The 142,800-nt window shown below is 45.7% G+C and overlaps 3 protein-coding genes across 5 annotated transcripts; 2 read left to right on the top strand and 1 right to left on the bottom strand.

Annotated features, from left to right (window-relative positions):
- Nucleotides 1-6,727: 6,727 nt before the first annotated feature.
- CRTAP (cartilage associated protein) lies at nt 6,728-39,333 on the bottom strand. Its single transcript, XM_079935335.1, has 7 exons — nt 38,732-39,333; nt 33,325-33,474; nt 26,191-26,362; nt 21,092-21,220; nt 14,942-15,087; nt 13,677-13,760; nt 6,728-7,234 (listed from the first exon to the last, which is right to left on the bottom strand). Exons 1-7 carry the CDS (start codon nt 39,200-39,202, stop codon nt 7,181-7,183), a joined length of 1,206 nt encoding a protein of 401 aa, XP_079791461.1. The 5' UTR covers nt 39,203-39,333; the 3' UTR covers nt 6,728-7,180.
- A 10,924-nt stretch (nt 39,334-50,257) lies between these two features.
- On the top strand, nt 50,258-140,869 carry GLB1 (galactosidase beta 1). 3 transcript variants are annotated; one of them, XM_079932962.1, is made up of 17 exons: nt 50,258-50,976; nt 73,303-73,472; nt 75,708-75,858; nt 76,401-76,461; nt 76,751-76,795; nt 77,956-78,050; nt 82,888-83,068; nt 85,452-85,510; nt 86,934-87,055; nt 87,142-87,182; nt 92,567-92,679; nt 108,484-108,558; nt 111,284-111,373; nt 114,668-114,781; nt 116,410-116,541; nt 118,467-118,706; nt 140,216-140,869. In XM_079932962.1, the coding sequence occupies exons 1-17, from the start codon at nt 50,905-50,907 to the stop codon at nt 140,456-140,458; spliced, it is 2,004 nt and encodes a 667-aa protein (XP_079789088.1). In that variant the 5' UTR covers nt 50,258-50,904; the 3' UTR covers nt 140,459-140,869. The 3 variants fall into 3 exon arrangements, with proteins under 3 accessions (XP_079789088.1, XP_079789089.1, XP_079789090.1); XM_079932963.1 differs by lacking the exon at nt 76,751-76,795; XM_079932964.1 differs by lacking the exons at nt 75,708-75,858; nt 76,401-76,461; nt 76,751-76,795; nt 82,888-83,068.
- TMPPE (transmembrane protein with metallophosphoesterase domain) lies at nt 53,096-54,818 on the top strand (the record flags this gene model as incomplete). The annotated part of the gene is made up of 1 exon (XM_079932965.1): nt 53,096-54,818. The coding sequence occupies exon 1, from the start codon at nt 53,475-53,477 to the stop codon at nt 54,816-54,818; it is 1,344 nt and encodes a 447-aa protein (XP_079789091.1). The 5' UTR covers nt 53,096-53,474.
- Nucleotides 140,870-142,800: the final 1,931 nt, after the last annotated feature.

Here is a 142,800-nt window from a genome sequence, read left to right as displayed (position 1 = left end):
GCACGTAGAAACGGAATGCTTAAAAACACTGTAAACCGGGCTTCCCTGGTGGTGCAGTGGTTGAGAGTCCGCCTGCCGATGCAGGGGACACGGGTTCGTGCCCGGGTCCGGGAAGATCCCACATGCTGCAGAGCGGCTGGGCCCGTGAGCCATGGCCGCTGAGCCTGCGCGTCCGGAGCCTGTGCTCCGCAACGGGAGAGGCCACAACAGTGAGAGGCCCGTGTACCGCAAAAAACACACACACAAAAAAACAAAAATAAAAAACACTGTAAACCTAAATTGTATGTCATCATGTGTGTTTTGAGACTGGTAAATGTTTACTGCTCACAAAAATTTGGGGGTGGGGATCCATTAACACAAAGCTTCTGACATTTTTTAAATAAATAATTATTTCCCGAAACAGTTACTTAGTGTATTTTATATCTGCGTTACATCACAGTGGTTTTTTTAAAAAGGATTCTCTAGTAGTCTTGAAAGTAATGTCTTAATACTTGTTGGATCTAAGATCACCCTTTCTAAGCCTAACTCTCAGCCATGTGACCTCCCACAGCAGGATTCTGGGGAGTCTGCAGAGCTCCTGCCCCCTCCCTCCTCCTTCCATCTTCCTCATCCCAACCAGAGACCATGCCTCTCACTACAACAAAAAGCCCAGGGCCTTGCTACTCAAAGTGTGGTTCCCAGGCCAGCAGCACAGACACCACTTAGGAGCTTGTTAGAAATGCAGCATCTCAAGCCCCTCCCCAGACCTGCTGACTCAGACTCTGTGTTTAACAAGATGCTCAGGTGATGGGTGTGCGCGGTCAAGTTTGAGAAGCACTGGCCTAAGAGACCAGAACCAATGGCCTCCCTTCTCCTAACTGATGGGACAGTCAAAGGAATCAATAGAGTTAGGGGTAGGTGGTCAGGAAAGCCTGGGGAGGGTTAAGAGAACCATCAAGGTGTGGTGGAGGGCTGTTAGAGGCCCAGATGAGAGCTTCAGCAACAGAAAAGCCCCCGAGGGACAAGGGCTCTGGCCTCAAGAAGAATACAGCCCCTGTCCAGCCGTGGCCCGGAGAGGCAGGCTTTTTAAAGACCTGGACCTCTTCTCTCAGCCTGCAGTCCCTTGCCAAGTCCCAGCTGCGGTCAGCGGCAGTCGAGGGTGAGGGAGCCCAGGCAATATCTACCCAGGGGCACAGGGCAAGGTGGGCAACAGATCTGGAGGTGTGAGTGGAGTAACCCAGCTCAGAGACCATCAGCACCACTCCCATCTGCCTCACGTCCCTCTTCACCTCTGCGAACACCGGGTATGACCCCTCCCAAGCCACCCAACGTTGTGGACACTGTTGGTGCCCACCCAGATCCCCTTCACTGGGCAGGTGAACCCTCCTCCTCCTGCCCTGTTGGCTGCTAAAATGCTCATAAATGCATACGCGTACCCTTCTCACCCAGAGAACTGTCCTCAGCCTAATGGGAGTTCCCTCACCCAGGAATTAGCCCCTCACACCCCTCCACCCATGCGGCAGCCTGCACACAGCCAGTGAGTTATGGACACAAGCACACAGAAGCACACCTCCTCGCCTCAAGGTGGGAGAGCTCCCATGGGATCATGCTGAGGCTGGTCTCCGAGACCACACCCTTTCCAGCTCCTTCCTGCTTCCCTTCTCCTGAGAGCACCCCATCACTCGCACAAGGCTTTACTTCAAGGGATCAGGACTTAAGACGTCCATTGATGGGTAAACTCTTACTGCCTACACCGCCACTCCTGCTCCGTCCAAACTTTTCCACTGTATCCTCCAGAATTCCCGGGCTGACATCAACAGAATCCGTGTCCTCCACCATCTCTTCCAATAGCCGATGTGTGTGAACTCTCTGGCCCATAGGTCTAGTTTTGCCCTGGCTGGTTCCTCACTCTTTCCACCTGCCTCCTTCTACACTTTTCTTTCTCCTTCCTGGTCCTTGGGTGATAGGCCTGGAGCACAGTAGCTATTGGCTGTCATGCCTGGAGGCTTTTGGTCCTCATTAAACAGTAAATACTTTATCACTTCTCAGACCTTGGCAGCCAGGGACCAGCTCATCAGATCCAAAGCAAGCCCTGGATTCCCAGTGTTTTCCTAGTGAGATCCCAGTTCTCTGAAAGAGAGTCTTCCTGGGGAGAGGAATGAGCCTGCATCTCCTGAAGGCTCTGGGCCCACCCATGGCTGGCAAGGACTCCCCCTCTGCGTGACAGCCAACAGTCCTTGGGGTGAGGGCTCTGCTTCACTAGATGCGCATCAGAAACCTCACAGACCTGAGAAAACAGCTCATTACAACACGCGTCCTAGAATGTCTGGGTCCGGTTAAGACAGCCCCACCACCAGACTGAGAAAGAAAGCAGTAAAGAACAAGCAAAGGGGCTTCCCTGGTGGCGCAGTTGTTGAGAGTCCGCCTGCCGATGCAGGGGACACGGGTTCATGCCCCGATCCGGGAAGTCCCACATGCCGCGGAGCGGCTGGGCCCGTGAGCCATGGCTGCTAAGCCTGTGAGTCCGGAGCACGGGAGAGGCCACAACAGTGAGAAGCCCACGTACCGCAAAAAAAAAAGAACAAGCAAAGTAAGGGACTTCCCTGCTGGTCCAGTGGTTAAGACCCCACGCTTCCACTGCAGGGGGCACGGGTTGGATCCCTGGTCAGGGAACTAAGATCCCGCATGCTGTGCGGTCAAAAAAAAAAAAAGCAGCAGCAAAGTAAAACATTTAATGTGATTCTAATTTCCCACAGAGTGAAATTGTACCCACTGCCCTGACCCAAGGAGAGGAGGTGGAAAAGATATCGGCAACAACCTTTGTAGTGTGGCCTGCTGACCACGACCCTAAAGTGGGCCCATCTTGTTTCTGTGGGTACAGTTAAGAAATTGCTTCATTTCTTCCCACTCTTTTTCTTGTAAAAGGAGGCACCATTAATCTTACGCTATCAGCTCCAAGAGGATGGCCAGTCGACTCACTCATTCAACAAGCCACCAAGGCCAGATTTGAGGTGGGGCGCAGTTTAGGCCTAGGGTATGCTCACTGTGCCCACCTCCGAGAGAGAACATTCTGCTACGGCACATTCCACGGCTGCTCCTGACTTGTTTCTGGGGTAGGAGTGGGTCAGTGAAGGCGAGGCTGGGCCATCCCGGTGAATTCCCTCTCAGGGAGATGCCCCGGGGACGGGCTGCAGGCACAGGAAGTCCTATGCACAAAACCTTTGGTTGAGGCTGACTTAAGGTCCCTTCCCTTCCCACCCCGCTCCTTGTATATAGTTTAAACTCTCCACACTAGGTCATTCAAGCCTGGAGTCACCAGAAAAAAGAAGTCGCTGTTTGGGAGATGGCAGATGGTCAAGAGTTCGGACAGCTGCGATGAAGGATTAGTTGTGGGTTTTTCTCAGAGCCTCGCTACAAACTGTGCTGCCGTTCCATGTGCAAACACTATTAAATGAGAATGTTTTCTCTGGCTCCGATCCACCTTCTCCCCACAGTTTAAGTATTGAATTTTTTTAAAAAAAACTGAAGTAGTTTAGGTTTACATCTCACATTTAAAACTTAAAAACGTTATTTCCATCAATGTTGGCAGAAACGGGCCACTGTTGATTCCACCAGCAGTCATAATAAACTCTTGCCCACTGACAATCTAACAAATCATTTTCTGTTTGCCACTGAGTTTGGTTCAATAAAATTTTTGTGCTCTTAACATTCCCTTAGTAAGAACTCCTAAAAGCAACGTTTCCGAAGGCGGCATTTGTGGGCAACGGACACGGTGGTTCTGGATCCCAGAGGTGAGTACAACAGGTTAGTGGCAGTAATTAGAAAGCCTCAAACTCAGAAAAATATTAGTACATTGAATAGCGTGGTATGTGCAACATTTCGGTCCATTAGTGGCTTTTAATCCTTTAAGTACACACAAACCTGCCCCCAGCCCTTCCCTGTTGAGGTAAAGTGTGAACATTAACAGAGGCGCAGGGGGTGCCTTTAGACCCTCCCCAGTGTAGGCCCCTGCCTGGGCTGCCCGAGAGGCACTGGGGCTGGAGAGAACCCCCTGCCCCATGGTGGGCAGCCTCCCTGGGTGGAAACCTAACAGTACCCGTGGGGCTGCGTGCAGGTGGGTCAGAGGACAAGCAAGGCATCCTAGTCTCGGTCTGGAAGCTCCCACAAAGCTTACAAATGTGTTTTGTTTTGTTTTTCAAAAGACCCACGACGTCTCAATCCAGGATTCTTCTAGGTTCTTCCAAGAAAACCCGCTCAGGGAGGTACTGGGCTGAGGTTGCTGAATGCAGCCTGCGAGCTGGGGATTTTTCATGGTGGGTTTGGAAGAATCGCCCCACTTTTTTTTTTTTTCATTTAATTGGTTTGGCTTCTTTCGAAGTAAAAACTTAGTAATTTGGTTCCACAGCCTTCAAGCAAAGCAAAGTGCTGACAGTGTTGATCCTACTGTCCCCAGGGTTTATTTCCCAGGGGACACTGCTAGGATGGGGGTGGAGGCGCTCTCAGTCCCCAGTGAAAAGAGGCCAACCTCAGGCAGTGAAGGAGAACCTCTGCCCACCACCAGGCAACCCCGTGGGGAACATCCTCACCCACAGAAAGCTCTCCTGGGCTCCAAGGAGGAGGACCAGAGGGAAGCTCTGTGGGCACAGAGAGGTGGACAGGGTCAGGCCTCCTTGCATGTCCTCGTACAGCCGGGAAGAGCCGCAGCCTGGAGCTTCAAGGAGTCTCAGGTGTGTGCGGGTCCAGAGCCTCCACTGATGGGGTCCTGGGGCAGGGCACCCACGCACGGGCCCCGCCTGCCTTGCAGTCCCGCCCTGGGACCCACTCCCCACTGGATCCCTGACTTAGGCTCTGCTAATGACCTCACCTGAGAAAACGCTCCAATTCTATTTGCAGCCTGAACCTGGCATCCCAGCCTCAGACAGCTGCTTGGCACCGAATGCCTTACTTACCCACCCAGCCATCTTCCCCATCTCAGGAAATGGCAACTCCATCCTTTCCGTGCTTCCGGCCCAAAACCTCGAGGTCACCTCGAGCCTCTCTCTTACGCTCTACGGCCAATCTGTTAGCAAATCCTATTGGCCCCACTTTCAAAAAAATCCACAATCTGACCACTCCTCACCATGTCTCTCCTGCTACCGCCCGGGGACAAGCCCGCATCCCCCTTGCCTGGATTTTTGCAGCCATCCCCTAATTGGTATTCCTGCTTCTACCCTTGCTCGCTTCCAGGTTTCTCACAGGATGGCAGCTGGCGTGCTCCCTGTAAAACGCAAGTCAGCCCAGGCTCCGCTCTGCTCCACAGCTCCCACCCCACTCAGGACAGAAGCCAGTGGCCTTACACTGGCCGGCAAGGCTGAGCCATCCATCCTCCCACCCACACACTTATCCTCACCTCCTTCCATTCTGCCCCTGGCCCACGCCTCCCCTGGGCCTCCTTACTGTCCCCGGACCACACAAGCGCATCCCCACTGTCGGGCACTGCACACGCTGCCCCCTCTGGCCTGGAATGCTCTGCCCTGAGACCCACTTCCCTAGGTCTCTGCTCTGCTGTCACCTTGCTGAGGCTTTCCCTGACCACACTATTTAAAACTGCAGCCTTGGAACTTCCCTGGTGGTCCAGTGGTTAAGACTCCATGCTTCCACTGCAGGGGGCCCGGGTTTGATCCCTGGTCTGGGAACTATGATCCCACATGTGCCAAAAAATTCAAAAAACAAAACAAAAACTGAAGCATCTCCAGGCCTCCTTACCGCCTTCCCTGCTTAATTTTTCTCCATAGCAATGATCACCCTCTGATGCCTTGTACATATTTATTTTTGTTTATCTGTTGTCTGTCTTTCCCTGAGGAATGTAGGCTCCATGAGGGCAGGGACTTTTTTTTTTTTCTGTTTTTCTGTGCAGTATCTCCAGTGCCCAGGTCAAAGCCTAGCACGTAGTAGGTGCTCAGTAAATATTTGTTGAAACAGTGAATGAAACTAGCTTCCCTCTGCTTCCTTCCATTCCCAACTCTGAGACTAATGGCTGAGCACTGTCCTCAGATGGGATCTACCAACCACTGTAAGACTTTGGACATGTGAAAGTGTTGGGCAAAAGCCACATTTCTGTACTCGACCCTGTCCACCCAACTTCTTTTTCAATGGGCGCCAGAAAAAATGCTGGTCAGACCGTGTACAGACCATCATGAGAAGTTTAGCCTTTGTCCTCACCATCTTTGCTGGATCAGGGGATGGGGAGAAACAAAACCAAAATGTGGAAAAGCAGAAAGGCTAGAGTAGGTTTTTATAATTACCACCTTTTAGGAGTATTTTTCTTATTTAAAAAATAATACTGATTTTCTGGGAAAAGAAAAAAACTATCCATGGAAAAGTGTCCTTCTAACCAAAATGGTGAGAAGGCAGGTATAAAAATGGAGAAGGCAGGTGTGAGGATGGGGGGCAGGTGTGAAGATGGGGAGACAGGTGTGAAGAGGGGGAGACAGGTGTGAAGGGGGCAGGTGTGAAGATGGGAAGCAGGTGTGAAGAGGGGGGGCAGGTGTGAAGATGGGGAGACAGGTGTGAAGAGGGGGAGACAGATGTGAAGAGGGGGAGACAGGTGTGAAGGGGGGCAGGTGTGAAGATGGGAAGCAGGTGTGAAGGGGGGCAGGTGTGAAGATGGGAAGCAGGTGTGAAGGGGGCAGGTGTGAAGATGGGGGGCAAGTGTGGGGGGGTAGGTGTGAAGCTGGGGAGGCAGGTGTGAAGGGGAGGCAGGTGTGAAGATGGGGGGCAAGTGGGGGGGGCAGGTGTGAAGCTGGGGAGGCAGGTGTGAAGGGGGCAGGTGTGAAGATGGGGGCAGCTGTGAAGATGTGGAGGCAGGTGTGAAGGGGGGCAGGTGTGAAGATGGGGGCAAGTGTGGGGGGGCAGGTGTGAAGCTGGGGAGGCAGGTGTGAAGGGGCAGATGTGAAGATGGGGAGGCAGGTGTGAAGGGGGCAGGTGTGAAGATGGGGGGCAGGTGTGAAGAGCAGGGGCAGGTGTGAAGGGGGGGCAGGTGTGGACACGTGGAAACCAGGCTCAGCCCTGGTTAGCTGTAGTGAGAGATGGGGGCTTCCCTTTCACTTCACAGAGTAAAGAGAAGGCTCTGAGGTATCAACAACTTGTACTATTGGGAAAAGGAAGACAAAGAATCTGTGTTTCCTGAACATCGAGAGGAGGTCTCTCTGGCTGCTGGGGGCTATCTGGTCTCCTCCAGCTCCAAGAGGTCATCCACGTACTCCACAACCTCTCCCTGTAAGAGACAATAAGACACCCTGTTAAGCAGGTACCTGACCTTCAAAGTGCTGGTGAGCAGAGACTGTTTCCAAGAGGCAATTGCCAGCCACCCCTAGGCTGGAGCAGCCTTTCTTCCCTCGAGCCCAAAGGATCTGACTTCTCCCTGGGAGGGACCTGGCTTCCACACCATGTGAACTTGGAGTCAAGTGCTCCAAGACCCCCAGATAGCCTGTGTGAACTGAGCAGTCCAGCCCCTTCTGAAAGACCCTGTTTAGTGCCCTTCTTCTGTGCATCCCTCCCCCAGCCCTACTCTCCTCCCATTAGCAGTTACCCCACAGGAAGACTTTCTGTCTGTTCCCTTTCTGCCTTGATACCAGACCATGAGCTTTTCAAGGACCAGGACCTTCTTCTGCAGAAACTGGCACACACAGGTCTCAGTAAACCTGCTAGGGGATGGCTGACTGCGTGTAGGCGTGTTACTGCTGGTGCAACTGAAGCAATCAGGCCACTCAAACAAGAGATGCTTGGGTAGTACAGGAGCCCACCTGCTCCCTCCTTTTGCAATGAGCCTTAAGCCTCTACCTGAAACAGCCCAGCATACTTTCTGATTTCCTTCTCTGCGTTGATTCCACTCCCATGACACACCTGACCCACCAGCTGATGACACCCATTCCCTTTACTGCAGAGAATGAGTGAATCACCAAGAAGGCCAAGCCCCTTCCCCTGAGGTCAGTACAGGCAGCCCCACCGATGGTGACCACCCCCTGCTAAAGCCTGGCCCCCCTCACGGAGGCCTCCCTCCCAGGCCAAGAGCCAATTCGCTCCTTTTGATATTTTAACACAGACAGAGTCATAAGATCTCTCAGCATTTGAGAATAGTTAGAAAATCTATCAAGTACATGAGACACAAAAGGGATCTTATTATTTTTAACAAATGCTTCTACACATCATGCCTGCAATTAGGAACTCAAGTGATGGGAGTGGAAGACCGCTGCTTGAATAAACAACATTCTTCAGTTGCTTTCTGGACCCCGAAAGGAAAACAGGGTATTGCAGAGGATTATATATATGTGGCCATGACATCTGTTCCCAGGGTTACTGTTTCCTGCTGTGGGGCTACTGTGAGGTGGGGATGATAGTATTGTTTGCTTTTAGCTCACTACTAAGTGACCCCGGCAATAGAGATGAAAGAAACACATCCTCCTATAAGGTCACTGGTGTCGCGCTCAGATCTATCGATATTTTCCAGGCACCCATCCACCAGCTGCTGGGAGTGTCGTTGCTAATGGCTTATACCTATCCCTTCTCTGCATGACTGATCTTGGCCAAAATGAGCAGCCCTGCCAGGGAGCTTATACACCACCCCCTCCAGGCTGCCAACAACTAGTGAGGGACTGAGAAAGGGGATGACAAAAGGCAGAAGGAGCTCTGTGATACAATGCATGCCCTGGAGCTCCCCGCAGGATCAGGATAACCTGACTGCAGGTGAGACCACATGCGTGCGTAGCTCCTTCCCCTGCCCCTCACCTCCTTTCCTACCCAAGAGTATCTATTTCAGCTTGCTTTATAAACGTTCTGAAACTGTAACAGGGCCTCTGCAAAATTTTTAACCAGTGTGCAAACTCTCAGGAGTTCTTACACATATTTCAAGCCCAGAAAGATATAAAGAAGAATACCACAAATATCAGGAGACTATATTGACACTTTGTTTCGAAGTAGCATTTTGTCCTTTGGAAATTTTTAAGGATTAACTAAGAACTTTATTGTGTTGGTTACAGTTTATTTCAAATTATTACTTGCCATAATTTGATATATAATTTTAAAAATAGCTCATTCTTTAGAAATTCTTTTATAATTCTAAAGCTTTGATTAATAACCTGACTACTCTGGGAACTTCAATGGAGTCCTGTTATCTTGACAGGTCCAAGTCTAAGAATCCTAGGAATTTTAAAGCCTGGAATAAGCCTGGTCTATTCACTAGATGATTACTAAGCAGCTGTGTGACTTTGGGTAAGTCACTCTACCTTTCTTGAGTTTGTTTCCTCATCTGTGACATGAGACAGCTTTACTGAATCTCATAAAGGGTCTCTTCTTGTTCTAATATTTATGATTTTTTTTTCTAAATGCATTGTTCTTGTATGTTAAAAGTCTTCAAAGGGTTCATAGCCAGGAATTCCACCTCTGGGAATTTATCCTAAGGAAATGATCAGAGAAGAGGTAAAAGATTTAGTAACTGCTGTGTTATTGATAAAAGCAAAAAGTGGGAAGCAACCGAAACGCGTATAAAAAGCGCTTTACTTAAAAAATCCACACCATGGAATATTAGTCATTAAAAAATTGTCTTTAGGGCTTCCCTGGTGGCACAGTGGTTGAGAGTCTGCCTGCCGATGCAGGGGACACGGGTTCGTGCCTCGGTCCGGGAAGATCCCACATGCCGCGGAGCGGCTGGGCCCGTGAGCCATGGCCACTGAGCCTACGTGTCCGGAGCCTGTGCTCCGCAACGGGAGAGGCCACGGCAGTGAGAGGCCCGTGTACCGCCAAAAAAAAAAATTGTCTTTATAATGAACATTAACTAACAAGATTAATAAAAACCACAAAATCATCTCAACAGGTTCAGAAAAAACATTTGGCAAAATTCAACACCAAAACATTTGAAAACATTCCTCGTTTGTCAAACGATAAAAAACATTCAACTAACTAGGAATAGAAGAGGAACTTCCTCAACCTGATAAGGGGCCCTACCACAGCTAAGAATGTACTTAATGCTGAAACAGAAGGCTTTCCTTCTAAGATTAGGAACAAGACAAGGATTTCCACTCTCTCCATTTCTATTCAACATTGTACTAGAGGTTTTAGCCAGAAAAATAAACAAAAGACATCCAGACTGGAAAAGAAAGAAAACCATGTCTATTCACAGATAACATGATCTTGTATACAGAGACTCCTTAGGAATCCATACACATCAAAAAAAAGTTTAGAACTGATAAACAAGTTCAATAAGTTTGCGAGATTACAGTATCAACATACAAAAATCAGCTGTATTTCTACACACCAGCAACGCACAACTAGAAAATCAAAATAAGAAAAACAATTCCATTTCCAATAGCACCAAGAATAACAAAACTTGGGAAAATATTATTGAAGGAAATTAAAGAAGACCTAAATAAGTAGAAAGGTATCCCATATTCATGGATTGGAATATTTAATATTGTTGAGATGTCAGTCAATCTTCAGATTCAGCACAATTCCTATAAAAATCCCAGCTGCCTTTTGCAGAATTTGGCAAGTTGATCCCATATTTCATATGGAAAGGCAAGGGGCCCAGAATAGCCAAAACAATCTAGAAGAAGAAGAAAGAAGTTGGAAGACTCACACTTCCCAATCTCAAAATGTAGTACAAAGCTACAGTATTCAAGACAATGCAGTACTGGCATAAGGATAGAAATCTAGATCAATGGAATAGAATTGAGAGTCCAGAGATAAACCTTCACATTTAAGGTCAATTGATTTCTTATAAGGGTACCCAGTCAACTGAATAGGGAAAGAAAGTCTTTTCAACGAATGATGCTGGACAACAGTATTTCCACACACAAAAGAATGAAATTGGACCACTACCTTACATCATATGTTAAATTAACAAAAAAAAAGATTGCAGACCTAAATGTAAGTGTATAACACTATAAAAACCTTAGAAAAAACAGTAAATTTTAGTGATCTTGGATTAGACAATATTTTCTTTGATATGACAGCAAAAACACAAGCGACAAAAGAAAAAATAGATAAGTTGGATTTCATCAAATTTTAAAAGTTTTGAGCTTCAAGACACCGTTAACAAAGTGAAAAGATAATGCACAGATTGGGGGAAAAATTTTTAGAATTCATATATCTGACAGGGGACTTATAACCATAATATATAAAGAACTCTTACAACTCAACAATGAAAAGACAAGCAACCCAATTTAAAAATGGGCAAAGGACTTGAATAGAATCAACATTTCTCCAAAGAAGATATACAAATGGCTAATAGCCATGTGAAAAGATGCTCAACACCATTAGTCAATAGGGAAATGCAAGTCAAAACCATAATTAGGTACCACTTCACACCCACTAGGATGGCTATAATAAAAAAGACAGACACACACACACACCCAAAGAAAGATAGACACTATAAGTGTTGAGGAAGATGTAACAGATTAGAACTCTCATACATTGCTGGTGGGACTGTAAAATGATTCAGCCAGTTTGGAAAACAGTCTGGCAGCTCTTTAACAAGTTAAATATAGAGTAATAGGACCCAGAAATTCTACTCCTAAATATATACTCCTAGGTATAAGAGAATTGAAAATTTTTGCCCAAACAAAAATTTGTACCCAAACGTCCATAGTATCATTATTCAAAGTAGCCAAAAAGTGGAAACAACCCAAATGTCCATCAACCAAAGAATAAACAACAGGTGGTATATCCATACAGTAGAATATTATTCAGCAATGAGAAGGACTTTTTACATGTAACGTGATGCACGTTACAACATGGCTAAACCTGGAAAACATTACGCTCAGTGAAAGAAACTAGTCACAAAGACCAAAAACCATGATTCCTTTCACATGAAATATCCAGAACAGGTAAGTCCAGAGACAGAAAGTAGGTCAGTGGTTGCCAGGGGCTGGGGGAAAGGGTCGGGGTGGGCAGAGGGGAAGGAATGGAAAGTGACTACTAATAGGTTTGGGCTTTCGTTTGGTTTTGTTTTTTTTTTTTTGGCTGCACTGTGCAGCTCGCGGGATCTTAGTTCCCCGACCAGGGACGGAACCCCGGCCCTCGGCAGTGAGAGCGCGGAGTTCTAACCACCAGACTGCCGGGGAAGTCCCTGGGCTTTCATTTGGGTGATGAAAATGTTCTCAAATTTGAATGCATAACTTTATGAATATACTAAAAAACCCCACTGAATTGTATACTTTAGAAAGGAGAATTGTACAATATGTGAATAATATCTCAATCAAACTGTTCTAGAAAAACATAACCAGGGAAATTGCTCAAACTACAGTGTTACAATGGAAAAGCCATGATATATAATTACAGTCAAGTTTATAGTGAATATATATTGGAAATATATAGAAAAAACTGGAGACATAAATACCAAAATATCAATAGTAGCTTGCCTCTAGATAATCAGGAACTCTACTGTCCCATTTTTCCTAAATACTTTTTTCTCAGGAATTCCCTGGCGGTCCAGTGGTTAAGACTCCATGCTTCCACTGCCTGGGACGTGGGTTCGATCCCTGGTCAGGGAACTAAGATCCCGCATGCCGTGCTGTGCAGCCAATAAATAAGTAAATAAATATATTTTTCTCCACTTTACAAACCATAGCGGTCAACCTTGTTTGTGTCTGGTCAGCATTCCTTCCTGGTCAGCATTCTTGTAGTCATATCACAGGCTCTGCTTCAAGAGAACCCAAGCCAAGACATATGGCACATGGGTCACTTCCTAGTCTGTAAAGCACTTCGATGTGCAAAGTGGTATTTCATTCTTCCAACCCTGTGAGGTCAATGTTATTAGCTCCATTTTACAGACGAAGTACTGAGGCTCAGGGGAGCTAAATGCATGCTAGTGGTCGATCCATCTCATGCAAATTCATGCACAGAAAACAGATTCCACAATGATGTCTTATTTACAGGTGCTTCACTGAAAACTGGGGCAGTGGAAAGAGCAGACATGGAGGCTCAGGGCTCCCGGGTCTGGCCTAGCAGCTCCCGGAACCTTCCTGTCCAAGCTCCTCAGCTGTAAAGTGAGGGGTCAGACGAGAACAAACCCGCAGCTCTCTCCCAGCTCCGATGGCTGGCAAGTCCACAGCTGTCTTAGAAAGAGTTTGGTGGTTTGTTCCAAACGCACCTCTCTAAACGCTACCCCTAATGATGGCTTTTCTGTGACTAGGCTGCCCCACCACAGAATGACGGCTCCATAACCGGCAGTCTCCGCCGTCAATAAAGAAGTCAGCTAAGTAAGACTTAATCAGGAATTTCAAGCAACCCCAGAGAAGGGTAAAATGCCTAATTTACAGAAAACAAAACAAACAAACGGACAGAAAAATTGGGATGTGGGCTTCCCAGTGTTTTCAGAGTGCTAAAATTCAGTGTGTTTTTATAATGTTAAAAAATGATGCTTGATGCCACACGGTGCAGGAAAAGAGAAAAAAAAAAGACGCTCGGACGGCTCCTGTGATGGGTTCCTGGAGGATGGCTCTGTACTCTGTCAGGAAACGTGGTGCTTCAGCCTGGGTTTCCTAGAAAACCCTTCTTGCCCAGGCCAGTGCTCTGACACATAAAAACGCCCACAGAAACTCTGTTTCCCAAGGCCCCTTCTGTTTCTCATTTCGGGGGTGACTCGGCCTTCCAATGATTTTTAACAAAGCTGTGAGTAATATTTTCTCTTAGCCAGACGTGTGCTAAACAGGAAAACTTACCTCATCATCATCCATTATGTTTTCCTTAGCAAAGTCATGCAGCTCTTTCTGGAGTGTCGTCACGTTGAAGAACTGAACGGCTTCCTGTTCAGACACAAACAGAGAACAGTTTATATGACCAACCTTTTAAGGGGAGAACTGGGCTGGTGGCAGGCGGGGGAAGGGTATGAGCTTTCTTTGGGGGGTGATGAAAATGTTTAAAATTAAATAGTGGTAACGGTCGCACAGCTCTGTGACCAAAATAAGACCACTGAATTGTGCACTTGCAAAGCATGAATTTGACAGTATATGAATTATATCTCAATTTGAAAAAAAGAGTGGCCAATCCTGAGTGAATGAAAGAGAAAGTGTGTGTGTGTGTGTGTGTGTGTGTGTGTGTGTGTGTGTATGTGTGGTGTGTGTGTGTTGGCTGGACAGTGAAGTTGAAGGAAGATGTATGTATGGCAAACCAGGATAGCATGCACAAACCTCAATGAAAATACAAGTTAAGGGCAAATTAGAAAAGATCTTCTGAAAGTGACATATAATCCATAGGTTTCCCTGAACACATGCAAAGCTGAGCGCACCCATCAAGGGAATTAAATGATGATTCATCCATAAACAAGCCTGCCACGGAGCTGTTAAAAAAAAAAAAAAAGTAGGTGGTATGGGTGCGACATGGGAAGTGTTCATGATGAAATTGTTAGAAAGACAAAGCAAGTTGCAAAACAGTAGGTAAGATCCCATTTTTGTAAAACTTAATAGTTACATGCTGCGTATACAGTAAATGCATAGCTATAGGGCAGGATGAGAAAGAGAAAATATGGGATTAAGAAGCAGTCTCGGGCTTCCCTGGTGGCGCAGTGGTTGAGAGTCCGCCTGCCGATGCAGGGGACATGGGTTCGTGCCCCGGTCCAGGAAGATCCCACATGCCGCGGAGCGGCTGGGCCCGTGAGCCGTGGCCGCTGAGCCTGCGCGTCCGGAGCCTGTGCTCCGCAGCGGAGAGGGCACAGCAGAAAGAGGCACGCGTACCGCAAAAAAAAAAAAAAAAAGAAGCAGTCTCAATTCCTAAGTGAATCATTTCTGTAATGTTTAAAATTTGTAGAGTGCTTACTGATTTAGAAATGAGAACAAAGATGTAAAATGTTAAAAGATAAAAAAGCTACAAAAAAACTGAGTTTCCCTTCATTTCTGAAATAACCCGTCTCTTAAGATGCAAAGCTGCTTCCTGAAAGTGGGATAAAGAAGAGAACAGGAAACGTGATGCCTGGTGCACTGGCACGTACTGGTCTGGGCTGGAAATGCTCCTCCAAGAGCCCCCACTTGTCCCTGTGGTACTGATAATACACCAGGTTCTGCTGCATGACCTTATCGTCCTGGTCAAAGAGCAGGTAGCTGACTGCACAGGGGGCTGCGTTCTTCAAGTCGTTCACTGAAGGCAAAGGAAACAAAAACAGGAAATCAGCCAACCTCTCCCGACCCACCCTCCATTGAATAACACCTTCAAAAAGAGAAAGATCACCAACAAGCCCCTTCTCCACAGACCCTCCTTCGGAATACCTGCAAAGACAAAAGAAATCTTCCCCGGGTGAAAAGGTCACAGATAGGGTATCCATGGGAACGTGGAGGCCAGTTTGGAAAACAGAAGAAGTTCCTCTTTAGGCAGAGACCTATGCAGAAATGCCTACTATATTCCCCTCAGGCCTTGGAGGCCTGGGCTGGTGTCACAGCCCTGGAACCTAAGCAGGCTTGGGTCCCAAGGCTGGACTGTCCTGAAGCTGAGGGAGCTGGGGAGAATATACCAGCAAGTGAGCCCTCCTTGGACCTGCAGTGCCTGGTCCCCTCTGGATGGGACCCATAATCTCCAGATCCAGGCAGGCCCTTCAAATGCTAAACCAAGCCTAGTTCACCCAAAAAAGGGTCCACCCTCTGGGCTGGAAGAGTTTTGAAAAGTCACCTGGTCTCCACGTCTCCTGGTGGGGAGGTTCCCACCTCCATCCTCCTTCCTTAGAATCGCCCCACCCAGGGATGACAGCGCCCTCAGTGCAGCGGTTTTGCTGGGGCTACGATTCCTCCGTGGGGTGAAGGGTAAGGGGGAAGAAGGAACGAGACACAAGCTCTTGGGCCTTTCTTCCGGCACACTCCACTCTCCTTGACAACCCAGGAACACGACTTTCCTAAGGCTCTGACTGCCCGAGTATCCAAGTTGGGCATGAAGAAATGCTGCCGCCTTGTGGCAGTTTCCCATAACAACAACTTTAAAACCGCTGTGTATGGGCACTTCCGAGTCACAAGGCCTGTGGGGTTGGAAATGACACCCGTCCTCAAGAAATGTCCTGGGGTGATTGAAAAAGATTTCAAAACAAGGCCGACTTTCAAGAAACCAATGTCAAGAGATAAATTTCACTCACACTGTTTTTAAAAATAAAAAAGAAGCACTGGAAAAGATGCTCCACATCGCAGGGACTTCCCTGTTGGTCCAGTGGTTAAGAATCCACCTTCCAGGACTTCCCTGGCCAATGCAGGGGACACGGGTTCGAGCCCTGGTCTGGGAAGATCTCACATGCTGCAGAGCAACTAAGCCCATGTGCCACAACTACCGAGCCTGCACTCTACAGCCCCCGAGCCACAACTGCTGAAGCCCGCGTGCCTGGAGCCCGTGCTCTGCAACAAGAGAAGCCACTGCAATGAGAAGCCCGCACACCACAACGAAGAGTAGCCCCCGCTCGCCACAAGTAGAGAAAGCCCATGCGCAGCAACGAAGACCCAACGCAGACAAAAATTTAAAATAAATAAATAAATTTATTTTTAAAAAAAGAATCTGCCTTCCAATTAAGGGGACGCAGGTTCAATCCCCGGTCGGAGAACTAAGATCCCACATGCCGCGGGGCAACTAAGCCCCTGAGCCACAACTACAGAGCCCACACACTCTGGAGCCCACACTGCCACAACTAGGGAGAAGCCCACACACCGCAACAAAGAGCCTGCATGCTGCAACTAAGATCCAACACAGCCAAAAATAAAATAAATATTTTTTAAAAAGATGCTCCACATCATTATTATTAGAGAAATGCAAATCAGAACTACAACGAGGTATCACCTCGCACCATTCAGAATGGCTATCATCGAAACATCTACAAACAATAAATGTGGAGACGGCGTGGAGAAAAGGGAACCCTCCTATGCTGTTGGTGGGATTATAAATTGGGAACAGCCACTACAGTGAACGGTGTGGAGGTTCCTTAAAAAACTAAAAACAGAGCTAGCATATGATCCGGCCATCCCACTCCTGGGTGTATATCTGGAGAAAACCAGAATTCGAAAAGACCCAGGAACCCCAACGTTCACTGCACCACTATTTACAACAGCCAAGACATGGAAGCCACCACAATGTCCATCAACAGACAAACGGAAAAGGAAGATGTGGTGCGTTTATACAATGGAATATTACTCAGCCATAAAAAAGAATGAAATGATGCCATTGGCAGCAACATGGATGGACCTAGAGATGATCATACCAAGTGAAGTGAGTCAGACTGAAAAAGACAAATATCATATGATATCACTTACAGTTGGAATCTAAAAATTGATACAAATGAACTAATTTATAAAACAGAAAGACACTCACAGACTTAGAAAACAAACTTATGATTCCCAAAGGGGAAATTAGGGGGGGTAGAGATGAATTAGAAAGTTGTGATGAACAGATACACCCTCATATATATAAAATAGATAATCAAGAAGGACCTACTGTGTAGCACGGGGAACTCTACTTAACACTCTGTAATAACCTATATGGGAAAAAGATCCAAAAAAGAACAGCTCTATATGTTTGTATAACTGAATCAAGCTGCTGTACACCTAAAACAAACACAACATTGTAAATCAACTATAGTCCATATAAAAGAAAAATTCAATTAAAAAAAAGTAGTACCTGCCGTATTTCCCTCAGGGCTTGGTAACTGGGGCTGGGGTCACATCCCTGAAGCCTAAGGAGGCTTGGGTCCCAAGGCTGCACTCTCGTGGGGCTGAGGGAGCTGGGGAGGATATGCCATCAAACGAGCCCCCCTTGGACCTGTAGTGCCGGGTCCCCTCTGGATGAGACTGCCATCTCCAGATCCAGGTGAGCCCTTCCAAAGCTAAGCCAAGCCTAGTGCACCCAAGAAAGGGTGGACCTCTGGTCTGGAGAAGCTCTGAAAAGTCACCTGGTCTCCACGTCTCCTGGTGGTGGGGTTCCCACCTCCATCCTCCTTCCTTAGAATCGCCCCACCCAGGGACGACAGCGCCCTCAGTGCAGCGGTGTTGCTGGGGCTGCGATTTCTCTGTGGGGTGAAGGGTAAGGGGGAAGAAGGAATGAGACACAAGCCCTTGGGCCTTTCTTCTGGCACATTACATCCTCCTTGACAACCCAGGAACATGATTTTCCTAAGGTTCCGGTTACCCAAGTATCCAAGTTAGGCATGAAGAAATGCTGCCGCCTTGTGGCCGTTTCCCATAACAACAACTTTAAAACCACTGCTGATGGGCACTTCCTAGTCACAAGGCCTGTGGGGTTGGAAATGACACCTGTCCTCAAGAAACGTCCTGGGGTAGGTGATTGAAAAAGAATTCAAAACAGGGCCAAGAGGATTCAAGAGGCCAATTTCAAGATGTAAATTTTACTCACACTATTTACCTGTAATCCAGAAAGCAAAGATTTCTTAGGGAGCAGCAAGAAAAGCTGAAAATTTTGGTGTTTTATCCATTATGTCTTTGCCACATTTTCTGATATTCTGGTTGGTTTTTAGAGTTAGTCAGGATTTCAGAGGATTGACCAGTGAGCTTCCAGGGCCTGGAAGTGTCCGGAACACCTCTAAACTCCAGTGTCCTCGCGTGTTCCCACTGAACCAAGCCTACTTAGTGGCTGGAAGATCCATGTTTCAATGTCCATTCACGGGGTAGTTTAGTGAAGTGTCAGCACAGCTTCTCATGAAAATGAAAGAAAAACACGGGCTATATTTTCTTCCAACAGAACATCTGTAAACTGAATCCAAGATCAGCAATGTGTTGATAAAAGTTGAAACTGGGTGATGGGCACCCTAGAGATCATTATACCAACCTCTCCAACATATGTTGTTGTTTTTATTAATTACCTTGGTTTTTCTTTTTTCTTTTTTTTTTTTTTTTGGCTGTGTTGGATCTTCGCTGCTGCACACACGCTTTTTTCTACTTGTGGTCAACCGGGGGCTACTTTTCGTTGAGGTGCGCAGGCTCATCATTGCAGTGGCTTCTCTTGTTGCAGAGCACGGGCTCTAGGCACGTGGGCTTCAGTAGTTGTGGCACGCGGGTTCTGTAGTCGTGGCTCGTGGGCTCTAGAGCGCAGGCTCAGTAGTTGTGGTGCCCAGGCTTAGCTGCTCCAGGGATCTTCCCAGACCAGGGCTTGAACCCATGTCCCCTGCATTGGCAGGCAGATTCTTAACCACGACGCCACCAGGGAAGCCCCCAATATATGTTTTGAAATTTCCAGAAGTTAAATAAAACATGTACATAATTTTTTCATAATTCTCATTAAAAAAGGGTCCTTCCAAGTGTGGCTGAATATAAGCCAACAGTTAACACTGGGGTTGGGGGAGAGCAGGGAGGGGGATGGAGATGGGCTGTTGGCTTTTTTTTTGCGGTACGCGGGCCTCTCACCGCAGCGGCCTCTCCCGCTGCGGAGCACAGGCTCCGGACGCGCAGGCCCAGCGGCCACGGCCCACGGGCCCAGCCACTCCGCGGCACGAGGGATCCTCCCGGACCGGGGCACGCACCCGCGTCCCCTGCATCAGCAGGCGGACTCCCAACCACTGCGCCACCAGGGAAGCCCGGGTTGTTTGCTTTTGATGTTTCTCTGTACATCTCTGCGATGTTTGGTTCACTGCAATAAGCTTCTCTTATAAGCCTTTTTGAAAAAAAGCACTTACATTAAATCAGCTATTTATATTAGAAAAGAGGGCTCTTCATAAGCAAAGACACTGCCTAGTGGAAAACTGTCCCCTCCACACCAGAATGTGGTCCATAAATATTTGCTGGCATCATGCTGTGAGCTCAGTGCTGCCTCATAGGAAAGCAAGTTCACACATTATATAAAACTAGACTCTTGTCCTCTATGCTAAATAATCCTTTACCAGACAGCTCACGCTGGGGTGACAGTAGCAAATAAAATCTCATCCTTCCCTCCATGAAAGGGGACTTCTGGGAAGGACACCTGTTAAAAACACACCTCAACCTCCTCTGGATCTCAGAAATGTCCCAACCAAGGGACATTTCAGTACATTTCATTGCATCCTTAGATGAGGTTCAGGCCGCTCTAAGATCAGGTTCACTGCTGAGAGAGGCCAGTCACCTTCCTCAGAAAAACATGGTATAAATGTCAGTATCCGAGACTTTCCAGGAACAAAGAAGCCATCTTGATTAACGGCAAAAGTTTAAATATTTTTAATTTAAAAACTAAAAAGAGAGAGAGAGGGAGAGAAGGAAAATATTTTTCTTTTCTTTTTTTCCCTTTTTTAACCTTCAGCAGGCAAGGCTTTCAGTGTGTCCTGGAGAAGAGATGAGATGGGATTAAAAGGTAGGCAGGTTAGGTGGCTGCTGAGGCAGAGGGAACCCAACGAAGAACAGGATGGACACAGCGGGGAAGGGGGGCTGTGGAAGACAAGGTCACCTGGCACTCCTCCAGGACATCCCTGAGTCCCCAAGACCAGCCGCCCCTGAGTTTGAAGGGCAGCCTTGGGGAAGCTAGCCAGACACCTGCCAGCAGACCCAGACATTTCATCAGGAGGGTAGAGTTGTCGCTGCTGCAAATGACCCTAGTGACTTCCCGTGCTTGTCACCGAACTGCCAAGGTACACGCTGCTCACGCGAGTGGCACCCAGCAATCTTGGCTACAGAGAGAGGGGGGAAAGCCAGGAAATTCAGGCTCTGAAGTCTGAACTCCAAGTTCCTTTCTTTCTCCCATGTGTCCCCTTTGTCCACTTGGAAGGTTCTGATTGATAAGCTCCAATTTCAGGCCAAGGCAGGACCAACTGCAATGACCTTCTAAGAGTCTGAAAAGTAAAGCCAATGATGTGGAAGAAGGGAAATAATGATATTTTTTAAAAAAAGAAAAGAAAAAAGGGACTTGCCTGGCGGTCCATTGGTTAGTACTCTGCGCCTCCACTGCAAGGGGGCATGGGTTTGATCCCTGGTCGGGGAACTAAGATCACGCATGCCACGCAGAGCGGCCAAAACAACAACAACAACCACCAAAAAAACGGTTATATAGAGTTTGCCATGTGCCAGTGCGTGAATTTCCTAAGCATTCCACGTCTATCAACTCATTTAATCCTCACAACGATCTTAGGAGGTTAGTACTCTCTGCAGATGTGGAAGCTAAGTCTTCGTACCTTGCTCAGATCTCCTAGAAGATGATTACTTACATTTATAATAAGCAAACTGCAAATAATGATACATGGTAGCCACAAATTTCTCGACTGGATATCCTCCTATGACTGGGGTGAGGTTCTCTTCACACTGTATTTTGCATTCCAGAACTTCCACATAATGATCTGAAAGAACACACAAATTTTCAGGCAGTGTATCCATTATCTTCTTTTTTTTTTTTTAACATCTTTATTGGGGTATAATTGCTTTACAATGGTGTGTTAGTTTCTGCTTTATAACAAAGTGAATCAGTCATACATAAACATATGTTCCCATATGTCTTCCCTCTTGCATCTCCCTCCCTCCCACCCTCCCTATCCCACCCCTCCAGGCTGTCACAAAGCACCGAGCCAATATCCCTGTGCCATGCGGCTGCTTCCCACTAGCTATCTACCTTACTACGTTTGTTAGTGTGTATATGTCCATGACTCTCTCTCGCCCTGTCACAGCTCACCCTTCCCCCTCCCCATAACCTCAAGTCCGTTCTCTAGGAGGTCTGTGTTGTATCCATTATTTTCTTAATGCCGCTTCTGCCCCACTGCCCCAAAAGATCAAGGTAAAAATGATAAATGATAAAATGATAAAAGTAAAATATTCACAACACTTATGATAAAGGGCTAAAATCTTTCACGCACAAAGTTTCCTAAATCAATAAGAAAAAGACGAATGTCCACTATAAAAATAGCCAAAAGGATGTTAATAGAAATTATAAAAAGGGCTAATAAACACTGTGAAAAGATCTAAACCACATTTGAAATTAAGAAATACAATTCTACCTAAAATAATGTAAGCTATTACATTGGCAAAATGTTTAAAATTTGATGATGTCCAGTGATAGGAAGAGAATAGTGAGACTCATGCTCTCATGTTCTGTTGGTAGGAGCAAAATAGGAACAAATGTTTTGGAGTACAATTTGGTAAAATTTATCAAAGGTTAAAATACACATATTCTCGGTGATTCCCTGGCAGTCCAGTGGTTAGGACTCTGCACTTCCACTGCAGGGGACACAGGTTCGATCCCTTGTCAGGGAACTAGATCCCATATGCATGCCGCAACTAAGAGTTCTCATGCCACAACTAAAGATCCCAAGTGCCGCAACTAAGACCTGGTGCAGCCAAATAAATAAATAAAATAAAATAAAATTTTAAAAATACCTAAATATAGTCACATAGAAAGATGTCAAAGACTACATTTCCCAGCCTCCTTTGCAGTTAGGTTGGGGCCATGTGACTAAGTGAGCCATGAAATGTGGACAGTAACAACTGATGAATACTACTTCTGGGGCTGGTCCCTAACAACCTTCCAGGTGCCCCTTGGCCCCTCCCTTTTCTCCTTTCATTCAGCCAGAAGCGAAAGACTCCAGCATGATGATACACATTTTGCCAGCAAGACTGTAGGAACAGGCACTCTCCTACGTTACTGGTAGGAATGCAAAATGGTACCTTAAAATACCAAATAATTTATGTAAACCTTTACTCTGAACTATCAATCCCACTGATGTTGACTTTGCAAACACACTTCCATACTTAGCAAACAACAACAGCCCACTAAAATTCCCCACTGCAGTATTAGATGTAATAGCAAAAGATTGGAACAGCCCAAATATCTATCAGATAGTTGAATAAACTGGGGTACATCACTCCCCCAACCCTCAGTGGAGCACTTGGCAGTAATAAAAAGAATGACACAATCTCTACACACTAGTTAGGATATATTGTTAAGTGGAAAAAGCATAACATAGAATAGTGTTTAACGTATGGTACCTATTCTGTATGAAAGAAGCAGACACAAAAATAAAGGGAAAGTTGGGCTTCCCTGGTGGCGCAGTGGTTAAGAGTCCGCCTGTCGATACAGGGGACACGGTCCTGGTCCGGGAAGATCCCACATGCCGCGGAGCGGCTGGGCCCGTAAGCCATGGCCGCTGAGCCTGCGCGTCCGGAGCCTATGCTCCGCAACGGGAGAGGCCCCAACAGTGAGAGGCCCGTGTACCGCAAAATAAATAAATAAATAAAGGGAAAGTAGTTTTTTTTTCTTTTCTTTTTTTTTTGCCTGCATTGCACAGCATGTGGGATCTTAGTTCCCCAATGAGGGATCAAACCCCTGCCCAGTGCAGTGGAAGTGCGAAGTCTTAACCACTGGACCACCAGGGAAATCCCTAGGGAAAGTAGTTTTATATTCACACAACCTTTATAGAAAAAGATGCTTCAGGCAAGAATTCTCAACAGTGTGCCAAATCAGTGGGGGTAGGGTGGGGAGGGTTTGATGGACAGCAAGTTGTCCTAGTCTCGAAGCACCTATCCACAAATTATTAATTTAAAAAGGAAAAACAGTAATTATATTGTGGAGAAACTGGAAAGCACCTCAACCAAATGTTTAAAACTTAGTGTCACCACTTCCCTGGTGGTCCAATGGTAAAAAATCCGCCTTCCAATGCAGGGGACGTGGGTTTGATCCCTGGTCGGGGAAGTAAGATCCCGCGTGCCGCGGGGCAACTAAGCCCGTGAGCCACAGCTACTGAGCTCGTGCACCTCAACAAGAGAGCCCGTGTGCTGCAACTAGGTGCTCTAGAGCCCGGGTGCCACAACTAGCGAGGGAAAACCCTCACGCCACAACTAGAGAGAAGCCCGCGTGCCACAACGAAGAGTAGCCCCTACTCGCTGCAACTAGAGAAAGCCCACACGAAGCAACGAAGACCCAACACAGCCAAAAATAAATAAATAGATAATTTTTTAAAAATTAAAAAAATAAAAGATAACCAATTTGCTAGAATATGGATGAACCTTGAGGACATTACGCTAAGTGAAATAGGCCAGTCATAAGAGGACTAATACTGTATGATTCTGCTTATATGAGGTACCCAGAGTAATCAAATTCATAGACACAGAAGAAGAATGGTGGTTGCTAGGGACTGGGAAGGAGGAAGATGGAGAGTTAGTGTTTAATGGGTACAGAGTTTCAGTTTGGGAAGATGAAAAAGTTCTGGAGATGGATGGTGGTGAGGGCTGCACAACAATGTGAATGTACTTACTGCCAATGAACTGTACACTTACACACGGTTAAAATAGTAAAGTTTTGTTCAAAATAAAAATTTAAGAAGATAACCAAATGCAATGTGTGGAACTTATTTTGAACATGATTCAAACCAATAAATTGGGAATTCCCTGGCAGTGGTTAGGACTCCATACTTTCACTGCTGGGGACCCGGGTTCAATCCCTGGTCGGGTAACTAAGATCCCACAAGTCGCACAGTGGGGCCAAGAAGAAGGAAAAAAAAAAGAAAACACACAAAACCCCAACAAATTGTAAATTTAAGGAACACACATGTATGACATTTCTGAGATGACTGGGACACTGGATATTTGATGATGAGATCAAGGAACTGTTGTTAAAATTCTTTTAGGTGTGATGGTTCAGTGGTTGAAAAAAACGAGTTCTTATCTTTTAGAGGTACCTACTGAAACATTACAAATGAAGTGATAACAACATCTGGGATTTGCTTCAAAATAACATGAGGGATTTCCCTGGTGGTCCAGTGCTTAAGACTCCGAGCTCCTGATGCAGATGCCCCGGATTCAATCCCTGGTCAGGGAACTAAATCCCGCATGCTGCAGCGAAGATCCCACCTGCCACAACTAAGACCTGGCACAGCCAAATAAATAAATAAATATATTTTTAAAATAATAGTAATAATATAAGAGGTAAGTGGGTGGGAATTAGATGACACCCAGGTGACCCTGAGTTGACCATAGTGAAGCTGCATCATGGTGACATGGGGTTTCTTTACACTCTTCTATTCTTCGTATATGTTTGAAATTTTCCACAATAAAAAGGTTTTGTTAAGAAAAATAAAGGTACTCTGTGGAAAAAGAGATCCATGAGCAAAACAGTGATTCGAAAACAAAAACAGGGCTTCCCTGGTGGTGCAGTGGTTGAGAATCTGCCTGCCAATGCAGGGGACACGGGTTGGAGCACTGGTCTGGGAAGATCCCACATGCTGCGGAGCAACTAGGCCCGTGAGCCACAACTACTGAGCCTGCACGTCTGGAGCCTGTGCTCCACAACAAGAGAGGCCGCAATAGTGAGAGGCCCGCACACCACGATGAAGAGCGGCCCCCGCTCGCCGCAACTGGAGAAAGCCCTCGCACAGAAACGAAGACCCAACACAGCCAAAAATAAATTAATAAGTAAAAAACAAAAACAAAAACCATCCTGGATTCAATAACTGTAAAAGAGCTGCCTACCCCAGGGTTTCTGAGAGCCATTAACCATCACAGGGCACAGAGACTCCAACAGGCAGACGGTGCTCAGGCCAATCTCAGACCTATCTGACCGGGGTCCCCTTCCTGCAAGGTGCAGTTTGAGCATCCGTGTTCCCAAACCACTTAGGGACATCTCTTGGCCATTTCCCATTCTCTGGAGCATTGCTGCCCACTACTGGTTAAGGAGAAACCCTAGGGCTATTTATGTGTTTTCAATTGTTTTTCTTTCTTTCTTTTTTTTTGGCTGCACCGTGAAGCATGTGGGAATCTTAGTTCCCCGACCAGGGATCGAACCCACGACCCCTGCAGTGGAAGCACAGAGTCTTAACCACTGGACTGCCAGGGAAGTCCTCAATTTTCTTCATTCTTTCCTGTGTTTTCTAGACTTCCTATAATAAGCATGAATTATTTTATAGTCAGAAAATTTTTTTCCCAAAAGTTATCTTAGTGATGACTCATTAGAGGTTCATTATACTCTTCATTTTACCTTGATGTGTGCTGAAAAATTGCCATAATCAAAGTTATCTCCCTAAGGTGGGGCATGAGTTGCTTTGGGGCCCAGTTTTATTTTTCCAAAAGCCTGTGGGAATCTGTAATCAAGTAGGGCTGATTAGGCAGACCTTCTCTGCTGGCCTGTATCTAGACACCATACTCACTGTTTCTCCAGAAGCTCCCGCCAAATCAGAGGCTGATCCGTACATGTGTCAGCCACCCCGGTTACCCTTTCTTATGTAAGCTCAAAAGTTCCTCAGAGGCCACTCAAGTACCCAGAAGGCATGTAGAACCCACAGGGGCAGCTATGCCATTTATGCCGAGGACACAACCCACCACTAACCTGCTATGGAAAGATAGAAATCCTTGAAGTCCTTGATCTCCCGGGAGCCCTCGCAGGCAGCAAGACACTCATAAAAGGCCTTGAAGAAGTCAGGAAGGGCCAGCTCCATGTCCGTGATGCACGTTCTCCAGTTCTCACCGTTGTACCCCCGCACGGCTCGGATGAACAGGCTCTGGAATCATCAGAAAGTCTACAAATAATAAATGATGGAGAGGATGTGGAGAAAAGGGAATCCTCCTACACTGTCGGTGGGAATGTAAATTTGTACAGCCACTATGGAGAACCGTAATGACGTTCCTCAAAAAACTACAACTAGAGCTACCATATGACCCAGCAACTCCACTCCTGGGCATATATCCAGAGAAAACTCTAAATTCAAAAAGATACATGCATCCCTATGTTCATAGCAGCACTATTTATAATAGCCAAGACATGGAAGCAACCTAAGTGTCCATCAACAGGTTGCATGGATAAAGAAGATGGAATATTACTCAGCCATAAAAAGAGTGAAATAATGCCATTTGGAGCAACATAGATGGACCTAGAGATTATCATACTAAGTGAAGTAAGCCAGACAGAGAAAGACAAATACCATATGATATCACTTATATGTGGAATCTAAAAAATGATGCAAATGAACTTGTATACAAAACAGAAATAGGCTCACAAAGTAGGAAAACAAACTTATGGTTATCAAAGGGGAAAGGGGTAGGGGAGGGATAAATTGGGAATTTGGGATTAACAGATACACACTACTATATATAAAATAGGTAAACAACAAGGACCTACTGCATAGCACAGGGAACTATATTCAATAGCTTGTAATAACTATAATAGAAAAGAATCTGAAAAATAATACATATATATATATATTCTATGCGTAACTGAATCACTCTGCTATACACCTGAAACACTGTAAATCCACTATACTTCAATTAAAAAAAAACAAAAACAAACAAACAAACCAAAAGCAGGCTCTGGAAAGCAGAGAGAAGCCAAGGAAGGTCCAGACGTGAAGGGAGAGAGATCTGTCCTCCTGAAAGGAATCAGACCATCATCAAGCTCTACTCTCATTAGCTCTGGAGAAACCATGCTCACTCTTAATTATAAATAGGAAACCAATCAGTAACTTACCTATATCTAGACTTTTCTACCCTGTTCACAGTGGTACACTTATTTTATTTAATTCAAAAACTAGCAGGTGCAATCCACCAGAGGGCAGACAGCAGAAGCAAGAACTACAATCCTGCAACCTGCAGAGCGAAAACCACATTCACAGAAAGATAGACAAAATGAAAAGGCAGAGGGCTATGTACCAGATGAAGGAACAAGATAAAACCTCAGAAAAACAATTAAATGAAGTGGAGATAGGCAACATCCCAGAAAAAGAATTCAGAATAATAATAGTGAAGATGACCCAGGACCTCAGAAAAAAGAATGGAGACAAAGATCAAGATGTCATAAATGTTTAACAAAAACCTAGAAGAATTAAAGAACAAACAAACAGAGATGAACAATACAATAACTGAAATGAAAAATACACCAGAAGGAATCAATAGCAGAATAACTGAGGCAGAACGGATAAGTGACCTGGAAGACAGAATGGTGGAATTCACTGCTGCGGAACAGAATAAAGAAAAAAGAATGAAAAAAAATGAAGACAGCCTAAGAGACCTCTGGGACAACATTAAACGCACCAACATTCACGTTATAGGGATCCCAGAAGGAGAAGAGAGAGAGAAAGGACCTGAGAAAATGTTTGAAGAGATTATAGTCGAAAACTTCCCTAACATGGGAAAGGAAATAGCCACCCAAGTCCAGGAAGCGCAGAGAGTCCCAGGCAGGATAAACCCAGGGAGAAACACACCAAGACACATAGCAACAAAACTGACAAAGAAAAATTATTAAAGGTAGCAAGTGAAAATGACAAATAACATTCAAGGAAACTCCCATAAGGTTAACAGCTGATTTCTCAGCAGAAACTCTACAAGCCAGAAGGGAGTGACATGATATATTTAAAGTGATGAAAGGGAAGAACCTACAACCAAGATTACTCTACCTAGCAAGGATCTCATTCAGATTCGATGGAGAAATCAGAAGTTTTACAGACAAGCGAAAGCTAAGAGAATTCAGCACCACCAAACCAGCTCTACAACAAATGCTAAAGGAACTTCTCTAAGTGGGAAACACAAGAGAAGAAAAGGCCCTATGAAAACAAACCCAAAACAATTAAGAAAATGGTAATAGGAACATACATATTGATAATTACCTTAAATGTGACTGGATTAAATGCTCCAACCAAAAGACACAGGCTCGCTGAATGGATACAAAAACAAGACCCATATATATGCTGTCTATAAGAGACCCACTTCAGACCTAAGGACACATACAGACTGAAAGTGAGGGGATGGAAAAAGATATTCCATGCAACTGGAAGTCAAAAGAAAGCTGGAGTAGTAATACTCATATCAGATAAAATAGACTTTAAAATAAAGAATGTTACAAGAGACAAGGAAGAACACTACATAATGATCAAGGGATCAATCCAAGAAGAAGATATAACAATTATAAATATATATGCACCCAACATAGGAGCACCTCAATACATAAGGCAAATGTTAACAGCTATAAAAGAGGAAATCAACAGTAACACAATAATTGTTGGGGACTTTAACACCTCACTTACACCAGTGGACAGATCATCCAGAGAGAAAATTAATAAGGAAACACAAGCTTTAAATGACACAATAGACTAGATAGATTTAATTGATACTTATAGGACATTCCATCCAAAAACAGCAGATTACACTTTCTTCTCAAGTGCACATGGGACATTCTCCAGGATAGATCACATCTTGGGTCACACATCAAGCCTCAGTAAATTTAAGAAAATTGAAATCATATCAAGGATCTTTTCCAACCACAATGCTATGAGATTAGAAAAATTTACAGGGGAAAAAATGTAAAAACCACAAACACATGGAGGCTAAACAGTATGTTACTAAATAACCAAGAGATCACTGAAGAAATCAAAGAGGAAATCAAAAAATACCTAGAGACAAATGACAACGAAAACACGATCTAAAACCTATGGAATGTTTCTAGCAATACAATCCTACCTTAAGAAACATGAAAAATCTCAAATAAACAATCTAACCTTATACCTAAAGGAACTAGAGAAAGAAGAACAAACAAAACGCAAAGTTAGCTGAAGGAAGGAAATCATAAAGATCAGAGCAGAAATAAATGAAATAGAAACAAAGAAAACAATAGCAAAGATCAATAAAACTAAAAGGTGATTCTTTGAGATGATAAGTGAGATTGATAAACCTTTAGCCAGACTCATCAAGAAAAAGAGGGAGAGGACTCAAATCAATAAAATTAGAAATGAAACAGGAGAAGTTACAATGGACACCGCAGAAATACAAAGCATCATAAGAGACTACTACAAGCAACTATATGCCAATAAAATAGACAAGCTGGAAGAAATGGACAAATTCTTAAAAAGATATAACCTTCCAAGACTGAACCAGGAAGAAATAGAAAATATGAACAGACCAATCAAAAGGAATGAAATTGAAATTGTGATTAAAACTCTTGAAACAAACAAAAGTCCAGGACCAGGTGGCTTCACAGGTGAATTCTATCAAACATTTAGAGAAGAGCTAATATCCCATCCTTCTCAAACTCTTCCAAAATATTGCAGAGGAAGGAACACTCCCAAACTCATTCCACGAGGCCACCATCACCCTGATACGAAAACCAGACAAAGATACTACAAAAAAAGAAAATTACAGACCAATATCACTGATGAATACAGATGCAAAAATCCCCAACAAAACACTAGCAGACAGAATCCAACAACACATTAAAAGGATCATACCAGGCTTCCCTGGTGGTGCAGTGGTTGAGAGTCCGCCTGCCAATGCAGGGGACACGGGTTCGTGCCTCGGTCCGGGAAGATCCCACATGCCGCGGAGCGGCTGGGCTCGTGAGCCATGGCCACTGAGCCTGCGTGTCCGGAGCCTGTGCTCCGCAACGGGAGAGGCCACAACTGTGAGAGGCCCGCGTACCACAACAAAAAAAAAAAAAAAAAAAAGGATTTACCATGATCAAGTGGGATTTATCCCAGGGATGCAAGGATTCTTCAATATACGGAAATCAATCAATGTGATACACCATATTAACAAACTGAAGAATAAAAACCATATGATCATCTCAATAGATGCAGAAAAAGCTTTTGACAAAATTCAACACCAATTTATGATAAAAACTCTCCAGAAAGTAGGCATAGAGGGAACCTACCTCAACATAATAAAGGCCATATACAACAAACCCACAGCGAACATTTTCAATGGTGAAAAACTGAAAGCATTTCCTCTAAGATTAGGAACAAGACAAGATGTCCACTCTCGCCACTATTATTCAACATAGTTTTGGAAGTCCTAGCCATGGCAATCAGAGAAGAAAAAGAAATAAAAGGAATACAAAGTGGAAAAGAAGAAGTAAAACTGTCACTCTTTGCAGATGACGTGATACTATACATAGAGAATCCTAAAGATGCCACCAGAAAACTACTAGAGCTAATCAATGAATCTGGTAAAGTTGCAGGATACAAAATTAATGCACAGAAATCTCTTGCATACCTATACACGAATGATGAAAAATCAGAAAGAGAAACTAAGGAAACAATCCCATTCACCACTGCAACAAAAAGAATAAAATACCTAGGAATAAACCTACCTAAAGAGGTAAAACACCTGTACTCAGAAAACTATAAGACACTGATGAAAGAAAGCAAAGATGACACAAACTGATGGAGAGATATACCATGTTCTCTCTTTCGTTCAGATTATCTTCAAATCACTGTTGAGTATTGTGTGTCTTATCTTAATTTAAAAAAAAAGTAACAGGCACTTGATAATAAAATCAAGTTTGAATAAAGGAAAAAAAGAAAACTCTAGTGACAGAAACCAGAGCAGTGGCTGCCAGGAGTCAGGGGGTAGGGCAAAGCCTGGACTGCACAGGGGTATGAGGGAACTTTTTAGGGGAGAAGAAAATATTCTACATCATGATTGTGGTGGTACCTTTGATAAAACTCATCGAATTACACACTTAAAATTAGTAAATAAGTTTTAAATCGATTCAAGGAAAAGATAAAGCTTAAGCAAGTGTCAGATACCCCTCCCCCTAACAGTGAAGTATGAACTAGGAGTGCCACACATCAGTACAAGTTCCTGGGGAGGGCAGCCGCGTGCCAGATAGTGGAAACGTCAAGGAATTTCTGCTAACTGTTGCCTGGAGCAGGTAAAAGAAATAATTAGGGCTGAGGAAGCAGCCTGGTTTCACAAGAAATAAGTGGAGATCTTGGATGCATGCGGAAACCTGACAAATTGGAGGGGCCAAGACAGGCCTTGAAATATGCATGGGGCTCTCCATTTGTAGTTTTGTTTTCAGTTGCTCTGGAATGGGGTATTTGAGGGTCACCCCTGGGACCTGAAATTTTCACCCAACTAAAGGCCTCAGGTTAAGAAGGTGGGTCTCCTTATACCTCCTGGGCAGGCAGCATTTCCTGGAAACAAGACAGGCAGAGAGCTGAAGGGGCTTTGTCTGGAGATTGGGTACGAGAGCAGCAACACCAGGCCGCTGGCTCTGCAGAAATGGCAGCGTGGCAGCAGCAGGAAAGCCCTGCAGAGAGAGGAAGCCCCTGGGCACGGTGGAGATGGTGGGGAGGGGGCAGCCCGCCACACCCAGCAGGACTCCAAAGAGGGCAAGAAGGGTGCAGCTGCTTGCAGTGAAGCACAGTGCATTCTGCTCCCCAAACCCTACCCCAAAAATGACAGGGAAGAAAGTAAAAAGACTTCAGTCCTTTCATGGGAGAACTGGAAAGGAGCAAGCAGCAGACAAGAGATTTCAACAACTTTTGGAAAGACAAAAAAAACAAATTATCAGAGAGGAGGGACCTCAGAGCAGGCGAGCTACACACTCGTAGGCACCTGCAGGCACCAGGGACCACAGAGGCTGGCACAAGGCATGGGAAAGAAAGCAGGGCTGAAAGTCTGAACAGAGCTGTTGGAACCCTGGGTTCCCCCACCAGCGCCCACCTGCTCACCTAAGGGACCACACCTCCCAAAGCCGCTCCTTGCCAGAGACTGGTGGTCTCTTCTAGAGACTCTACCCATAAAGGCTGAGGGGCCAGGGAGCAGGCATAGCAGAGCCTGCTATCAGTCCAGGCATGGGCTGAAAAACCAGGAATCAGGTAAGGTCTCAGACTCAGCTGTGAGACCCCCATCCCTCTCCCGAGACTGGCTCTCAGACACCAGTAGAGAAGCACGGACACCCCACCAGCCCTGCAGGAGGCTGGAGAATCCTTCCCTGGAAAACTGAAGGGCTCCAGGAAAGAGACTTCGCCCACTATGTTTGAGGGTCACCACCAGTGAAAAAGTGAGCTTGAGATCTGGTCCCACGATAGGAAACCCTGGAGTCAGACCTTAGGATCTAACGGCTCCCATGGGTACTTTCAACACATCCCTCTGTTTTCAACCCTCCACTGGTACCCACACCCCCAGAGCCCGAGCTCGACAGGGCCGGACAACAGTAAGTGCTCAAAGGGCTCAGATTCTTCCTCTTCTTATTATCCTCATTCATTCTCATCAGAATTCCGCGCTGCAGATGCAGAGACTTAAGTAGCCTCCAATCTGTCAAGTCAGTCCTCCTAGCGCCTCTATTTCCTTTCCAACTTAAGATATAAAGTTGTGTGTGTGTATTAATATATATGTTTCCTAGCTTCATCAGAAATGGAGAATTATATTTCTGTTTCTCCTATTCTTGGTCATTTTCAGATGATTTCCAAGACACGTCTTTATTCTACCATCTTATTCTACCATCACATGACCATATTTCTAAAATGTAGCATTTAGAAAAAAGTGGCTTTAAAATCATCATGGAAAGTAAAATTGCATTCTTAAATGGATCAGCTAGGTGTTAAAAAGGCAATCATTTCTATTGTCATAATATTCACTAAATGTCATCAAAAATCACTAGCAGTCCTTTGATGTCAATAGATGTTCACTGAGATACGCTTCTTTGACAGCTCGCATTGCAAATAACCACTGTGTAAAAATGCAAATATACCTCATACAACTTGGTTTCCAAGTCTTTAATGTAGTCCTCGGCATCGGGCAGGCTCTTATAATAAGCCATGTTTCTCTTCATCATTTCATCATCAGGATGCTTCAGTAGATAGGTGTGAGCAGCTGCAATGGCTTTTGGAAGATTATTTGCCTAAAATACAAAGAAGAAAGAGAAAAGCTACTCAATGGGTGATGAGCGTGAACGTCTGTTCAGTCCTTCGGCAACTTTGTGTTTCTACACAATGTTGGAAGCGAAGGGTTCAGTGATTTCCAAGACCCAGCAAGACCTGGTCCAGCCACTCTGGAAGAGTGTTCATTCGCTGCAGGTGAGTAGATGGCCTTTGTGTGCCTGTCCCGATCTACGCCCTGCAGTCTCCACCCTACCCTGCCCTGCCCAGGAGGCTGGTGTACAGGCTGTCACAGCGGACTCCTTTGTCCCCATAGCTTCCAGTGGGTTCATCAATGAGGAGCTCCAACAGGGACCCAACAGGAGACTGAAGGAAGGGAAGAGAATAAGGCTGGGCTGTTAGTGTCCTGGCTCCCTCCCTGCAAGGTCGCTCCCTTGACTGAAGGTCACAGCCCCTCTCAAAGGGGGCCTCTCCTTCTGGTATCTCTCCTTCTGGCTTCCAGCAATTCGTCTCTCCCTTGCCCCTTCTGGCCTGGGTGGGGGAGTGTCACACCTCACTATCACTAGCCCTTGTAAATACCTGCTTTATTAAAAGTTCCTCCAACTACCCAGTATGACTATATCACATCTTTTCTGCCAGAACCTTGACAGATGTATCAATACTTTCCAGAGTCTCTCACAGAATCTCCACTTCACTGTTCTCAGTGATTCCCACCACCTCCTCACTTACTCATCCATTCACTCAGCAAATATTTGTTTCAAGCTTCCTACATGCCAGGCACTGTTCTAGGAAATGGGTTTGTAACAATGAGCAAAACAGGGAAAGAATCCCTGCCTTTACGTACTGGACATGCAGGTGAGCCCTCCCTATTCCCGTAACCTTGATCAAGAGTCTTTTTTTTTTGGTGGGGGACATGCCTCCTTATGACCTGTTTATTTCAAGTAACTGACCCAACCTGTACCAAATGGATTCATTTCCTCTCTCTCTCCTCTATCTATATATATAGATACACACACACACACACACACACACACACATCATATACATGGGTCTACAGGTGAATACTTGCAGATAGACATGTTGACATGTAACTTTACTATTTCATGGATATATGTGTACTAATATATTTTATACGCTATATAATGTAATATATGTAATACATTATAATTAAAATGTATATAATTATTTTTGTAAATAAGTTCATTTGTATCTTTTTTCTTAGATTCTGCATATAAGTGATATCATATGATATTTCTCTGTCTGACTTACTTCACTCAGTATGACAGTCTCTAGCAACTCCATGTTGCTGCAAATGGCATTATTTCATTCTTTTTTATGGCTGAGTAATATTCCATTGTATATACGTTCCACATCTTCTTTATCCATTCATCTGTCGATGGACATTTAGGTTGCTTCCATGTCACAGCTATTGTAAACAATGCTGCAATGAACACTGAGGTGCATGCATCCTTTCAGACCGTGTTTTTCTCCAGATATATGCCCAGGAGTGGGTTTGTTGGGTCATATGGTAGCTCTATTTTTGTTTTTTTAAGGAACCTCCATACTGTTCTCCACAGTGGCTATACCAATTTACACTCCCACTAACAGTATAGGAGGGCTCCCTTCTCTCCACACCCTCTCCAGCATTTATTGTTTGTGAATTTTTTGATGGTAGCATCTTTTGTGTCATCCTGTGTTCTGTCTCCCTGCTTTTCACACCTCTTTGTGGTCTCAGCTAATGTGTCTGTCTCCCCCTCCAGCCTCTGAGCCTTGAAGGACCCAGCAGTGTCATTCATGTCTGCACTCCTGGTACCTGGCACAGTTCCTGCAACAAAGCAGGACTTGGTAAGTACCAGTGATTTGGATGTAACATCACCACTGCATAATATTTTCATGAAATTAATTCATGTTTCCCTCTATTTCCCCCTCTCTCTCTTCTCCTCATTAGGTGGTGGTCAGCTGATTCTGAGTTTCACTGCCTCATGGGAGGTAGCTGTCTGGTCAGGACACAGAAACATGACAAAAGCCCCTGTACTCTTGAGAGAACTTGGCAAGTATGGGAAGAGGAGGAAATCGGGAGAGGGAGCTGCAGGAAGAAGCTGACTGGCCTGGAAGAAGAAGAGGGAGGAAGGGGAACCCTCTAGGCCAGAAGAAAGTCCCCCTTGGGGTCTGCAGGGGCAGCAAGGTCTGTGGCCCTTGACCTTCAGGTTTGGCACCTGCAGGCGGAGCCCAGGAGAGCAGAAGTCCTTAGAGAGGAATGGGATGCTCTGGGGGCGGGAGGCTCAAGAGGTGGGCAGCCGAGGATAGGGACACCTCCCTGTGTGGACACGCAAGCAGCAAACAGAGGATCCCCTGCGATGCCCTGGCTCCTCGGTGCCCTGGAATCACAGCACAACCTGGTGGGGGGAGGGGAGGCCCCCGGATCTCGTGCACAGAGACTCCTTCAGCCAATCCAGAGGGACACTCGGGGGCAAGAATTAGGGAATTCAGTTTGGAGAGAGAAAAATAAAGGGATACTTGGCACACTCTGGATTTCCGAGAATCAAAGGATAGCACATACCTGTGCAAAATTGCCCCAGCATGGGAGCCCAGTCATTTGGAGACAATGGCAGTGGCTGCCCTGGAGGAGTGATGGGTGGTGATAACGACAGACTCCCAGAAGCCAGTGCTGATATTTGGAGAATGCCAGCTAGTGACCTGGAGTGCGACTGCCTTTTTTTTTTTTTGGCTCTGCTGCCGGCTGCTTGTGGGATCTTAGCTCATGGACCACGGATGGAACTCTGGGCTGGGGTGGGGGGGGGGCGGAAGGGGGATGGGGAAGCACAGAGTCCTAACCACTGGACCACCAGGGAATTCCCAGAACTGCCTTTGAAAGAGGTCTACAGACAGCTTTATACTCCTGGCTGGAAAAAGGCCAGTCTGGCAGCGAGAAGGAAGGGAAGAGTATGAATGCAGCCCTTTTTAAAGCATGTGCCAATGAAATTAGATTCTCTGATTCTCAGAAGAGCACTTAGAAAGAGTGGCACAGGGTGGGATTTTTAAGGCCTCTCACTCAGGACCTGAGTTTTACAAAATGGAATCCCTTCCTGAAGGATGATTTTATTCACTTTTAACTCCAGCTCTGTCAGCTGGAGCATGGAGCCACACCTTGACAGCTAAACCTCTGACAGCCCCCAGGCAGGTTTTAGAGAAGGAGGGGGTGGGGGAACCTACCCTGCCATGGGTTCCTGAGAGACAGCCACCTGCATGAGAGGCTCCCAGTCACCTGCCAAACCAGCCACCCCTCAACCAGGGGAGGACAGAGTCCAGGTCTAGGCAAAGAGGGGGTAAGCATGCCTGTGAGGCAGCCAGCTCTGTCAGCTCAGAGTTCAACAGTCACCAAGGATTTGATAAAGCGCTGGGGCCCACCTGTTCCTCGGCCTGTGGGGAAGATGAGCATTTCATGGAGATGGCGGCCACAGAGAGAACCCACAGCTCATGACATGAACCTAAGTCAGGCTGGGGGCATGAAACCTACCGTGGTTTCAGATCCTGCTAGGGCAGGAAGCACCATCCATCTCCAGTACCTGTCGCCAGCCGAATGAATGTGCCTGTCACCAATTATTTCCTCTCTACCCAGAAACATAGTTTGAAAATACAAACTCCATTAAGGAAAAAAAAAAATCAGCCACACAATATCATCACCCCAAATCACTTTTTCAGTGATTTTCAGTTGAAGCAATTAAGTGAAGGTTCTGGTTTATTTATAAAATTCTAAACTTCTCCCTGCCCTGTAAGTGATCTCAAAATACTAAGACAGATGGTATTATACTGACTTTTGTTTTTTGGCTGCACCCCACAGCTTGCAGGATCCTAGTTCCCTGACCTGGGATCGAACCCATGCCCCCTGCCATGGAAGTGCGGAGCCTTAACCACTGGACCGCCAGGGAATTCCCTATACTGACTTATAAGTAAGTGATTGTTACAAGACCTACAAAGGGTTTTGAGAGAAGCTATGAACTTCCTAACCTTTGAGGATGTCAGGATGGAGGAAACCCCTGCCTTCCGGTCATATTGTAGCACTGCAGTCCCCTCCTCCCTGCAGCACTTGTTTCAAAGTCATCTGTATATTAGAGAAATCAGAGCTTCCACTATTCTCCAGGTTTAAAAATAAAACGTTTTCCCCTCGATTATGTGACTCAAATTTGGCTCAGACTGTATTTGCCAAAAGTTCTACAAAAAAGAGAGAGGATTAAAACGAGTCCTTTTTAGCGTAAAAAACACTGCTTGTATGAGTCAGCCATTATTTCTGCATTTCATACATTCTGGAAATGTATTAATCTTATCCCCGTTCTATTTTAAAATTGTCTTTTTATTGCCAGGACAAACATTCACAAATCTGATACTTATATAAAACTGTAATTAGGCATAAAAATAACCCAGCTTTTCTCCTATTTAGGGTTTGTGCTGTTTTATGGTTCATATGAATGCAACAGACACGCAGCTCCGTTTCAGGGAAATATGAAAAACAGATCTTGCAGCCCAAAGACTGAAAGCAAAGTTTAAAAACTCGTTTTCGGTTAGAGAAAATAGAAACTGGACTTTGAGAGGGCTCTATTGGCAACACCCGGTGAAGACCCACCAAGCTAAAACCTGTTTATCCAGTAACAGGGAATTCGGCCCCTCTTAAAACTTGTGGGTCCCCAGAGTAAGGACTTAAAGGACAGAGACTGCAATTTGTGGCTCTTTTTAGCCAGCAATCACAGGCAGAATGTAAGCAGCCACAAAAAGGAGGAAGACAACTGTGTTACATTCTAGATGAAAGACAGCCAGCCCAGAGCGCCAGCCCTGATGAATCACAGCGCTCAGCTGCTTCTCCTCCAGGCAGGGAAGTGTCCTTCCAAGGAGCCCTGCCCTTTCCTGGCCTTAATTTCCTCTTTAAAAGGGACCGGCCGGCTCCGCAGGTCCTCTTCCGCCCTATTACTGAAAGGCACCACTCACTTGAGAAATGGGATTTTAATCGTATATACCAAAAAAGGAGTCTGTCTTCAAATAACACTGTGCTAGGCGTTCTATGTATGTTCTCCGCCTCAGAACAACCCTTCAAGAAAAGTATTTTCATCTCTATTGAAGATGAAGAATAGGGGGAACAGGATTTGAAGGCGTCCTTCCGCAGCGCGGGGTGGGAAAGAACTAAGTCAAGAAAGAGCGTTGGGACGCGGCCCAGGACCGAGGGACAGAGCCTAGGCCTAAGGGGCGGGGCCTAGGCTTGGGGGGCGGGGCGAGGCGAGGCGGACTTGCCTTGAAGTAGGCGAACTGCAGGAACTTGTAGGGCTCTCGGCGCTGGAAGTCGGCCAGCACTTCGCGGCTGGGCTGCGACTGGCGGAAGGCCGGCAGGCCCTGCTTGCAGCGCTTGAGGCAGTGCGCGCGGCGCAGCAGGCCCCCGAAGAGGCGCAGCTCTGGGTGACGCGCGAGGCCGGCGGCGGGCTCGGGCTGCGGCGTCGCGCTGCAGTTGCGGTGGCAGAAGGCCTCGCTGTCGCGTAGCAGGCGGTGCAGCCGCAGGCTGATCTCCAGATAAACCACGCTCTCCGCCCAGTGCTCGCCGCTGTATTGGTCCAGCGCGTGCCGGTAGGCCGACTCGAGCGGCATCAGCTCGTCCCGAGGGAAGCTGCGGAAGCTGTAGCGCTCGTACTGGGCGCGCCCGGAGCGCAGCGCGCAGCCAGCGCACAGCAGCGCCAGCAGCGCCGCAGCCGCCCGGCGCCCCGGCTCCATCGCTCCCGACGGAAGGAAGGAAGGAAGGAAGGAAGGAGGGGTGCGAGAAGGAAAGGAAGCGGGAGGACTGAGCGACGCGGCGAGCCGAATGCTGGGGAGGCGGGGACGCCAGCCTCCGGCCCGCCCCGTCCGGCTGCCCCTCCCCACCCAATCCGGGGGTCCGGGCGAAGCTGCCCGCGCGGAGTGGGTGTCCTGGGGAGGGGCGCTGCCCTCTAGTTCCTGCACGATCTAACCCGTGATCCTGGGCTCCACGGTTAGCTCCTTTATAAAGAGGGCGGTCTGCAAGCCAGGCGCGGCCCTAATGGATCATAGATCAGCGCTGCTTACACTTTAGAATCTCTTAGAGGACTTGTGAAAACGCAGATTCCTGGACCGTGACCCCAGAGTTTCTCATTCAGCAAGTCTGGTTGGGATGGGGGTCTGAGGATCTGCGATTCTAACCAGCACCCTGATGAGACTGATCCTGCGGGTCCACGGCCTACACTTTGATGGCACTGCGACGACCTCATTTCAATGAGAAAGACAATGCATAAACAAAATTAATAAGGATGTCAGTGGCGCTTTGTAAACTGTTAAGCTAATCAAGTTGAAGATGCACACACCTTATGACTGCCATTCCACTCCTCAGAATACGCTGGAGAGGGAATTCCATGGCGGTCCGGTGGTTAGGACTCGGCGCTTTCACTACTGAGGGCGTGGGTTCAATCCCTGGTGGGGGAACTAAGATCCCGGGAGCAGTGCGGTGCGGCCAAAATTTTTTTTAAATAAATAAAAGAATACGCTCGAGAAACTTATATGTGTGCATCAGAAGATGCGGAAAGGGCTTCCCTGGTGGCGCGGTGGTTGAGAGTCCGCCTGCCGATGCAGGGGACACAGGTTCGTGCCCCGGTCCGGGAAGATCCCACGTGCCGCGGAGCGGGTAGGCCCATGAGCCATGGCCGCTGAGCCTGCGCGTCCAGAGCCTGTGCTCCGCCACGGGAGAGGCCACAGCAGTGAGAGGCCCGCGTACCGCAAAAAAAAAAAAGATGCGGATAGAGGGGCCTCCCTGGTGGTCCAGTGGCTAAGACTCCGTGCGCCCAATGCAGGGAGCCTGGGTTCCATCCCTGGTCAAGGAGCTAGATCCCATATGCTGCGACTGAGAGTTCGCATGCTGCAACTTAAGATCCTGCATGCTGCAACGAAGATCCTGTGGGCCGCAACTAAGACCCGGTGCAGCCAAATAAATAAATTAATATTTTTAAAACAAATAAATAATTTACAGAAAAATTAAAAGGATAGTAGAAACAATTCCTATATAGCCCTCATCCACATTCACAAATTGCTAAGTTATGCCACATTTACTTTCTCTATATTTATCTCTATGCTTTTTTCTGAATCATTTGAGAGTACATTGCATACATGAGGTCACTTCCCCCTTAATCTTTTAGTATTGATATGTATGTCCTAAGAACTAAACTACAGACAATGATCAAATTCAGGAAACTTAGCATTGATGGAGGACTAATCTATATTCCCTATTCCTGTTTTGTCAACTGTCCTAATAATGTCTTTTTTTTTTTTTTTTTTTTTTGCGGTACGCGGGCTTCTCACTGGTGTGGCCTCTCCTGTTGCGGAGCACAGGCTCCGGACGCGCAGGCTCAGTGGCCATGGCTCACGGACCTAGCCACTCCACGGCATTTGGGATCTTCCCGGACCGGGGCACGAACCCGTGTCCCCTGCATCGGCAGGCGGACTCTCAACCACTGCGCCACCAGGGAAGCCCCATAATAATGTCTTTTACAGCACTTTATTCCCCTGGGCAGGATGCGATCCAATATCCTGTGTTGAATCTAGCTGTCTCTTCTACTTAGTGTTCTGGAATCTGAACCTTCAGCTTTTCTTGTCATACTATTGACACTGTATAAGAATACAGGCCAAAACAACAATGAGATCCACTACACACCTATTAGAATGGCCAAAATTCAAAATACTGACAACACCAGATGCTGACAAGGATGTAGAACAACAGGAACTCTTCATTCGTTGCTGGTGGGAATACAAAATGGTGCAGCCACTTTGGAAGACAGTGTGGCAGTTTCTTACCAAACTAAGCACACTCTGCCATACCATCCAGCAGTTACATTCATTGATATTTACTGAAATAAATTGAAAACTTATGTCCACACAGAAACCTGCACACAAATATTGATAGCAGCTTTTTACATAATTGCCAAAACTTGGAAGGAAACAAGATGTCCTTCAATAGGCGAATGAATAAATAAACGGTGGTACATCCAGACAATGGAATATTACTCAGCACTAAAAATAAATGAGCTATCAAGCCGCAAAAAAGACATAGAGGAAACAAACGCATTTTACTAACTAAAAGAAGCCAATATAAAAAGGCTACTGTATGATTCCAACTATATGGCATTCTGGAAAAGGCAAAATTTTGAAGACAGTAAAAGGATCAGTGGCTGCCAGGTGTTGGGGGGAGAGAGGAATAAACAGGCACAGCACAGAGGATTTTTAGGGCAGTGAGACTATTCCGTGTGATACTATAATGGTGGATAGATGTCATTATACATTTGTCAAAACCCACAGAATGTGAAATGCCAAGAGTGAACCCTAATGTAAGCCATGGATTTTGGGTGATTATGATGTGTCAAAGTAGCCTCATTTGTTGTACTCAATATACCACTCTGGTATGGGATTCTGATAGCGGGGAGGCTGTGTGTATGTAGTGATGGGAGATATGTGGAAAATCTCTGTACCTTTCACTCAGTCTTGCTGCAAACCTAAAACTGCTTTAAAAATTAAAGTCTATTTTAAAAAATAACACAGTCCAGTTATTTTATAAAAAGCCCTTCACTTGGGCTTCTCTGATGTTTCCTCATGATTAGATTCAGATTAAGCTCTTTGGACTAGAATACCATCCTTCTCGGCTGTCACAGGAGGAACACACTGTCTTACCTTATCACCTTATCAGTGACATTAATTTTGTTTACCTTGTTAAGGTCGTATCCATTTTCTCCACTTCATTTTTTTTCTTTCGTAATTAATAAGTGTTTTGGCTATGACACAGCAGCACAGTTCCTAATAGCAGAAAGCAGAAATAACCTGTCTAAAAACAGAAGAGTGGATTTTTTTGTTTTAGAGAGAGAGGATGTGTGCAGAGGAAAATATTTTACAGCAGAGGATAATGAAAGAATTACAGCTACACATAACAACACAGTTCAACCTTAAAAAGAAAAAAAGAATGATTCCACTTGTCTAAAAGTTTAAAAATATGCTAAAGTACACAAAATATTATTTAGGAATGCAAGTAATACAGTCTTATTTCATACAAACACGCAGGGTAAAACTGTAATGAAAAACGAGCCATAAACAAAATCTTTGGAGAGTGGTTTCCTGTAAGGCGGAAAGAAGGACATGGAATTGGAAGAGGGTCGCAGGAGGGAGAGGGGATGCAAGTGAATATGGGAACATTCACTGCATCATTTTTTTTATGCCATACATATATTTTAAAGATATTATTTTAGGGCTTCCCTGGTGGCGCAGTGGTTGAGAGTCCGCCTGCCGATGCAGGGGACACGGGTTCATGGTCCGGGAAGATCCCACATGCCTCAGAGCGGCTGGGCCCATGAGCCATGGCCGCTGAGCCTGCGCGTCTGGAGCCTGTGTTCGCAACGGGAGAGGCCACAACAGTGAGAGGCCCGCGTACCAAAAAAAAAAAAAAAGAATTGGGGAGAGAGTGTGGGGCAGCAAAGGTTAACTGGAATTGCCTTTGAGGAGACGGTCGTGGGTGGGCAGGTGGAGGTGGAGGGAACAGTTGCTTCCCGTGATAATTCAACACAATTTATAAATGGAAGTGAAACCAGACAATGTCTACGGTGGCTGACCCTTGCTGCGGGGGTCTGTTCTGCTTCACTAGAGCTGTGTCCAAGAGTGTCTCCTCCCTAAAGGAGCCAGCGTCCCCCAGGTGACTTTAATGACAAATTCTCTTTCATGAATTTATTCATTCTTTCAATACACTGTTCAGCATCTACCTTATACCAGGTCCTGCCCGTGGCACTGGAATGCAAACATGAATCAGACATATATCCTCGACTGAAAGGAACTTCCAGTCAAGTAGAGATAAGACATCTGTAGTTTTTTCATTTGTTCCATTAACCTATAGTGAACCTATAGGCACTGTTTTAAATAAATATCACCTCTTTCCTAAGGGAACTCAAAGTCTGGAGAAGACATAAGTAAACTTTCAATAACCCACCACCAGAGCTGGAAAGAGTGCTGTGTGGGCCCCAAAGAGAGCTGGGTAACTGTCTTAGTTGGTTCAGGCTGCTATAACAAAATTACCATAGACTGGATAACTTATAAACAGAAATTTATCTGTCACAGTTCTGGAGGCTGAGAAGCCCCAGATCAAGGTGCTGGCAGATTTGTGTCTGGTGAGAACCTGCTCTCTGGTTCATGGATGGCCGTCTTCTCACTGGGTCCTCACAGGATAGAAGGGGCAAGGAAGTTTTCTGGAGTCTCTCTCTTCCTTTTTTCTTTGGCTGGGTAGCTTGCGAGATCTTAGTTTCCTGACCAGGGATTGAACCCAGGCCACGGCAGTGAAAAACACCAAGTCCTAACCACTGGACCACCAGGGAATTCCCTGAAGTCTTTTTTTGGCCACGCATCATGAGGGATCTTAGTTCCCCAACCAGGAATCATACCTGGGCCCCTGCAGTTGTAGAGCAGAGTCCTAACCACTGGACCGCCAGGGAAGTCCCAGGGGTCTCTTTTTTAAAGGCACTAATCCCATTCATGAAGGCCCCGTCCTAATGAACTAATCACCCCAAAGACCTCAAAGACCTCACCTCCAAACACCATCACTTTGGGGATTAAGTTTCAACATATGAATTTGGTGGGGGCTGGGGGTGGGACATAAGCATTCAGTCTATAGCACTAATCTAGTCTGAGTCTGGGAAAGTTTCTTGCAAGAGGCCACTCTTTTTTTCTTTTTTTTAAATTTATTAAATTTATTTATTTTTGGCTGTGTTGGGTCTTCACTGCTGCGCGCAGGCTTTCTCTAGTTGAGGAGAGCAGGGGCTACTCTTCCTTGCGGTGGCTTCTCTTGTTGTGGAGCAGGGGCTCTAGGCACACAGGCTTCAGTAGTTGCAGCACACAGACTCAATAGTTGTGGCTCGCAGGCTCTACAGCACAGGCTCAGTAGTTGTAGTGCACGGGCTTATTTGCTCTGCGGCATGTGGGATCTTCCCGGACCAGGGCTCGAACCCGTGTCCCCTGCATTGACGGGTGGATTCTCAACCACTGCGCCACCACGGAAGCCCCAAGAGGCCATTGTTGAACTCCTTTAAAGGGCCTGAAAAAATGGAATAGAAGTTTGCTGGGGGCAAAAATGAACAAAGGAAGAAGATTCTGGGCGAAGAAAACACTACAAAGGAGAAGACAAGTGATGGGACTGGAGGCCAAATAACAGCATAGGAGACCCCTCAGTGTGATCTCCACAAGAACAATGAGAGCCTGGGAATTCCCTGGCGGTCCAGTGGTTATGACTCCATGCTGCCACTGCTGGGGGCCTGGGTTCAATCCCTGGTCAGGGAACTAAGATCCCACAAGCTGTATGGCATGCCCCCTACAAAAAAATAAAATTAATTAATTAATTAAATAAAATAAAGAAATATGAGGGCCTGAGTTAAGGCACAGACCATAAAGGGTCATAACACAGAGAAAGATAAATGTCATAAGTTAGATGTAGGTAGAGCGGTGTGGAAACTGTTAGAAGGAAAAAACTCCTTCAGCTAGTGCAAGCACTGATTACTTCATTACAAAAGAGGTATTAAACCTGGGACTTGAATTGGGAATGAGTTGTGACCTATGGTCCTAAAAGCAAAATCTAAGAGGACCTCCCCAAAACCCACGGTTAGAGAAAGTTCAAGAAATACGTACAGGCAACGGTAGGCTGCAGAGTAATTTCTTCATGTTCAACAAATAATTATCTTATCCTGGGCTAGAAAATAGAGGCTGAGGCAAGGACTAAGTGCTCATTCTTTATTTGGGAGGTAAACCCATGACAGTGGGAGAGACAGGAGAGGCAAAGAGGGAAAGGAAGGATGAGATGCAACACAAAGTAATGTGTTACCACACTGGCTACGGCTTCAGAGCCGCCTTGGCAGGTGGACCCGCTAGACTACGTGGAATGTCTCTGAACAGGCTATATACAGAGAAACCACTCCTTGAAATAGTTGATCCAAGGGAAGAAGGAGAGGCCATTTATTCACTGGCTCTTTTCCTCCTCTGATCTCTGTTGCACTATGGTTCTCTACGGGGGAGTGAACTTTCCTGCCCCTCTGGGTTGCACCACCCAGCCTCTGGCAGCCACGTAGGAAGCATGGTGCTTTGTTCCAGTGAGTGCAGAGGCGTGTAGAGGAGCCAGAAACTCCAGATAGTTGGTTTTGGGCAGCAGATGTGCTGCCAGGGCAGCTGGGTGAAACAGGAAGACTAGAGCTCTGGAGACAGGTGACTAGGGAATCTGAGGCATCACACAAATAATGTTTGATAGAGCAGTCAGAGAGGTTGTGATCAAATTACCACAGAAACTCTCTGACCCAGAAGCTGCAAACTTAAATCTCTCATGGGGCCTGCAGGCCATGTCAAAAGAGCAGTGGACCAGATGGAGATTGTTGCCAACTGGAAGAACCTACCTGCCTAAAGAATGTCCCAGTGCATATCTCTGATCTACTGTTACCCTGGTATGGCCAGACCTTCTGATCTTTGAAGAGAAACTGGAAATCCAGATTATGTAAATTCCCCTGATTAAATATTGACAATTCCATTGATTATATAAAATTTAAGACACCAATGGGCCAACATGGTAACTGTCAAAACAAATAGCCCTTTGGCCATATCTAGTTGTAACCTTCGATTGAGCCAGAAAACTACTGTGATCGTTCAGAGACATGAACCACGGCTGCAGATGTGGATATAAAGACAGAGAGGGCTAAATCCGGGGGCCCAGACAAAGAAGAAACAACAGGCCTAGATCAAACACGAAGGGGAAAAAAACAACACTGCAAAGAAGCAGCTGGGAGACCCTAGGGAAGCAGATGCTTTTGCCAGATAGTGAAGGCAAAAGAAGATAGGAGAGAGAGTGTTTAAAACAAAGTCATTTTTCCCCCCCACTAAGGCCGGCCTCACTTGGGGCATTTGTTTTTAGATCTCAGACTCCTGAAAGGGAGTTCGAGGACATGGTGACAAGGGCATCCTAGTGCTCATGATTATCAAGAGCGATGGGCCAGTCCTGGGACACAGCTGCTAACTTTTATTGGGATTGTGGGGAAACTGTTGCCAATGATTTCACAATTTTATATTTTTATTGTTTCATAACCATATCCATCAGTTGGTTGCACAATTTAACCCCAGGATACAGGTCTTGGGACTTATTGTAACAGAAAACTCAAAGACTCGTGAGAAGCATGAGGAATTGCTGCACATCAGAATTGTCCACATCTGTTGGCAGTAGGCTTTATTATTTATTTTTAAATAACTTTTTATTTTCATATAAGAATTGCTATATGTCCTTTACCTAATTCATCAATTGTTAACATTTTGCCTTATTTGCCCTTATTTGCTCCATAATCACGTACATGTAATAATATGTATATTATGTATAATGTATAATTATATATATAAACATATACATATGATCATTGGGGAGGAAGTTGCAGACATTATACCCCTTTACCCCTAAATGTTTCAGAGTGTATTACCTTTTTGTGTGTGTGTGATTTTTTTTAACAATTTTATTTATTTATTTATTTATATTTTTGGCTGTGTTGGGTCTTAGTTGCTGCACGTGGTCTTTCTCTAGTTGCAGTGAGCAGGGGCTACTCTTCGTTGTGGTGCACAGGCTTCTCATTGCAGTGGCTTCTCTTGTTGCGGAGCACAGGTTCTAGGCACGCAGGCTTCAGTAGTTGTGGTGCACGGGCTTAGTTGCTCCGCGACATGTGGGATCTTCCTGGACCAGGGATCGAACTCGTGTCCCCTGCATTGGCAGGCAGATTCTTAACCATTGCACCACCAGGGAAGTCCCAGAGTGTATTTCCTAAGAACATAACCACTGTATTGTTATCAAAATTAGAAAATTTAATCTTGATACAATATTATTTTCTAATCCATAGTCTATATTCAACTTTTGTTAATTGTCCCAATAATGTCTCTTGTAGCAACTTTTTTTCCTGGTTCACGATCCAATCTGGGATCATGCACTGCATTTACTTGTCATTTCTTTTTAGTGGAGGCCTTGTTTTTTCCTTGCTTTTAACATCTATCATTTAGTATTCCTAAAACCTATTGCAAATTACAATCATTTTAATAGAACTTTAAAAATATTAGAAATGTAAAGTTAGCTAAATTTTTACACTGAAATACAGATCATAACTGACACTGGGGGACTTACCTGGCGGTCCAGTGGTTAAGACTCTGAGCTTCCAGGGCAGAAGGCTCAGGTTCGTTCCGTGGTCAGGGAACTAAGATCCCACATGCCAAGCGGTGCAGGCCAGAAAAATAAAAAAAAGAAAGAAAAGAAAAGAACTGACACTGGAACCTGAGGAAAGCTCTGTAGGACCACAATGGAAAACAGGTCATTCAAAGGGAGATTGATTCTTGTTCTAAAACTTTATTTATTTATTTTTAATTTTTGTTCGAGTATAGTTGATGTACAATGTTCTGTTAGTTTCTGCTGTACAGCAAAGTGAATCAGTTATACATACACATATATCCACTCTTTTTTTAGATTCTATCCCCATATAGGTAATAACAGTATTGAGTAGAGCTCCCTGTGCTATACAGTAGGTCCTTATTAGTTATCTATTTTATATATAGTAGTGTGCATATGTCAATCCCAATCTCCCAATTTATCCTAACTTGTGCAAAGCCCTGTTAGGATAGAAAAACAAAGTTTTTACCTGTTATTGGGTCGCATATGTCTCTTCCCTTCATTGTTCTTAGGCTACTGATGAGGCCTCTGTGCTTCTCAAGCTACCTTTGGTGAAGGATCACTTTTGCTTCTGTGATTATCAGTGCTCTTTCCCATCCTTCAAGGACTGATCTGGTTGTACAAATCTATAACAATAAATTACTAGAAAAAAGAAATAAAAATAGACATAAAATTCACATCTAATTTTTTTATTATTAGATGCAACAGACAAGCTTTCTCAAATTGCTGTAAGTTTCCAAATACCTACTCTGAATTTCTGTACTTACCTTATGTCACTGGTCCTCGGACCACACTTAGAGTAGCACTGGTCTATATCAGAGCATGCCCCATATATAGTTGTGTATGTGGACATCTTTCTACTGAAAATGATTCCCTATGGGGTGATAGCCTTCTCAAGATCACTTCATATTCCCCACAACCTGGAGCAGGAGGTTTACACACCAGCACACACTCTATATGCACACTTGGACAGGAACTATAAGTAAAGTAGGCACAGAAGCATGGCCTTGCAAAAGTAACTCAGGCTCTAATAAACTATAGTGGAAAAGAGTATGAAAAAGAATATATTTTGCTGTACACCGGAAACTAACACAACATTATAAATCAACTATAGTTCAATTAAAAATAAAAATAAAAAATAATTCGGGCTCTAAAGTCAGGCAATGAGGGACTTCCCTGGCTGTCCAGTGGTTAAGACTCCGTGCTACCAGTGCAGGGGCCTCCGGTTTGATCCCTGGTCGGGGAACTAAGATCCCGCAGGCTGCACGGCAAGGCCAAAAAAAAACCCAGAAAGCAACACAAAACAAAAAAAGGACTAAATGGCGAATACCCTTGTAACCACCCTCTAGTTCAAGAAACAAAACTTTGTTGCCCTTCCATGGGGCCCCTCCCAATCTCAAGCCCTCACCCCCACAAGTAACCACTATTCTTGACTTTTATAATCATCGCTCACAGTGTTAAAAACCAGACTAAGTTTTAAAAAGATGCACAAGTTGTAAAAAATAGTGTTAAAGAAAAGAATTATTCTGACACTTGATAAAATGGTAAGGAAGATTTCCTTCAAGACTTTTTTGTAATAAGGGTCAACTCTACTGCCATAGGTGGGGAGGGATGGGTCTCAATTCTAAGTACAGCAAAGATAGCTGGGGATTTACAGCCAGCAGAGAGAAGGGCTTGTTGGTGAAAAATTGTAAGAGGAGATCTCAAGGGATTCTTGCTAAGGGGAGGTCAAGGACTTAGATGTCAAAGGGAGGTGGGGTGGGGATGAGGACCTTGATCAGATAACAAGAATTGGGGGATTGTTCCTAAACTGACTTAGCAGGATTCTTTGCTAAGACTGCACAATGCAGGGCAGGCAAGGACAGGACAGGCACAGAAGGCCGAGGTCCAGGTCTAGAAGAGCTTAAAAGAGTCTCTAGTCAGAGGAGCCTAATTAAAGTTTAGTCTAGGAGTCTGTCAATAGACCGCATAATTTAACCGTAATTTGTTTTTTTGTTTTGTTTTTGGCTGCGCCCTGAGACTTGTGGGACCTTAGTTCCCCCACCAGGGATCAAACCCAGGCCACCGCAGTGAAAGCGCCGAGTCCTAACCACTGGACCACCAGGGAACCCCCTAACCCTACATTTTTATTTTTCAAAACTAAGTTAACAATATAAAAGTCAAAAATATTTAAAATGAGTGAATTTTGTGGAATGTTAATTATAACTCAATAAAGCTGGAAAAATACATATATTTGAAATCGATTTCCCTAAAGGCTCCTTCCTCTGAGAAAGGGGGGATTTTCAGAGAGTTCGGGGAACTAGGTAGGAAAGACAACTTCAGACTCATATCTAGTGGTTAACCAGCGGTCCTGGACACGTTAACTCAAACAGTAGAGACTTCGTTTTCACGAGTGGAAAACTTGGATAAAACTTGTATTTTATGCCCAGTTGATAGATCTGCGGTATCGCAGGGATGTTGAGGGGCTCAAGGGCAAAACTGAAAGATGGGAGGTGTTGCTACTCTTGTCTCTCAAAACCCAACGATGAAATAAAAATTCCGCAGCCCCTGGTGCTTTGAGGGATGGCATTCGGAAAGATTTCGCCACAGTTGAAACACACTTCTAAATGTATCAATAACCTGGAACAGTGGTTCTCAAACTTTAGCGTGCATCGGAACTACCTGGAGGGTTTGTAAAAATACAGGTTTCTGGATCCCACCCCTAGAATTTCTTGGGCCAGGACCTGCTATTTCCATTTCTAACACGTACCAGATACAGGATTGGTCTAGGGAACCACACTTTGCAGGCCCCTGGTTTAGTCTTCCGGACAGCCCCGTGGGCAGGGCTGAGAGTCCATCTAGTCCACTTAGGTTTATCTGGCCTCAACTTCCCTCTTCTGTCCTGTCAAGGGAGCCAGGGAGCAAGGAGACCCCTGTTAAAGTCCAACCCCGAGGCGCGTTATCAAGCTGTTGACAGCCAGGCCTCCTGAGGGCCTTTGCAAAAGGCCCCTCCCTCCGGCGGAGCCCTGCCAGTCAGTGCCAAATAACACCATCCTGCTGTCACGCGGCAGCGCTTGGCCCCAGGCTCCCGCCTCCCTGGGTTCCTGGCTCGGCGGCCGCTGGGCGGGGCGCGGGGCGGAGCCGGCGCGGGGCGGTGCCAGGCCGCGGGTCCTCAGTCAAGTGACACCCGGCGGCTGCCCGGGCGCTGACAGTGGAGCCAGGAGGCCGGAGGGTGGATATGCCGGGGGTCGTTCGCATCCTCTCCCTGCTGCTGGTGCCGCTGCTGCTGGGCTCTGCGCGTGGCTTGCACGTAAGTTCACAGGACCCCCGCGCAGGAATGATGGATAGGGGACAGGCTGGCGGGGGACCGGGCTGGTGCTGCGGCCACCTGGGGTCCCAAAGGACGGAGGTCCTGGGACCCCAAGGCGCGCCCGGGCCCGCAAGGCAACGGGGGGAGCTCAGGCAGTGGGCTGAGCCGGCAGAGGGCCGGCCGGGCGGGGCGAGCTTCCTTACCGGTAGCTCTGTCGCTCGTGTGTTCCGCCCCTGCCGCCTCTTTTCGCTGGGACCTACTTCCTTATTGGTGCAATGAGGGGCTGAGATGAGGTGCTTTCCAGCTTTGCGGGTTTCCGGCAGGGGGATTCCAAGTAGCGCGCGTTCTTGGAGGGCGCCTTGGGCTCTGTTTGCTTGGCGCGCCCTTCCTTGCCAGCGCTCTGCGGAGCGCTCCGGAAGGAGAAAAATGGGGTCAAGAGAGGCCCCCGCAATGGGAACATTGGATTAATTACCTTCGAGGTGGTCTCTTTTCGGACATCTCGTGCCCGTCTCGGCCCTTCCCGCCGCCTACTTTTTAAGGCTTGGATTTTCCAAACCTTTAGGGTTTGGCGGTGGGCAAGAGGCAGGCTGCAGGTAGCCACCAGCGTTGCTGGAGGGAGGTCTGGCGGGACGAGGTGCTGGGCGGTGCGGGGCGTGCACGATTGCGGGAGAACTACAGCCTCAGTCCACCCGGCAGAGCTAAGGCAGGGGCCGAGGGAACTCCGAATCGCTCCTGGGAAGGTCAGCATCACGGCCTTGGAAAGGTGGGGTGGATCTGAGGGGAGAGGGACCGGGGGATTTAAACGGGCGCCTGTCTCTCTGCACGTTCAGGGAACCAACTTTGGTTTCTCCAGAGTTCGGGTGGGCTGAGTCTGGGACTTGTTTTATAAGTGGAAAATGGTGAACTTTGACTTGCAAATTACACCTTTGATAAAAGGCTTTCAGTAAAGTACGTAGGGCAGGGGAAAAAAATATATATATATATTTTTTTTAATTTTAATTTATCTATCTTAAACCGAGGTTGAGAATCTTATTTGGAAAACAACTGCTGAAAATATTTTCATTTTGGATTCTTCTTGGGAAAAGGTCACCTCAAATGACTATTTGCTAACCTTTGTCTACCTGGGTCTGTGCTTCCCCTGCCCCAGTTTTTTGTCTGGGAGCCCTGGAGTGGGAACTAGCCAGCCATGAGAGCCACAAGAGAACAGTTCAAGGATTCAGTGGCAGAGAAAGATGGGGAGATGGCAGATCTTAACCGATGTCTAGGAGGGTTGTGAGATGGGAGGGATAAGGATTTATGGAGGAGGAGCTGGGGGACAGGGCAGCCTGCCATGTCGTGGTCGCTCATTATCGTTGTGCAGCATCATTCACAGGGGCTGCCCTGTGACTGCCAGGAGGCCGTCTTCACCCCAGGAATCCTTATGTTAGGTGTCTAGGTGTCCCTCCTGGGCCTAGAGCTGGAAAAGATACCAGCCAACTAGCTTTCCATGATTTCCTTCTTACATTTATTTACAACAGCGGTTCTCAAACATTAACTGTCCTAGAAGTTAAAACCGAACATTTAAAAGTATTTATTAACTTACTTAAGAAATCGTAAAATCGTTATATGTTAATAAACTTTATATATTTCTTGAAAAATAATAATTTCTTCCCAAATTGTAGGGCGAAGAGTGACATTGTACATTTTTGCAAATCTCTTTCATGTCTGTCTTAATAGATGATAGTTGGATTCTCATAGCTACTTCTGCATTCATTCTCGCTATATCACATGTCATGTAGCCTCTGGAAAACTTCACTGTACACTCATGAGAGAATGGTTATGGCTTAGTCCTGTTTTGTTTTGGGTTTTTTTGCGGTACCCGGGCCTCTCACTGCCGTGGCCTCTCCCGCTGCGGAGCACAGGCTCCGGACGCTCAGGCTCAGCGGCCATGGCTCACGGGCCCAGCCGCTCCGCGGCATGTGGGATCCTCCCAGACCGGGGCTCGAACCCGCGTCCCCTGCATCGGCGGGCAGACTCCCAACCACTGCGCCACCAGGGCAGCCCCTTAGTACTGTTTTTGAAAATAGTTTTGACTTAATGGACCCCCCGAAAGGGTCTCCCTGGACCACACTTTGAGAACCGCTGGTTTAGAATAATGTTTTTGTTATTATAAAAGTTCATACGCATTATGGAAATACGTGAAACATACAGAAAACGGTAAGAAAATGAAACTGCCCATCCTGTTATAATCCAGCGTGTTTGTATTTCAATAATAAAATGTAGCAACTGACTGGTATTTGAGTGGCTTGGATTCAGGATGGGTTGGGCAGGTGTAAGTGGCCTTCAGGTTTTGACTGGGGACAAGGAAGCTCTCATATCCCACAAAGCTGACGCCGGTTCCTGGTTGCAGGCGGAGCTGACCTGGAAACCTGTCCTTGGCCACTGTCCTATCTAAGGAGCTCACCTTCCAGAGCCCGCCTGCACAGAACTGGCAGGGGACCCTCTTAGGAGCAGAGGTGATGGCGATCTTCAGGCAGCTGTCCCTGGGCGCAAAGGCCGCCCTGGCAGCCGGCACTGTCTTCGTGTCCATGGTCATCTCCCGCTCCTACCTGGCGGAGAGCCTCGAGCTCAGGGCCTGGCGGTGGCTGTTCCGCCTGCAGCTCGCCCTGTTTGCCAACTCGCTCATGCTCCTCGGTTCCCTCTACATCTGGCGAAGCACCGTCAGCAACCTCAGCCACTCCCCTGCTGCAGAGTCGGCCTGTTTCCAGCTTTGGAAGTTGGCCGTTGTGGCCTTCCTGGCCCTGGCCCATTCCAGTTTCTTCACCATGATCTTTCTAGTGGCCGAGGAGCCCTATCTCTTTTCCCTGACGGCCTACTCCTGCCTTGGGGCATACATCATCATGGTCTGCTTCCTCTGTACCCTCAGTGGCATGGAGCAGGCCTACCAGCTCCTGGCCTTGCGTGCCGGCAGGGTGGTGGGCAGCCTTGACAAGACAAGGAAGCTGGCACTCAGGCCAGCGCTGGCGGTGCTGGTGTCCGCCGTGCTCAGTGTGGTAGGGCTGCTGAACGCTGCTCAGCCCCCGGCTGTGAAAACTGTGGAGGTGCCCATCCATTGGCTGCCCGCCTCCATGGACAACCTCAAGATCGCGCTGCTCTCCGACATCCACTTGGGCCCCACGGTGGGCAGGACCAAGATGGAGATGTTCGTGAAGATGGTGAACACGCTGGAACCGGATGTCACAGTGATTGTGGGTGACCTGTGTGATGCCGAAGCCTCTGTCCTCCGGACAGCCGTCGCTCCTCTGGGCCAGCTTCGCTCACGCCTCGGCACCTACTTCGTCACGGGGAATCACGAGTACTACACATCAGATGTCAGCAACTGGTTTGCGCTGCTGGAATCCCTGAACGTCACGCCCCTTCACAATCAGAACGTGAAGATTTCTGCCACCCGGGCCCAGCCTGGCGGGGGTGAGGATGATGACTGGATCTGCTTGGCCGGGGTGGACGACATCGAAGCAGACATCCTGCACTACTCTGGCCACGGCATGGATCTCAAGAAGGCTCTGGGGGGCTGCAGCCCGGACCACACCACCATCTTGCTAGCTCATCAGCCCCTGGCTGCCAAGAGAGCTCTCCAGGCTCGGCCAGATATCAACTTGATCCTTTCTGGGCACACTCACGCTGGGCAGATCTTTCCCTTGAATGTGGCAGCCTATCTCCTGAACCCCTTCTTTGCTGGTCTGTACCAAGTGGCCCAGACTACATTTGTTTATGTGAGCCCAGGCACGGCCTACTATGGGATACCCATGCGACTGGGCAGCAGGGCGGAGATTACAGAGCTCGTCCTGCAGCGGGTTCCCTGAACCCACCCCTGCCCCGTGCGCCTCCTCATTGCCCTTGCCCTCCATCCCCGATCCTCTGCAGACCAGGCTGCCTGCTTTATCCCCTCCAGTCTCTCCTGCCAGCACACGCTTGTCACAAGACCGGCTTGCACCGTGATCAGTGGTGGGGCTGCCTGTTAACTCTGTAGGTGGCCATCTGCTTCTTTCTGTGCATTTGTGAGGCCACTAAAGTCACATGTGTAGGAACAGGCATCTATTTTCCAGATGATGTGGAGTAAGCCCTCCTCCTCTGCAGAACTCATGGGGATGAACTGAACCAGGGGGTTGCTTGAAGGGGATGCCTGTGGAAAGTGGAGTAGGGAGGGGGCTCTTGGTATTTTAAAAGCCTGTTTAGGACTTAAGCAGTTTTCAAAATCATTGATCCAGAGCTTTCTGGGGAAGGGGCAGTGTGGCTAGGTAATCTGGGAGAACTGGCGAGATGGAGGCCCCTCTGGCTGCTGGAGAAGAAGCTTTTCTTTTCCCCCTTGGTTCTATCAGAGTCCCCTTTACTGAGAGCATCAGCCAAGTCGGCTGGAATATAGGCTCATCCTGTTCCGGGCCTTGAGTGATGCTGTCTAATTGGCTGTGCTCCTGGGCCTTTGGGGTTGGGGGTGGGGCAGAAGGATGGGAACACTGGTCCGTGAATGAAGGTCAGAGTGCCGCTGCCTAGGAATTCAGAGGGTGTTTGCCAAACTTGGCTCCTTTTATACAACACCTGGATGAGGTGATTAGGGACAGGCGACTTTCCCCAACTGAGAGATGAGGGAACCGAGGCAAAGGGAGGTAGAGCACTGGCGGCAGCACAAGGGTTATGGGAGATTCTGGCTGGAAGCCAGGTTTTCTGCCTCCCAAGACCAGTGTTCTTCCCACTGCCTGATGGTAAGTAGCTGTACCCTTACAGGTGAGGATAGGGTTCAAACACAAGTAACATTGTAACGAGAACAAGCAAGGGCCTATAACCTGATGCCCTTTCGAAGTGGTCTGCTTGAGGCCGATTTCAGTTCCTGGTAACTACGTGAGCAGGACCCGGAAGGGGGTCGGCCAGTTTCAGTGTAGGGTGGCTGTTACACTGGAGGGACAGTCAGGAAACTGGAGTGCACACCCCCCACCCCAGGTTTGGGTCAGAAACGGAGGTTCGCTCTCTACCGGTAGGGAGGTTGAGGCTTGCATGGGGAGTGGCAGGGCACTGAGCTCCTGCGGGCCCCAAGGCCTTCCCTTCGTGGGACCCCTGGCTCTGGGATGCTGGGCTGTCCTTCCTGCTGGTGGCTCACTGCCCCCTTCCCCCCCACCAGCCTGACCCCATCAGCGCTGTCCTAGCGCTCTGGCCACAGAACCAGACGGCCATCCCTAAGCTGGACCCTCAGAAAAAGAGGCAGGGGTTACCGTGTCTGGAGCAGCCCCAGCCTCGCTGGCCGGCCTCTGTGCCAGAGGTAGGATACCCTTTGACCCTGGGGTAGCAATAAGGCCTGATAGACAAGGCCTCACTGAGAATCTTTCTGCGACAGGGAACTCTGACTGGAGGGGCTCACCCTCCTGCTTTCTTGTCAGGCAGCATCGGGCAAATGACCTCACTGAGCCTCGGTTTCCCTCACCCTGAAATGGGGATAATTATCGTATCTACCTCAAGATTGTTTTGCAGGGAGGGTATTAAGACATGGCGCAGAAGTTGCTTGTAGCTCAGTCACAAGGAAGCAGTTGATGTTGCTAATTTTTAAACATCCCATGGGGCCTGCAAAGGGGCTGTGTTGGTCACAGGTGCACGGAGAATTTATGGAGCAGCCAGTCCTGGGAAACAGGAGTGGGTCCCATGCCGCCTGCCGCTGGGGCCCAGTGATTTGTCACAGCAGCAACTGCTGGGGTTGCTTTCCTCTGTCTCTTGCCTGTGTTATTGTCTCCCTGTGCGCACTCAGCCTGGCCAGGGCAAGTCTCTCCATTTTCCCCCTTGTCCTCTTGGTTAGCGGAACCCTGGGGGCTCCTGGAGACCACCTTTCTTGTTTCCAGGCAACCAAAGTATTGACAGCGGGTCTTCCAGTCGAGTTTAAAATGTATCTTTGAGTTGAGATTTCAGTGGTTTCCTTATTATTTACCCCCTCGTGTTTAATCATCCTTACAGCCAGGAATAAGTTTGGAGAAAAACTTATCCAGAACCAAGGAAAGGACCCTGGAGAGGCTTTCTTTTAACACATTTTGCGGGTGCTGGGGTTATAGGAGGGGGAAGTGCTTTGCCAAGGGCAGCGCCCAGCTCAGCTCAAGTTTCCTGACTGCATTCTTGGTGGCATCACTCAACCTTGCCACCTCAGGAAGGTCACTCTTCCAGACCCTCTCACATTCTCGTGCCCTGACCCCGGTTGGGATCACCCCCAGTCTACACTAGTTCTGCCATTTGTCTTCCACCTTGTGTGTCTCCTGCTCTACCAAGTATTATTTCACTGGTTTCTTGATTTGGGATCTTTCTCATCAGTGCCCTGAGCTGGATGGAATTCACTTCCATCAGTCCTGCTTTTCATCTTGCACCTTCTTGTCTCTTCTCTTTCCCCGAGCATTTTTCAGTCTTTCAGCATTTTTCAGTCTTGAGCACCTGTCTGTCATCCCTGCTCTGAAGTCCTTGCTTGACTGATTCCTCTCTTAACAGAAACAAGACAGGTCCATCTTCTGTGCCCAAGGAATAGTCAGCAGCACCTTCTCACACTTGGTTTGTGTCCCATGACGTGGTGGAAGTTTTCCCAGCACAAATTTCTCCAATTGTGTCCAGATATGGTCCTGGTGGGCTGCTCTCCACAGCCCCCTTGGTACCTCTGTTCCCTGTTCTTCACTCATTTACCTTCTTTGATTTGTTTATTTATTGCTGGGGGAGGTGGTGAGAAACATTTACTTGAAGCTTGAAAATGCTTTCAATTTCATTCTAGTTTCTTTTTAAAAATCTGTTAAATGCAAGTTAAAATGAAACATAAAGCTTTCTAAAAATTAACTATAGGGCTTCCCTGGTGGCGCAGTGGTTGAGAGTCCGCCTGCCGATGTGGGGGACACGGGTTCGTGCCCCGGTTCAGGAAGATCCCACATGCCGCGGAGCGGCTGGGGCCGTGAGCCACGGCCGCTGAGCCTGCGCGTCTGGAGCCTGTGCTCCGCAATGGGAGAGGCCACAACAGTGAGAGGCCCGCGTAGCACAAAAAAAAAAAAAAAAAAATTAACTATAGCCTGTGTACTGGGATACTATATATACATTTTTTTTTTAATTTTTATATATTTATTTTGGCTGTGTTGGGTCTTCGTTTCTGTGTGAGGGCTTTCTCTAGCTGCGGCAAGCGGGGGCCACTCTTCATCGCGGTGCACAGGCCTCTCACTATCACGGCCTCTCTTGTTGCGGAGCGCAGGCTCAGTAGTTGTGGCTCACGGGCCTAGTTGCTCCGCGGCATGTGGGATCTTCCCAGACCAGGGCTCAAACCCGTGTCCCCTGCATTGGCAGGCAGATTCTCAACCACTGCACCACCAGGGAAGCCCTGGGATACTATTGTTGTAAAACCTCAATACATTAATCCTACTGCCATTCATTCCAAACATCCATCCATCCGACCATCCTTTTTTCCCCTTGTTTGTTCTTTTTAAAAGCTTTTTATTGTGAAAACTTGGAAGTATTCACAAACTAGGGAGAGCAGCAACAGAATCCCCATCACCCAGCTTCAACATTTGTGACTATTCTACTGTTCCTTCTCATCTACCCCAGCCCTTCACTCTTTCTTTTTTGTCAGGAGTATATTAAGGCAAATCTTAGAAAATATAATTTCACCCCCAAATGCTTCAGTATGAATCCTTTTTTAAAAAGCATATCCATAATGCTGTTATAGCTGATGAAATTCACAGTAATTCTTTAATATCATCTTATACCTAGTTAGGAGACTTGGGGCTAGAAGTTAGGTTTTCTACCTCTTAATAAAAGTATTTTTTCCACTGTCTGAGGATTAGGTGGCTGTATCTATTACAAGTAACTTTAGGATTCAAATGCAGTTAACTGTGTAAAGAGTTAGTTTTCAGTTTTTCCGATTATCTCAATTGTCTTGTGTGTGTGTGATAGAAAAACACATAGTGTGGAATTTATCATCTTAGTGATTTTTAAGTGTACAGTTCAATGGCGTTAAGTGTATTCACATTGATGTACAACAGATCTCCAGAGCTTTTTCATCTTGCAAATGTAAAACTCTATACCCATTAAACAACAACTCCCCTACCCACCCCCAGCCTCTGGTAACCACTACTTTACATTCTGTTTCTATGAATCTGACTACTCTGGGTACTTCATATAAGTGGAATTATATATTATTTGTCTCTTGTGGCTGGATTATTTCACTTAGCATAATGTCCTCAGTGTTCATCCCCACTGTAGCATGTGACAAGACTTCCTTTTTAAGGATGAACGATATTCCATTGCATGTATATACCACAGTTTGTTCATTCATCAGTGGACATTTGGGTTGCTTTCACCTCTTGCCTGTTGTGAATAGTGCTGCTGTGAACATGGGTGTGCAAATATCTCTTTGAGACCCTGCTTTCTATTCTTTTGGATATATACCCAGAAGTGGGATTGCTGGATCATATAGTAGTTCTATTTTTCATTTTTTGAGGAAACTCTATACTGTTTTCCATAGCAGTTGGACCACTTTATAATCCCATCAGCAGTACACAAGTGTTCCAGTTTCTCTATATCCTCACCAAATCTTATCTTCCATTTTTTTGTTTGTTTTAATAAATTTATTTATTTATTTATTTATTTATTTATTTATGGCTACACTGGGTCGCTGCTCTGCGTGGGCTTTCTCTTGTTGTGGCGAGCGGTGGCTACTCTTCGTTGCGGTACACGGGCTTCTCATTGCAGTGGCTTCTCTTGTTGCGAGCATGGGCTCTAGGCACGCAGCTCAGTAGTTGTGGCTCGCGGGCTGTAGAGCACAGGCTCAGTAGTTCTGGTGCACAGGCTTAGTTGCTCCGTGGCATGTGGGATCTTCCTGGACTGGGGATCAAACCCGTGTCCCCTGTATTGACAGGCAGATTCTTTTTCTTTTTTTTAAATTTATTTTTGGCTGCATTGGGTCTTTGTTGCTGTGCACGGGCTTTCTCTAGTTGCGGCGAGTGGGGCTTCTCTTGTTGCGGAGCATGGGCTCTAGGCGCTCAGGCTTCAGTAGTTGTGGCACGCGGGCTCAGTAGTTGTGGTTCCCAGGCTCTATAGCACAGGCTCAGTAGTTGTGGCACATGGGCTTAGTTGCTCCGCGGCATGTGGGATCTTCCCAGACTGGGGCTTGAACCCATGTCCCCTGCGTTGGCAGGCAGATTCTTAACCACTGCGCCACCAGGGAAGTCCCTGTTTGTTTGTTTTTGATAGTGGTGTGAGATGATAACTTATTGTGGTGTTGATTTGCATTTCTCTGATGATTGGTAATGTTGAGCATCTTTTCATAGGCTTGTTGGCTATTTGTATACCATCTTTGGAAGAATGTCTATTCAGGTCTTTTGCCCATTTTAAAATCATATTTGATTTTTTTGTTGTTGAGTTGTAGGTCTTTATTATTCTGGATATTAACCGCTTATCAGATATATGATTTGCAATTATTATCTCCCATTCCATAGATTGACTTTTCACTGTATTGATTGTATCCCTTGATGCGAAAAAGTTAAGTTTGATGTTCCATTTGTCTATTTTTGCTTTTGTTGCCAGTGCTTTTGGTGTCATAACCAAGCAGTCACTGCCAACCAAGCCCAATATCATAAAGCTTTCCCCCTATGTTTTCTTCGAGGAGTTTTAAATTTGGGGTTTTATGTTTCGGTCTTTGATCCATTTTGAGTTATTTTTGTATATGGTGTAAATTAAGGATCCAACTTCATTCTTCTGCATGTGGATATCCAGTTTTCCCAACACTTTTTGTTTAAGAGACTGTCCTTTCCCCATTGAGTGGTCTTGGCACCCTCACTGATGACCATGTGAACATTTGTGTGACAGTTTATTTTCAGGCCCCTCTATTCTATTCTATTGGTGTATTTGTCTGTCTTTATATCAGGAACTCATTGTTTTTTATTACAGTAGTTTTGAAATCAGGAAGTGTGAGTCTCCCAACTTTGTTCTTCTTTTCCAAAATTGTTTTAGCTATTGGGGGTTCCTTGAAATTCTGTATGAATTTTAGGATGAATTTTTCTATTTCTGCAAAGAATGCTGTTGGGTTTCTGATAGAGATTACATTGACTCTATAGATCACATTGGGTAATATGGACATCTTAACAATACTAAGTATTTCGATCCATTAACATGGGATGTCTTTCCATTTATCTGTGTCTTTTAAAATCTCAGCAGTGTTTTGTAGTTTTCAGTGTATGAGTGTTTCACCTCCTCGGTTAGGTTTATTCCCAAGTATTTTATTCTCTTTGATGCTATTATAATTGGAATTGCTTAATTCCCTTTTTGGATTGTTCATTGTCAGTGTATAGAAATGCAACTGATTTTTGTATGTTGATTTTGTATCCTGCAACTTTGTTGAATTCATTTATTAGTTCTAACAATTTTGCGTGTGTGTGTATGTGTGAAATCTTTAGGGTGTTCTACATATAAGATCATGTCTGTGAATAGAGGTAATTTTACTTCTTCCTTTCAAATTGAATGTCTTTTGTTTCTTTTTCTTGCTTGTTGCTCTGGCTAGGACTCCCAACAGTATGTTGAATAGAAGTGGTGAGAGCGAGCATCCATGCCTTGTTCCAGATCATGGAAGAAAAGCTTGCAATCTTTCACATCGAGTATGATGTTAACTATTGGTTTTCGTATACGGCCTTCATTGTGTTGAGGTAATTTTCTTCAATTCATAGTTTGTTAAGTGTTTTATCGTAAAAAGTTGTGGAATCTTACCAAATAAATTTCTGCCTCAATTGAAATGATCATGGTTTTGTCCTTCATTCTGTTAATGTGCGTTCCATTGATTGATTTTCATATGTTGAATCATTCTTGCATTCTGAATCTCACTTGGTCATGATGTATAATCCTCTTAAAGAGCTCTTGAGGGAATTCCCTGGTGCTCTAGTGGTTAGGACTCGGTGCTTTTACTGCCAAGGGCGCGGGTTCCATCCCTTGTCAGGGAACTAAGATCCCACAAGCCATGTAGCGTGGCCAAAAAAAAAAAAAAAAAAGTTGTTGAATTTAGTTTGCTGATATTTGTTGAGGATTTCTGCATCAATATTAATCAGGAATATTGATATTGGCTTGCAGTTTTCTTTTTTTGTTATGTCCTGTCTAGTGTTGGTGTTAGGGTTATGTTGTTCTCATAGGATGAGCTTACAAGTGTTCCCTCCTTTTTAATTTTTTGGAAGAGTTTCAGGAGGATTGGTGTTAATTCTTCTTTAAATGTTTGGTAGAATTCTCTAGCTGAAGCCATCTGATCCTTTGTTTTTCTTTGAGATTTTCAATGACTGATTCTATCTTACTAGTTATTGGTTTGTGCAATTTTCTATTTTTTCATGATTCGGTCTTGGTAGGTTGTATGTTTCTAGACATTTATCTTTCTTTAGGTTTCGCAATTTATAGGTATACAATTGTTCATAGTAGTCTCATAATCCTTTTTGTGTGTGTGTGTGCCATCAGTTGTAGTATCTTCTCTTTCATTTATGATTTTGAGGCTTCTTTCTTTTTTTCTTAGTTAATCTAGCTAAAGACTTATCAGTTTTGTTGATCTTTTCAAAAAATGAACTCTTGGGATTCCATGGTGGCGCAGTGGTTGAGAGTCCGCCTGCCGATGCAGGGGACACGGGTTCATGCCCCGGTCCAGGAAGATCCCACATGCCGCGGAGCGGCTGGGCCCGTGAGCCATGACCGCTGAGCCTGCGCGTCCGGAGCCTGTGCTCCGTCCGCAAAGGGAGAGGCCACAACAGTGAGAGGCCCGCATTACCGCAAAAAAAAAAAAAAAAAAAAAAGAACTCCTACTTTCATTGATTTTTTTTTTCTATTCTCTATTTCACTTAATCCCTGCTCTAATTTTCATTATTTCCTCCCTTCTGCTAGCTTTAGTTTTTTTCTTTGATTTCTTGAGGAATTGTGTCACTTTACAGTTCTTTTGTTTGAATCAGGATCTAAAAACAAGGTCCATATATTGTATGTGATATATTTCTTAAGTCTCTCTAAGTCTATAAGATACCCTCTCTTCTTATTTTGTGCCATTTATTTGTTAAAGTTATCTGGATATTATATCTTGGTATTTCCTACATTTTGGATTTGTGGTGGTGTTTGACATGTACTATCCTTCATATTTTCTGTAAACTGGTAGAGGTGGACATCTATTAAAGTTAGAGCTAGAAGCTAGACAGATTCACGTTCAACTTTTCTCCTTTTTTGGTAGGAAGACTTCATTGCTTTCAGTGATGCTGAGATTGACCAGGTGTTGTCAGCTTGGCTCCTCCACTAGAAGGTTCCACATCATCTTTTCATCTAATGTTTCAGCAGTCATTGATGATTGTTGCCTAAAGTCATTAGTCCAGTAGGGATTGTAAAATGGTGATTTTTTTTTTAAGTTTGATACATTTAATACAGAATTTAGCAGGCCAGAGTACTAAATAGACTTTCTGGGAGTATTTAGTTGGCTTTTATCTATTCAAGAGACAATGGAAACTTCTTTTACCTCAGTTCTGAATTTTGAAGGAGTTTTTGTGGAGCTTAGAAGTATAATCCTGGGAATTCACTGGTGGTCTAGTGGTTAGGACGCTGCACTCTTGCTGCCGAGGGCCTGGGTTCAATCCCTGGTCAAGGAGCTAAGATCCCACAAGCCGCATGGTGCGGCCAAAAAAAAAAAAAGAAAAAGAAGTGTAATTCTGCCTTCAGCCCCCAAAACGATGATTTTTAATCTCATTTCTTCTGCATTTACTAGCTGTGGTTCTTCTACAAAGAATTCTCTTCATCAATTGTTTGGTTATTCTGAAAAAGTCTGTACCAAAGGCAAGACGGATGCTGGATTCTTCCTCTTTATTCATTAGTTTTCAGAATAATTAGTTGATAGCCCAGCAGACTTCAGGGATGACCAATAAGCTTTTCTTTTAGGTGGGAGGGAGTATTATGAATTTGGCTATTTTTGCATATCTGACGTGTTTCAATCTAACGAAATGATAAATCTTTTAATGCTCAAAATATCCCATTTTCAGCCAGTTGGAGCTCCTTCAAATTGGCTTCTGTGTCATTTTGTGTGGCCCTAATAGTTGTTGATTGTTTTAGGCTTATTTTGTATATATTCTGCCCCAGACTTGGATTAAGTGATTTCTTAAGGAGCCCTGGTTCCTTTTTGTGGGAAATATTTAGAGACCATAATTTAAGTGCTAGAGGAGCTAAGTGCTACTGGCTAGTGTCATTTCTTAGCTGTTTCTGTGGCTATTGCTGGGAAATAAATATTTTTTTAGAAAGAGAAAAAATTTTAAGTTACATTAGTTTTTAGAGCAGTTTTAGGTTCATAGCAAAATTGAGTGGACAGTACAGAGATTTCCTGATTGCAGGACTTTTACTTAACTTTCTTTGATTTTATGTTTGTTTCTATTTTATACTGAAATGTTTGGTTCCTGACAACCCGATGTAATTGCTTATTTATCCTATTATGTATTTTATAGATTCAGAATAGTAATGAAATATTATTAATAGGATGAAATCTACCGGATGCAGGTTTATTTGTTTTAATGCAGTTCAAGATGTATTTTTATCCTTAGTCTAAATATAGTCAAAATACTATTTCAAATTCACTTGAAATGATTCCTTCCTCTGTGGACAGTTAGGTCTGTTTTTCACTTTTAAGAATTATTTTATATTTTTAAATTTATTTTTTTAAAACTGTGTACTTAACTTTTCTCTGAGATGACGGAGCAGAATTAAATCTGTAAATGTCTGTGAGTCCTGGAGGATAGGGAACTGATCCTCAACTCATTTCTCCTCCATTCTGCCATTTCCCCTTCCTCTTCCATTGAAATTTGCACTCTTTATCCACAGTCTTTTGGAATGCTGAACAAAAATCTTCTTGGAACAAGACAGGAATAAGTAAATAAACTTAATAAATCTATAAGCCATGGCAGATCATTCACAAATTCCTCCAGATCCATATTGATTATCACCATTCATTCCGTGGGGTGGTTTTTCTTCTACAGCCTGTCTGATGTAATGGTGCTTCCATGACATTTGATGTTTGAAAGTCTCTAGCTCTGGCATTATCAATGTGTGTTTTATAGTCGTCTGCAATATTCCTTCCCTTTCTCTTTGCTCTGTGAACTGAGGGATCTGGGACGCCCATGTGTGTAAACACCCCTCCACCCCTGTCTTCTCTCCTTCTCTTAATCCCTTTTCCCTTAACACTAGGGTGCTAGCAGCCTGGGATGGTTGGGTTTCTGTCACCCTGGAGCTGAGCAGCTCATGTCAGGAATTCTCCAGGCTCTTGGGCCTCTGGGGTGAGTTGAGAAGGTATGTAGGGTGCTGGGGTTGGAGATCCATGGACTAGGTGCTTACCTGAGTTATTATGAGAGACTTGAAAACATTAGCATCTTCACGTAATCGGCATGACACATAACCTGGGATAGCACTGAGCTCCTTTTATTTCTTTATTCAGGCTGAGGAATGTGCACAAATAATGCAAATATAATTAATTTTAGTTCTGAGGATTAGGCAACTTGAGGCATGTTCACATTACCTGGTGATGTAAATACCAATGTTACATTGAATTTTTTTTAAAGAAAGACTTATTCACCACTGAAATAATCTCAACAGCATCATTAACTTTAAACATGTTGTATCGGACAGTATTAGTTACCTGATATGTATTTGGTCTGGGGTTATTTCATTTGTACTGTGGTCTTTTTTCTCCAGTGTTATATGCATTATGTATAATACATTGGTTGGGGGTGGGGGCACGGCTTGGAAAGGTGTGGGCTTTGACTTGCTTGGAATTGCTTTTTATTCTGTAAGTTCTGTGACCTCATGCACTGTAAATATTGATGCTACCACACCCGAGCACATGTGAAATAAAACTGTGGCTCTTCAGTATTTGGTTCCAATGCGAATTAATTAAAAAGGGGTTGGGGAAGTAGGTGTCCAGTAGTTAAGAATCCGCCTGCCAATGCAGAGGACACGGGTTCCGTCCCTGGTTGGGGAAGATCCCACATGCCATGGAGCAACTAAGCCCGTGCACCACAATTACTGAGACTGTGCTCTAGAGCCCGCGAGCCACAACTACTGAGCCTGCGAGCCACAGTTACTGAGCCCGTGTGCCACAAATACTGAAACCCGTGTGCCTAGAGCCTGCACTGCGCAACAAGAGAAGCCACCGCAATGAGAAGCCCGCACACTGCAATGGAGAGTAGCCCCCACTCGCCGCAACTGGAGAAAGCCCGCGTGCAGCAGCGAAGACCCAGCGCAGCCAAAAAAAAAGGGGGTGGAATTTGCACACAGGGAAAATTTTCCATTATATGTATTTGGGGGGAATAAACTCTGAAGGCAGCTTTCCCTCTTTTCTCCTCCCCCCACATTTCTCGATGGCCCTACTTCCATCAGTGGTGCCACAGCTCAGAGATTAAGGAAGCTGACTCTTTTAGGCTGGGTCCTCTCAGGTCCTTCAACATTGAAAGGGGTCACTTTGGAGCCATGAAGTGGATTTTCCCTGTTTACCTTGGCCCTGACAGTCACCAGTTAGAGGCTGTCTCTTAGGTGATGCTGCTTCTGCATCTGTCTGTATCATCCCCTCTGCTGCTTTTCTAAGCTTCCGTTTCAGAGACTTGTCACTGCTCCCCAGGTCCAAATAACATGCTGTTGTTTGTATATCAGACCAGTGTGACAGCTCAGGGAGTGTCCTGACAGTCGAGGTGTCTCATGGGAGAGAGCGGGGCAGTTACCAGGTCCCTGGAGCAAGACAAAGAATGTGTCCTGCTGTCCTGCCCACTTAAAAACCAACTGCTTTTGACCCTTTTTATTGATAGTTTTGAAAAGATTAGCCACAGACCAAATGCCAGAGGCTGTGTTGACTGTCCCACAGCTGCCACTGGGGCTACCACTTGGTTAAACAAGTGGTCCACCACCATCCAGCACGATCTGTTTTTGGCAGGGGCTCCCCGGTGATCTGAATGGGGATGTGATGAGGATGTCCACTGAGTCTTTGTGGTAGAGGCATCAGTGTCTGCAATTCCAGGAGAACTGTGGGCTTGTTCGGAATTACCTTGGGTGGAGGTGGGCAGTGGGCAGTTCCAGGACATCTGTTTGGCCCTTCCCTCCACAGCGGCTGTTACTCATGGGGAGGCTTCTGGGGGCTGTTAAGTAGAACCATCCCAGTTTGCACTCAGAACCAGGGACATCGCCATAGGGTAGGTCCTCTGACTAGTGCGAAGGACGTGGGCCCTTTCCCGTGGCAACAAGGTGGGGGTGGTGGCATTCAGGAGCCCTGGTATATACATACCAGCCCAGACGGCATCCAACAGTCCTCATGAGGTCTGGGGGTGCACTTTCCTTAGGACACAGGTGTCCTAAGTCCCGCTGGGGAAGGAATATTTATTGTGTGTACTTAGGGTGGCATCACAGGGCCCTTCCTCAAGGGGATCCATCCAATCCTTCCTTCCATCAGCTGTTTGTTGTAGAACCACCTCAGAGCTGGGAACCAGATGAAGGAGTCATGATTTTCCACTGCAGGGGCTGACCTCAGCCTTTTGCTCACAAGTGATTGATTTTTTTCTTGCGAGATACATCAAGCAGCGCCCTCACTGGTTGGCCAACCATCTCGCCCTCTTGCCTGAAGTCACCTCTGGCAACACGCCCCAGCTGCCACTCTGGCCTAGCTGTTTGTGGTGGTGATTATGTCCATCTGCATCTGGCGGTTAAGGGGTACCTCTTTGGTTATGCCAGGATCTCATCACCCTCGAAGACACGAGGGAGCATCTTCTGTCACCCCCTGCTCACAGAGCACAGCCCTCAGGGGACTTCCGGAGGACACCAGGACCCTCCTCACTGCTGTGTTCCTTACTGAAGGGTGTGTTCTCTGGCCAGTTCTGGGGAGTATAGTCAGATGTTGGGGTGTCTGGTCACCGTTTTTACTTTCTCACTTCTTGGAACCATCTCATACCTTCCTCAGGATTCCATGGCAGTCCAGGCACCTCCACCTCATTTCCTGTGAGTCAATATCATGTCCAAGTTCCAAGGAACTGGGTTCCAACAGCACAGGGACTGGGTTGGGCACCTTTACCAAGATGACAGCTCACACATGGGAGAACGCACCATGTCCATACACTCCCCTCTATCTGCCTTGTGTTCTGCCCCCTCAAGATCCCCTCCCAGTGTCCCCCCTCCCCCTCCGCAATTAAGTCCTGGCCTTATCTTTCTGGCAGGAGATGTAGGTCTCTTTAAACATTGCCATGGAAGCCTCTGGCATTCACAGAATGCCCTGAGTGGATGGCTGATTTGAGCCTGTCAACCGGTCTCTTTCTTCAAAGCTTCCAATCTGTTAGTAAAAACCAGCCAACCTCACAATCCTTATAATTACCAGCACCCACCCCTCAGCCCCATTCCACGGGTAGAGCTAATGCAGATGCCCACTCCCCGCCTCTGCCCGTGCCCCCTCCCAGTCCTGCACAGGTGAGGGCCTTATCGTGTGTGTTTGCATACCATGGGCCGTCGCCACCCACTTAGCACCAGCTGTAGGGTTCTTCCTGCTGTTTGACGCACAGGAAATGAGAAATCCAGGTATTGACTCACATCCTGAGGATCTGCTGTTTAGGACAGTTCTGGTACCAAGTGTCTTAATTTGGGTTCCTCTAGAAGTAAAACATGAAACCAGGGCTGGAGTGCAGGTGATCTGGGAAGCGGCCCAAGAAGGACAGATTCTCACTCTGGGCAACAGGACCGTGATTCTGCCAAGGCCTCCTGGAGAGCAGACGGAACGTCTCCCGAATTGCCTGCCTAAAAGAGGAGGGTGGGGCTTCCCTGGTGGCGCAGTGGTTGAGAGTCCGCCTGCCGATGCAGGGGACACGGGTTCGTGCCCCGGTCCGGGAAGATCCCACATGCCGCGGAGCGGCTGGGCCCGTGAGCCATGGCCGCTGAGCCTGCGCGTCCGGAGCCTGTGCTCCGCAACGGGAGAGGCCACAGCAGTGAGAGGCCCGCGTACCGCAAAAAAAAAAAAAAAAAAAAGAGGGTGCAGTTATCCACTCCCAGTGGTTGAGGGCTGCTCCGAGGTGCGTGGACTCCCCCCGACACCCGGGCTTCTGGGTGAGCAGGTGCCCGTGGCGTGTGGGTGGGAAGAAACAAAGACTTGACTGGTGAGCTTGAGATGAGACACTGTCAGCACACTGTACACTGAACTCGCGCGGGACTATCCACAGCCCTGACATAGGTGTGTTTTTTTGAAGTTTCGTTTTTTTGTTTTTTTAATTTTTTGGCCGCACCTTGGGGCATGCGGGATCTTAGTTCCCCGACCAGGGATGGAACCCGCCCCCACTGCAGTGGAAGTGCGGAGTCTTAACCATTGGACCGCCAGGAAGTCCCCAGGTGTGTTTTAAAAAACACCTCTTGACCTTCTGTTTATTCTGTCTCAGAGATCTTACCACGGTGGCAAGAATAAGTCAGTACTCTCAGAATGTATATAATATTTCATCATGTGTGTGTATGTACATTCATATGCAATACACGTACCACAGAAACCGTAATTTATTCCATCCAGTTTTTTTTTTTTTTTTTTTTTTTGCGGTACGCGGGCCTCTCACTGTTGTGGCCTCTCCCGTCGCGGAGCACAGGCTCCGGACGCGCAGCCTCAGCGGCCATGGCTCACGGCCCAGCCGCTCCGCGGCATGTGGGATCTTCCCGGACCGGGGCACGAACCAGCGTCCCCTGCATCGGCAGGCGGACTCTCAACCACAGCGCCACCAGGGAAGCCCTCCATCCACTTTTTAAGTTTAACCTTTTTCCAGTTTTATTGAGAAATAATTGGCATACATCACTGGATAAGTTTAAGGCGAACAGCGTGATTTATTTACATGTTGTGAAATGATTACCACAATAGGTTCAGCTAACACCCATCTTCTCATACAGATAAAATAAAAAGGAAAGAAAGAAAGAAGAAAGGAAAAAATTTTCTTCTCCTTATGATGAGAACTCTTAGGATCTACTCTCTTAACAGCTTTCCTGTATATCCTACAGCAGTGTTAGCTATAGTCATCATGTTGTACCTTACATCCCTGGTATTTATTTATGATAACCGGAAGTTTGTACCTCTTTATTTTTTTGGCTGTGCCACGCAGCATGTGGGATCATAGTGCCCCCACCAGGGATTGAATCTGCACCCCCTGCAGTGGGAGCGCAGAGTCTTAACCACTAGACTGTCAGGGAAGTCCCTGGAAGTTTGTGCCTTTTGACCACCTTTCTCCAATTCTCCCTGCCCCTGACTTTTTAATTTGTGTCAACATTTTACTAGGAAAAAATTCAGGAGGGTGGAGCCCCCTCCACCAGGGCTTACAGTTTCCTCTGCCTGTGTCGCCCATCCCCTTGGCTAACTCTTCCTCATCCTGGGGCTCAGCTTAGACCCATTCTTCTTTTTTTTTTTTTTTTAGATGTCGGGGGTAGGAGTTTTTAATTAATTAATTTATTTTTGCTGTGTTGGGTCTTCGTTTCTGTGCGAGGGCTTTCTCTAGTTGTGGCAAGCGGGGGCCACTCTTCATCGCGGTGCGCGGGCCTCTCACTATCGCGGCCTCTCTTGTTGCGGAGCACAGGCTCCGGACGCACAGGCTTAGCAGCCATGGCTCATGGGCCCAGCTGCTCCGCGGCATGTGGAATCTTCCCGGACCGGGGCAAGAACCCGTGTCCCCTGCATCTGTAGGCGGACTCCCAACCACTGCGCCACCAGGGAAGCCCCAACCTGGTGGTTTTATCCTCATTTTACTCTGTTGGCCTCACTATGTCGAATCTTGGGTTTCTTCCTTGCTAGACAGAAGCTTCATGTGGTCTGTGGCTGCATCTATTGGTTCCCCTCTGTTATTACCCAGCACATAGTAGGTGTTTGTAATATTTGCAAGTGCTTGTTAGGTTGATGTTTGGGCTGGATTTTGAGGTTGTTTGAATGCAGGGGTGCTCTGCTCTGTGGGACAAAGGCCATATTCCACCATCTGCCCAGATCGTTTCTCTCCAACCTCATCTGCTTCTCCAAATCCCTTCCCTTAGACAAGCGAACTCCAAACAGCCCTTTCCTTTTCCCAGTTCTGCCCGAAGTTGCTCACTCCCTTTCTACCTGTACAAACAATTTCCCCAACATATGGGCCACCTTTGAACTCAAAGAACTTGTGGGAAACCCTTATTTGACATTTAATCATATACATGCTGTGAGATGTTTTCAAAGTCATCCATTGGGGCACCTAGTATAAGAAATCATGTGAGTTTCTTGCTTTTGAGTAGCAATTAAAGCATTGTTTGGAGATACTAAATTGACACTCTGACCTTCTAAAAAATGATTCTTAAATTATTTGTTTATTTTTGGTTAGCTTTAGTAACTCACATACAGTAAAGCTTTCCAGTTGCCCCTAAGCAGTCTCCTGGCGGCATGCAAGATCTTTAGTTCCCCGACCAGGGACTGAACCCGGGCCACCTGCAGTGGAAGCTTGGAGTCCTAACCACTGGACCGCCAGGGAATTCCCACAGTCACAATACTTTATATTTGGATTTCAGGCCAAGTGTGATCTAGGACCCTTGCTCTCATTGATGTTTCCAGGTATGGCTTCAAGGGCAACCCCCAAAGCTCTCAAGGACTGTGATGCTGCTATGAAAAAGAGATTAAAAAAAAAAAAGCCTAAAGATGCACAAGGAATCTTACCAACAATGGAGGACACTAATTAAATGGTCTCTTCTAGTCCTTGTCCTGTTGGAACCTGAGGTCTATTGCTGCCTTTTTATATCCACCAGAGGGCAGTGTTCTATTCTACCTCACAGTCCGCCTCCCCTTTGAGGTCTCCCCTTTCTTTTCTTTTTCTTTTTTTTTTTCAATTAAAAAATTTTTTTTGGCCACGCTGCATGGCATGTGGGATTTTAGTTCCCTGACCAGGGATCCAACCCAAGCCCCTGCACTGGAAGTACAGAGTCTTAACCACTGGACCGCCAGGGAAGTCCCAGAGATCTTCCCTTTCAAATCCTAGCATTTCAGCTCCTGAAGTGATCCCCAAACTGTGTTTCTCAAACTTTGATTTGACTTCTAGAATCAAATCAAATCTTGGGCGTCCCTGGTGGCGCAGTGGTTGAGAGTCCACCTGCCGATGCAGGGGACACGGGTTCATGCCGCGGTCCGGGAAGATCCCACATGCCGCAGAGCGGCTGGGCCCGTGAGCCATGGCCGCTGAGCCTGCGCGTCCGGAGCCTGTGCTCCGCAAGGGGAGAGGCCACAACAGTGAGAGGCCCGCGTACCGCAAAAAAAAAAAAAAAAAAAAAAAAAAAAAAGCATCTTGATTAGTTGCTAATAGAAATACATCTTACATCTCAACCCCACAGAGACGTACAACCATATGCAACTCTATATATGTATATATAACAAAATTTCATAAAATGACACTTGTTTTCATAGAGAACAGACCTGTGGTTGCCAAGGGGGAGGGGGTTGGGAGAGGGATGGAGTGGGAGTTTGGGATTAGCAGATGCAAACTATTATATATAGAATGGATAAACAACAAGGTCCTACTGTGTAACACAGGGAACTATATTCAATATCCTGTGTAAACCATAATGGAAAAGAATATGAAAAAGAATGTATATATGTGTATAACAATCACTTTTCTGTACAGCAGAAATTAAGACAACATTGTAAATCGACTGTACTTCAATAAAATAAATTTTTAAAAAAACACTTGTCTTTACTATGTGCAATACACTGATATTTCTATTCTCTTCCATTAAAAAAAGTGCCAATCATCACCAAATTGAGTTCACAACCTACAAATTGGGTCGCACATATTGCCTTAGAGTTCATTTAGTCTGGCATCCTGCATACTTATGGATGAAGAGATGCAGGGTTAGAGAGGGATGCTCAGTCATTGTGGGACTCAGCGCAGCACCTAGGATAAGGCTTCCGGGCTTCGGACTTCTGATCTGTTGCTTTCAGCACAACGACATTCCTGTTGAGGGACACCCAGAGCTCTGGCAGGTCACAGCCATGGAGTCCAGGATATGTGTGTGTGTGTTCCAGCCCCAGCACACTGAGCTTCGCCACACCTTGCGAAGAGTCCCCTGCAGCAGGGTTTTCTCTTTGGGCATGTAAATTCTGCAGCTCACCCACTGATTGTCACATTGGTGCCGGCCTCTGGAATCCTGCACGTGGCTCCTCCACGCCCTGACTTAGCAGTGGGTTGCTTTATAGCCCAGAATCAAGAACGTACACAAACTAAGAGGGTAGGGAGTCAGTTGCCACTGTTGAAGCGTCTGCTTCTGAGATGCGGAGGGTGGAAGTTCTCATGTGGTTCCGTCCTTGCTCTGTAGAACGCCTCCCAGAGGACTTTCGAGATCGATTACGGCCACAACTGCTTCCTCAAGGATGGCCAGCCCTTCCGCTACATCTCGGGAAGCATTCACTATTTCCGCGTGCCCCGTTTCTACTGGAAGGATCGGCTGCTGAAGATGAAGATGGCTGGACTGAATGCCATCCAGACGTAAGTAGGAGGGCACTGGGCTCTCACCTGGGCCTGGACACCCACCCCTGGAGGGAGGGTCCAGCTGCATCTCTCGGTGCAGCTGTTTCATTGCTCAGAACGGGGAATAGCCTGGTCTGGGGTCCTGGGAGAGGCTAGTCATGGGCTTGAGTGTCCCTTCTTTAGACAATTAACTACTTCTTCCAACCTTGAACTTTGTCACCAGAAATCATACAATGGATATCATCTTGAAAGGGCAAAGGGAAGTAACAATGGTTGAGTGTTTACTGTGTGCAGGGCACGTTACATGGATGATGCCATTTCTCCAAGGTCACCCTTCTTGTTTGCAGCTGGCGAAACTGAAATTTGCCCAGGCACATGTGTTTGGACAGAGGTTCCGCTGAGATTTGAAGATAAGGGTGTTGGTAGGCAACCATAGCTCCTCTCAGCTCCTAGAGGGATATGCCTTGTTGGGTAGATTCCTGAAACCTAGTTTGTCTTTGTGGTTCTGCTGGGGTGATTCCATGGCCCAAGGTTACAGAATTTTACCCCAAAACTATCTCTCCTTATCTCTTCTGCTGTTGTAAAGTGACTAATTGAGAAGGAAGTTGGGGTGGCTGGCCACTTTGGTTTCTGCACTGGTGATGTGGATTGCTGATAACTCTTCAAAGATAAAGGGTGAGAAAACCCAGCGGCAGATTCCTGGGACAGATAGTTAGGAAGAATCCCACTTGTTATTCTGGTTCTAGGGCCACTGGGACATGTCTGTAGTTTCAACACTAAGTTCTGGGGGACCAAGACTGTTCCAGGGAACCCTGAAACCATGGGATTGTGGGAAAAAAACACAAGCCAGGGGTCATCAAAGACACCTTTGTGATGGCAGTGGGTGGCTTCATATTTAAAGTTGTGTCCCAGGGCTTCCCTGGTGGCACAGTGGTTAAGAATCCACCTGCCAATGCAGGGGATATAGGTTCGAGCCCTGGTCCGGGAAGATCCCACATGCCGCGGAGCAACTAAGCCCATGTGCCACAACTACTGAGCCTGCGCTCCAGAGCCCACGAACCACAACTAGTGAAACCTGCGCGCCTAGAGCCCGTGCTCCGCAACAAGAGAAGCCGCCGCAAGCAGAAGCCCGTGCACAACGAAGAGTAGGCCCCACTCGCTGCAACTAGAGAAAGCCCGCACGCAGCAATGAAGACCCAACGCAGCCAAAAATTTAATTCAAAAAAATAAACTTTTAAAAATAAATAAATAAATAAGTTTGTGTCCCATGCTGCAGGCAGCCCAAGGAGCTGGTCGGAATTTTATTTTTTATAAATTTATTTATTCATTTTTGGCTGCATTGGGTCTTCATTGGTGCACACAGGCTTTCTCTAGTTGTGGCGAGCGGGGGCTACTCTTCATTGTGGTGTGCGGGCTCCTTCTCATTGCGGTGGCTTCTCTTGTTGTGGAGCATGGGCTTTAGGCACGCGGGCTTCAGTAGTTGTGGCATGCGGGCTCAGTAATTGTGGCACGCAAGCTCTAGAGCGCAGGCTCAGTAGTTGTGGCGCCACCAGGGAAGTCCCAGAATTTTTGTTATTTTACCTCCTTCGGACTATTCCTGACAAAATCTTTTGTTAGGAGGACGCAGGGCTTGGAGGTTTTCCCATTTTTATTGAAAAATATTTTTCAAAAAATAAGTATGGGGCTTCCCTGGTGGCGCAGTGGTTGGGAGTCCGCCTGCCGATGCGGGGGACGCAGGTTCGTGCCCCGGTCTGGGAGGATCCCGCGTGCCGCGGGGTGGCTGGGCCCGTGGCCCGTGGCCGCTGAGCCTGCGCGTCCGGAGCCTGTGCTCCGCGATGGGAGAGGCCACGGCAGTGAGAGGCCCGCGTACCGCAAAAAATAAATAAATAAATAAGTATGCCTCTTATTACTGTAGCACAGATATTTTCATTTTTCCTAAGCCCTTACATAGGCATAAGTAATTTTTCCATAGCAGTAATTTGTGTCCATGAACTCTGTCTTTTTTTTTAAGTCAAGCATTAAATAGGAATGGGCGTTCTTTGAGGGTCATACACTTAAAAGTGTTCCCCACAAGTTTGATTCTCTTGGTAGCTGCTGTGAAAGCTCAAAAGAAGGCTTCTTTTCTGCGCGTCTGCCTTAGGAAGATGTCTGTGTGTCCTGCGGGTTTATAGTTCTGCAGACTGTTCAGAAATTCATGTAGGACACCTGGATTTTTGAGATATTTCCAGGAAGGGGCTGTGTGTGTCTTGGCAGGTACGTGGCCTGGAACTTCCACGAGCCCCAGCCAGGACAGTACGAGTTCACTGGGGACCACGACGTGGAGCATTTCATTCAGCTGGCACATGAGCTGGGACTGCTGGTCATCCTGAGGCCTGGACCTTACATCTGTGCAGAGTGGGACATGGTGAGTGCGGCTTGACCTGCCCTGCCTGCCTGGTGTGCGGTCAGGCAGGGATCTGGAGGCAAGTGAACTAAAGCAGCGTTGGTAAGTCTCTAATTCCAGGTAACACGGGCCTGTGACTGAGCAAACCCAGTTGTCTTTTACCTTGAGCAGTGCCCAGGCAGAGAGGAGCAGGGAGGGGTCACAAGGCATGGGTCCTCCTCTTGGTGGTCACGTACAGAAGTCAGCTTCCTCATCTGTAAAAAGAAGTTCATGGTGTGGCCTCTGTCTGCCTCACAGGGTAGTTGTGAGGTTAAGTGGAGGAATCTGTAGAAAAGGCTTTGATTCTCAAAACATTGCATTCAAGCCCAGTGATCTTATTTTTATTATGTTTACAATTTCTAATTGCCCTGAAAGTTACAACCCAGAAAGCCCAGCTCAAATACCCCTTCTCCATGACATTTTTCTTCTTTCCCCTCACTGCTAATAGTAGTAATTTCTGTCTCCCCTAAGACCTTATCATGGCCTCTTCTTCCTTTTTTTTTTTTTTTTTCCCCCTCTCCTAGGGAGGATTACCTGCTTGGCTACTAGAGAACGAATCTATTGTTCTCCGTTCTAGTGATCCAGGTAAGTTGTTACAGATGTCGTAAGAGAATTTAAGAAAGCTTAGATAATTTATATCAAAAGAGTCAGGTATTTCGAAGGCTGGGGTACTCCTGGGCGAATGCTTCTGAAAGTTTAGCAAAAGTGTGAGCGTTCATCATGCTCTTCCAGGTACTGAATGTTTTAGGAAAGAAGGATTATTCGAACAGCTTGACCAGATCTCGCTGATACCCTGGGAACTCTTTGAGTTGGCACTGGGCCCTGTTTGCGGTTCACTGGCTGATTTTAATGCTTTCTCTGCCTCTGTTCTTAGAATACGACATGGCTGGTGCCGACTCCCAGCTAATCAGAATGGCAGGTGTAGTTTCTGCGGTGGTGTCACTGGATTTCTCAGTAGCTGCGGTGTCTTCAGTTCCTTTGTCTACTTTTACAGAGTTAGATAACTAAATGATAGATAAAATGATAGGTTTTTTTCTTGTCTAGCTGTAAACCCTGATCGATCTGCAGGTCCCATTTAGCTGCTGTTCTTTTTTTTTTTTTTAATTTTTATTGGAGTATAGTTGATTTACAATGTTGTGTTACTTTCTGCTGTACAGCAAAGTGAATCAGCTATACATATACATATCTCAACTCTTTTTTAGATTCATTTCCCATATAGGTCATTACAGAGAATTGACTAGAGTTCTTAGCTGCATTTCTGTCTTCTGAAGGCTTCAGTTTCTCTTGGTGATGAAGCTGGTCATAAGAGCAGCTAACACTGATTAAATTTGCTGTGTAAAAGGCTAGTATATTATGTTCTATATGCATTTCCTTCTTAGTGTACTACCCTCACATTTTACGCTCTTAGTATATTAGTGTTTTTCCACATTTTATCTGAGTTAATCCTTACAGCAACTTTATGACCTATGTACTCTCTTATCCCCGTTTGACAATGTAAATGTATAATTGATTAGAACTTAATTTTAAAAAAACTCAACTGTGACAGAGAGGACACATCGCTCAGTCATTCAACAAACATTGGTGGATGCCTCCTGTGCTGCAGGCTTTTTGTCCTAATGGCAGGGGCAGATACCAGGCATACTGGTCCTTGTCCTTTCAGAGCTCCACTGAGGAGACAACTCTCGGCAGGACAACATTTTTTTTTTTTTTTTTTTTGCGGTATGCGGGCCTCTCACTGTTGTGGCCTCTCCCGTTGCGGAGCACAGGCTCGGGACGCGCAGGCTCAGCGGCCATGGCTCACGGGCCCAGCCGCTCCGCGGCATGTGGGATCTTCCCGGACCGGGGCACGAACCCATGTCCCCTGCATCGGCAGGTGGACTCTCAACCACTGCGCCACCAGGGAAGCCCAGCAGGACAACTTTTAGCAGACTTTTAGTGCATGTAGTGCCCCCCCATTTCAGAAAGTGGTTGTTGAATCCAGTCTGTTCAATCTCTGCTGCCAGCCCCAGGGTAATAGGCTGTGTTGTGTCTCTTTGTAGAAAAAGGCGTGTGATGGTGTTAAACCTGGTTGTCTTCCAGATTACCTTGCAGCTGTGGACAAGTGGTTGGGAATCCTTCTGCCCAAGATGAGGCCCCTCCTCTATCAGAATGGAGGGCCGATTATAACAATGCAGGTAACTGCAGAGAGGAGCCTGGCCGGGTCAGGGGAGGTTTCCATCCATCCACATTATATATGGGAACGAAGCAGACATGAACCTCATATGTCTATTTCTTTCTTTTTGTTTTTCTTTTTAACTTTTAAAATCGAAATATAGTTGATTTGCTATGTTGTGTTAGTTTCAGGTGTACAGCAAAGTGATTCAGTCATATACATATATACGAATATATATATTCTCTTCCAGCTTCTTTTCCACTCTAAGTTATTACAAGATATTGAATATAGTTCCCTGTGCTATACAGTAGGTCCTTGCTGTTTATCTTCATATGTCTATTTCTTTAAGAGGCAATGCCACAGATGGTGCTTTGATTTAAATTGCATTCTGGGGAGGCATTACCATTTTTGAATGCTTGCTGTGTGAGACTCTCTGCTGGATACCCTACAAATGCTATTCAGTTATTCCAACCACCATCTTCAAAGAGGTTAAGTGACTTGGCCAAGGTCACGCAGCTGGCAGGTGTTGCAGCCTGGCTCCTCTCCGGTGCCACGTTGCCTTCTGGCCACAGGGATGCAGCATGGACTGACCCACTTTGGCGTCTGTACTGCCTAGGCCGTCAGTTTCCATGGGTGTGGAAAGAGGATGCAGTGAATTGGGGCCACTGTGTTTTCTCTCCCACTTCCTGCCCTCACTTTCCTTCTTCCATGTGTTTTTCACTTTGCAGTGACTGGTAGATTGTGAGGTATATCACGTGGCAAGAACTTTTCAAGTGAAAAATAGGTACACTTGACCTGCGATGATTTTTGATGTTTGTAAAAATACTTAGGTAAAACAAAACCATGTCTGTTGGTCATTTACCAAGGATGCTCTGATTGCAAAGAATACGTTATGTAAAACTGGCTGCATCCCGGACCAGCAAGGGGGTGCGTGCGGTGCTCCCTAGGGGAGCGTGGGCCAGATTTCCTTCTTGTGAACAGCACTGTGGAGTGTTTGCAGGGACGGTCATTGTGGGGAGGGAGCCTGGCCATTTCCATGCCCTTCAGATATGAGAGGGCTGGGCTGGCCAGGGTGCCCTGCGTGGTGGAGAGAGGCCAGGCTGCTACTCCCAGAGGGGTGTACTGATAGCACTCACTGCCCCTCACCTGTCCTGAGTCTGTACCAGTTAAGCTTACAGGAGCCCATTTTCCTGTATGAAGATTTCAAGGCTAAAACTGGGTGTATCTGCATAGCTGGGTCTTCTTCCTTTCTCTTGATCTCAGGTTTTCCTCAATTTCCCTTGCTTTTTAGTCTCTGCTTCTGCCGAAATCACTTTCAATTTTTGCTGAGGACTTTCCTGTACCTTTTGGTTATTGAAATGCACCACAATGTCAACAAATATGAACTGTGCAAGGGAGAGCAAAGTTGACTGTCTTGGGGGGAATTTCCTCCTGTGTCCATCCCTGGCAACCTCAGATGACTTGAACTTGACCGTGGATCCTGCCGGAGGACTCAGCTTCCTTCCTCTCCCTTCCCCCCGTCACATCTCCACCTGCTAAAATCCCACCTAATCCTTTTGCCCCTTGATAATTAGGAGTGGGGGCCTTCCACCCACAAATTTGCTTCATCCAATTTGTGAGGTACTCATCATGAGGGATTAGCCCTGTTTATACCTGCTGTTTTGGAAGAGGAACAGCTGAAAACGTCTGCAGTGTTTTGTTGCTTTATCAAGGAGCTTACAGGGTGAGATAATTATTCTAGAACAAAGACCTGCAACCTGCAAACCTGGCCCTCTGCCTGTTTTTGTAAATAAAGGCCACTGGCACATGACCATGCCCGACCATTTATATATTGTCTGGGGCTGCTTGTGAACCACAATAGCATGGTTCAGTAGTTGAGACAGAGACATATGGCCAAAAAGCTCCAAATATTTACTCTCTGGCCCTTTATAGAAAAAGTTGGCAAACTCCTACTCTAGAAAAATCAGCTTTCCTCTGAGGCTAACTGCAACTTCGTCTATGAGTCTCAAGCCCTTTTCTGTGTGTTTCTCCTCTTACCTCCCCCGCCTCCACACACACCTCTGCTTTCCTCTCGTTGGCAATGATAGAGAACTTGACTGTATGCTTTATTGCCAGCTTTCTGAGCACTTACCAGGTGCCAGGTATTGTGCAAAAGCCCTATTCATGTATGGCTCAGTGAATCCTCATACAACCCAGTGAGGTAGGTACACTCACCTCTTACAGGCAAAGAGACATTTGACGGGTGGAGCCACCTGGATAAGAAGAGGCAGAGCTGAGGTTTGCACAGGGACTCTTGGGCCTCTGATGCCTGTGACCGCAGCACGAAGCTGTCTTGCGAATGTTGAGCTTTTCTCTTTCTCTAAAAACCTAACCAAATTAGGTATATGCATTTATTACAATCCTGTTTAAACTACAGTCCTGTATTTTATCTTAATACAATGATGATAATGGATAAATAAGATTTGAAAGAGTAAGTGAAAATCAATGACATTGGCTTGGGGCGTGGCCAGAAAAGAACGAGAGGTGCAGAGGCTCTGGGCCCTCTTAGTTGCTAAAGCCGACCCTTAAATTTAGCTTTGAACTTCTTGGCAGCCAGATGATGAAGGAAGACACAGCCATTTAAGTAGCTCTTAATTAAAGAGGAGAAAAAAGAAAACGAGGGGGACAGTACCTTGCCAGTATTTGCAAAGCTTTTCTTAAGATTTATTTCAATTATTTCCAAAGGGACTTCTGAGGCACTAATCAGAGTATCAGGATTAGTCATCCAAGGGGAGTTTCCTGCTCTGTGTGAGTGGCAAACACCTTCTATTGCAGGATGGCTTCATGACCTGTGAAGCCCTTGATACTGGCCTACCACTACCTGTTTTGCTGCTTCTTTTTTTTTTAAATTTAATTTATTATTAGTATTTTTTTGGCTGCACCTCGCGGCATATGGGATCCTAGTTCCCCGACCAGGGATGGAACCCGCGTCCCCTGCACTGGAAGCGCAGTCTTAATCCCTGCACCTCCAGGGAAGTCCTTGTTTTGCTTCTTTTTAAAATTATTTATTTATTTATTTATTTTTGGCTGCATTGGGTCTTTGTTGCTGCACATAGGCTTTGTCTAGTTGCGGCGAGCAGGGGCTACCCTTCGTTGCAGAGCATAGGCTCTAGGTGCACAGGCTTCAGTAGTTGTGGCTTGCGGGTTCTAGAGCACAGGCTCAGTAGTTGTGGCACATGGGCTTAGTTGCTCCGCGACACGTGGGATCTTCCCGGACCAGGGCTTGAACCCGTGTCCCCTGCATTGGCAGGCAGATTCTCAACCACCGCGCCACCAGGGAAGCCCTGTTTTGCTTCTTGAACCCATAACATGAAAGTATAGTCAGAGGGATTCTCGCTGAGAAAACCATTGTGCGTTAAACCATTTGGGAGGAGGTGCTTTGCAGATGATGATGGTGGTGTCTAGTTCTTCTACATCACTCCCTACTCCCTTCCCACTCCCCGACTCTGTCCATAGGCTTCATGGAGCTACTAGCAATTTTGCCAACAGCATACTCCTTGCAGGAATACTCTCTACCTCTCCCGCTTCCCTGACCAGCGAGTGCCTTTCTTTCTAGAGCTGCCTCGGGCAATCCCTGCGGGGAAGCTTCCTTAACCATCTCTTCCAACCACTCTCAGACTGGGCACCTCTTTTCTGGAGGCTCACAGTTTCTTATGCTCATGTTCAAAGGCCACGTATCCCTAGGATCACAAAAATTTGTTTTGCGTTGTGTGCAGGTAGAAATTGTTATGTGTGGGAAATTTTTAAATTTTTGTAAAATTGTGACGTATACCACACACACATTAATGTGCAATAATGAAGCATTATGATGAAAACAGCTACAGAATGACCACCCAAGATGGAAAATGGTACGTGGCCAGGACCCTGGAAGCTTCCCAGGTGTCCTTCTTCATCACACCCCACTTCTTCTCACTGTTCTGACTTTCGTAGCCATCAGCTTCTTGCTTTTCTTTACACTTTTACCGATTATGTGCACACCAAGACTTGATAGTTTGGTTTTGACTGATTTCGATTTTCTATTCGGGAAATTGTATCGTGTGTATTTTTCAGTGTCATGCTTCTTTCACCAACCTCTATACCTCTAAGATTCTTTGGTGTATTGGATTTTCTGGCATATCTGGTGTATTGGAAATAAATGAAGGTCATTCATTTTATTGCTTTAGAGCAATGTTGCTTAACCTTTTTTTCATTGTTGCCCATTAAAGATCCTCTCTAGACATATTTTTCTAATTGCCCCCCATGAAATTTTAATACCTGAGATATACTGTATAATTGTACATATATCTATACTTTATATGAAAAATACGGTGTTTTTTTTTTAAATTCTATAAAAATCAGCTCCCACCTCCTTGGGGATGCTCTCCACCTCATTGAGAATGGACACTTCAGCACTATTGTCATTGTACCCAGTAATTCTTTGTTGTGGAGGCTGACAATGCAGGATCTCTAGCAACATCCTTTGGCCTCTACCCACTGAATTAACAGATGATTTTTCTTCATTTTTTAATATTTCTGCCATGGAAAATTATTATTTATGTAATGTGTAAAGTATCGGTTACGTATTATAGGGGACAATATCACTACAATCTGAAAACTAACACATTGGTTGTTTTCCTTATTTCTGGGAGGTATTAGAAGGTAGGTTTTTATGCTGAGTTGCTTTTTGGAAGATGAGTTTTGAGGACTGAGTGTAGGAGATATTTGGGGATATTACTAAGCCTTGTCATCTCAGAGATGTGCAGGTAGTTTCTCTAAACAAAAGCTTGCCTTCGGACGTTGGATCTCCTGATTTCTTTCCCCTCCTCTCTTTAAATTTGCAGGTTGAAAATGAATATGGCAGCTACTATACCTGTGATTACAACTACCTGCGTTTCCTGCAGAAGCGTTTCCACTACCACCTGGGCGAGGACGTGCTTCTGTTCACCACGGACGGGGCGCATGAGAGCTTCCTGCAGTGCGGGGCACTGCAGGGGCTCTATGCCACCGTGGACTTCGGAGCAGGTTGGTGTCTACAGTCACAGAAACCCAGCTGAGCAGGCAGGTTTGGGCTTTTTGCTCCATCGGTCATTCTAGGCATCTGTTGTTCAAGTGGCAAGGACATATCGAGTGAGATTTCCCAGATTTTCCTGTATCTGGTAACGGGTAAAATAGAACACCTGATATTGCACCCCTCCATTGCAGAGATCATTTTATGTCAGCTGAGCTGGCCCTTAGGTCAGGAGCTCCATTTCCAGCCCTGGCGGAGCTAGCTGCAGCCTGGAGTCCTGTTCTCTTCGGGGCTGCCTGCCAGGAGCAGTTCCAGGTTGAGGAGCTCCACCTTTCAGGCTCTGTCTGGGATGTGCTGCTCTTCCCTGCTCCCCCTGTCCCCCGAGTCGTGGCTGGATGCTCGGGCTGGGTCGTGGCCATCGTGAACTCTGAGGCCGGTCCTGGGTTTCGGGGAACTTACCTGGTACTTCCGTTTTCTTTCTACATAAACTCATAAGGCTGGGAACTGTGATGGGCCGGAGGTGGTTTGGCAGATGCTACAAAAAATCGTCTTCCTGATGCATTAGTGCTGTGTAAGCTGCTGAGGTTCCACACATGAAAGGAGGGCTGGGATGCTTCGGGCTGTATGACATTAAGAAATCTTCATGTAGGTTGAGAGCAGCTTTCATAAAGGGCATGGCAGCTAAATGCAGTGTGTGATCCTGGACTTTTTTTTCCGTGTTTTTTTTTTTTCCTTTGTTGTTGTTATGAAGGACATTATTGAGACAATTGAAGTCTTTGAATAAAGCCTTTAGATTAGATAATAGTATTCTATCCATGTTAATTTCCTGTTTTTTATCATTGAGTTCTGTTTATTTAAAGAATGCCCTTGCCCTTAGGGGATACACACTGAAGTATCTAGGGGTAAGGGGCCATTCTGTCTGCAAATTATTCTCAAATGACTCAGAAAAAAATATGTATATTCATATAGAGAGGGAAAACCTGATGAATGTGGTAAAATGTTAACAATTGGGGAACCTGGGTGAAGGGAAGATGAGTTCTTTGTACTATTCTCACAGCTTTTCTGTAAATTTGAAATTATTTCAAAATGAAAAGTTACTGCCCCGCCCAAAAAGACCAGCTCTTCAAGTAGCATAAGGATCCCGCTGTTCTCCCATCTGAGGGATGAGACACATACCCAGCGTTGCCTTCTTTTGAGAAGGATGTACAGAAAACTGAAGTTGCATTTTTAAAAAGATTCTTCTACCCTACCAACAAGGAAGTAACTGGCTCTGAGTGAATTGAGTGTTTCTAGAAACATGGTACGTTGCTCAGAGCATTTGGCGATGAAATAACTCATCTACAAAGAGCTGCACAGGAAGTGGCATGCTGGTTTCGTCCTGCTTTGGCACACTTCCCAACACAGTGATGAAAAAGCACAGTATTTTTCTGTTGGGAGGAACAAATTGAAGATTATTATGAGTTAGTTGTAAGCATTATTTGTATGTAGGGTGACAGCACATACAAATAATGCTTCTTCTGTGGGTTCAAGGACAGACACTCAAGACCAGTGTGCCTGAGGCAGGTGGGGCTGTGGTAGCTTTATTCATTTGTGTGCAAGAGGGGCAGTGCCTGGCTGGGGTCAGATCCCAGGAGAGGCGCCTGAGAGCAGCATTTAAAGATCTGGAAGCTACTGAATGCTTAATAGTGAGAAATTTACAGCCATAAAATAAATGAGATTCCATTCTTTCTTGATCAGCACATTCCCTCCTGAAAGCTGGCCTTACAGAGAAGCCCAAGGCTTGTCCAAGAGCAGGGGGGTTTTGGAGACTTGGCTGGTGTCCCTTTCACGCTGGGACACCCACTGCGGGAACTGGACTGTGCAATGTGGGGTCAGGGTGTCCTCTGCTCTGGCTGGGAAGCACTGTGCGTGTTCACTGATGTAAAGCAGCCCATTACCTCTCTGGGGAGAAACCCCTTCTCTCTTTAGAGGTGGAGGGGAGAACAGAGTCATGGGAAGCAAGATGAGATACAGGCATCCTAATGGAATATTTCAGAAGAAAAAATTGAGTTCACGAGTGGTCTGGAATGACAGAGAGAGAGAGAGAGAGAGAGAGAGACCAGCCGTGTGTCCAGGTGCCGGGGACACAGGAAGCACAAAGCCTGTGCCGTGATCTCCCAAAGGAAAGCAGTCAGGAGAGGCCCGAGCACTGTTCACAGAGGAAGCATCATTCTGTGGTCCCCACGGTCCGTCAAATGGATGGCCTGAGTCCTCACCTAAAGCTAGCTTGGAGGCGTGCAAGCCCCTGGGGGTGTGGGGAAGGGTGGGGGCTTCAGGCGCAAGTCCTACGAAGGAATCTTTTTATTTAACTTCTTGTCATTCCCATGGCTGACCGTTCTTCTCCCTCTCATTTTTCAGGTGTCAACGTCACAGCTGCTTTCCTAATCCAGAGGAAGAGTGAACCCAAAGGACCCTTGGTAAGAATCAGGCGTGAGGCCTGGGGAGACTGTTTGCTTGTACTAACTTCATTACCGCTGCTGGGAGAGAGCGATTAACTGCTGCGGAGGGTGGGAATGGATCCTTGGTTTCTCTGAGTCTGAGGTCAGCAGCTGATGGGAGTGTAGAGACCCCCTTCTGGACACATGGGAAACAGCAGAAGCAGTGCTGCTACTTGACACTGAGGCCCTGCACTGGAGGGGGGCAGAATGGGGACCGAAGTGAACATCCCGCCTCCGTCAGGCTCTGCGCTTTTGCATACCTCATCGTATTTGGTCATCGTGCCAGCTCTCATAGGTAGTATCATTGTCTCCATTTTCAGTGAAACTCAGAGGCCATGTCACTTGCCCAGGGTCGTACAGCTGGTGAGTGGCAGGGCCAGGATCTGTGTTCAGGTCTGTGTTCCTTGAAAGCTCTTTATGACAGAGCTTCTCCACCTTTAGTGTGCTTACAAATCACGTGGGACTCTTGCTAAAACGCAAACATTGATCTGTTGGGTCTGGGAGGGGATTGAGATTCTGCATTTCTGACAAGCAACCAGGTGACACGGGGAGGTAGGGTTGCTGACCACTCTGGGAGCCGCGGGGCTCTGTGACATGCCGTGTAGGCACCTGGGAGGTGGAGACGGAGGCCAGGTCCTGGCAGGTGTGCTCAGCCCATCAATGATGCAGCCCTCTCTGTGCTTCCCTTCTCCTTGCAGTTGTGGCAGTTGTCCTTGTCACTTGGCCCCGTGTAAGGGGGAATATCCTGTGCCTTCCGTGCAGCAAGTCAGGCTGCCCCGCCTGTGTACCCACCTTTGTACAAAGCAGCCTTTTCTGAACCTGGTCTCTGCTTCGTGAGCCATGCAGAACCCGAGTTCCCAGACTCCGGGTGGAGCTATTTCCTGGAGTCTGAGACAAGAAGTCCCCAGAACACGTCCAGATTTCTCTTTCCTTCTAAGATCAAGGGCTTGGCAAGGTCATGCCCAACAGAAACATGAAGCGCTTGGGGCCTGCCTGGCAGAATATTTGGACAAGTCTACCTCACTTTAAGTCAACCTGAGATCTGAAAATCTAGATTCACACAAAGGGTGAATTTGGAGCTAGTTATTTTATAAACATTTTGTCATCTGATTCTTTTGCCCAGCAAACTTTCCTACCATATTCAAACTGAGGATTGGTTAACAAGATTTTGAGGCAGGTACAACTTTTCAGGGACACCTGTATTGTCCACACCTGAGACCTGAGTTTAGGCAATGCTATATGGGATGTCCTCATTGGTCCCCCAGCTCCAGGTAAAGTAGTGAATGTCAACTCCTCTCCCCACCTGTTCCTCGGTAGAGAACCTAGGGCAGTAGTTACTGAGAAGCCCAGCATGTAAAGGTCTTAAGTCTATCCTAAGCTCCATATTCCTTTCTCTTTTCAGGTCAATTCTGAATTCTACACTGGCTGGTTAGACCATTGGGGCCAACCTCACTCAACAGTCAAGACTAAAACGGTGGCTTCCTCCCTTCACGATATTCTCTCCCGAGGGGCCAGTGTGAACATGTGAGTGTTATTTTTCAGAGGGGAGGCTGTTCTCCGTAGCTGTGGGCTCATGGTGAAGTACTGTCTGTTCTCTTGTTTCCTTGTAGGTACATGTTTATAGGTGGCACGAATTTTGCCTATTGGAATGGTAAGAGCAATTTAACATCTGTTTGTAGAATCTAATCCTAAAATGTTTTTGGTGCTTGATTTTTGGAGGGGTGTGCCTATGGACAATTGTTATTTTCTATTTTTGCTTGCTTTCTCCCAAATTTTCTAATATATAAAATTGCATATATAATTTTAAAAATAATTTTTCTTTTGTTTATTAAGAAGAGGAGAGAAATGTTGAATTTACTTTTCTATTGAGAACTGATTTAAAAAAATTGAGTATCCAGGTGTTATGAAATAATCAATGTTATATAAATGAGGAACTGCATTTGATGATTATAAATTACCCTTCTATACTTGTTTGAGATGCTCACAAATTACTTGTTCTTTTAAAATTTAATTCAGAATTTTCATTTAATTTACAAAAGTGTTATAGAATCATAGAAATGGAATATTTTTCTTATGTAAATACGAATCTTTCAAAGTTTTCTTTTCTTTTTTTATTTTATTGAAGTATAGTTGATTTACAGTGTTGTGGTAGTTTCAGATGTACAGCAAAGTGATTCAGATATAGATAGATATAAATATATAGATATGTATTGTTTTTCAGATTCTTTTCCCTAACAGGTTATTGTAAAATATTGAGTATAGTTCTCTGGCTATACAGTAGGTCAAAAAATCATTCTTCCTTAAAAAAAAATTTAAGAGACATAACTTGTACATTTAGAAGCTATTGTTTTAAATCAAGCTAGTCGGGCAGATCATAGTCTCTGGCTATAACTTACTTGTTCGTATATTCTGGTCTTTTTCTTCTCTTTTTTTTTTTTAAAAAAACACTTTGTTTTGTTGAGATATAATTCATAAGATTCATGATTTGGGGAATTTCCTGGCTGTCCAGTGGTTAGGACTCTGCGCTCTCACTGCCGAAGGCCTGGGTTTGATCCTTGGTCGGGAAACTAAGACCCCACAAGCCACATGGTGTGGCCCCCCAAAAAAATAAATAAATTCATGATTTTAAAGTACACGATTCAGTGGTGTTTAGTTTATCACAAACTTGTGCAGCCATTATCACCATCTAATTCCAGAACATTTTCATTACCTCGTACCCAAGAAATGCCCCACTCTCCCTCCTCCCAGCCCCTGGCAACCACTAGTCTACTCTCTGTCTTTATGGATTTGCCTATTCTGGACATTTCATACGAAGGGAGCCATACAGTTTGTGGTCTTTTGTGTTTGGCTTCTTTCATTCAGCATAATCTTCTCAAGGTTCATCTATATTGTACTGTGTATCAGGACTTCGTTCCTTTTTATTGCTGAATAATATTCTATTGTGTGGATATACCACATTTTGTTTATCCATTCATCAACTGATGGACATTTGGGATGTTCCCTCTTTTGGGCCATTATGCATAATGTTCCTGTGAACGTTATTACCTATGTGTAATATTACCTATGTGTAAGTATTTGTTTGAACCCCTGTTTCAGTTCTTTTGGCTGTACACCTAGGAGTGGGATTGCTGGTTCATATGGTAACTAACTCTATACTTAGAGTTAGAGGAACTGCCACAGTGTTTTCTAAAGCAGCTGCACCATTTTACATTCCTATATGGCCTATATGGTCATTTTTTTTTTAGTAGGAAAAATTATGGTAAAATTCTCTTCATTGCCATTGACTTTTGCAAAGACAAACCATCCTATATTGCTTTTCTCTAAACCTCATTCCCCACATCTCTCCACATCTGCATTTTCCTCTAGGAGTCATTGAGGATGCTTTACAGTTGAGTTTTGGAAGCCTAATTGGACCTCAGTCTCCTGGTGTTAGTAATTGGACACTATCAGCTCTTAATGAAGTTTCTTCTTCAAACTGCTATCTTTTGTGCAGGGCAGGATGGTCAAGGAGAAGACTTTGGTTAAAGTATTATTAATATTATTTTTAGAGCCAAAAAATGGAGATAATGCAAAGTTCAAATGTCATTTCTTAAAAAATAGTAGAGTGCCAAGGTTGGTAATTGAAGTTAGATCAGCCCTGTGTCTGTCTTCCCCTTAGAAACACTTCAGATTTTGTGATGCCTTTTGCATTCAGAAAGTAGGGATTCCTCCTAGCTTCCATCCATGGAACCAAGACCAGTCACCAATCCAGGAATAAAGGCTGATATTGTTTGAAACTTTACAGTTCATGAAACAATTTTCTATATCCTATTATTTTATTGAAAACAATACATTCTTTTTTTTAATATATATTTATTTATTTATTTATTTTTGGCTGCATTGGGTCTTCGTCGTTGGGTCTTAGTTGCTGCGCACGGGCTTTCCCCAGTTGCGGCAAGCGGGGCCTACTCTTTGTTGCGGTGCACGGGCTTCTCATTGTGGTGGCCTCTCCCGCTGCAGATCTTGAGCTCTAGGCGTGTGGGCTTCAGTAGTTGTGGCATGCAGACTCAGTAGTTGTGGCTCGTGGGCTGTAGGGCGCAGGTCCAGTAGTTGTGGCACACTAGCTTAGTTGCTCCACGGCATATGGGATCTTCCCAGACCAGGGATCAAACCGGTGTCCCCTGCATTGGCAGGCAGATTCTCAACCACTGCGCCACCAGGGAAGTCCCAACACATTCTTTTTTAAAATTTACGTATAATAACTGATTCACTTTGCTGTACACCTGAAGCTAATACAACATTGTAAATCAACTATACTCCAATAAAAATTTTTAAAATAAATAAATAAAATTTACATGTATAAAACTACCACTGAGAAGTTGTCCTTAATCCTGTCCCTTGCCCCTGACCCTGCCATAAACAATACAAGGCTCTTTTCTGCCTCTGTTTTCCCATTTAGTCCTCATAGCAGTCTCATCTGGGCTGGGGATTATGGACCCACTTTACAGATAAGAAAAGCAGGGTACCAAAAAAGTCCACAAGATTCCCATTCAGTTGGCAGAGAGTAGAGCCTAGGCTCAAACTCAGGCCTTGGAAAGCTGGTCACTGCTCTTTGGATAACTCCTTGCAGCCTGAAGCCTGTGTTTCCAACCCCCAAACCAGTCCCTCTGTGTTTGCCGGCCTCTCTCTCCTGCCCTGTTGCCCGGTCTCTTTGCAGGAGTTGGGCGAGGGGGTGAGCAGTCTGTGCTTTTGGCTGCAGTTCTTCGGGCCAGCTTCCCAGAGGACAGCATGGGAGAAAACCTCAGGTTTTCTGGCTCAGGTGCTCACTGCGTTCCTGCCCACAATAGCTGTCCATGCTGTGCAGATAGGCGCCCACTCTGTGCTCATGTATCTGCACGGGAGCCAGGCTGTCCTCTCCTCCTCACACACCCTGCAAAGCTGAGGAGCGGTACATCCTGCCAGTTCTCTTGTCTTCCTACCTCACACTCCCCAGCGTGGCCAGAGGAGGCTGAAGTCAGCACTGTTTCCCTAGGACACTGCCCTGTGGGGATCTGAAACATCCAGAGGAAGATTCTGCTGGTAGAACTGCACACACTTAGTTTTCCAGTCTGTCCTGTAACCCGTTGGCCAACTTCCCAGCCTGGGTTCCCTTGGCCCGTAAAGTATGTTTCTGGGTGTTCACGCTTGTTGACACTCCTTCACAGAGCTCCTTCTCATGCATGGTTCTGCAGGGGCCTTGGGTAAACAAGGCCATGCCTACCACTAGGATGCCCTTGGTCTAGTCGAGCGAGGTCGCTGCCACACTGAGCGAGAGGAGGGACCATAAAGGAGAAGGTGAGCTCCTTGCAGCAAGGGATGTGGTTTTTCTTTTCTTTGCATCTCACAGCAAAGGATGTGTTTTAACATAGGTGTTCCCAGAGGCAGGAGAGTAAAAGTAATATGACTGGATCAATTCAATTGGTGGAGTGGCCCAGGTCTTTCAAAATGTAGATTCTGTGCATTGAACAGGTTAGACAGTCTTTGGGGGATGACCTGATCCTTGGCCTCCCTCATCTGTCAACCCCGCCACCAGTAGGATCACCCAGGGCGGCTCCATCATTCGTGAGCTGTGGGATCACTCCAAGGAATTTGTTACTAAATCATAGTGAACTGTCAGATTTTGTGCCTCATTTACTTAAAAATTAGATTGGATGTAAGATTATCCTAAAATAACTTTATTCTTTCACACACTTGCACTGCAAAACGCTCTCTGGAGTAGAAGAGAAAGGGGTGGCATGGAGCCTTGCTGGTCTGCAAAAGGCAGCGTCAGTTTCACCTGGGAGGCTTGCTTAGAAATGCAGAGTCTCAGGTCTGACCCTATCCCTGCTGAGTCAGAATCCCAGGTTGGGCTAAGGAGTGTGTTTTAACGAGCTCTCCACGTGACTCTCAGGCCAGGGCAAGTTGTACTGACACAGGGTCACTGCCCAAATTTGCAGAGTCTCCTATCTGTGAATATCACCTGTGACAAGGCTGGGGCCCACTGGTCTAGACTGTGCCCCTTGGACAGTAATTGCAACGCTGTTTGCTTTTTGCATCCACAGTATTGCCATTATTTATTAGTCTCTGTGGCGGGTCACGTTCCCTGGGAAACGTACTCTGAGACTGCCTGGCACAAGTTTATTGGGGTGTGCTCCCAGCGGCAACATCAGAGTCAGGATTGGGCAGAAGGAGAAGCTGGGCAGTGATGCAGTCTCAAAAGTGGCTCAGCTGATTCTAGAGGGAGCTCTGGAGCTGCGATGGCCCTTTGAGGCAAGGGGACTGGGCTTTTATATCCCTGCACTGGTCAATCTTTGGATGTGGGCAATCCCAGAAGGGGTGTAATCTTGGGCAAGGCGGCCCAGCAGATGTCAAGGACCAGAGAGGGGCACATCTGAGAGCCGTCTTCAGCAAGCACTCCTGGTAACTGGGGGAATGAGTGAGTCAATGTGAGAGGCACACCACAGCACCCCCCCAACTCTTTGCAGACATTACAAACGCCCAAGGTTACACTTGACTTTCAGTGGGCTGATGTGTGTCTGCAGTCATCTCCCAGTTTGTTTGGTCTGATAGCCCCTTAGTTGTTTGCTGCTGATCCTGGGCCCAGAAAACTGGTGTGTCCACCATGGACCTTTTCTCAGCCACACATGAGGTGATGAACAAGATCACGGCTGCAGGGTTAACAGTCAGACGTGTGAGTCATGCCATAAGTCTTGCTGTTGCTGGTTGTGAGATGTCCAGAGGGGTTGTGGGGAGCTTCAGAGGCCCTGCTTGTCCAGTGACAGGGCTGTCTGCTGGGGTCGCTGAGAGAGTGGATGGGGAGGGTGCTCTGTACGCTCTAAGAGCTTGGCGAGGGCCACTTGCAGGAAGAAACTCGTTTCTCTAAACCTTGCCTCCTGAGGGCCACCTCTGTGTCACTTAACAGTTGACTCTAATGTGTTCCTTATTTTCTCCCTCCACAATGCCAAGCCATGAATCCCAAAGAACTTTTCCCAGGGGAAGGCCTTCCGTAGTAGTTAGTGGCACGGTTTTGTCTTGCAGGGGCCAACATGCCCTACCAAGCACAGCCCACCAGCTACGACTACGATGCCCCCCTGAGCGAGGCCGGGGACCTCAGTGAGAAGTATTTTGCTGTGCGGGATGTTATTCAGCAGGTGAGTGCTTTGTACGGGCTGCAGGGGCTGGTCTGGGCCAGAGCCTGCCCGGGCCTCACAATGCGCTGTAGACAACTTCCTGGAGCCTTTGTGTTTAAAAGGACGGATGAAGGGAAGCATGAGCAAGACTTGGCCTTGAGTCTTTGTCCCACCCGATTAAGAGTGAGCCTGAGGGCTTCCCTGGTGGCGCAGTGGTTGAGAGCCCGCCTGCCGGTGCAGGGGACACGGATTCGTGCCCTGGTCCGGGAGGATCCCACATGCCGCGGAGCGGCTGGGCCCGTGAGCCATGGCCCTGAGCCTGCACTTCTGGAGCCTGTGCTCCGCAACGGGAGAGGCCACAACAGTGGGAGGCCCGCGTACCGCAAAAAAAAAAAAGTGAGCCTGTCAGCAAGGTGCTCCACAGTACGTTGTAAGGATTAAAAAGAACACAGGTAAGGCCTCCGGTACAGCCCTGACACATCTGTTGTCCAGTAAGCGGTGGCCACTTATACTATTATTCATACTAAACAGAAGAAGATGTGTGTCCACATAAGTAGCTGAAGTACGCAGGAAAGAAAATCCGTGGGCATTCTGAACACGGTACAAATGTGAGCTGTCAGCAATGCTTCATTTTTCTATTTGGGGCAAGTGATTTGCTGTTTCCTCCGGGCCTGACACCTGAATGCTTAGTCCTTGCTAACGTTGTGACCTTTGAGGCATCTAACGCACCCAGGTGGGGTTTCCTGTCTCTGTGTGGCTTTAAAAAAAAACCCACAGTTTTTCTGCTCAGTCACCTGAGTTTTGAAGTTAAAAAACAAAGATTTTCTGCCTATAAATGGTATGGACTTTTTTTTTTCTGTTAGTTTTAAGTATGCTGTAGTCTCCGTTTAAGCCTAAGTGTTAGTTATATTATGAAAAATTTTAAACATATTGAAAAATATGATCTATACTTAACTACTCTTAGAGTTTGTCCATTTGATCTACGTTTCCAGATGTGTGGTTAAAATGTTGCGCGTGTGATTTTTATTGTGGGTTTAATCTCTGTAGAATTTAGAGCGATGACTCCCAAGTTCTGTCTTGTATGTTTGTTCTCTGTTTCAGAGCTCTCTATTCCTATCTTTATTATTTCCTTCCTTTATTTGAAGCTTAGCTTTTTAAACTGGGCTTTCTTCTTTTCTTTTCTAATATAAATACTCAAGTCTGTACATTTCCTTCAAGTACTGCTATGGTACCATATCATAAGTTTTGATATGTAATACATTTATTATTGTTTGCTTTTAAACATGCCTATTTTGATTTCTCTTTGACCCTTCAGACGTTCAGAAGTGAGTTTTTAAATTATGAAACATAAATATTTTTCTAGTCTGTTGGTTTCTCACATATTTGCATTGTGGTTGGAGAATGTAGTGTGCATGATACCAATCCCTTGAAGTTTCTTGAACCTCTCGGTAGAGCCTGGCCTATACCAATATGAACAAATATACTGTGTATTCTCGAAAAGACTTCATGTTTTGTAATTGTTGGCTATAATCTGTATATGTGTTCATTAGATTAAGCTTATTAATGGTTCTGCTGATATCTTTGATATCCTTCCTAAATTTTTTGGTCAGTTTATTGTATTAGTTATTGAGAGAGTTGTGTTTATGTATTTCTTCTTGTAGTTCTGTCAGTTTTTGAGGCCATGTTATTAGTATGTAGATTGAGAATTAGGTCTTTTAGTATCATTATATGGAAGTCATCTATCTCTGATAATGCTTTTTGCCTTAAAGTCTGTTTTGTCTGATACTAATACTACCTGCATTCTTTTGGTTAGTATTTATCTCGTATACCTTTCACAATGCTTTAATTTCAACCTTTTTATATCCTTTTTAGAAAAACACGTGTCCCGAAACAGACTCAACGGACGTAGAGAACAGACTTATGGTTGCCAAGGGGGAGGGAGGGATAGATTGGGAGTTTGAGATTAGCAGATGCAAACTGTTATATACAGAATGGATAAACAACAAGGTCCTGCTGTATAGCACGGGGAACTGTATTCAATATCCTGTGATAATCCATAATGGAAATGAATATAAAAAAGAATGTATATGTATAACTGAATCACTTTGCTGTACAGCAGAACTTAACACTACATTGTAAATCAACGTTACTTCAATTAAAAAAAAATTAAAAACATGTCCCTTGTAAACAGGATATAGCTGGATTTTTAAAAAATCTAGTTTGAACATTTTTGTCTTTTAACTGGTGCACTTGTTCATTGTCATTCATTATAATTCTTGATACACATCAATTCATTTCAACCATCTTATAATAATCTATTTGTCCAGCTCTTCTGTTTTGTCTTCCCTTATTACTTTCTTTTGAACTGTTTATTTTTGTTTCCTTATTTCATCTCCCTCCCACCCTAGTTTGGATGTTATTCACTATATTTTTATTCTTTTAGTGGTTACCTATTGAAGTGTGAAATATGTACCCCCCGAAAAATACAACTCAGTATAGAACAATGTGAACCCCTGGAACCAACACACAGCCCCCCAGAAGCTCCCCTCATGCTCCTTCTGGTCATTGACCTCCCATTGACCCCTATCACCATAGGTTAGCTGTGCTTGTTTTTTTTTTTGCGGTATGCGGGGCTCTCACTGTTGTGGCCTCTCCCGTTGCGGAGCACAGGCTCCTGACGCGCAGGCTCAGCGGCCATGGCTCACGTGCCCAGCCGCTCCGCGGCATGTGGGATCTTCCCAGACCGGGGCACGAACCCGTGTCCCCTGCATCGGCAGGCAGACTCCCAGCCACTGCGCCACCAGGGATGCCCAATGTTATTGGGTTTTTTTCTCTTTTATTAATACCAAACTGTTTTAATTGTTACCTTTACAATGTTTTATTATCTGGTAGGATTAGTCTTCCATCTTTAGTCTTTCAGTATTTCCCCGGCTATTCCTGCAAGTTTACTTTTCTATGTAAACTTCCATATTATTCTATCAACTTCAAAACAAAACAAAAACTCGAGATACCTGTTGATGTTTTAAGTTTATACATCAAATTAGGGGTGATATTTACAATACTGAGTCTTAGCTAAGAAAATGCCTTTCTATCTATTCAAGTCTTCTCTGATGTCCTTCTTGTTTTAAAGTTTTATTAAAATAGTCCCTGTCCATTTCTTAATATGTTTATTCCCAAATATTCTATGTTTCTAATACTAATATCATTATAAAAGGAGTCTTTTATTTTCTTGTGAGAAATATTATGAAATATATTTGTCTTTAAAATATAACCTACTTAAAAAATGTTAAATATATAAAATAAAGTCACACACATCCATGTACCTGGTACCTAGATTTAACACAGGTTATTATGAAATCTTTGCTTCTGATTTTTTAAGAAAATAATACATCACAGATAAAGCTGGGTTTATTTCCTGTTTCTTCTCCTCCCTCCTCAGAGGGAGGAGGAGGAATAGTATTTATCTTTCACACACATTTTTGGGATTTTTTTACCACAAATGCATGCATCCACATACACTATATTTAATTTTTTTGTCTCTTTAAATTGTACATGAATATTCCATTGTACTTCCCTTTTTAAGTTACTGATTTCTTTGATTTTATTGTAGTGCCTGTGGACTTATTTCTTTTACAGTCTGTTGCCTCATCTCACAAACCACTTCAGGTTTGTTTATTTTTAAACAGATTTATTTAGATATAAATCACATACCATAGACTTCATCCATTTAAAGTACACAATTCAGTGGGTTTTGTATGTTAATTTTTTTAAATTGTGATAAAATATATATAACAAAATTTGTCATTTTAACCATTTTTAAGTGTACAATTCAGTGGCATTAATTACATTCATAATGTTGTGTAACCATCGCCATTATCTATTTACAAAATCTTTTCATCCACCCAGACAGAAACGCTAACTATTATGCAATAACTCCCCATTTCCCCCTCCTTTCAGCCACCGGAAAGCGCTAGTCTACTTTCTGCCTCTGTGAATTTGCATATTGTAGATGTTTCACAAAAGTGGAACCATACAATATTTTCCTTTTGTGTCTGACTTATTTCACTTAGCATAATGTTTTCAAGGTTCATGTTATAGCATGTATCAGAAGTTCATTTCTTTTCATGGGTGAATAATACTTCATTGTATACATACAGACAGCCCTCCATATCTGTGGATCCCACATCCGCAGACTCAACCCACTACAGGTTGAAAATATTTAAAAAAAAAAAAAAATTACAGGAAGTTCCAAAAAGCAAAACTTGAGTCTGTTGCACGCGGGCAATTTTTCACATAACATTTACATTGTATTTACGACTATTTACATAGCATTTACACTGTATTAGGTATTATAAGTAATGCAGAGCTGATGTGAAATATATGAGAGAATGTGCACGGAACATATGCAGATGTACTCAAGTCCCTTGAGCTTCCTGGAATGTTGGTATCTGTGGGGGTCCTGAAATCAATACTCTGCAGATACAGAGGGACGACTTGTATACCACAGTTTGTTTATCCACCCCATTCATCTCTTGATGAACACTTGGGTTGTTTCCATCTTTTGGCTATTTCGAATGATACTACATTGAACATTGGGGCACAAGTATCTGTTCAAGTCCCTGCTTTCGATTCCTTTGGGTATATACCTCTCAGTGGTGTCGCTGGCAGGTTTATTTTTTTAATTTTTTTTATTTTTTGCGCTACGCCGGCCTCTCACTGTTGTGGCCTCTCCCATTGCGGAGCACAGGCTCCGGACGCGCAGGCTCAGCGGCCATGGCTCACGGGCCCAGCCGCTCCGCGGCATGTGGGATCTTTCCGGACCGGGGCACGAACCCGTGTCCCCTGCATCAGCAGGCGGACTCTCAACCACTGCGCCACCAGGGAAGCCCGTGGCAGGTTTATTTTTAGAATCATTTGCCTTCTGAAATAATGAGCTTTTCTATGCTTAACATAGAAAAACAATCCAAGTCAAATTTAAAAGCAGATATTTACATGTGCTTTTCTTGCACAAAACATCATCTAATCTTTGGCCTCATCATAACCTCACGTTTTTATTCTCCCATATATTTAGCTACTTCTTTCTGCCCCCTCCCCCAACCCCTGCAACCCCTCACATCTTCTTGATCTTCCCTGGCTCTTAGGATTGATGGCTGTTAGAGTCTTTCACCATCACCCTCCATAGCCCTCTCTGCTGCTGTTCAAGGGCGCCTGCTCCACAATCCACCGGCCTGGACCATTCTGCTGTCACACTCTGGCCCTGAAACCAGGCAGGAGGACTGTGAACTTCAGTGTGGACTGGCTGGAACAGGGATTTGTACTTCCAACCTCAACTGGACCTTTAATTATCTGCACTTCTCTATTTACATCCTGGTCTCTTCTCCCCATCTAGTGGGAACCAGCACTGCCATGCTTTCTCCTTAAGGTATAGGTGATGCTACCTCCTCCTTCACCAAGAACATTAATGCTGCTGAATACACCATGTGACATAGTCAGATATACATTTCAGAAAGGGTACTGAGTGAGGCACCAAAAGCGAATGTATATTTAAATGAGTAAAAAAAAAAAATCATTACAAACTTACCGTTACCAGGGGATAAGTGAGGGGAGGGATAAATTGGGAGATTGGGATTGACATATACACACTACTGTATATAAAATAGATAACTAATAAGAACCTGCTGTATGGCACAGGGAGCTCTACTCAATACTCTGTAATGGCCTATATGGGAAAAGAATCTAAAAAGAAAAAAGAGTGGATATATGTATATGTATAACTGATTCACTTTGCTGTACACCTGAAATTAACACAATATTAATCAACTATACCCCAACAAAAATTGTTTAAAAATCATTACAAGTTTTAAATTTTTTAAATTAAAATAATTGCAAACATCACAAAACTTAAGAACATATTTTGGCTTTATTAACTGAAACACCTCTGCCATCCTTCTTCCCTTATATTCTTTTGGCTGCATGCTGTTTTATTGTCTCTTCGGATGATAACAATGTTTGTAATCTTCTTCTCTAGAGAGACTGGCAATCTCTCTCAAGTGTGACTGATTGAAATTTATTTTTTAGTATTGATAGTTTAGAAAAACAGGAAAGCTTCACATTTTGTTACTGATAGCGTTATATGAATATTTAGGATTGTTATCTAAACTGGGGAGATCTCTCTCAATTCTTTCATGCGTGAGCTGTAATATTTGGAAGAAATTTCTGTAGACAGGTCCTGGCCCCATAACATTTTTTTTTTAACATCTTTATTGGAGTATAACTGCTTTACAATGGTGTGTTAGTTTCTGCTTTATAACAAAGTGAATCAGTTATACATATACATATATCCCCATATCTCTTCCCTCTTGCATCTCCCTCCCTCCCACCCTCCCTATCCCACCCCTCTAGGTGGTCACAAAGCACCGAGCTGATCACCCTGTGCTATGCGGCTGCTTCCCACTAGCTATCTATTTTACATTTGGTAGTGTATATATGTCCATGCCACTCTCTCACTTTGTCCCATCTTACCCTTCCCCCTCCCCATGTCCTCAAGTCCATTCTCTAGTAGGTCTGCGTCTTTATTCCCGTCTTGCCCCTAGGTTCTTCATGACCATTTTTGTTTGTTTGTTTTTTAGATTCCATATATATGTGTTAGCATACGGTATTTGTTTTTCTCTTTCTAACTTACTTCACTCTGTATGACAGACTCGAGGTCCATCCACCTCACTACAAATAACTCAATTTCGTTTCTTTTTATGGCTGAGTAATATTCCATTGTATATATGTGCCACATCTTCTTTATCCATTCATCTGTCGATGGACACTTAGGTTGCTTCCATGACCTGGCTATGGTAAATAGAGCTGCAGTGAACATTGTGGTACATGACTCTTTTTGAATTATGGTTTTCTCAGGGTATATGCCCAGTAGTGGGATTGCTGGGTCGTATGGTAGTCCTATTTTTAGTTTTTGAAGGAACCTCCATACTGTTCTCCATAGTGGCTGTATCAATTTACATTCCCACCAACAGTGCAAGAGGGTTCCCTTTTCTCCACACTCTTTCCAGCATTTATTGTTTGTAGATTTTTTGATGATCTGGCCCCATAACATTTTAAACCCTGTTTCCCCTCCACAACCCACATATTTCTGGAGGTGGATGCCTTAGAGCACAATCATATTGCGAGTCAGCATAATCTGTTAGCAATAATTTACCTCCTCATAGGAGTGACAGTGAACCTTGTAAATATATTCTGTGCCCAAATTAAATAAATCCCCACCTCAGCTCTCCTTTGGTTGAATCTCAAAGATGCCTGTAGCCACTCTAAAGCCTCCTGACCCAAGAGGATGTTTAACACAGGAAAGCTGGAGCAGAAAGAGGCGAGGGTCTTAGCCTTTTGTGGTTAAATTGCATTACTTCTGCAAATTTTACAAAAACCTATGACCATGAGAACGCACTGCTAGGACCCTCCCTTAGGGCACTTCTGGATGCAGAAGATGAGTTCAGCAGCTGCTGCAGTAACCTAGGAGTTAGATGATGGCAGGGCCAACGGGGAGTGGAGAGGAAGCAGTTGATTTGAAAAATATTCAGGAGGTAAAACTGGTGGAATTTGGCAACTGGCTGAATGCCGGTGTGAGGAAGAATGAGGAGTCATTGATTTGTCCAGGTTACAACCTTGGTTGGATAACTAGATTGGTATTGGGGTCAGCAGCTAACATTGAGGGTTGCAGAGAAGGCACAGGTGGGAAGGGGGAGGGAGAAGCAAGTTGAGCTCAGGATGCCTCTGAGGACATCCAGGTGGAGGTGTCTGTCTGGCAAGCACCTCACTTAAGAATGAGAAGCTCCAGGAAGAATCCGTCTGGCACGGATTCTGCACTCATTGTGGAGGTGGAGGCTGAAGTCCAGGAGAGGTTGAGATTGCACGCAGAAGCTGAGTGAGAAGGGCAGCGGGCCAAGCAAAAGACAAACCCAGAGGATCCCAAGCATTTAACCAGTGGCCACAGTAAAATGAACCCATGAAGGAGACAGAGTCTTCAGAAATTAATGTAATTCAGTAGCTTATGATACATTGCAGCTTAAGATGTGGTCATCTTTCCCCACTTCTCTTTTTTGATATTTCAGGTTTGGAAGAGAGAAATGAACGACTTTAAAAGTGAGCTCTTTCTTATGAGCCTTTGTAGATGTTCACTTCGATGGTTTGTTAGATGGTATTCAAAGTATTTGTCTGCATCGAGGAAAAGAAATGGGATCATAAATACTCCCATATATAGCTCTTTCTGCCTCTTTCCTTCACCAAAGACTTAAAAAGTCGAATGGGTCTCTTCTTTAGTTCATCTCAAGAGTAAGCTGGGTGGAGATGGACAGTCTCTTTCACTGACATGGACTCCCAGAGATGGGAATTTCCCAGCAGACTGCATAAGCTTGTGCTCAGCGGTGAAGACTCCAGGCAGCCCTTACACAGGACTCTTCAAGGCGTGACAAAGTTCGTGACATTTGCATTTTTAAATGTATTCTCTTTGGTGTGGGTAAAACTCAACCAGACGTGGTTAACACCTTGACCTCGAGGATGAAGCGTAATACCATAGGGTAGCGACCTCCTCCTTGGTAGCAATTCCTGAGAGGGGCAGTGGTGAGTTTATTTTTGTATGCTTTTGAATGAATTTCAGACCGATTTTTTAAAGAGTTTTGTTCCAATTCTTTATAGGGATTCCATCAAAGATGAGTCCAGCTGACTTTCTGAAGATGGGTCATTCTGCAGAAATTAAGTTGTAGTTGAGGACCTTGATGACTGGAGGGGATCTCGGAATTCCATGAGGGTGGTAGTGAAGCTGGGCGGGGACTGGACATGAGAGAATGGCCATCGTGATTTTCAGTACCTCAGAAGCTTAATGAAGTTTGAAACTTGACCCAGGACCAGTCTACACTGGCTGATTGATAGTCCTTCTTGGTTTATGGCTGGAATGACATTAGCTCAATGGGTAGACACAGCTGTCTCTTGATGATCCATGTTGCTGGTGGACACAGTGTTTACGTCTGATAATTAAGGATTTCGATGTGAATATTACTTAATGAATGTTAGTCTTTTTTAAAAAAATTTATTGAAGTATAGTTGATTTACAACGTTGTGTTAATTTCTGCTACAGCAGAAGTGACTCGGTTATACATATATATATATATTCTTTTTCATATTCTTTTCCATTATGGTTTATCACAAGATATTGAATATAGTTCCCTATGCTATACAGTAGGACCTTGTTGTTTATCCTTCCTATATATAATAGTTTGCATCTGCTAATCCAAACAGATAGTCTTTTAAAGCGTCACCTGTACTCTTGTGGCATTAGTCTATTCATTTCCTACAGACCTGGTTTTTCTAGTCTGTCTTCCAGAGTGGTTTCTCTGAAATGCTGATCTGGTCAGGATGCCTTCCATGACTCTGCCCCTGTTTTCGTCAAGCCTCATCTTTCAATTCTCCCCCTTTTTTTTGGTACCACTTTAAAAATATTGAAGTGTGGTTAATTTACAATGTTGTGTCAGGTTCGGGGTGTACAGCAAAGTGATTCAGTACTTTTTCATTCTTTTTCAGATTCTTTTCCATTATAGGTTATTACAAGATATTGAATATAGTTCCCTGTGCTATTCAGTTCTCACTTTCTTATATGTGAGTCTCTAGCCTTAAAATGAAGGTACATAAAATTCTAGAATTTTACAGGAGGTGCAGTTTACAGCTCCTGGCATCTGCACAAACTGGTCCCTCTGCCCTTATCCATCTGGAAAATGAGGACACATCTCTTTACCTTCTCTGGGGTTTGTCTTTGATTCGTCTCTCTAAAGATTTAGTTACACTTTGTTTTCTGTCACCACATTATACTGTGGAAATCTTGAAGACACAACTTCTCCTAGTTTGCTAATATAACTTGTTTATACATTCTCACTCTGGACTAGGGGCTGTTATTATCCTTAGTACCAAGCGTAAGACCTGACACAAAGTACTTTCCTTTTTTTTGCCACGGCTTGTGGGATCTTAGTTCCCTGACCAGGGACTGAACCCGGGCCCTGGCAGTAAAAGCATGGAGTCCTAAACTCTGGCCAGGGAATTTCCCAAAGTACTTCCTAAGAGCTTGTTAGATGAATGAATGAAAACATTAGAGATCTTGGGAAAAGAAAAGTTGGTCACCATTGAATCTATTGTATTACACTGGGAAAAGAGCTGCTTCCCATGTTGAATTGGTCCATCTAAACAGGTAGGATAAGAAGCAGTATTTATGACTGCTCTTAAAACTATGATTAAAGTACAAATTACTATGGAGAAATAAAGGTTCAGAAGTATAATATTTTGGCATATTTGTCTATTTCTTTTCTGACATATTAATTAGTTGGACAGAAGATTAGAATTTTGCTGTATGATAGTCAATGAAAATTCACTATAATTTTTTTTTTAAAGACAGAAGATTGTGGCAAGTGGAATAGTCACATGGAGGCTTAATAATGAGAATATAATGAGCTCATACCACTGATTAAAAATTCAAGATCCAATTAGATAATTGGGCAAAAGACATAAACAAGTATAGACATTTGGTGAAAGCTTTGGCATACACTATATTAAGAATCATATAGGGCTTTCCCTGGTGGCGCAGTGGTTGGGGGTCCGCCTGCCGATGCAAGGGACACGGGTTCGTGCCCCGGTCTAGGAGGATCCCACATGCCGCGGAGCGGCTGGGCCCGTGAGCCATGGCCTCTGAGCCTGCGTGTCCGGAGCCTGTGCTCCGCAACGGGAGAGGCCACAACAATGAGAGGCCCGCGTACCGCAAAAAAAAAAAAAAAAGAATCATATAAAATGCTTATATCATTTGACCTAATGACCCCTCACTTGGAACTTTATTAAAAAACATTCTGAACATGGAAAATGCTATAGACATGAAGTTGTTCATTGCAATATTATTTATAATATCAAAAGTTGGAAATAATTCAACTCCTAATATTGAAAGGTTATGGTTATGTAAACCATACATAACCATAGGTAAATTCTGTCATATTCGTTTGACTGTAATATGCAAGTAAATAAAATTATTGTTACTATTTGGTCATGTCAAAAGTGCTTTTGGGGCTTCCCTGGTGGCGCTGTGGTTGAGAGTCCTCCTGCCGATGCAGGGGACACGGGTTCATGTCCCGGTCCGGGAAGATCCCACGTGCCGCGGGGCGGCTGGGCCCGTGAGCCATGGCCGCTGAGCCTGCGCGTCCGGAGCCTGTGCTCCGCAATGGGAGAGGCCACAACAGCGAGAGGCCCGCGTACCGCAAAAAAAAAAAAAAAAAGTGCTTTTGGTAAGTGGCAGTAGCAAATTACAAAATTACCTCCTATCTTTATGTGTGCTTAAGCGGGGAGGGAGTGTAGGAGGAAAACTAGAAGAGAGAAGGTTTTGTGAGATTTTTTGGTTTTGGAATTATGGGGTAAGACACTTTCTACTCTATTATTGTTCAGCAAAAAAGGAGTCAAGATGGAGCTGTAGAAACAACACTAGACTTGGAGTCAAAGTCCCAGCTCCCTCCCTTGCCCTCTTTAAAATCTTGAGCAAGTTCCTCAGTCTCAGCTCTAAAAAGGAAATATAATAACTAGCTATGAAGGTCTTTGTGAGTAGTAAATAAGATGAGAGAACTGGCTGAATGTAGGTTGAATAAAGGTGTCTGTGCAGTGACTCTTTCTTCCAATGTGGTAGAGGGATTGCAGTCCTGGCTCAGGAGTTAGATGTACCATGGTCACTCCCATGTGCAGTGAATAGGGGACCTCAGAAAACGAATTGTACAACTGTCAGGTCTCCTCTGTGGATTTGTGTTTACTTATTTTATTGACCAGAATGGGGGTGGGGGGGAATGGAGTGGGTCAGCTTACAAAGAAGAAAGAATATGGTCTAGACTTCAGGGAAAGCTGGGAAGAGAGATCTTACATCTTCCTCTAAGATTAGCAATAACTCTGGCCTCACATTCATGTTACTATGAGTCATGAAGATCATTTTTAATATGATCTTTCAAAAAATTTTTCACAGAAATATAGACTCATAGAATATTAGAACTACAAAGGGTTCCCAGTTCAAGATGGCTGTCTGTCTACATATTTGTCTCTTCCCCCTTCCAAAATGTTACTAAATGATAAAAAAGGATTTTTTTTTTTTTCCTGATGAAGCCAACAAGAGGGGAGCTGTCCATGCATGAGAGATTTCAGCGGATTTCTGGGAAACAAAAATAGGTGGAGCAATGGTGACTGAAGAAGTAGGATGAGAAAATCTAGGTTCCCAGTGATGATGGAAAGGGAGTTGGTTATAGGAACAGGGAACAGGGAGAGATCGGCCCTAAAGAACCCTGGAGAGCCAGGGCCCTGGAAATGCAGGCATGGAAATGAAAGGGTGGAAATGAAAAGGATGAAAATGAAAGCTGAAAATGGGAAGGCTGATGAAACTCTACATAGTTCCTGTCATGTCCTTCATTTCTTCACCCCACTTTGAAATAGACTATCCATCAGGGAAGCATCTTTCTATCAGTTAGAAAATCAGAGGATTTTTTTTTTGGAAAAAAAAAAAAAAAAAAGAACAGCCCCAGAGCAAAGACCCCATATATTATGTCTGACTCCCTGCCAAGTCACCCTAAAACAAAGCTCCCAACGGCACAAGCCTGGCTCCTGTACCCAGAGCAAGACTGGCAGAGAGAAGCTGAGTGTGCAAATGCTAGCGCATTCATCTGCATTACCGTTAAATATGAATACACAACTAAGGATGACGGCCAGACGTTTGAGCACATCCGTAAAACCTGCAAAGGGAAAGAGAAAGACCAAGATGAAATAAACAGAAAAATAACCCTAAAGGCAACAGAGAATTCAGGAGACAGGAGAGATCTTAAACAAAACAAAGCAAACTTTCTCAAATTTATATCCTTTAGAGAGATTTGAGAAGATATTGCATCCATAAAATAAGAACAGGATACTTGGATAAAGGAGACCAAGAAAAAGTTATTGGAAATTAAAAATAGTATCCTAGAAATTAGAACCAGAAGACAGAGATGGAAACAAGAGAGAATATATGAGACGTACAGAGGAAGAATCTAGGATGTGCAGGTTACTTACAAGGAAGGGGGAGAAAAATGGAGAAAAAGAAAACATCAAAGAAACAGTACAGAATTTTTTTCCAAAACAGAAAAGGATATCTGAGTTGCCTAGCATAATGAATGTAAAAAATATATGTATCCAGACACATCCTTATAAAAATTTAGGACATCGAGGATAAACAGCCTACAAGCTTCTAGAGAGAAAAAGCTGGTCACCTTTTTCAGGAATGCGCCTGGCACGAGCCACAGCAGGTGATAGAGGACACAGAACAGTACCCTTGTCATTCTAAGGGAAAATGATTTTCAATATAGAATTCTATACTCATCCAAATTATTAATTAAATGTGACATATTCAGACATTGCAAAGATTCAGGAAGTTTACCTCCCATGTACCAGTCCTTAGGAAGTTACTTGAGATTTCTCTAGTGAAATGAGGAAGTCATGAGAGTCTAGAAACAGGAGGGAAAAGCCAGAAGAATAATGAAGGTGAATCCTGGACTGTCAGGGAATTTGCTGGTGGTCCAGTGGTTAGGACTCGGCGCTTTCACTGCTGTGGGCCCAGGTTCAATCCCTGGTCAGGGAATCAAGATACCACAAGCCATGCGGCGGGACAATAAATAAATAAATAAAATATAAAAGTTTAAAAAAAATCCTTGACTGTCAAGCCTTGGAGCAAGAAGACTGAGGGTTCCAGTAGGAAGTTTTCAAGGGGGGGAAAAGAGTGGTGGGAGAAACTTGATACCATCTCTGGAAATTTGGAACAACCTAAACAGGTGTTAACCTAACGGCAGACAAGAAAAAAGAAAGCAATTAGAAACCCCAGGGAAAAGAAGAGAAAAAAATCATCTACAAGGAGAGAGAACATGCCATCCCAGTACATATCCGCCACTTAGCTGTGCAGAGAGCAATATTTATATAATTATAATAATGTGAGCATTGGTGATTTTTTTTTTTTTTTGGCTGTGTTGGGTCTTCGTTGCTGCATGCAGGCTTTCTTTTTAGTTGCAGCGAGTGGGGGCTACTCTTTGTTGTGGTGCACAGGCCTCTCATTAAGGTGGCTTCTCTTGTTTCAGAGCACAGGCTCTAGGTGCGAGGGCTTCAGTAGTTGTGGCCCATGGGCTCAGTAGTTGTGGCTCGCGGGCTCTAGAGCACAGGCTCAGTAGTTGTGGCACATGGGCTTAGTTGCTCCACGGCATGTGGGATCTTCCTGGACCAGGGCTTGAACCCGTGTCCCCTGCATTGGCAGGCGGATTCTTAACACTGTACCGCCAGGGAAGCCCTGATTTTTAATTTAGAGTCAATGTACACTTGAAGGGAGGACTTATGGCTATAGACTAGACCTTTAACCTTGACAATGTAAAAAGTAAAGTTGATGGTTTGGAGGTGGGAGTGGAGAGGAGAGCTCAGCAAAGCGTGCAAATGGCCTTATCTTTAAATGTGTGGACACAAGGGATGTCTTAGTTGGTTAGAACTGAGATATAAGTATATGATATTATTTAAAGCTACAAATTTAACCAGTAGAGAAAGTGAAAATGACATAACCACATTGGTAAGAAAGGGAGATACCCAGAAGAGTACAGCTGAGCTAAATCCCATGTATTAAAGAAATCAATAATCATGCTTTAAATTGATTGAACAAGAAATAGCAGATGAGTATATTATTTAGAGACTAAAAGAAGCAAAAAATTGGAAGAATTAAATGATTTTAAAATGGTTTCCTCTGAAGAACAGAACTAAGAGAATAGTGAGTCAGGAGACTATCGCTTTTTACTATAGCAGTGTTTTATCCTCTTCTTTTTTATTACTTTTAAAAAGGGAAGCAGAGAGAGCAAGAGAGAGGAAGGAAGGAAGGAAGGAAGGAAGGAAGGGAGAAAGGAGGAAAGAAAGAACTGTAAGGATCCTGACAGATCATAATACAACCTATTTGGAGATTCCAGATGGACATAGATGTTTTTAAGACCTGGGAATTACACCCATACCTTCTGATGTTAATATAAATTGTGTGTGTGACTCTGTGTATGTACATATTTAATATTTTATTTAGAAAATAAAATATTTTTATTTTCTAAATTTTTTTATTGAAAAATAATTTCAAGCTTACAGAAAAGTTTCAAGACTAGGAATATTACAAAGAACACTTGTATATTCCACATCCAGATTCACCCCTGTCAACATTTCACTCTATTTGCGTCATCATTTGCCCCTCGCCAAGCCCGTGTGTTCCCTAAACCTCTGGAGCGTTGCAGACATCAGGACCCTTTACCCCTAAATACTTGAGTGTGTATTTTGTAAGAATAGGCAGGAATATGCTCTTATATAACCACAGCAAATTTAACATTGACACAAAACTTTAATCTACCAATGAGATTTAATCTGCAAATACCATCTTTTCCTACTGTAAACTCCCTCCCTTCAGAGTCCGTTTTACCATGTACCTTCTTCCTTTTCTCCTCCACTTCAATCTTCTGCTGTCACCTTTATTCTCTCTACTTGTTTTTGCTTTCGGTTTGAAGTCTTTTGTTCTATAATTATTTGAATGATTCCTGGAGCTTAAAGAACAGACAAAGTTATACACTTAGATTCTGTTTTGGGGAGAGTTTTTGGTTCCTTTGCCTTTCCAAAAATCACTGGCACTGTTGTTTGACTCTTTGACCCTCCTTTTGAAACATGAATTGTATAGATATGTTTCTGAGAGTTTAACAGCTGTTTTTCTTTTCTGTCTTTTTCCACTCTGGTTTATAGTTTGAAAAAGTACCGGAAGGCCCTATCCCTCCATCCACACCGAAGTTTGCATATGGAAAAGTTGGTCTGAAAAAGGTAAGAAAAAACAAAATGACAGAAACATTGAGTGTGAGGAAGTGGAATTCAGCAATCGTGAGTGAAAGTGTTACGCTGGGGAATCGGTTCGTTATTTTTCTGTGAACTTGTTTTCTGTGAGACTGATGGGGTGGATGATGTTTCTGGGAAAACAGGGACACGGGAGGTGAGAGACTCTGTGTGCATGTTGACAGGGTGAGCACATGGGGCACGAGCGGGCATTCTTAGATCATTTTGGTTCCATTATCCATGTCAAAAGCAGTACTAGGAGCCCTTGTGGGAATAACGTGTACCTTATTGTTATGGCTGGTGATGTTCTTTTCTATAATTCACCTTTCTCAGAGGGGGTTCTCAAAAGGCACAGGCATTAACCCTCAATTATACACTCCCCTCCATCTCAAAATTATGTCCTCGTGGCTTATATGGTAATTGGGAAATCAGGGGGGAAAGCTAGAAATGAATCATAAATATGAGTGAAGACCATTTTATTCTAGGGAAAGAGACAAAGAAGCGAGGTTTCATTTGATAGGAGTGACGTAGCCCAAATCAATTTGTTTTGACCATCTGTGTCTTCAGGTTTTCCCCTCTGATAATCCCTAACTCCTACATGGGTTAACTCACAAGGAAAAAAAAGTTACATATTTCTTAAGAATCTTGATAATTCTAAAATAGCATCATAAGTTTTTATCTTTAAGCAAAATACCAAACATGATTGTATAATTTTTCCATTCATGAAGCCCTTTGATGTATCATTGGTTGGTTGAGCTCTTGTAACATTTTCCACCTAGTGTCGGATAGGTGTGTTATGATCTACAAAGAATGTGGTCTCTCTGCCTGATAGGAATCTTGCTTTAGATTAACCAAACTTTAATCACACTTGTAAAGGGAGTATCTTCTACTTCTTCATTGCTACTACTACTTAAGGAAAGGGTTGGTTTGAGTCTTTTTGAAAATTTTTTTAATTTTTGGCTGTGCTGGGTCTTCATTGATGCGTGTGGGCTTTCTCTAGTTGTGGCTAGCAGGGGCTACTCTTCGTTGCGGAGCATGACCTTCTCATTGTGGTGGCTTCTCTTGTTGCGGAGCACGGGCTCTAGGGTGCATGGGCTTCAGTAGTTGTGGCGCATGGGCTTAGTTGCTCTGCGGCATGTGGGATCTTCCCGGACCAGGGATCAGACCTGTGTCCCCTGCATTAGCAGGCGATTCTTTTTTTTTTTTTTTTTTTTTTGAGGTACACAGGCCTCTCACTGTTGTGGCCTCTCCCGTTGCAGAGCACAGGCTCTGGACCTGCAGGCTCAGCGGCCACGGCTCACGGGCCTAACCGCTCTGCGGCACGTGGGATCTTCCCAGACTGGGGCACGAACCCGTGTCCCCTGCATCGGCAGGCGGACTCTCAACCACTGCGCCACCAGGGAAGCCCTTGGCAGGTGATTCTTAACCACTGTGCCACCAGGAGAGTCCCGATTTATGTCTTTACAGAGCTGTGAAAATTTTATTTTTATGCAACAGAAAATAACTGCAAATGTTTCAAACAACAACATTGCTAAAACATAGCTACCTTAGTACCAGAGCACATTTTGTTTACCAGGAAGGAAAATTGTGAGACCAGAAACTAAATATATACAATTGAAGATAGCAAATAACTAAATGAAGTTTAAGTAGAACATAGTTATATAGGATAAAAGCTTTCACCATGAGTTGAGTTCCTTTAGTTGTCCAAGTGGGAGAGCACCCACTCAGCTGAATTGATGGATTCCTGACCGGGGCTTCCCTGGTGGCGCAGTGGTTGAGAGTCCGCCTGTCGATGCAGGGGACGTGGGTTCGTGCACCGGTCTGGGAAGATCCCACATGCTGAGGAGCGGCTGGGCCCTTGAGCCACGGCCACTGAGCCTGCACATCCAGAGCCTGTGCTCCGCAACGGGAGAGGCCACAGCAGTGAGAGGCCTGCATACCAAAAAAAAAAAAAAATTCCTGACCAGTATCGTATTAGGGAAAGCCCTGGGTTTGGAGCCAAACCTAACTGCAAATCCTGTCTGCGCCTTGATTCAAGTGAGCTGCTCTGAGCCCCATTTCTTCTTTACTAAAAAGGGACCATAATGCCTGCTTTTCCCGGTGTTGTGAGGATTCAGTGAGGTATGCGGGTAAAGTGATGTCTCCCCTGGAGTTTGGTGAGGCAGCCAGAGCTCATAGCCATTATCATTGTTGTTATTGCATCAGAATAAACACCATGAGCTGCAAGAATACACAATCGTAAGTATGAATTGAGTGTCTTCCTTGTGCTGGCATTGGAGGTGAGCTCAGTACAGACCCTGCCCTTAAGAAGCTGACGGTCAGCAAGGACAGCAGTGGTATAAACAACTGGAAAGTGATACAGGTGTGGGAAACATGCTGCAGACCAATTCAGAGGTGGGCACAGTCGGAGCTACTTCATTGGGAGTGGTGGGAAGGCTTTACGGAGCTTTGGTTTTCATGCATTTTAAGGGCCTTTCATATACAGGAGGTTGTGTTTGCAGATAGGTATGTTTGAAACTATTTTTAAGTTTATCATCTGTTAATTTTCATCCAGAGTTAAGGAATAGATGGAATTGATTGAAGGTGACTGGGGGACAGCACTAAGTAGAATTTGAACCATTTCAATTTATTTAGGGGTTGGTCAATGACGTTATTCTCAACTGTGATTACCAGGGAGGGGTGACAGTGAGTGAATGCCGCTTTTGTTTCTTTTCAGTTAAAGACAGTGGAGGAAGCTCTCGACATTCTGTGTCCCTCTGGACCCGTAAAAAGCGTTTATCCCTTGACATTTATCCAGGTGAAACAGGTAGGCCTTCAAAGGTAATGCTTCACCTTTTTTCTACTTGCAAAAATGTGCTTTCTGCACTGCCTGTTCTGAACACAGAAACCAAAACGGTAAGTAGATAAATCAGACCCCACATAAATTAACCATGGATCTCCACGCTCTCTTTAGTTCTAAGTACTACATGGTGAGCTGATCTTTCCTGTGTTTTCCCCCCATTTCTTATTATCAGATAGGTCGTAGCTCAACCTGCTTCAGCATAATTCTGTACAAGCTATAAATTGAGTATATTTAGGACATAATTAATCTTTCGTATAAGGTATCAGAGGAAAACCACTATTTTATTACTCAAAAAAGACAATTATTTGTCCTTAGCTCAAAGGTAGAAGGACTGTGTTCTTAATAGATTAGGTTATTAGAGATTCTTTTTCCTGCTTTTGAAGAGAACAAGAACAGTACATCGTGTGTGTGTGTGTGTCTGTGTGTGTGTTTAATCTCCAGGCCACAGCCCCATCTTTATTGTAAAAGTTTTCCCCAACTTTTTATTTTGGAAAACTTGCCAGAATAGTACAACACCCGTAGAGCTTTCACCTGGATTCACCAAGTGTTAACAGTTACTTCACTTGCTTTATCTTTCTCTGTGTGTATACGCAGTCAACTGCTTTTTTTTTTCAGCAGTTTGAGGTAGTTGTCAACATCATGACACTTCACCTTTAAATATTATAGCATATATTTTTAAAAAGGACATTATCCTACACGACCATAAATAATGATCACCCTTAAGAAATTTAGCATTGGGACTTCCCTGGTGGCACAGCGGTTAAGAATCCGCCTGCCAATGCAGGGGACACGGGTTCTAGCCCTGGTCCGGGAAGATCCCACGTGCCACGGAGCAACTAAGCCCGTGAGCCACAACTACTGAGCCCGTGTGTCTAGAGCCTGTGCTCCGCAACGAGAAGCCACCGCAACGAGAAGTCCGCGCACTGCAACAGAGAGTAGCCCCAGCTCACCACAACTAGAGAAAACCCGTGCAGCAACGAAGACCCAACGCAGCCAAAATTTTTAAATAAATAAATAAATAAATTTATTTTTAAAAAAAGAAAGAAATTGAGCATTGATACAATCTTATTATCTAATACACATTCCAAAGTCAGGTAGCCCTGGTTATTACAATGGTGTCCTTCATAGCTTAACTTTTTTTCAGTCCAGTTTCCAGTTCATGATCACACATTGTCTTCTTTCAGTCCAGTTTCCAGTTCATGATCACACATTGTCTTCTTTCATCTGAAACGGTTCCTGAGTCTTTTTTTCTTTCTCTCATGACATGGACATGTCTGAAGAGGTCAGCCCAGTTTTGTATACGGCCCCTCACTGGTTAGATTCAGTGAAACATTTTTGGCGCAAATGTGACAGCGGTGATGTGTTCTTCTCAGGGCACCATTTCAGGATGCCCATGCCCATTTGCCTTTGGTTCAATGTTCAGTTTGATCACTTAGGATCTCAGCCCTGTTTTTTGAAATGGAAAGTTATCTCGGCCCTCCTTTCTGACTTCCCGGAGAGATCACCTTCTCGAGGGAATAATAGCACATCTGATCTCACTTTAACGTATTTTGCCTCCAGTTACTATTGTTATACTTGTGATTTCACTCCAACTGCACTGCTTTGTGATAAATAAAAATGAATAATTAAGCTCCCCACCCCACACTTTTTCATTAGGGTTGGGTAGGTTCTTTCTCTGGTTCTAACACACACTGACTGTACGTCCACGTCTTCATCTACCTGTCTTCTCCACCTAGTAGGGTCTGAGCACATCAGACAAGACACGACACAGAGCAGTAGGAACCTGGGAAGTGAATCCCAGGTTCACGTGTAGACACCGGCAGCCCTTGTTCTTCCTCAGACCCCTTCTGCTCTCTCATCTTTGGCCAAGGCAGTGCTCTCAGATCGGGTGGGGCTCCTGGGCCCTGGCTGTTTCAGATCTGAGACAAGCCCATAGAAGATTTATTTCCAGCAAACCCTTTGGCGGGCACAGCTGCAGGGATTGGGGTGCAGCCCTGGTACCCCTGCAGCTGCCCCCCACCCCATCCCCAGAGGCCTCAGCTTTGCCTTTGCAGGGAGCATCTCAGCTTCTGCTCCCCTCCTGGAAACCCCTGGCTAAGTCTTCCTCGGCCTCTGAGTTAGGACTCACCACTTTGGTACTTTCAAAAGATAAAAACAAGAGAGAGATGGAGATTTGGAGTCTGGGAGGGAGGCATCCTTGCACTTGAAGGTTTGGCTGGCGACAGCAATAGCATTTCTTGAGTTCAGCACTTTCCTGCAACACAGGAACGTGTGTTAGCGTTTTCCTTCCACTCCTGCAAGGCATCTCTCCACTTACCTGGGGTGCACTTTCTTTTGGGGCCCGAGGAGTAGGGAACTTTGTCTCTGTTCCCTGCTGGATTTCCATTTGGGCTCTCTTGTATGACTCAGGATTTATCCACCTCCCCCAGCTAATGGCCACAGCAGGAAGCCACAAACCGAGGCTGACGGTTGGGGCCTTCCTTTCGGACCAGGGATCCCAGCTCTCAAAGTACTTACTGACTTAGCGACAGGTTACACCCCCATCCCTGTCGGTTTCCCTCGTGCCTCCACTTTAAACAGTTTCTGATTGACTCCTGTTTTGTATGTTAGAGCGGATTTGGCCCAAGGATCTGGAGAATGTTTTACCGAGCATTCTGTTGCCATTTGCCTTTTGTTGTTGTTGTCTTTGGTTCTGGTTTTTTTGTTTTTTTTTTTTTGCGGTACGCGGGCCTCTCACTGTTGTGGCCTCTCCCGTTGCGGAGCACAGGCTCCGGACGCGCAGGCTCAGCAGCCATGGCTCACGGGCCCAGCCGCTCCGCGGCCCAGACCGGGGCGCGAACCCGTGTCCCCTGCATCGGCAGGCGGACTCTCAACCACTGCGCCACCAGGGAAGCCCGCGGTTCTGGTTTTTGAGGTAACAGAAATAACTTTGGGATATATAGGATGGGATCCCCCTGAGTGATTCTGGGCAAATCACTTAACACATTCCAGGGCCCAGTTCCCTCTTGTGGGAGGGGAGGTGACGTTTGACAAAACACTCTTCAGGCTTCCTTGCAGTTCGCTGCTGTGATAGTTTTATTCTATGACCCGAAGATGAAGCTGGTTCCCTTCTCTCAGATGGAATTTTTGCCGAGGCTGGGGAAGCATTTCATTCCTCTGGTTTTAGAAATGTCACTTTCACACAGATCGAGGGTGACCAAGTTCTCCTAACGTGAATGGCAAGAGTGATGTCTTTTTCTTGCATCCTTCTCTAACCAGTACTTTGGGTTTGTGCTGTACCGAACAACACTTCCTCAAGACTGCAGCGACCCAACACCCCTCTCTTCGCCCTTCAATGGCGTCCATGATCGGGCCTACGTCTCTGTGGATGGGGTAAGAATTCTCTCTGTACTTGTGGGTCTGCCCCCACGGGAGAGGGGGTTTGTGGGTTGCACTTGGTAACATGACAGTCAAGGCCGTTGCTGCCTTTCCATCCTCAGGCTCTACCCCTCCTCGTGATGCCCCTTAGCTCCGCCCCTTGCTTGCTGAGGTAGCCTCACCTGTGCTCTGTCTACCTGAGATACACCCCCTCACCCATCCGAACCGCAGGACTGTGCTTAAGGCCCCACCTCCTCGGAAAGCTCCCTGGTTGCCCCACATCCAGGGCCATCCCCTCTGATTGACCATGTGTGTCACCCATGTCTTCTTTGCTCCTGGAGGGCAGGGTCCGTTTGTACACCCCGGATGACTCATGTAACTGTGGGTCTTCATTACATGAGAAATTATATTCTGTCGGCTTGTTCCTGATAATTAGAGCAAAAAGACACAAAGGCTTTGGTTTTGTAGCAAAGTAAAGATAACATTTTAGGATTTCCCTTCCTCTCACTGAAACAATCATGTGAAAAAAAACACACGAAGAGATTTTTCCTAACCAAGAAAACTTGTTCAGAAAATTTTAAATGAAAGTATTTCCATTCTGTTGTCATTCACGGCTTTAATTTCAGCGGCAGCAAGTGTCTAAGACATTATGTGCATACTGGCAGCAGTTCCTAAAATTTCAATCTGGGGGTTGTCTTAGTGAATTACGGTCATTTTTTTTTTTAATCTTGCATTTAACAAAACTAGGAATATGTTGCTGCTAAAATACCTGTTGTTTCCCCTCATTTTATTATTTCATCTTTGTGGTTAATGCATCATGTCAGGTATCTTGAAGTGAGACTATTCCACCTAACTCACTGATTTTATCTCGTTTGTCTGATTTTGTCTCCTCTCTCCATGTTGTTTAGAAGCTACTTTTTGTGACTGCCTTTTTGCTGTGAGAACGTGAAGAGGTTCCTGTACTAGGAATCTTCCCCTGGAATTTTTGCCTCTATCCCCTTTCTGTTAAAAATACATACACGGGCTACTCAACACTCTGTTATAACCTATATGGGAAAAGAATATGAAAAAGAATACATACGTTTGTATGTATAACTGAACCACTTTGCTGTACACCTAAAACGAACACAATGTTGTAAATCAACTACACCCCAATACAAAATAAAAATTTAATTTAAAAAATAAAAAATAAAGGACTTTCCTGGTGGTCCAGTGGTTAGGACTCCGAGCTTCCACTGCAGCAGGCGCAGGTTCGATCCCTGGTCAGGGAACCAAGATCCCACATGCCGTGCAGTGGGGCCAAAATATTAAAAAAATAATAATAAGATAAAAATAAAAAATAATAATAAATACAAAATTTAAAAATAGAAATAGATGCACAACAAAACATCCCAGAGCTAAGGAAACCAGCCTTGCCCCTTCCTTGCTGGGAGCTGAGTCTGCTGACCTTCTTGTGTAGAAAGCAGTGATTTCTGGAACGTGGGCATCTGGCCAGTAACTTGGGCAAAGGAGCCATCAGAGCATTTCCTCCCAAGTCTGGCGACACTTCCAGGCAGGAAAACGAGTGCTGAACTAACTGAGCGGGCTGCCTCTCTGCTGACCCTCCCACCCTAGTTAACTCTCATTTGGCATTGAACTGACAGGTCCCCCATGGAGTCCTTGAGCGAAATATTGTGATCACCCTGAACATAACAGGGAAAGCTGGAGCCACCCTGGACCTCCTGGTGGAGAACATGGGGCGTGTGAACTACGGCAATTCTATCAACGATTTTAAGGTAGGCGTAGCTTCCCTGTAGGAGTGAGGTTCAAAGGTTGACCTGTGCCTAAGCCACTAGGGAAGTTTCTGTAAATGCATTTAAAAACTCTCCCACATACACTCTTTACCTCCAGCCCTGTTCACATAGAAGTAATTTTTAAAAGCACACCCACCTTTCCGTATTTGATGAGTGAACCTACCCTGATTTGTTTTGCAACCTAGAAGTTGGGTTATTTTGAAGAACTGTTTTCCTCTGCAGGTGATGAGAAAGTTGAGCTTTGCAAACAGAAGCCTTCCTTTGCGTTTGAATTCAGTCATCCTTTAGTAAGAAACAGGAGGAGAAAGCCACTGCACCATGCTTTTCCTTTGCTTAAAAAACCCACTGAGGTCGCAAAAGGCACTCCCTTGCCAACAAAGCCAGCTTAGCATTCGGTCTGCTCTGTTTTATGGATGTGGATGAACCAGGACAAACTCTTGAATTGCAGAGAACCTTCCCCTTGGTGCACTGCCTCTCACTTCTGTTGGTTAGTCTGTGCCTAGGTGTCTAGTGCAAATACATTTTTCTAATGTACATTTTGAGAGCATTATTCAGCAAACATTTGTGCAGTTCATAGTCTGTGCACATGCTCCGTGAGGCGCTTTGGGGGATGCAAGGATGTTGAGATATGGACGACCCCGTGGGTAGCTCACCATCTGCTAGAGGAGGGAAGTCTTCACTGAGGGAATGATGGTACCACCCACTCTAGGAGAGGACAGGTGTCTGGGGCTATTTCCTGACCCTCCTGGTGACACCTCGGAGGCAAGGCAGTGACACTCTTAGGGAATAGCTATACAGGGGCCACTTTTGTCTCCAGTAGAAATGTCCCTGTTACAGTCCTTGTGCTCAGGCTGTAATTAGTGGCCTTCCTGCTTGGCTGTCACAGGCCATGCTGACCTATAGAGTGATGGGGACTCTTATGAGGTGTCTAAGTCCCCAGGACCTGGCACCCAGCTGCCTTGTTAATGCCTATTGAATTACTAATTGGACAATTGAGGCTTGATATTGAGAAGTGTCCTGGGACTAATTTGGGATCCCACTGGGTTGGAGAAGTTCCCCTCATAAAAGGCTGGGAAGAGGGACTTCCCTGGTGGCACAGTGGTTAAGAACCTGCCTGCCAATGCAGAGGACACAGGTTCGAGCCCTGATCCGGGAAGATCCCACATGCTGTGGACCAACTTACCCGTGCACCACAACTGCTGAGCCTGCGCTCTAGAGCCCGCGAGCCACAACTACTGAGCCCACGTGCCACAACTACTGAGCCCACGTGCCACAACTACTGAAGCCCATGCACCTAGAGCCCGTGCTTCGCAATAAGAGAAGCCACCACAGTGAGAAGCCTGCACACCACAATGAAAAGTAGCCCCCGCTCCCTGCAACTAGAGAGAGCCTGTGCACAGCAATGAAGACCCAACACAGCCAATAATTAATTAATTTTTTAAAAGGCTGGGAAGAGAAAGCCAGATAAACCATGAGCAAAGGCTTCGATGCAGTGGCTGGTGTCTTGGACACCCCAGGCCCCTGCCCCTGCTGGACAAATAGAGCAACTTCAGAATGTGAGTCTGAGGCTCCCTATCATCATCACGGCCCTTTCTATCCTTTTACAGTGGGCTGGATGTTCTTTTGCATCCCCCCCTCCACTCACTCTCTCATCCTCAAATTCCATCATTTCCTCCATTCTAGCAGTGTCTCTGAACCAAACACTGAAGATTGGGGATTTGGGATCAAAAGCTCTGGCCTCAAGCCAGATCTGTCCCTTTGATGTACACACCGTTTGAGTCTGCATATACTGTTTGTGTTTCATATCCCAGTTTGCTTTTCCCAGGAATTCAGGGCTGGAACACAGAGTCACTTCAAGCCAACCTCCACCCCCACCCCCAGCTCATTGCTCTGTTTCTCCTTTACAGGGTCTTATTTCTAACCTGACTCTTGATTCCAATATCCTCACCAACTGGGAGATCTTCCCACTGGACATGGAGGATGCAGTACGCAGCCATCTGGGGACCTGGGATGGCCATGACAGCGGCTGTGCCCACAGCCCATCTGACTACACACTCCCGGCCTTTTATGTGGCTAATTTCTCTATTCCCAGTGGGATCCCAGACTTGCCCCAGGACACCTTTATCCAGTTTTCCGGATGGACCAAGGTATGTGTCTTCATGGGAAGTGTTTGAATTCAGGCCTCAGACATCTGGTTTTCAGTCTCTGATTGAGAATCAAAAAGAGCTGCTAATGGGATGCTGTGTGAGTCTGAGAGTGGAGGGTTTTCTTTGGAAGTTTACCCATTTCTCAGGAGCAGGACCATGGCAGATCTTTGAAGATGCAATGGTCAGCATGAAGGTACACCATCTACCCCATTTTCATTGACTGACAACTTCCTTTAGAAACTTCCTCCTTCCTCTAAGAAAAATCATAGTCCCCTTGGAAAGTGCCTAGGAGGAGCCCTTCTTCTTTATCCTGAAGAAAATCTGGCCCAGGCAAAGGGGTGAATATCTGGGGCACCTGCTTTCTCTTGTTCATGCCTAACTCTATACTCTCAGAACACCCCCACCTCCGTGTGAAAGTGCCCCTGTGCCCTGGGGGCATCCACCACTGTCTGTACGATCCTCAGCTCTCCCTTGGCCACTTTACTGCCTGCTCACTCTCCTTTATTCTTTGAAGACATCAGCATGTCTTCTTTCACCATTGTCTTCTCCACTTCCAAGTCCTGTTTTCATCCTAGATGCCCTTATCATGACTCAGTTATTCGTTCAACAAATATCTAGTGGCCACTGTTACCAAGAGTGGGTCCAGTTGCTTGCTGCTCTAAAGCCAAATAAAGAGGCAAGGTTGGTGGAAAGGATAGTTTGCTTTATTTTGGTTGCCAGCAATTGGGGGTGGGGAGGACAGACTCCTGCCCAAAGGCTGACTCCCCCCTGCCCCCAATCGGCAGGCAAGAGCTTTTATAGGTGGACGGAGGGGGCTACATATAGAAACAGCACAGTCAGCCTGACAGTCATATTGAAATTGGTCCTGCGGTGGTCTGACCACCTTCATCTTGATTGTTTTACGTACAGTTAATCTTCAGCTCCAGGGTCAGTTTGTTACCATTTCCTTGAGGCCAATTCTCTGAATTGTGGCAGCTTATGTGATGGCTACAGTCTGGTCCTCGTGTAGTTAACTTCTTCCACCTGGTGGGGGTTTCAGTATCTATAAGACAGCTCACAGAACATGGCTCGGAATATTATCTATAGCCCTTGAGGAGGAATTAAAGTCCTTGACTTTGCTTAATGACTAAACTATTAATGTTTTGTTCTATTTGATTGTTTTCCTTTGCTTCTGTATTTTCCCACTTCTCTCATTAAACCTATCCTTTGGCTAAAGTTTTTCTACAAGACAAAAGGCAGGTGGAGGACATGGGGGGGGTGGTGGGAAAGGACAATAGGGTCCTGCTCCATTTCAATCCTCCCTTTCCTTTGATACTCCCCAATCTTGATGAGGGACAGGTATAGAACAAGAAAGGGAATAAAGTTTTGGATAGAGAGATTAATCATAAACTTGGCAGAGGAACTTGGTTTTAGTTCCATTTCTGTTCCAATTTCCCCCAAATCTTTGAGGGAATGGGGTGACAACTGTTCTGGCTACTTCCTGCTGAAATGGGGCCTAGCCCTGCCTAATTTGGGGAGTGGACACAGAGTTGGAAATAATTTCGTGTTCCAAGCTTAGCATCAATATTTTGTATTATGAAAACATTGCCTCTGTCTTTGATTGCCTTGTCATAGTACCTGGACAAACATTTGAAAATTAGTAGACATATTGCAATGAGGATAATAATCAAAATGTTTTTTTTTAAAGATCAGCTTTTTAAATAAATTTATTCATTTTATTTATTTACTTTTGGCTGCTTTGGTTCTTTGTTGCTGTGCACGGCTTTCTCTAGTTGCAGCAAGTGGGGGCTGCTCTTCGTTGCGGTGCGCAGGTTTCTTATTGCGGTGGCTTCTCTTGTGGCAGAGCACAGGCTCTAAGCGTGCAGGCTTCAGTAGTTGTGGCATGCGGGCTCAGTAGTTGTGGCTCGCAGGCTCCAGAGCACAGGCTCAGTAGTTGTGACCCACGGGCTTAGTTGCTCCGCGGCATGTGGGATCTTCCCAGACCAGGGCTCGAACCTGTGTCCCCTGCATTGGCAGGCAGATTCTTAACCACTGCACCACCAGGGAAGCCCCAAAACGTATTTTTGTACTATTCTCTGAATGTATTTTTTTCCTTAATGGTTAAAGTGGATGTACAGTGTATGTTTAATAGGCCATAAACAGGCTGTTTGGTTAGCCTGAAGTTCAAATTAAATCAGGTATAAGACAGAATGACTTCCCCATACCTCAATATGTGAAATTTCTTCTATCATTTTCCCCTTTCAATTGTAAATAGAAAACATTGATAATCAATGTATTTTTCCAAGTTGCCATAGTGGCTCAGTTGCCATAGTGGCTCAGTTGCCTACTCTGGGTCCATTCATGTCCCTCAGTGCTAGACCCACTTTTTGTTTATATATTTGTCTAGTCATCTACATTGGGGGAAAACTAATCAGACATAACAAACAAGTACAGAAAAGTCTGTTGATGGGGAAACAGTTTATAGGCTATACATTTTGTCAGTTATACCCAGTCGTCACACAAACATTGTACACGTGCTTTAAGCAGTAAACTTAAAGCCAGCAGTGATACACATCATTAGTAGTTATACTCTGTGACAACTTCATTAAACTTTTTTTTCCATCCTGAACATTGGGGTCAGAAGTATAGTTAGAAGAAAAACAGTAGCTTTCCATTAGAATTCTTCAAATTCCTTATCAATATTTCTCTCTGAGTTTCCTCAGGGGCCCTCTGGAAAACTCAAAATTAGATAGATAAAGAAACTTACAATCTGTTTTCAAAAGCAGCTCAATATTCCAGGAAAACTTTGTTCTCTTAACAGAGAGAAAACCAGATTCCCACCTTGTACCAGCTTACTGTTAATAACAAAATTCATTTACATAATTAAATTCAATCTAATCTTAATCGATCTTAACAACGTACAAAATTCTTTTCTCAAAATACCTTCTTTTACAAAAACAGGATACTTTCTGTATCCATATTAATTTGTCCCTTATTTTTTTCGCATCCAGAAGCAACCAGCTTTAGGACAAAATTATTCTCCTCTTATCCCTCAACAAAGATATCTCCAGGGAATTCCCTGGCAGTCCAGTGATTAGGACTCCACACTTCCACTGCGGGGGGCATAGGTTCGATCCCTGGTTGGAGAACTAAGATCCTGCGTGCCACATGGCATGGCCAAAGGAAAAAAAAAAACAGAAAACAAAAATATCTCCATTTTTTATATTTTCTCTTGCCAACAACACACATCCTACTTGCTTTACATACTGAAATGTTTCCCTTATCATTTTTACATATTACAATTTTTAACCCTTTAAAACCTTAATAAAACTAAGAAACAAGTAATTGAACTGTTATACCAGCATTTTCTGATTGGCAAACTTAAGAACGTATTCCATAACCTCTAAAAACATACATTTTTTTCATGCACAATTTCTCTTTAATGTGGTACCAGATGTATGTTTAATACACCTAAGTCCTCTTTCCTCTCCTTTTTTTTTCTTTTTTTTTTTGGCTTGAAGTTCTATTAATTAACCCAAGGCTGAAGTCTCAGGCAAAGTGAGCTGTGTTTGTATTTCAAGGATGTGTTAAGAGTTAACTTCAAACTTTCTCCTAAGCATATTTTTGTTCTCTCAGGGTCAGAATTCTGAGAAAAAAAAAAAGTATTTATCAAGCTAGCTTCCTCTAACTACATATACAAAAATAACCAGTTTTGGAATTTCAAAAGAATTTCATCTTAACCAATTTTTTTCGGAGTTTGAAGAATACTGTTGGTGGCCACACGGTGTTTTAAGAAATCATCTTTCTTTTTATTTAGTCACAGTGTCATAGCTAAAATCTTTCTAATGAACTGAACCTGAATTTCTCATTTTACAAAAGGCAACAAGAATACCAAAGACACAAATGGAATACACACTCACACACCAGAAGACAGAACTGTCACAGATCCTCTGAGAGAATGCCCAATACGGAGTCCCAAACAAACACTTTCCAACACAAACGGTCTTCAATGGTAGACACACATCAGAACCAATTGACAAAATGCCCAAATGACACTCAGTGCTCACATATGGTTCTCAACATCAGACACACATCAGAACCAATTGGCAAAATGCCCAAATAGCACCTCATGCTCAAAAGAGAAGTTTGCCCAGGTGCACACCAGTGAACTTACCTTGGTCTTGGAGCTCGTCAGCTCGTCCAGAGGCATCTTTCTGTTCCACCAAGGAAAAGCGTACGTTGGCAGCCAGCGGCGAGCAGGGGAGAAACAGGGAGGAGCCCCGAAACAAATGGTTTTGGCAGCTGCTAGGAACACCCCGAAATCCCCCTCTCAGGGCCAGCGAACCATGAACAGTGGGCTCCTTGCAGCCATCCCAGTGCATCGTCATGGTGGCAGCTGTGCTGGAGAAAACTCCAAGGAGCCAGATATTGTGAGAGTGCAGCTTCACATTGGGAGCCAAAATCTGTTAGCAAAGGTGGGCCCAGCTGCTCACTGCTCAAAAGCCAATAAAGAGGCAAGGTTGGTGGAAAGGAAAGTTTACTTTATTTCCAAGGCTGGCAAGTGGTGGGGAGGGCAGACTCCTGTCCAAAGCCGACTTCCCCCACACTCCAACTGACAATCAGGGGGCAAGAGCTTTTATAGGTGGACGGAGGGGGCTACATATAGAAACAGCACAGTCAGCTCTGACAGTTGTCTTGAAATTGGTCCTGTGGTGGTCTGACCACCATCATCTTGATTGTTTTAATTTTAAGTACAGTTAATCTTCAGCTCCAGGGTCGCTTTGTAACCATTTCCTTGAGGCCAATTCTCTGAATTGTGGCAGCTTATGTGATGGCTACAGTCTGGTCCTCGTGTAGTTAACCTCTTCCATCTGGTGGAGATTTCAGTATCTATAAGACAGCTCACAGGACATGGCTTAGAATATTATCTATAACCCTTGAGGAGGAACTAAAGGTCCTTTCTTTAACATTTTTTTAAGATTTATTTATTATTTTTTAATTTATTTTTGGCTTGTGTTGGGTCTTAGTTGCAGTGCACAGGCTCTTCCTTGCTGCACGTGGGCTTCTGTCTAGTTGTGGCGCGCAGGCTCCAAGGCACGTGGGCTCTGTAGTTTGTGGCACACAGGCTCTCTAGTTGAGGCAAGTGAGCTCAGTAGTTGTGGCGCGTGGGCTTATTTGCCCTGTGGCATGTGGGATTTTAGTTCCCTGACAGATATCGAACCCGCTTCCCCTGCATTGTAAGGCGGATTCCTTACCGTTAGACCACCAGGGAAGTCCCAAACTAAAGGTCCTTGATTTTGCTTAATGACTAAACTATTATTGTTTTGTCCTATTTGATTGTTTTCCTTTGCTTCTGTATTTTTCTCACTTCTCTGATTAACCTTATCCTTTGGCTAAAATTTTTCTAGAGACAAAAGGCAGGCTGAGGACATGGTGGGGAAGGACCATAGGGTCTTGCTCCATTTCACTACTGTGTGCCCAAACTTTGTGCCAGGTGCTAATTATACAATAATGAATAGAACCAGATATGGTTCTTGCCCTCATGGAACTTAAAGTCTTGTTGGGGCAGCCAACCCAAATCATATAATCACCCAAATTAAATGATAGAACTGCAGCTGCAATGGGTGCTAAGAAGAAATATGGAGGTTGATAATAATTGGGCATTTGACCTTGTCAAGGAGGTCAGGGAAGCCTTACCTGGGATCATGATGCTTGACAGAGGTAGGAGTGTTGAATAGGAATTAACGTGGCAGAAAGGGGAGGGAAACATGCTCCAGGCAGAGGAGACAGCATGTGCAAAGGCCATGTGGTTAGAGGGGAAAGTGGCCAGTGTGAGGAACTGATAAAGACTGAAATGTATGGAACACAGAGAAAAGGGAGTGTGGTTCAGAGAAGAGGCTAGAAAGTGGGTAGAGACCAGATCAGGACAGGCCAATTAAACCGTATTAAGGTTTGGTCTTTCTGTTGAGAATCACTGAAGCAGCAGAGAGACATGGCATGATTGTGATGTGATGAGCCTCTGTGACCCCAGGATAGGTTGGTTGAGGGTGCATGTGGATTCAGGGAAACTGTCTAGGAGGCTGGACCATAGTTTCATTGAGAGACTAAAGTTAAATCAATAAGATGTAATGACAGATCGGATATAGGGATTTAAAAAGAAGGATGTATCAGATGACTCTGAGGTTCTAGGCTTGCAGCTGGGCAGATGGTACCATTTACTGAAAGAAGAAATTTCAGAAGAGGACTTGGGCTGGAAGAGCAAAATCATGAGTCTGGATGTGGACAGCTGAGTTAGAGATGCCTTGGAGAACAGTGGAGAGAAGGAGGCTGTTGGATTTATGGGTGGGGATTCAGAGGAGGGATCTGGGCTGGGAACATACATATGAGATCATTTGTGTATGGATGGTTGTTGAAGACATGGAATAAGGAGAGAGGATGAAGAAGGAAGAAAGCAAGACCTCAGACTGATCTTTGAGAGACACAAGCATGACAGAAAGTGAGGAGGAGAGACCAAAAAATGAGAGGAGAACAACATTTATGCTGCCAAGAGGACAAGTGAGATGAAGACAGAAGCATCTCTGCTGGATTTAGCACCAGGGGGTCATGGGGACCCTCAGTAAGGGCTAAGCCAGCAGAGTGAAGCATTGCAAGCCAGATGGCCTTCTACTGAGGAGTGTAGGGGGAGGACATGAACACATGAATAAATACGGATACTTGAAGATAAACATTCTTCTTGAGAAGTTTAACTCTGAAGGAGAAGAAGAAAAAAATACTGGAAAAAAAGCTGGAAGAGACGAGGCACATGGCATGTGTTTAATAAATGCCCTTTTATAATGTTTGCTTTTTACATGTTTATGGACATATATTTTCATTATGTTTGAAATATTTTCTAATTTCCCTTATTATCTCTTTGAACCATGGATTATTTAGAAGTGTGTTGTTTAATTTTCATATATTTGTGCGTTTTTTAAAGCATATCTTATTTTTGATTTCTAATTTAATTCCTCTATAAAACTTCTGGAAGAAGGAGGAAAATCTTCATGATCTTGGGTGAGGCAAAGATGTCTTATATTTGACACCTAATACATGATCCTTAAAGGAAAAAATGGATAAATTGGACTTCATCAAAATTGAAAATGTTGGGCTTCCCTGGTGGCGCAGTGGTTGAGAGTCCGCCTGCCGATGCAGAGGACGCGGGTTCGTGCCCTGGTCCGGGAAGATCCCACATGCCGCGGAGCGGCTGGGCTCCTGAGCCATGGCCGCTGAGCCTGCGCGTCCGGAGCCTGTGCTCCGCAACGGGAGAGGCCACAACAGTGAGAGGCCCACGTACCGCAAAAAAAAAAAAAAAAAAATTGAAAATGTTTTCCCTTCAAAAAACATTATTAAGAAAATGAAAATCCAAGCCACAGACTGGCAGAAAATGTTTTCAAATCATATATCTGAAAAAGGACTTGATTTTAGAATATATAAAAATTCGTATAACTCAATAATAGGAAGACAACCAACCCAATCAAAAAATGGGCAAAGGACTTACATGGATAGTTCAACAAAGAAGATATACAAATGGCTGATAAGTACATGAAAAGATGCTTAATATTCAACATCATTAAGGAAGTACAAATCAACCACAATGAAATACCACTTTATACCCACTAGAATTGCTATAATAATGAAAGATGGACAAGAACAAATGTTGACAAGGATGTAGAGAAATGGGAAACCTCCTACATTGCTAGTGGAAATGTAAAATGGTACAAACACTTTGGAACACAGTGTGACAGCTTCTTCAAGGGTTAAATATAAAACTACCGTAGGATTCATCAATTCTGCTCCTAGGTAGAGACATAAAACATATGTGCACACAAAGACTTACATGCAAATATTCATAGTAGCATTATCAAAATAACCAAGAATTGGAAATAATTCAAAATGTCCATCAACCGATGAATGGATAAATAAACTGTGCAATATTCATACAATGGAATGGTATTCCACAGTAACAAGGAGCAGACTACTGATACAGGCTACAACATGGATGAATCTGAAAAGCATTATGCTAAGTAAAAGAAGCCATCACAGAAGGCCACATATCGTATGATCCCATTTGCATGAATCGGTTCAGAAAAGGCAAATCTGTAGAGACAGAAAGTAAGTGAATGGTCACCTACGACTGAGGGTGGGAATAGAGAAGGACTGCAGATGGGTATGGGATTTCTTTTTGGGGTGGCGGAAATGTCCCAAAATTAAATTGTGGTGATGGTTGCAAAATCTTCTTAAGTTTATTGAGACTTGGTTTATGGCTGAAGCATATTGTATTTCTTTTTTTTTTTTAATTAATTTATTTATTTATGGCTGTGTTGGGTCTTTGTTGCTGTGCACGGGCTTTCTCTAGTTGCGGTGAGCGGGGGCTACTCTTCATTGCAGTGTGCCGGCTTCTCACTGCGGTGGCTTCTCTTGTTGAGGAGCACAGGCTCTAGGAGTGTGGGCTTCAGTAGCTGTGGCACACAGGCTCAGTAGTTGTGGCTCACGAGCTCTAGAGCGCCGGCTCAGTAGTTGTGGCGCACGGGCTTAGTTGCTCCGTGGCATGTGGGATCTTCCCGGACCAGGGCTCGAACCCGCGTCCCCTGCATTGGCAGGCGGATTCTTAACCACTGCGCCACCAGGGAAGCCCCCATATTGTATTTCTTGATGAATATAACTCCGGAATTTTAAGCTCTACCATCCTCTCTCTGGCCACATATTTCTATCCCTCAAACTCTCATGCCTCCCAAGCCTACTCTTGGATCTTATGGATGACCTGAAGCTCCACCATTAAGGCCGCAGTTCTTCCCTATCCTGCGTAGACATCACCACCATTTTTTTTTTTTTTTTCCGGTACGCGGGCCTCTCACTGCTGTGGCCTCTCCCGTTGCGGAGCACAGGCTCCGGACGCGCAGGCTCAGCGGCCATGGCTCACGGGCCCAACTGCTCCGTGGCACGTGGGATCTTCCCGGACCGGGGCACGAACCCGTGTCCCCTGCATCGGCAGGCAGACTCTCAACCACTGCGCCACCAGGGAAGCCCAACCACCATTTTTTTAAGGGCCATCAATGCACTGACCCCCTTGCCCTTCCACTCTGTCTCCTTGATCATCCTCCACTGGGAGTGGGTCCACCATTGGCCTCCGCTGGTTCACCAGTAACTGAGCAGCCCTGGGGGAGCCACTCTGGCACATTTGTCAGGGCCACGTTCCCCTCACTCTCTCCAAACTCTGGAGGTCCCAAGTTGCCCAGCAGTCCTGGGCCTCTCTCTTCCCTGTCCCCAGCTGGCCTTTATGACCCTCATCATCCCCCTTAAACCACCTTCCTCTTCCCCACCCCCTCCGCTGAGGACTCACCCTCCTTGACACTATCAGGTGGGGCTCCTTTGTTCCTCAGCTTCCTGTCAGACTTACCTCTCCGCCTCCACCCTCGCTTCCTGCCCAGCGGCCTCTAGGAGGAAGTCTAAGCTCCAAATCCCCCTCCCACCTCTTTCCTCCAAGCCGAGGTCCCGTTCTCTTTCTCCTGCTGCATTTTGTCAGCCTTTCTGTCTTCTCTGCCAACTCTCCTGTTCCAGCCCAGAAGCGATATCCAGGGCCTCTGCGACCCAGAAACAAAACAAAGCCCTCCCCGGATCTTCCCACTGGAGCACAAGCAGGCTCGTTCTTGTTCTCGTGCTCCCTGCCCACCCCCGGTCCTTCCCCCCTTTTCCTCTTGGTGTCCTCTGTTCACGCTTTTTCATTCCCTCCCTCTGCCCACCGGGTCTTCACGACGTCAGGACTGGCATTAACTCCTCTCTGAAACCTTCCTAGACCCTTAGTCTCCCTTGATCCACCTCGTGCCCCGCCTGGACTCAGCTCCGTGACGTTTCATCACTCAGGCTGGCACCCTGGTTTCACCCACTGAGTCATAAGTTTCACGAGGGGCATTTCTTTAAGTGCCCAGTTTATTCTGTGTCCTCCCTGGGCCCGGCTGCTCTGTAACTGCTTTCAGGTGGAAAGGGGGAACTGCCTGTGTTGCTGGGTCCCTTGAAAGAAAGCACGTGAGAGGAGTGTAGGCCCTTGGGTGGTCCTGTTGGTGAAGAGGGGCTTGGCTGGCGCTCTGGGTACAGGGCCAAGGCCAATGAGAAGACCCAGCACAAACCATTGCTCACCAGGTGGTGTCAGTTTAGTGCCTTTAAGAGAAACAACCTTCAGGAGATGCAAAGTAGAAAGAGAACATTATCTGTCACAGGGGTTATGAACAGGGCTAGGGGGCTCAGATGGAGCTTGAAACACACCTGAAGGATGGATGGTCCTTCATCGGAATTGGAGGCTTTGTCAAGGAGGGAATTTCAGGTGAAAGAACAGTAGATGCAAAAATGAAGAAATGGGGCCTCCCTGGTGGCGCAATGGTTGAGAGTCCACCTGCCGATGCAGGGGACACGGGTTCGTGCCCCGGTCCGGGAGGATCCCACGTGCCGCGGAGCGGCTGGGCCCGTGAGCCATGGCCGCTGGGCCTGCATATCCGGAGCCTGTGCTCCGCAGCAGGAGAGGCCACAGCGGTGAGAGGCCCACATACCACAAAAAAAAAAAAAAAAATTTTAATTAAAAAAATTTTAAAATAAGGAAATGGAGAAGCATAGGATGTTTTTGAGGTCAAGGGGTTTTGCCTTGGCCAGGTCATATAGAAGTGTCACACCCAGGAGTTACTGACCCAGGAGTTTTGCTCGGCACTTAAGAGACACTATCTTCCTAATCATCAAAGGAGGCCCCTGTGGTAGGATGTCCTGATAGTGTCTCCAGTTTGCAGATGAGCAGGTAGAGCCTCAGAGACCTCAGTATCGTGTGTGAGGTACAGACATGGTGGTGGAAAGGCTCCCCAGCCCCAGGTCTGTCTGACTTGAAGGCCCACACGAAAAGGCAGGCAGCATGTACGGGGCCTCGAGGGCCAGCTGGGAGATTGTGCTAATTATCCAGGCAGAAGCTCTTTACTTACTTAGTCAGTCTGATGGATTTTCTGCACCGTCATGCTTGAAAAGTACGTGTACACACAATATTTATGAATGTGTCAAGGGGTTTGGAACCCCAGAAGCCCATCTAATTTATATGTCCGATCAAAAATGAGTACACAGGGCTTCCCTGGTGGCACAGTGGTTGAGGGTCCGCCTGCCGATGCAGGGGACGCGGGTTCGTGCCCCGGTCCGGGAAGATCCCACATGCCGCAGAGCGGCTGGGCCCGTGAGTCATGGCCGCTGAGCCTGCGTGTCCGGAGCCTGCGCCCTGCAGCGGGAGAGGCCACAGCAGTGAGAGGTCCGCGTACCGCAAAAAAAAAAAAAAATGAGTACACAAATGTTCACAGCAGTAGTATCCAAAATTATCCAAAATCAACCAAAAGTTCAAAAAACCCAAATGCCCATCAGCTAATGAATGCATAAACAAAATCTGGTCTACTCACATAATGGAAAATTATTTGGCAATGAAAATAAATAAATAAATAAATAAATAAAATACTTATCGATGTTACAACATGGATGAGCCTTGAAAACATGTGCAGTGAAAAAAGCTAGTCACAAACCATACATACAGTATAATTGCATGTATATGAAATGTCCAGAACAGGGACTTTCCTGGAGGTTCAGTGGTTAGGACTCCACACTTCCACTGCAGGGGGCACAGGTTCCATCCCTGGTCGCAGAACTAAGATCCTGCATGCCGCACAACACAGCCAAAAAAAAAAAGAAAAGAAAAAAGAAATGTCCAGAACAGGCAGATCTCTAGATATGGGAAGATCAGTGGTTGCCTAGAGCAGGGAGAAGGGGGTATTGGGGGGAGATGGGGAGTAAATACTAAAGAGTGCAGCGTTTCTCTTCGGAGTGATAGTAGCTCTGTAGTAAACTAATAACCACTGAATTGTACACTTGAAATGAGGGAATTGTATGATATGTGAATTATAACTCAATAAAGCTTTACACACACACCTGCAAAAAGGCCCATCCACAGGCTTTGTGGACCTGGGTTGCACGGGTCTGAAGGTCAGAGGACATACGTGTATCATACATAGGACAGAGCATGTGTGTTTTCTGTTATTTTCCAGCGAGCAGTGGTCCCTGTTGCCAAGGACAGTCCTGGGCCAGCTCTGGGGTGCGTTGGGGATGGACTGCCTGAAGCCTGGGCCGTTTCCAAGGCTCCAGGCCTTTCCAAGTGCCTCCAGGCGCTAACCCCGCTCCATCCATCTCCAGCAGGGAGTCCCTGTCAGGCCCCTGTCCCAGCCTCTTGACTTATGCTATTCACTTGCTGTAGAGAAACTACCTTGATGGAGTGAATGAAGTCACTGATAAGGGTGATTCAGGAGATTAAAAAACTCACTTCTGATTACTCAGCCTTTCTTAAGTCAGATGTGGCTTTCTCGTTAAATGCCCCAATGTCAACCGGGATTTCAGTGGGAAGCGGTCAGGCATGTTTTGCTCCATCCCAGAGACACAGGCCAGCGCTTTGTCCGCACAGAGCTCTCGTCTGATGCAAACTCCCCGCAGTAGGCACTGTTCTTCAGTGCTCCAGCTGGGTCAGATGTGCCAGACCTAAGATGTCGTGCTCTGTCGCTGCAGTGACGTGTGTGCTGTTTATCTCTCCTTCAGATGCGTGTGGATAATCTCACATGAATATCCTGTGTAGCCTTCCTGCATTTTTTTACCACTCTCAGTACATCTGGGTGCCTAGCAAAGCCTGGCAATGAGAGGGGTGGGATAACTTCCCGCTTTTCCTCTACCAGAATTAAGCTTTGAATGTTAAGAATCAACATAGAATACGGACAAAAAGCAATTTTATTCTTTAAAGGCAAACATTCCCTCTTTGAAGATGTAAAAAAAAATCACGAAATAAAAGAATTTATAACAAAGAGCTGACAGAAATCCCTTCTATTTTGAGACTCTTTTTTTGCATCTTGCCTTTGAAATTTCCAGCTCTCTAATCAATTGGTCTTTCTGGTGACCAGGCCTATCCGGAGGCCTGGTCACCAGAAAGATGATGTGATTAGAGGGTTGGAACTTTCAGCCCCACCCCCAATCTCTAAAGCCAACATGGGGGACTGCAGATGGAATTCTATAAAAACTCTAGAACAACAAGATTCGGGGAGCTTCTGGGTTGGTGAAAACATTCAAGTGCTGGGTGGTACACCTGGGTGGGAGGTACACCTGGACAGGAGGTGCACCTGGAGAGGGCTGGGAGCTCAGCCACCCTCCTACCTTGCCCTATGAATCTTTTCCATCTGGCCATTCCTGAGTTGTAGCCTTTATAATAAGCCCATAAATATCTGTAAAATGTTTTTCTGTGTTCTGTGAGCCATTCTAGCAAACTATTGAACCTGAGGAGGGGTGCGTGGGAACCCCCAGCTTACAGCTGGTTGTTCAGAAGCAGGATTCCAGAGTTTGGAGCCTACACAGCTGGAGGGATGGAGCTGTCGGCCCCTGAGAGGGGTGACTGAGCAGCACAGGTGGGGACCGGAGGCCCTATGTTGAGCATGTTCAGTCTCAAGTACTTCCTGTTCATCCAAGAGGAGCTGTCTGCTCTTGGCCACCAAAGCCCGCAACACAGCAAAAAGGAAAGCTTCACTCAGTACAATGCAATATTGTCATCTCTGTTTCCAGACCCGATGGCCATACTCTAGAAGACCTGTCAGTCTTGAGTCTATACGGATAATTCTGTACAGATGGGGAGGTGGGGTACAATGTAAGTTAAAGGTGTGCTTTTGGTGCCTGTCCCAGGCTTGGGGCTGTTAGGAAAGGACCCAACCTGTAGAACTGACTCTGAGTGGAGGACGATGGGGAGGAACTCTGCTCCCACACTCCTCGGAAACTGTCCCCGCCGAGGCCACCAACACGCACATAGTGACACCCCAGACATTTCTCACTTAACATCTTGGCAAGTAACATCTGACATAGGTAACCACTCCCTCCCTTGAAGCTATCCTGACATCTGTGACCAAACTTCTGGTTTCCCTCCCCATCTTCATTCCTCCTCAGGCTTCTCTTTCTGTGTCTGTGTTTCAGTTCTCAGGACTTGATCCTGGGCCCTCTTCTTACATTTTCGTGGGAGGTCATCCTCAGATGTGCTGGTAACACCCAAATTTTCAGCTCCAACTCACCACTTTTGAGGACCGGGAACACCACATCCAAGCACCAGGGTGGACCAGCTACCGGAGGCCTCAGAGGCACCTCCCACCCGATACATATAAGACAGACCCTTCCTCCTCATTCCCCTGAAACCTACTCTTCTGCAGGAGAAGTGGTCCAAGGACAAGGAAGGAAGCTGGACTTTAGTGCAGCAGTGGTGGGTGGCGGGGGGGGATGGAGAGGGGGCCCAGCTGTGGGAAATAATACCAGCCGACTCATCATGGAGCACTCCCTGCACACCAGCCACTGTGCTGAGTGCTCACCTGTGTCCTCTCACTATGACTTAACAACAACCCTGAGAGAGGCACGGACACGACAGAGGTAGCCCTAACGGGATTTGGTGACTGATTAGTGAAAGAGGAACTGACTAGTAGAGGATGATCCTACTCTTGCTAAATCGGGTTCAGTGACATCATTTACTTTACTAAAAAGCAGCATGCTACTGTACCTTGAGGCCGTGGAGCTGTGTATCAGTTAGCTTTTGCTGCTTAACAAACCACCCCAAACTTAGTGGTTTCAAACCAAAACCATTTATTTAGGTCCTGATTTGGAGTGTTGGTAGACTGGGTGGTGGTTCTTCTGCTGGTCTCAGATGGGCAGGGCCTTCTAGTCAGGGAGGAGGCCCTCCTCCTGGGGGCTGGCTGGCCGTCTGCTGAGGCCACAGAGATTGGTCCACATCTCTCTCATCACCCACCAAGCCAGCCCTGGCTTGTTCATATGGTGACTGGCAGGGTTCAAAGAAAGAAGGCAGATGTGCAGGGTTTCTTAAGACCCAAGTCAGAATTCACATGTCACTTCTTCCATGTTCTTTGCCCAAAACAAGTCACTAGGCCAGCCCCATCCAAGGGATGGAGAAACAGACTCTACCTCCTGATAGGAGAAGCTGCACAGAATTGTGGCTATTTCTGCAGTCTGCCGTAAAGTCTTAGCAAGGTTTGACCCTACTTTCATTCTGAATTTGATGATTTTTTTCAACTTTTTTTGGCCTGATTTACAGTTATTCTTACCCCCGACAAAATCTACTATTTCCACCTCATTCGTTGTTTCTAGTCACAAGTCCTGTGAACTTGGAAACTACATAATCAGACTCCTTTGCACAAATATATATTAATTTAGTAACAAAACTTGTAAGAATTGTGTGTAAACAGGAGTAAATAGGCTCTGAGTGAAGGAGGGTCTCCTACAAATTTTAGTGCGTGGACTTTGTGACAAATAGTATACGGCTGCCTGGAGGTGGTTTTCACTCCCCAGTTCCTAGCCTCATTCCAGGCGCGTGAGAACGCGTGATGACTGTCGTTAGGTGAGATGCTCCGTAAAAAGATCAAGCAATGGTGGCACTCTGGGGGAGTTGAGAAGGAAGGAATTTATCTCTGGGGTTTGCTGAGAGGAGGAAGTGACTCATCTTTTAGGCTAATATTCTGTGTTTTCATGGCTTCGATTCTATCTGGGTCCGTCCCAAAATACAGAGAAACCATAAAGTTCTTTAACATTTTTACTCTTAAGACCAAGGAGGAAGCAAAGGATTTGCATCAACTACAGACCCCCTTGGGGTCTGAAGGAAGGGGAGATTTTGTTTTTCCCCTGTGTACTTCATGGAGGTTTATTTAATGTCTTATCTCTCACTATTTTTCCCTTTTTTTTCCGTTTTTTTCCCTCCCAAGTTGGCACCATAAATACTCATGAATTGTGTGTGGTGAGAGCCTTCTAACCTTGAGAAATGAAACTTTGTCTTTTCCATGTTAAGTCCTCCAAGTGTCTAAATATCTTTTTCCAGAGTAGGACAGAGTCGACATTCAACCCAAGTTTGGTGTTGCTAAAGGAACTCCTGACCACATCTGAAAACTTTAAAGCTATGACTTAAACCAGGATTGACTCTTTTATTTATTTATTTATTTTTGGCTGTGTTGGGTCTTCGTTTCTGTGCGAGGGCTTTCTCTAGTTGCGGTGAGCGGGGGCCATTCTTCATCGCGGTGCACGGGCCTCTCACTGTCGCGGCCCCCTGTTGCGGAGCCCAGGCTCCAGACACGCAGGCTCAGCAGCTGTGGCGCACGGGCCTGGTTGGTCCGCGGCATGTGGGATCCTCCCAGACCAGGGCTCACACCCGTGTCCCCTGCATTGGCAGGCAGATTCTCAACCACTGCGCCACCAGGGAAGCCCCAGGATTGACTCTTTTGCTTTGCGTTCTTATCAGAGGGTTCTATTAATCTAGAGAATTTAAAACAGACAAGCAGACACATGTCTGTCTGACAACACAGAGTAGGTCAGGCACTTCCTATCCGTCATTGGAACTATTACCACCTTGGTGATAATAGCAGAGAGCTGGAGTCAGCCAGGGGTCAAGCCGTGGTCAGAGAAAGTCAGCCTTTGTCATGGAGATATTTCGGCTGGGACAACCACAGGAAGCCCCAGAAGCCACTGGGTTCACTCTACAGATGCTCCACCTCAGTGAGGCTCCCTGTATTAATTAAGAGTATGTCTACTTTTAGGGACTCCCCTGGCAGTCCAGTGGTTAGGACTCCGTGCGTCCACTGCAGGGGGCATGGATTTGATCCCTGGTCGGGGAACTAGGATCCTACAAGCTGCACGGAGCGGCCAAAAGAAAAAAAAAAAAAGAGTGTGTCTACTTCTAGATCACATGTGCCTACTCTCCCCTCCACTAATAATTTCAGCATTACTTTTAAAAGAGAAACAAAAATCAGAGTGTAGGGCTTCTCTGGTGGCTCAGTGGTTGAGAGTCCACCTACCAATGCAGGGGACATGAGTTCATGCCCCAGTCCGGGAAGATCCCACATGCTGCGGAGTGGCTGGGCCCGTGAACCGTGGTCGCTGAGCCTGCGTGTCCGGAGCCTGTGCTCCACAATGGGAGAGGCCACAACAGTGAGAGGCCCGCATACTGCAAAAAATAAATAAATAAATATCAGAGTGTATATGTTTGTTTGTTTGTTTTATAAGTTCATTTATTTCATTTATTTGTTTTTGGCTGCGTTGGGTCCTCGTTGCTGTGCACGGCTTTCTCTAGTTATGCGAGCAGGGGTACACTTCATTGCGGTGCACTGGCTTCTCATTGCAGTGGCTTCTCTTGTTGCGGAGCATGGGCTCTAGGCATGTGGGCTCAGTAGTTGTGGCTTGTGGGCTGTAGAGCGCAGGCTCAGGAGTTGTGGCACACGGACTTAGTTGTTCCGGGGCATGTGGGATCTTCCTGGACCAGGGCTCAAACCCGTGTCCTCTACATTGGTAGGTGGATTCTTAACCACTGTGCCACCAGGGAAGTCCCAGAGTGTATATGTTTTTTAAAATCGATTTTTTTTAAGTTTGACTCTTTTAAAGTGTTAATCAAGGGGAAAGCAAATATTGCATTGTTCTTCCAGTAAGCAGTATTCTCTAAAATTCTTAAGCTGAGCGTGGAGGGGCATGAAGTATCTTTGAGTAGGGCTGAGTCTCTCCCCAGGCAGAATTATCCTCCAGTGTTATTTACTGAGTCAACACTGGTGTATATTGAATGTCTCTCTGCTAGGTGCTGAGAAGCTCTCTCTGAACAAGACAGACTCAACCTTTTCCTTCATAGAGTCTCTGCTGGAAATAGCTGATAAACCAGTAATGAGACAAATGACCAAAATTTCAAACACTGACAGTAACTAGAAGAAAGAAATTAAAGGGAGAGTGAGTGATGGAATGGAAGGCCCAGAATCGAGGAGGGGATGACATGCTCCTTCTCTCCGAGGAGGTGATGATGGGGTGGAGACTTGAGGGATCTGAAGGCTTCAGGTGTGAGGGACACTCTTGCAGGCGCAGGGGATGCTTGGTGCACAGGTGAGCAAGCTTGGCGTGCGGAGTGGGGAAGTGGGGAGCTGGGAGCAAGGGTGAGAGGATGTGCCTGTTGGCCACTCAGGAGATTAGAAGCAGAAACGTGTGAAAATTGTCTTATTTTTATGTGGCTGCTGTGTGCAGCCTGGTATCTAGAGTTAGAGGAAGTCCGGGGGCCAACCTGGGGGGGCAGCTGCAGGAGGCTGGGTCAGCGCTGCCTGGGACGTGCTCTGGAGGACTGGCCATGAGGGTGGAGAGGAGCGGGGACACCGGACTGATGATGGAGTGACGGCCGTTCGCTCAGCTCAGCTGTGCTGCCCAGCACGGCAGCCACTGACCACGTGTGGCTCTTTTACGCTTACATTTGAATTAATGCAAAGTGAAGGTTCAGTTCCTTACACCAGCCACACCGCAGGTGCTCAGGAGCCGCTGTCAGGGCACACGGCGTCGCCGAGCTCTCCATCTCTGCAGACAGTTCCGTTGACCAGCGATGCCTCGGAGCTGTGTACCACGACCTGTGCTTTCCCAATCCTTCATTCCTCTCTCTTGGAAGGGCAACCAAGCCATCACAGGCTTCATCGAATGTCCATTCTGTTAAGGACTGAGAGTAGAGGGGAAGTTTGTCCTGAAGACTTTCATAGCTTTGGAGAATTAACCAAAACCAAAGACAGTGTAACCCTGGGTTTTAGGAAAGTTGGGGGGAAGGTGCCAGGCAGGATGCCTACGTGTTGGAGTCACTTGGGCAAGTTAAAAGACAGAGTCCAGGGACTTCCCTGGCAGTCCAGTGATTAAGACTCCACGCTTTCACTGCAGAGGGCACGAAATTGATCCCTGGTCAGGGAACTAAGATCCCACACGGTGTGGCACGCAGCCAATAAAAGAGTCCACGTGGGAGCTGAAGGCTTAAAATAGGCCACAGGTGATAATTTGCTGGAGAAAAGAATAACTAGAACAGGGCTTCCCTGGTGGCGCCGTGGTTGAGAGTCCGCCTGCCGATGCAGGGGACGCGGGTTCGTGCCCCGGTCCGGGGGGATCCCACATGCCACAGAGCGGCTGGGCCCGTGAGCCGTGGCCGCTGAGCCTGCGCGCCCGCTCCGCAACGGGAGAGGCCACAACAGTGAGAGGACCGTATACCGCAAAAAAAAAAAAAAAAGAATAACTAGAACAGATCGCGCAAATGAAGGAGAATCAGGAGAAAAATTGTATCACCTTTGATGTGCAGCTAGGAGTGACAATTGCGGGTTACATCCCTCGGTCACAGAGTAGTCTGGGAAGTGGGGCCACCACGAGTGTTCGCTAGTGGGAGTTGAACCTTCCAGAATCATGGGGGTAGCTGGAGAAGTGAAAGTTGGAAGAAGGACCAGACAATCAAAGGCAGAAACGCTCATCACCCTCCCGATTTGGTCCAGTCGGCTTCTCTGGGGACTCCCAGAAGCAAGTGGTACCCTGGGAAGCTCACGGGAGGCCTTTGGGGCTGTTGTCTGTGCAGTTACTGCACTGTTGGTTGGCAGGGCAGCGTTTAGGAGGATGAGCTGGACCTGGACCAAGGGTGAGCTGAGCCCACAGGTGCCTGGTTCTGTCAGTTCCTCGTTTAACCGTGAAAACCCCCAGCAGTGTCCCGGCTCCCTTCCACCTTCCAGTGTCAAGCAAGTTACTCCTTGCTCGGGGAGCGTTCTGCTCCCAGGGCCCCTGCTCGCTGCACCCTGTCTCCTTGCCCGGGTGAGTTGCATCCCCTAACCCTGGAGGGAGCCAGGGGAGCCTATTTCCACCCTGCGCTCCCAGGTCCCAATAACCGACACGGGGGACTCGGGACCCGGTCCCCAGCTTCCAGGTGGACATGCCCGGTGCAGCACGAGGGATGTGAGGGGGTAGCATCTTAGAAGGGACTGACCCTCAGCATGGCCGTGGCTGGGATGCAGTGTGGAGCCCCTGTCGTCCAGGCCAGCCCTTGTGTGCTACTCACCGAGCCCTCTCGCACTCCCCCTTGGAGCCCATCGTTCCCCCTCGACCGCAAAAGTCAAGTTCTGCTGTTCTCTAATACTGCGGAAACAGGGCGCTGCCAGATCTTCAACTGATAAAACCTGGTGAGGCTGTCGTTGCGTGTACCTTCAGGATGGATCGAGATAGCATATCCCGTGGTAAAAACAAGAGTAAAATAATTCTGAGAATTGTGAATCTGTCACCCTTTTTCTAAATGACTTATCCCAACAGACAGGTGGCTTTCCATCACTGGCCTCCTTTCGTGGACCTGTGGAGGCCAAGGTCTTTTCACTGTGCTGGTGTGAGGGGTGCTCTCATGCCACGCTGACCACGGGCCAGGCACTGCCTCCTCCCACCCTCACGGTCCCCGAGTACCAGAGTGGGGACCCGCCCAATGTCACACAGCCAGTAAGTGGCAGGAGTAAGGTTTGAACCCAGGTAGGAAGCTGACATTGAGGGGACACCTGGGGTTAACCAGGTGAGAACTGAGTAGCTCTGCAGCTGGGTCAGGGCTGCAGGTGGCAGCCAGGACTGGGCCTCCTCCAGGGTGTCCCCCAATACATGTGGGCCACCGTGGGAGCGATTTTTATACTTCTCCCTCCCTCCCTTCCTTCTTCCTTCCTTCCCCCATCCTCTCCCACGTATTCTCTCTCTCCCCACTTGCTCTGTCGTGTGTGTGAGATCTCCCCTCCTTTGCTCTCTTTCTGTGTAACAGAAGGGGCCATCTATTCATCCAACTGCTAAGTCCCACCTGTGAGCAAATCCTAGCTCCTGCCTAGAGGCTGTGCAGACACACCTGCGCCTGGTCCCTATTCCTGAGGACTTTCTCCTCCCTCTCAGTTTTGTGATGGAAGCAGCTTCTCCTACTCACGGAAGTCGTCTTTGCAGCATGTAGGATCCCCTCTGCTCCTTGAAGCAAGTCCCCACTCTCATTCTGATGCTGGTGTGAAAACTGCCAAAACACAGCAGGAACACAGACACCCGCCTGGGCGGCCCCCATCTCTCCCTCCGCGACCTTCACATCCTTCTAGAGGACCTGTGTGTCCCAGGCTGCAGGCCCCGTGCTTATCTCGTGCACAGAGGCAGCGAGGTCACCACCTGCCTGGAGGAGGGGAGAATAAAGAGAGAAAGCTCCTCTCCTTGAGGAGGCAGGGAGGCAGCTGCCTACAGAGGCGCCAGGCAGAGGCTGGTGTGTGCCGACAGGCACCTGACCCCTGCCCCGCCCTGGACCCAGGACGAAATCCAGTAACTGGGTGCATCTGCCACAGTGTCATCCAGTGCTGACATGTGTGGTGCTGAAGCCAGTCAAAGAGACCAGACACATCTCTTCCTGAAGCAGGGTGGGTACCAGGGGCAGCTTTTGTGGCTTCTCCCACCCAGCCCCTGTCCAACTTGGCTGGACATCTCAGCAAGATGCTGGACCCCACGCTGGCCTGGCCTGGCTCTGGGCCTGACCTGTGGCAGGAGAATTCCTTTCTGGGGACACTGCCCGCCTCCCCGCCCTGGCCCCCTTGCACCGAGGCTCTCGCACTCCCCAGGGTGGTCAGTGCAGCTGGGTTGATGGTTTTCTCTCTCTCCAGGGTCAGGTGTGGATTAATGGCTTTAACCTTGGCCGCTACTGGCCAGCACGGGGCCCCCAGATGACCTTGTTCGTGCCGCAGCACATCCTGGTGACCTCGGCCCCAAACACCATCATCATGCTGGAGCTAGAGCGTGCGCCCTGTGGGGACGGTGGCCCAGAACTGTGCACTGTGGAGTTCGTGGACAGGCCGGTGCTCGGGGCAGCCAAGACCCACAGCCGTGTCCCTGCAGACCAACACTAAGACTCGTGGCTGGACCATGTGTGATGACAAGGACTGTGACCCTTTGGAATTCTAGCCTTGCTCATACCTCACATGCCCCTTGGAAGGTCAGCATTCACTGGAGAGTTTGACTGGAAAATAGGTTAGGTGTGTTCTCACCTGAGGTTTCCCTACAGCCTGGCGGTGCCTGACGCACCCCCGTCTGGCTGCGTGGACGTAGGGTGAGGGTGGTAGCCCAGCAACACACAGAGGCATTTGCAGAGTTGGCATGGAAGCGTTCAAGGTGTTCCCGATTTTTATTTTGTACAAATCATGTAGTCTTTTTATTAAATAAAATTTGTATTCAAATGATCTTACTGTTTTTAATGTTGAGCGGGTATTAAATTATAGGTTCTGATTTAAATCATAACTAGACTTGAGTGGGCTGAATAAGCCACTTCACTAACTTGAGGTTGGTTCAAAGGAGTAGAAAATAGTCTTGTTTTGATCTAGTGGACTGTTGCTTTTCTGATCTTTATTTGACTTCCTTTTAAATCTCTGTGATATCTACTAGGTGAGCCTTTAAACACAACTCCAAATAATTATGCAAAGGATTGACAGTTGGAGAGCGTAGATAGGATGGTGCATCTGTACAGTAGGAGACCCCAGAGCCACTAAAGTGGTGATGCAGATCATGGTAAGTGGTGTTAAAAAAGCAGGTTGCCTTCAGTTGGATCCCATTTTGTGTGTTTAGACATAAGAGCTGCATGTATGCACACATTCAGCCCAGGCCTGTTCAACGTCAGTAGACACGTGAACACACGTGGACATGCAGAGACCAGGCATTGTGTGAGATGCATGTCCTGCCCGGGGCATCCTGCTCTCAGACCTTGGGCACTGTCCTCCACTACGCCCAGTTCTGAGCATACTGTATATCTAATCCACTCCTCCCCCACAAGGACTCAGAGGAACGTATTGTCCTCTTCCCCGATCTACCAGGTCACACGTCTACAAGTGGTAGAGATACGGTTTGAACCCCGGTTGTCTGGCTCTGGTGTCTAGACACACATTGCATTCGTCATATATCGACACATGCTCATGTTCCCACAGGAGAGGACCACGGCAACATAAACAGAATTGTCAGTATGAGCGTATCTGGGTGGTGGGTGTTTGAGAGATTGTTTACCTTTTCTTTTTTGCTTACCTGTATTTTAAATCCTGTACAGAGAAGATGTACATTTTTTGAAGGGAGGAAGAAAGGAAAAATTTCTGATGCTCATCTACAACACCTTTTACGGGAGTGTGTTTTTCTCGGTCTCCTAGACATCAGTGATGACTGTCTGGGATTCAACAGGGAGTTTGGAAACTCTGGTTGAGCCACTGCCGGAGGCAAGTATGAGTTGAGACAGACCAGAACTTAACTCAGGACTGTCTTCCATAGCATCTTCTGCTGGATGTCCTGCATCCTTTGGATACTGGGCAGACCACAGGGTGAAGGGGTTGCTACCTGCACACGCAGCCTCACTGCATCACTCTTTCTTCCACTACTAAGTTACTGAAAACTTAGAAAACGATACTCAAGAACTGTGCCTAGCGACACGTTTTGGGAAGATGTGAGACCATTCCTTTTAAAGCCTTACGTACATTGGTACATTTCACGTCCCCTTCCCAGAGATTCCCTGTCGTGGAGTCTCCAGAGGCTCAGGCAGTGGAGTGAAACCACCGCGTCAGAGCGTACATTTCCCTTCCATTCTCTCATCCGATATTCAGAACTGCACCCTATGATAGGCAGCGGTAAACCCGCTTCACAGATGAAAACATTTAAACGTCAGCGAGAGCTGGAGTTGGATTCCAATCTGGTCTATCTCTGTCCAAAGCCAGAGTGTTTTGTCTGGTTCATGTGAGGGAATCTTTTAGGGTTCTCACCCTTGTCCAGGATGTTATGTTCTGGAAAACAGAATCCTGATACACACAAATGGTACCACCCTGGACTCTACCCAAACCTATCCAGCTCTCCGTACTGCCTCTCAGGGGCATACATTTCATCTTCTATAATGTTCTTAAAATACAATGCCCCTTCCATCATTCCTGATTTCTTAACTCTTTGGAAGGGTGCTACCTCTGAAAATAATAAGGGCAGCACCTTTATTGCCTGCTATGTAAACCTTTTATATTAAATGTATCTTAAGCTGGTTTTAATATGTCAAAGCTTTCTGAGCAGGCCTGAGCTAACCCAACCATAACACTGATGTTCCTGGAACGTTACCATATTTTCAGCCATCCTTGCGAACATCGTGGCCTTTTCCTTGGTACCCCTGGCTTAGATGTTCCCCCGATCTGCACAACCTGCAGAACCTCTTGTTTTGAACAGAGTTATTGAAGTG

The sequence above is a fragment of the Stenella coeruleoalba genome (assembly GCF_951394435.1).
Source record: "Stenella coeruleoalba genome assembly, chromosome: 10".
In the NCBI taxonomy this organism is placed as follows: Eukaryota; Metazoa; Chordata; class Mammalia; order Artiodactyla; family Delphinidae; genus Stenella; species Stenella coeruleoalba.
Note: the sequence above shows the minus strand (reverse complement) of the source record. Positions and strands in the feature narration are given on the sequence as shown.

Excerpts from the sequence above, each read along its gene's own strand:
- CRTAP (XM_079935335.1), bottom strand. The coding sequence starts at position 39,202 with ATGGAGCCGGGGCGCCGGGCGGCTGCGGCGCTGCTGGCGCTGCTGTGC. Across the intron at positions 33,475-38,731 it reads TGCAGTTCGCCTACTTCAAG|GCAAATAATCTTCCAAAAGC; the intron begins GCAAGTCCGCCT and ends TTTGTATTTTAG. Across the intron at positions 15,088-21,091 it reads GCAGTTTGCTTATTATAAAT|TGAACGACTTGAAGAACGCA; the intron begins GTAAGTAATCAT and ends CTTTGCCTTCAG.
- GLB1 (XM_079932962.1), top strand. The coding sequence starts at position 50,905 with ATGCCGGGGGTCGTTCGCATCCTCTCCCTGCTGCTGGTGCCGCTGCTG. Across the intron at positions 83,069-85,451 it reads CACCGTGGACTTCGGAGCAG|GTGTCAACGTCACAGCTGCT; the intron begins GTTGGTGTCTAC and ends CTCATTTTTCAG. Across the intron at positions 92,680-108,483 it reads TGCGGGATGTTATTCAGCAG|TTTGAAAAAGTACCGGAAGG; the intron begins GTGAGTGCTTTG and ends TCTGGTTTATAG.